A 144179-nucleotide genomic window follows, 5' to 3' on the forward strand; every position below is an offset into this window, starting at 1 on the left:
GTTCTCCACAGACCTGTCTCACTGAGTGGCATCTTCAGTGATGTCTCGATCATCTTTACTCCTGGTGCATAGACAATCGCTTTTGCTTTACCACTGACAAACCTGTGTGTGAATTTCTAGTGATGCAAGTGCTTTCTCCCACAATCTTTACATCTTGAGCCTGTTGCCCTTCCGTTCATTGAAACTACAAAGTTTCTGAGGCTCATGCTCGATAGGAAACTCTTGGTCCTCCCATGTGTCTTACCTGGCAGCCTGCTGTACTTGGTATTGGGGTGTCAATTGAACCACTGTCCTCCGTTGGAACTGGTTCCTTGTCCATTTAAAACTAGACTATGGGTGCCTCGTTTATGTGTCTGCATGCCCATCCCTCTTATGCTGTCTGAACACTATCCTCCACCATGTCATCCATTTGGCCACGGGCACATTTTACACCAGCACAGTTGAGTCTGTATGCTGAACTACCACTGTCCTACTGCAGTGACTTTCTCCTCAGCAGGTGTGTGTGTGTGTGTGTGTGTGTGTGTGTGTGTGTGTGTGTGTGTGTGTGTGTGTGTGTGTGTGTGTGTGTGTGTGTGTGTGTGTGTGTGTGTCCCATCCTATGCCTCCTTTGATCATCAGTATGGGGCTTGTCCTTCTGTTACCTCCTAGAGTCCACTTTCGGTACTTACTACAGCAGCTTAACTTAACACTACCTACACTGTTCCCATTGGGTGTGAACCCTTGACCACCTTGGATTCATGAAGTGGCCCATGTTAACTTTGGCCTTCATTCGCTTTTTAAGGACACTACTCTAGCCTCGGTCTATCGCCTTCAGTTTCATGACCTTTGCATGGAACTTCACGATAGTACCTTTGTATACACTGATGGCTCTCTGACTGTGGGGTGAGTGTGTGTTCGTCATTGTTACCTGTGTCTTTCAATATCAGCTTCTGGCACACTCCTCAGTATTTACAGCTGAGGTCTTCACCTTGTATCAGGCTACAGAGTACATCCGGTGACACTCTTTCCAATTGTGTCCTGCTCAAACTCTCAGAAGTGCCCTTCAAAGTCTATGTGCACTGTACACTGCCCATCCCTTAATGCAGCAGGCCAAGGAAAACTGTCAGCTGCTCGCTCTTGGGGAACCAGTGTGATGTTTCTGTGGGTTTCTGGTCATGTTAGTCTGCCAGGAAACGCTGCTGCTGACATTGCTGCCAAAGCCCCAGTCCTAGTACCTCGGCCTGTGAGTACCTACATTCCCTCTGATTTGTGCTGCCGTCTGTCAGTTGTGGTGTCCCTATGGCATCACCAATGGTCCTCCCTTCATGGGAACCAGCTCGTTCTTACTAAGCCTCTCCCAGCAGCTTGGATGACGTCTCCTCAGCCCTCCTGCCAGGGGGAGGTTATTTTAACTCAGCTGCATACTGGGCACTGCCTTTTTAGCCATCGTCATTTGCTAAGTGGTGCTACCCCACCACTTTGTACAGACTGTACCAACGTTCTAACTATACCTTCTCCTAATGTAATGTCCATTTCTTTTAATCTTGTATGTCTCCATTTTTTGTTTGCCGTCTGAGCTAGTGGCCAATTTAGCAAATGACATGTGGGCTGTTGACCACAGTTTACTTTTTATATCAGGGCTAAACAGTGAGAGCCATTTAACTTTTAGTTTTGGACCTCCATTTCTGTATGGTCTCTCTTTTAGCCCTTCTTCCACATGCTTATTTTTAGCTGTTTTCTGTTATGTCAATTCGGACTGATGTAGTCACTTTTTTACTTCTTCTTCGTGTTCTGTAGTTTTGACTTGGGAGCATATAGCCCCAGTTGTTTTTGGACCCTAAAACATAACAACCAAACACTTGCATACTTACTCCATATCACTTCATGACACTGCTGTGAAACTTGAGGAGTGTGACTGTCAAGCAGGACAGAGTTAACACTGTATCCAAACAGTACTAGTTCTCCCTGCTGATCCATATCATATTTCATACATTCAGAGCTAGTTGTCAGTCATCTTGGATCATCTTAGTCACTCATCTTCAACACATTCCCTTACACCACAGTATCAGCAGCAAACAACTACAGATTGTTGGCCATCCTGTTTGTGAGAACATTTATGCATACAGAAAATAAGTGGTCCTGTTGCACTTTCCTTCATCACCCCTGATATCATCTTGTCTCTGAAGACTTGCTGCTGAAAGCAACATACTGGGTTCTATGACATTAGTCTTACAGCCACTCATATCTGGGAATCTATTCCATAAGCTTGTACCTTTAAGTATGTGGTGGGGTACTGTTTCAAATGCATTCTGTGTACCACCTTGATCAGCCTTTCACTCATCATTTGATCTTTCTCTCACGATCACCTTCCCCTTGGCAGTCCCTTTCCAGAGATCCAAATGGGGACCATCACAAAACTTGCTCAGTTACAGGCCACATGGCCTTGAATAAATATTACATGTATTTAATGCAATGGTTTCCTTTGCCTTTTGCATCTTCATGCTGTGATACATTTCCCAACTAGTATAGCAAATTGATGACATCGTCATTTATAAAATGTTTATACATAAATCTAATGAACAGCACTGTTACAAAACCAGCAGTCAATGGCTTAAGAGACCATGACATGCAGCTCTTTGGTTAAATGTCAACATGGTACTGTGGAAGATATAAAATCTATTAAATCTGAGTTAAACAGGGTAGTCAGTAAGACAGTTATTTTAAGACAGTCTTCAGGCGTCAGTGCTGGAGTGACGGGTGCAGTGCTCATGGTGTGATTTCATTGCATTTATCATCATCCTTTTCATCATTTACACCCCCCATCCCTACAGGTTCGGGGGTAAGAATAGGCCTGCGGTATTCCTGTGCCTGTCGTAAGAGGCGACTAACAGGAGTCTCAACCGTTTCGGCCTTTAATGTGATGGTCCCCTAAAGGGTTTGACCACTCCATTTCAAAATTTTCCGTTAGTGTGTACCATTTGGGGAAGGGCGCCTTAGGTGGTGCATTCTATATCCATCTTTCTCTAAGATCTGGCACACCACATATTGTTTTGGAGTTGGACCTACACCGAGCTTCTGGCCATATCAGCTGCAGTGTGTTCCGGGTAGCATACATTAACTCAATTGTGCACTTCCATCTTTGTCCTTGTGATATACATGGATATTAGACACCTGACACCCAGCACGGTAGCCAGTCTGTTGTGTTGGGGTTATCATGTACCCTCTTGGTGGTAGCCCCTGACTACACAGGGATCGCACTGCTGATGCCTGAGCTGCTACCTCCCCACGTACACCAAGGAGTCAATGCCTATCTCTCTGGGGGCATCAGGACTCCTGGCAAAGGCCATTCTGCCAGGTGGGGAGAGCCCCTGGTCAGAGTGGGTGGCATCAATGTGAATGACCCACAATGAAGCGTGGTACATCATCTCTCACTGGTGGGCCTCCACCAGCAGTCTCTAAGTGATCAAGTTCTACCCTCAATGGCAAGAAATACGATCAGAGATCATTTCCCTCCCTGGCCACTCCATGGGAGGAACATACGGCTAAAGAAGGCAGTGGATATTATTCACCCCAGTACCTCGTCTGTGCGAGAATTGATGGTGAATCATTTATGTTGACCAAGCATCAGTTTTTGTGGAGCATTTAGAGGACAAGTTCGGTGAGGTGGAGGGCTTGTCCAAAATGCGCTCTGCGTCAGTTCTAATCAAAACAGCATCCTCTGCCCAGTCACGGAGGTTGCTCGCTTGCGATAAGTTGGATGTTTCAGTTTAAACGTCGTCCAGGTTATTATATTCCACAGGTATCTTCTTCTGCAGTTGGACGATGAACTGCGTGTCGGCCTAGAACGACGAGGTGTTCACTTCATCCGGCGTGTCCATGGGGGGCCGAGGGATAATTAGGTGGCCACCGGTGCCTTCATCTTGGCCTTCGAGGGTGACGTCTTAAGAGAAAAGGTTAAGGTGATGGTTTACTGCTGTGATATGAAAACATATATCCATCCTCCGATGAGGTGTTTTAAATGCTGGAAGTTTGGGCATATGTCATCCCGATGTACTTCCAGCAGCACGTGTAGATTGTGAACGTCCTTCACATCCCAGTACTTCCCCCCCCCCCCCCCCCCCCTCCCAGGGGGTCCACAACTCTTTTGTGGATACATGCGTAGCGAGCAAGGGACCCCGAGCTAATGTGGCCCTCCTTCCTTTCCGGGCTGCATACCCTCCCTTTCCACATCCTTCCCTGTCCCACATCTTCTCTCTCCTCCTCCTCCTCCCCCCCCCCCCCCACCACTGGCTCTTTCCTTCCCTTTCTCCCCCTGTGGGAGTACGGTTTGTGCCTACATCCAGAGACGGATGCTCGAAACTGTTACAAAGTCCTTGCTTTCTATACTTGCAAGTCTTCGTCCTTCCTCTGTCTTTCTCTTCTCCTTCCCTCTTCTCTTTGCACTTGTCTCCGCTGCGGCGTTTGAGACCTCTCTTCTTTCCTTTCCCTTTCTCTTTTTTCCTCCCTGTGCGTGTCTGAAGGCCGACCCAAGCACTTCCATGCGTAGCCGATGACGGGGTAACGCGTAATTCCCTGCCCCGGGTAGACAGGTAGGACATGTACGTACCCCCTGGTAACGGCGAGGCCCAGGGAGGGGTGATTACCCGAGCTGATACCTTCCGAAAGTGCCGATTGGTCCCTCCGTCCGTTTGTGGGGAGGTGTGACCTGAGGTGTGAACAATCACCTAAGGCGGGAGTGCCCTCAGAGAGGGCCCCCACAAGGGAGGAGCGCGCCATCGGAGACGCTGGTAATCATGGGGGATTCTTCCGCAATGGTTTCCTCACCTTCCACTATGTCTGCTCACAAGCGTAAGTTCACTGAGTCTCAGCCACAGACAGTTCTTCCATTGTTGCCACAGTTCCTTGTTGTTTCTCGGTCTGACGAAGGTCACGACTTCTCCACGGTCAACCCTTTCATTATTCAGAAAGGTGTCGACGCAATTGCAGGTCCTGTAAAGTCTTGTTCCAGATCACAGAATGGCACCCTGTTGTTAGAAACAGTCAGTGCCCTCCAGGCACAAAAATTGCTGCGTACCTCACTACTACACACCTTCCCTGTCCGGGTGGAACCGCACCGTACTTTAAATTCCTCGCGTGGAGTAGTTTATACACGCTCCCTCGATCGATTGTCTGACGAAGAAATTCAGCACTACCTATCTGACCAGGGCGTAACGGCTGTTCATAGTTATGAAAAGGGTTGACACGAACATCATTCCAACCCACACTGTCTTCTTGACATTTGACAAAGTTCAACTCCCATCGAAAATCAAAGCAGGCTATGAGATAATTTCCGTTCGCCCTTACGTCCCAAACCCTATGCGTTGCTATCGGTGTCAGCGGTTCAATCACACCAGCAAGTCCTGTTCCAATCCGGCCAAATGTGTTACTTGTGGCAAGGATGCCCATGAGGGTGCTTGTCCACCTCCATCCCCTCGATGCATCAACTGTATGGGTGACCACACTGCTTCCTCTCGAGATTGCCCCGTTTTTAAGGACGAAAAGCTCATCCAGGAAATTAGAGTGAAGGAAAAGGTGTCGACCTTTGCTGCTCGAAAATTATTCGCCAGTCGACAGCCCACCGTGCCTCAGACAGGAAAATACAGCACTGTCCTTGCTTCTCCTCGGCCAACAAATGAGGCGGCCACGCAGACTTGCGACCTTACCTTTAGTGCCACGGTCGTCAGATCGGCCAGCGCAAAGATCGCCCGTTCAACCTCACCACTTTCGCCTGCCCACTCTCTGGCTCACCCTTCATCGGGTTCTGCTAAATCTCGAGCCCAAAAGTCAGGCACAAAGACTTCGAAAAAAGAGCATACTCGTGAAGAGTTTTACGTACCACAACTTCCCAACCATCGGTTCCTCCTTCATCTAAACATCATACTTCCAAGAAGGCTACAAAGAAACCCAGTTCTCCTCCTTCTCCGCCAAGGCGTGTCCCATCTACAGCACCACCTGGCGGAAATCGCCCTCGGCCATCTTCTGTGTCGCCGAGGCGCACTGCTGACGGCTGATCAACTGGCCGATCGCTGGTGGCAGGAGCTGCTCCTGACCAACATATGGATCAGGATCTTCTGCCTTCGGCTGAATGCCATTCCATGCTGTCGGTCGCCAGCTCTGAGCAGTCGTTGAGTTGACAGCGACCTCGGTCACACTCCTCCATTTTCTGTTCACCCTATGTCCATTATCCACTGGAATATCCGCGGCATTCGAGCCAATCGGGGTGAATTGTCGGTCCTCATACGATCCTACTCGCCAGTCATCTTTTGTCTTCAGGAAACAAAGCTGTGTCCCCATGACCACTTTGTTCTCCCTCATTTTCAGTCCGTCCGATATGATCTCCCCTGTTGAAGGCACTCCAGCGCATGGAGGACTCACGATTCTTCTCCATGAAACTCTCCATTATCACCCGATCCATTTAAACACTTCCTTCCAAGCTGTCGTCGTCCGTCTTTCCCTTTCCGGATACATGTTCTCTCTATGTACTGTATACATTCCATCGTCCACACCAATGGCACGAGCTGATCTCCTTCATCTTCTTGGTCAGCTTCCACCCCCATATTTGCTGGTTGGGGACTTCAATGCCCACCACCCGCTTTGGGGATCTCCACATCCTTGTCCATGTGGCTCACTATTGCTAGACGTCTTCCACCAAGCAGATCTAGTTTACCTCAACACTGGGGTCCCTACATTTTTGTCTGCCTCCACGACAAATTTACCTCATTCGGACCTTGTGGTCGGTACTGTTCCGCTAGCTCGGCGCTTCGAATGGTTCGCCCTTGATGATGCACACTCGAGTGACCACTTTCCATGTGTCCTTAGACTGCAGCCTCAACTGCCCTATATGCGCCCGCGATGCTGGAAGTTTGCCCAAGCCGATTGGACACTTTTTTCGTCTCTAGCGACTTTCGATGACCGTCACTTTCCCAGCGTCGACGATGAGGTCACACATATTACCGACGTTATTCTTACAGCTGCGGAACATACAATACCACGCACCTCCGAATTGCCCTGGCGTCCCCCAGTTCCTTGGTGGAACGAGGCATGCCGTGATGCAATACGTGAGCGGCGACGTGCTCTCCGCGTTTTCCGCCACCATCCTACTTTGGCGAACTGTATCCGCTATAAGCAGTTCCGAGCGCGATGCCGTCATGTCATCCGCGATAGCAAGAAGGCAAGCTGGAAATTCTTTTAGCTCATTTAACACCTTCACTCCCTCCTCGGAAGTTTGGAGTCGGCTTCGACGGTTCTCAGGCGCGCCTAGTTTCTCCCCGGTCTCTGGGCTCACTGTCGCGTATGATACCTTAGTGGACCCCGTCGCAATTTCTAACTCGTTGGGTCAGCACTTTGCTGAGATTTCGAGCTCTTCAAATTACCCGCCAGCGTTTCTCCCGAAGAAACGTGCAGCGGAAGTGCGACCTCTTGCTTTCTCCTCTCAAAATCGCGAAAGCTACAATACTGTTTTCTCCTTGCGGGAACTCCAACATGCACTCTCTTCTTCTCGCTCCTCCGCCCCAGGACCGGATGGTATCCACGTCCAAATGTTGCTGCATTTATCAACCCATAGTCTGCGTTACCTCCTTCGCCTTTATAATCGAATTTGGACCGACAGTACTTTTCCCAGACGATGGCGGGAAGCTATCGTTGTTCCTGTTCCGAAACCTGGAAAGGACAAACATCTCCCCTCTAGCTATCGCCCCATTTCTCTCACGAGTAGTGTCTGTAACGTTTTGGAGCGTATGGTGAATTACTGTTTGGCATTGTGGCTGGAATCCCGCAGTCTTTTTAACACCTGCCTAATGTGGATTCCGAAAGCATCGTTCTGCAGTTGACCATCTTGTTGCTCTCTCCACTTACATCATGAACAATTTTCTCCGGAAACGCCAAACAGTAGCAATATTTTTTGATCTGGAGAGAGCATACGATACCTGTTGGAGGACGGGCATCCTCCGCACACTGTTCTCTTGGGGCTTACGAGGTCGGCTGCCCCTTTTTCTTCGCGAATTTATGGCAGAGCGCACATTTAGGGTGCGGGTGAACACTATTCTCTCCCGTACTTTCTCCCAAGAAAACGGGGTACCCCAGGGCTCAGTGCTGAGTGTTGTAATGTTTGCCATTGCCATAAGTCCAATTATGGATTGTCTCCTTCCTGATGTCTCAGGCTCCCTCTTTGTGGACGATTTTGCGATCTACTACAGCTCTCAACGGACCAGCCTTCTTGAACGACGTCTTCAAGGGTGTCTTGATCGCCTCCACTCTTGGAGCATCGAAACTGGCTTCCGTTTTTCTCCCAGTAAGACTGTTTGTGTTAATTTTTGGCGACGTAAAGAGTTTCTTCCGCCCTCCTTACATCTAGGTCCTGTCAACCTTCCGTTTTCAGACGTCGCTAAATTCTTGGGTCTTATGTTTGACAGAAAACTGTGCTGGTCCTCCCAAGTTTCCTATCTTTTGGCTCGCTGTCTGCGATCCCTCAACACCCTCCGTGCCCTGAATGGTACCTCCTGGGGAGCGGACTGAGTGGTCCTTCTCCGCCTCTATCGCGCCTTAGTGCGCTCGAAATTGGACTATGGAAGCATAGTCTACTCCTCTGCTCGGCCGTCTATTCTTCGGCATCTCGACTCTATCCACCACCGTGGATTACGTTTAGTGTCTGGAGCTTTTTGCACCAGCCCTGTGGAAAGCCTTTATGCTGAGACTGCTAAACCTCCGCTGTCCAATCGGCGAGCAGTCCTTATGAGTCGTTATGCTAGGCATCTGTCTTCCATGCCTGCTAATCCAGCCCATGACATTTTTTCGACGCCTCCTTTGATGTCGGGTATGCAGGCCGCCCCTCCTCCCTACTACCACCGGGAGTCCCCTTCCATCAACTGCTCCATTCTCTTTCCTTCCGCTTTCCTAAAACCTTCTTGACAACTTGGGGTACAGCACCTCCTTGGCTCCATACCAGGATCTGCCTGCTCCGTGACCTTTGTCGATTTCCCAAGGATGGTACCCCTTCACTTGTTTATCGTCGGGCATTTGCTGCTCTATGTGCACAAATGACGGACGCCACATTTATTTACACCGACGGCTCGAAAACATCGTTAGGTGTAGGGAGTGCCTATAATGTTGCCGACACCCCAAATCACTTTTGGCTTCCCGACCAGTGTTCAGTTTATACTGCGGAGCTTTACGCTGTTCTCCAGGCTGTCCACTACATCCACTGCCACCAGCGGATACAGTAAGTTATCTGCTCAGATTCTCTCAGCTCTCTCCTCAGTCTCCAAGCTCTTTATCCTGTGCACCCTCTGGTCCACCGGATTCAGGACTGTCTGCGCTTGCTCCACCTGGGGGGTGTCTTGGTGGCGTTCCTCTGGCTCCCGGGACACGTTGGTATCTGTGGAAATGAGGCGGCCGATATTGCAGCCAAGGCTGCAGTCTCTCTTCCTCGGCCAGCTATTCAATAGATTCCCTTCGCCGATCTACGGAGCATTCTATGTCGATGTGTTGTTCATTTATGGCACATGCATTGGTCGACACTTACCCATAATAAATTGCGGGACATGAAAGCTCTTCCTTGTGCTTGGACCTCTTCCTCCCGAACGCGTCGTCGGAGGAGGTAATTTTAACTAGACTCCGGATAGGGCACTGTCTTTTTAGCCATCGACATCTTTTAAGCGGCGATCCTCCCCCACTCTGTCCCCACTGCTCTCAGCTGTGGACGGTAAGACACCTTTTGAGTGGCCCTATTTTAATCCGTTACGCTCCCGTCTACAGCTATCGCCTGATACATCGTCGATTTTAGCAGATGACACGCGCTTAGCCGACCGCGTTCTCAAGTTTATTAGTGCCAGCGAAATGACGTCAGTCATTTGAAGCCTTTTTTGGGGACAACCAACCCCTTTCTGTAGTGAATTTTTAAGCCTTCCTTCTGTTTTAGAAAGAACAGATCATCTTGGAATATAAGACCCTGGACTGCCTGACGACCTACATTGAGGCTAAGCGGAAATGAGACTGTATCCTGTGCCAATGAAGTGAACCTACGCCGCTGCTGCAACAACGGTTCTCCCATCTCTTCACATACAGTTGGCTCTATCTGTTGGGATCCACCTACCCCCCTTGATTGTGGGGAGGGGGGGCATTTCACTCCATGTTGCTCCTGCTCCATCTACTTCAGGAGCAACACCCCTCCCCCCCCCCCCCCCCCCCCCAACCATCGGGCACATCAGTTCCCCCTTCCCAGTTGGAGAAGCGTAAGACTACTTCGGCTCTTCTCACCAGGAAGGGGTCCCTCGGGGACCTCCCTTTGCAAGTTCAGATCCACAGAAAAGTGGATACCCGCAAGTGGCTGAAACAACCACCGGTCACTGGTCGTAGGGCCTCACGGTTGTCGTCTGTCCCTGAGACTGACCCAGGGAAGCCCTCCCAGCCAGAACCACTGAAGGCACAGCGCAAGAAACAGAAGAAAAAGGTTCCCAAGAATCCTGACATTGCAGTGGCAACCATCCCACTGCTTCCTAAAAGCTCAGCGTCTGAGGATGAGGTAGAGATTCTGGTGTCCGCTGAAGACCTGGATCTCGCCGGTGCCTCAGACGCAATGGATGTCACTCACATGGGTACTGAATCAGTGGCAGCAAGTGACCCTGCGGCGTAAACTGCCTCCCCAGTCCCCTCATGCCTTTCTCAGCCATGGACAATACTATCCTCCAGTGGAACTGCAGTGGTTTCTTCCACCATCTAGCTGAGCTCCGACAACTTCTCAGCCTTCACCCTTTCCTCTGTATTGCTTTACAAGAAACTTGGTTTCTGGCAATGTGAACCCCTGCCCTCCGTGGCTATTGGGGTTATTATAAGAACCGGGCAGCTTATGAAAGGGTATGTGGTGGTGTCTTCATCTATGTCCTTCACTCCTTTCACAGTGAGTCTGTCCCTCTACAAACACCTTTAGAAGCTGTCGCTGTTTGGGTGTGGACGCCACAGGCTGTTACTATCTGCAGTCTTTATCTTCCACCGTATGCCGATGTCCCACAGCATGTCCTGGCTGCGCTGATAGCCCAATTGCCGCCACCTTTCCTGTTACTGGGCGACTTCAATGTCCATAGCCCTCTGTGGGGTGGGTCAGTGGCAACAGGTCGAGCCGCCACCGTTGAGCATGTATTGAGACAGCTCGACCTTTCCATTTTAAATAATGGTGCCTTCACACATTTCAGTGTGGCACATGGTACGTACTCAGCCATTGACCTTTCGATCTGCAACACTAGCCTCTTACTGTCTGTCCAACGGAGTGTGCATGACGGCCTGTATGGTAGTTACCAATCTTTCTGTCACTGCCACAGCGTCACTCTTCTGGGCGCCCTTGGAGATGGGCTACGAATAAGGCTGACTGGGACTTGTTCTCCTCCATGGCTGCTATTGCGCCTCTTTCTAATGAAGCCATTTATGCGGTGGGTTCACTCGGTCACCACCGGCATCGTTACTGCTGAAGAATCTGCCATTCCCTGTTCTTCTGGGTCCCCTCGGTGGAGGACTGTGCCTTGGTGATCGCCTGAGATCGCCGAGGTGATTAAAGATCGCCGGCGGGCGCTCCAGTGTCACAAGCGACATCCCTTTAAACGGCTGCGTGCGCGGGCCCGCCGCCTTATTCGCCAACACAAGCAGGAGTGCTGGGAACGGTACGTTTCCACCATTGGGCTCCATATCTCTCCATCGCAGGTTTGGGCCAAGGTCAGGCGCCTCTGTTGCTATTGGACCCCTGTCAGTCCCTGCGCTCTCACTGAATGGACCAGTTTGTACTGACTCTGACGTAGTTGCAAACCACTTGGCAGAGCATTTTGCCCAGAGTTCTGCTTCTGCAATTTACCCTCTGGCCTTCCGCCGCATTAAAGAGCGGGTGGAATGTGAGAGACTTTCATTGCACACCTGCCATCCTGAATCCTACAGTGTTCCATTCAGTGAGTGGGAACTCCAGTGCCCTAGCTGCTTGCCCTGATACAGCTCCCGGGCCAGATCGCATCCACTGTCAGATACTCAAACACCTTTCAGTGGATTGCCAGCGACGCCTCCTCGACCTTTACAACTGTATCTGGGTCGAAGGTGAGTTTCCATCGCAATGGCGGGAAAGCATTGTTATCCCCGTTTTGAAACCTGGTAAGAACCCATTGCAGGTGGGCAGCTACTGCCCCATTAGCCTCAATGTTCTTTGCAAGTTGCTTGAACGCATGATGAGCCGGCGGTTGAGTTGGGTACTCGAGTCTCGGGGCCTTCTGGCTGTCTCAGGGTGGGTTCCATAAAGGCCGCTCTGCCGCCGACAATCTGGTGAGCCTGGAGTCGGCCATCCGTATGGCCTTTGCCCACCGTCAGCACCTCGTTAATGTCTTTCGACATGCAGAAGGCATACGATACAACGTGGAGCCATCAAATCCTCTCTACACTTCATGGTTGGGGTCTTCAGGGTCCACTACAGATTTTCCTATGAAATTTTCTGTCACGTCGTCCTTTCCGTGTGCAAGTCGCGGCCTCCGATAGTCCCTCCTGAGTTCGGGAGAATGGGGTAACATAGGGATCTGTTCTAAGTGTCTGCCTGTTTTTAATTTCAATTAATGGACTCGCTGTGGTGGTGGGAACTTCTGTCTCAGCGTCCTGAACGTCGGCTGCAGAGTGCTGTCTGCAAGGTATAGTTCACCCTGAGCTGCGGCTTTACCTGGCCGGCGAACTTCTTGCTGGTGGAGACATATCGGTTTTTGATGCCCGGTTGACTTGGCTCCCACATTCGGCAGCTTGGATGTGCTGGCAACATGTTAATGCTCTGTGATGCTTAAGTCACACCAACTGGGGCACCGACTGATCTACCCTCTTACGGCTCTACCAGGCATTAATCCTGTCCCGTCTGGATTATGGGATCCTGGTTCAGCATCCCCTTCTGTGTTAAGGGTGCTGGACCCAATCCCTCACAGCGGGATACGACTTGCCACTGGTGCTTTCCAGACCAGCCCTATGAACAGCTTACTTACGGAAGCAGGTGTCCCTCCACTGCAGTTACGGTGCCAATGTTTACTGGCCGCTTATGCTGCACATGTTTGTAGCTTGCGTGGTCATCCTAATTATCGCCTCCTGTTCCCTCGGTCAGTTGTCCATCTCCCAGAACATCGGTCCCGGCCGGGCTGTAAGATCGCGGTCCGTGTCGGACAGCTTCTCCCAGGGCTTGAGGTTTTCCCTCTTCCACCTCCTTTCCAGGCCCCACTGCATACACCCCTGTGGTGCGTGCCCCACCGTTGCCTTCAGATCGAATTGGCACAGAGCCTGAAGGTCTCAGTCCCTCTGGAGGCCTTCCGCCACTGCTTTCTTTCCATCCTTGCCACATATCAGGGCTCTGGCATTGTTTACACTGACGGTTTGACGGTTGCTGGTCATGTCAGTTTTGCTCTGACTATTAGGGGACCATTACGAACAATATTCATTGCCAGCTGGCTGCAGCATTTTCACTGAGCTGGTCGCCATCTCTTGTGCCCTAGAGTATATCCGCCCCTGCTCAGGTGAGCCCTTAGTTATCTATAGTGACTCCCTGAGTGGTTTACGAGCTGTCGACCAGTGTTTCCCTCACTCTCGTCTGGTGATGGGTATCCAGGAGTCCCTCCATACTCCTGCCTGTTGCAGCTGCTCTGTGGTTTTTGTGTGGACCCCAGACCATGTTGGGATACCCGGCAATGAACATGTTGACTGCCTGGCCAAACAGGTCACCAGTAAACAATCTCTGGACATTGGCCTCCCGGAGACTGATTTGCGAGCAATCTTACGCCGCAAAGGTTTTGAACTTTGGGATGCTGAATGACGCAACCTGAACACACAAAACAAACTGCATCCTATCAAGGAGACGACGGATGTGTGGTGGTCATGGATGTGAGCCACTCGCAGGGACTCGGTAGTCCTTTGTCGGCTCCACATTGGCCACCCCCACTTGACACACAGCCATTTACTGCGCCATGAGGACCAGCCTCTGTCGCTGCGGGTCGGCTTTGACGGTGCTCCACATTTTGTGGGCCTGTCCCCTTTTAACTGTGCTCAGGCAGACGTTTGCACTGCCTGATACGCTCCCTGCCCTTTTAAAAGATGACACTGCTATGGCAGGCTTAGTTTAGCGTTTTATTCGGTCAGGGGGCTTTTAACACTTAATCTAAGTGTTTGTCCTTTTTGTATTGATTCTGGCCTTTGGCCTACGACTTTAGTCTGAGTTTTTAGTGTGTTTCTTGGTGGTTGGCTTTTCCTTTTTTGTCTCTATGGTCAGCCAACCACTGTCACTGTGATTTTAATTCCTTTTGTCTGGTCTGAAAGTCTTTCTTGTCCTGTGTGTGTCGTCTTTTCCATTGGTTGTTTTTTATTCTGTGTGGGTGTTTGAAATTTTGGAAAAAGGGACTGATGACCATAGCAGTCTGGTCCCTTTAATCCCACAAACCAACCAACCATCATTTACATGATATTTGTCCTAATACTGTCCAGAATAAGCACAGCAGAATATTAAAAATTTCTTTCAAACACACAAAATTAACATTATGTTGAAAATTAAAACATCGAATTAATGTGGTGTCCTTTTACATGCTCTTTTAACACGTACTGTATGTGATGGCTTTATATATATTTAGTACATTTTGGGAAACACATATTAAACATAATTTAGAGTTAAGAGTATAAATGAGACATAGAACTGACAATGAGAACAACCGGACTTAAATTTTCCTTCCTCTTCTGTTCCCTTGATGCAGAGTGGCAGAGCATTATAAAGCTTTACTCCATAGTGGCTCACATGTTTGAGTTTTTGTTCTTTCTACGTGCAGATTCTTACACATTTGTGTATTGTAGTCATGAAGATCTGAATTTACATGTAAACTACTCAAGTGTGTTCCTGTATGCAGATGCCTTTTAATATGTACAAAGATGGTACTGTAATTATGTTTCGCTGCATGAACAAGGGCTTGCAGTGTGTTTGTGGGGAGCTGTGTGTAACAATTCTAATGGCCCTTTTCTGTAATTTAAACACATCTCTCAAGCAACACCCTAGAATGTTATTCCATAGCATATAATAGAATCGAAATAGCCATATGCACTAAGCTTTTACACTCTGCACTGCAAACTCTAGAAATTATTCTTGGTGCAAAACATGCTGAATTGAATTTTTTGGATATGTATGTGACATGGTTTTTCTAGCTCAAGTGCTGATCAATGTACATGCCCAAAATAAAAAAAAACTTGTAATAAGTTCTTACCTGACATGAACACTGTTTGCTGCCAAAACTAACCTGGATTAGACCAAAGTCTACATAGATGCCATGTATTATTAGTTACAAAGGTATCTTCAAATGAAAAGGAAACTGTACCTGTCAATCACATCTTATGTTGATACAATAGCCCATTACCAGGCACACTGCAAAATGTTAAATGAAATATGAACATCAAACTAATGTGTCAAGAGAAAGATAATCAGATATCAAATAACAGTATGGGATACACTGAAGGAGACTGGTAGAGCTGTCCATAAATGTCTTTGTCACACGGAAACAAAATTCTTACACGTGTCTGCAGTCTTGGAGAGCTGAAACCACACTATGAGCAGCAGTAAAAGTGCATGATGGGAGTGGTGACTGGGTGTGGGTGAGGAGGAGGCTGGGGCAGGGAGGGGGAGGGATAGTATGGTGCGCGTAGTAGACAATGAAGTGTTGCAGTTTAGACAGAGGGCAGCAGAGAAGGTGCGGAGGGGGAGGGGGTAAGTAATGGAAAGGAGAGAAATAAAAAGAAATATACTGGGTGTCATGGTGAAATAACTGTGTAGTGCTGGAATGGGAATAGGGAGGGGGGTTGGATGGGTGAAGACAGTAACTAATGAAGGTTGAGGCCAGGAGGGTTACGGGAACATAGGATGTATTGCAGGGAAAGTTCCCACCTGTACAATTCAGAAAAGATGGTGTTGGTGGGAAGGATCCACATGGCCCAGGCTGTGAAGCAGTCATTGAGATGAGGGGTATCATGTTTGGCAGTGTGTTCATATACAGGGTGATCCACTTGTTTTGGTCAGTTTGTTGGTGGCCATTCATACAGACAGCTTATTGGTTGTCACGTTTACATAGAATGCAGCACAGTGGTTGCAGCTTAGCTTGTAAATCACGACTGGTTTCACAGTTAGCCCTGCTTTTGATTGGTTAGGTGATGTTAGTGACCCGACTGGAGTAGGTGGTGGTAGAATGTATGGGACAGGTCTTGTGTCTAGGTCTATTACAGGGGTATGAGCCATGAGATAAGGGGTTGTGTAAGAGTAGACCAGTATATTGTGTAGGTTCGGTGGACAGCGGAATACCACGGTAGGAGGGGTGGGAAGGATAGCGGGAAGGACATTTCTCACGAGATGTAATCAAAACCATGGTGGAGAATGTAATTCAGTTGCTCCAGTCCTGGATGGTACTGAGTTAAGAGGGGAATCTTCCCCTGTGGGTGGACTGTGGGACTTGTGTAGGTGGTGGATGTCTGGAAAGATAAGGCATGGGAGATATGTTTTTGTACAAAGGTTGGAGGATAATTATGGTCAGTGAAGGCTTCAGTGAGACCCTTGGTACTGAGAGAGGGACTGATCAACACTGCAGATCAGGCTGTATGGAAGGGACCTCTTGGTACGGAATGGGTGGCAGCTGTCGAAGTGGAGGTATTGCTGGTGGTTAGTAGGTTTGATATGGATGGAAGTACTGATGTAGCCATCTCTGAGGTGGAGGTAAACATCTAGAAAGGTGGCTTGTTGGGTTTAGTAGGACCAGGGGACCAGGTGAAGCAAATAGGGGAGAAGTTAAGGTTCTGGAGGAATGTGAATGAAGTGTCCTCACTTTCAATCCAGATAGCAAAGATTTCATCAATGAATCTGAACCAGGTGAGGGGTTTAGGATTCTGGGTTTCTAGGAAGGATACCTCTAGATGGCCCATGAATAGATCAGCATAGGATGGTGCCATGCAGGTGCCCATAACCGTACTGTGGATTTGTTTGTAGGTAATGCCTTCAAAGAAGTAATTGTTGGTGAGGATATAGTTGGTCATGGAGACTAGGAAGGAGATTGTTGGTTTGGTTGGAAAGGTAGTGTTATATAGCAGTAAGGCTTTGGGCATTAGAAATGTTAGTGTACAGGGAGGTGGCATCAATAGTGACAAGCAGGGCACAGTGTGGTAAAGGGACAGGAACTGCGGAGAGTCAGTCGAGGAAATGGTTATCTTTTATATAGGAGGATAGGTTCCAGGTAATAGGTTGAAGGTGTTGGTCTGAGAGATTCTTTCAGTGGGGGCACAGTAACTGGCCACAAGGGGCACCCTGGGTGGTTGGGTTTATGGACTTCAGTGACTAGAGATCCTGCTGTATTACTGGAATGGGATCACTGTGGCATGGTTTGTAAGTGGAAGTATCCGACAGCTGATGGAGTCCTTCTGCCACATAATCATTGCAGTTCAAAACAACGGTGGTGGTGCCTTTGTCAGTAGGTAGGATTATAAGGTCGTGATCAGTTTGATGGTGGACCGCAGTTCTTTCTGTGGGTGTAAGGTTAGTTTGCATGTTGAGGGATTAGGGGAATGATGGTGAGGCAAGGTTAGAGGTTAAGAAATTCTGGAAAGTTAACGGGGGGTGGTTTGGAGGCAGTGGGGGTGGATCACGGTTGGATAGAAGAGTGAACAGCGTTAGACAAGGTTCTACATTGGTCTTTGGTTGAGTCTGATTGGTCTGATTGGTCAGGTTGGTGGCGAAAGTGTTTCCACTGTAGGGATTGGGGGGAGGAGGGAAGGTCTTCAACTAGTCCTGCATGGTTGAATTTGGGAGTGGGGTAAAACATGAGGCCTTTTGAAAGGATTGATACTTCTGTGGGACTAAGGCTTCTGGAGGAATGGTTCATAACTGTTACAGGTCTGTTTAGGTTCTGGGTTGTGTGTGGTGGTGGGAGTGAGTTTGAGGGTGGGGTAAGTGTAGTAGGTCTGTGAGACAGGGTTTGTCAGCTATGAGGGGGTGTGAGGTGGTTAGGAGGTTGTTGTAAAAGTAGACAGTTGTACTCCAAGGTGGGAATAGGAGATGAGCAGGATGGAAAGCTTTCTGAGGTGGTGGTGTGCATGTCGCTAAAGTTCCTGCACGGCAAGAGTTTCAATGTGTGTTAAGAGTTCAAGGAATTTGGGATTGCACAGCAAGAGAATACGCAGGAACAGTATGTGGGACTGGGATCTGGCTAGGGATAAGGAAACTTTTCTGTATGGATCCAGATGGAAGCAGCAAGGATCCATGGTGGTGCAAGAAAATCCGAAAAATTACGCAAGAAAGTGGAATTACATCCAAAAGATTACACCCCCCCCAGGGGGTCCACAACTCTTTCGTGGATACGTGCGTGGCGAGCACGGGGCCCCGAGCCATTGCAGCCTTCTTTCTCTCCCGGGCTGCATTTCCTTTCCCTTCCCCTCCTTTCCCCTCCATACCCCTTTCCCCTCGCCCTCTCCTCTCCCTCTATTGGTGTCCTTGCTTATGTTGGCCCCTGCTATCCTCCTGGTTCTGTTGGTTTACACTCTGGCTTTGTTGCGTAATCATCTCCTCCTTTTGGCATTCCTTGGTCCCCCTCTGGGGTTTGACCTCCATTCCAAAATTTCTCTTCCGTAGTGTGAGCCATTTGGGGAAGAGCACCTTACCTAGTGTCTCCGACGTGTGCCCTCCTAGTATATTCCACCTTTTCTTCTACGTCGTTGTCTGATGCTAGGGTGCATAGCCAGCACGGTAGCCAGCCCGTGTGGTGGGGTCGCTATGTACCCTTTTGGTTGAGCCCCCTGAACACACAGGGATCACACTTCTGATATCTGAGCTGTGACCTCCTCATGCATGCCTTGGAGTGGTTGCTCGTCATCCTGGAGCATCGGAACTCCCGGCAATGGCCGCCGTGCCAGACGGCCCTTGCTGTGGCTGGGTGGCGCCCATGAGGAGAGCCCCTGATCGGAGTGGGTGGTATCAGGGCGGACGCTATGCAGATAAAACGCATAAGGGTCCAAACTTCTGGCCGCTCTTCTGCGGCCGTCTCTCTGCGTGGTACTGATTCCTCAAGTGCTGCTTCTCTTGCCCCTTCGGCCTTCCCTTCCGTGGCTACCCCCTGGGAGGAGGGTCAGGCCCGTCGTCTAGGGGCAAAACCTTTCCCCCGTTATCTAGTTTGCACCAGGACTGATGGAGATACTTTCACCAGTGTCAAACCTTTATTCTTTGTGGAACACATTGAAGACAAGTTCGGCGAAGTGGACTCCCTGAGCAAGATGCGGTCGGGTTCATTACTGATAAAAACTGCTTCGGCTGCCCAATCTGCGGCCCTTCGTGCCTGTACCCATCTTGGCACAATTCCCATGTCCATTACCCCTCACCAGTCTCTAAATATGGTACAAGGTGTGATTTTTTTACAGAGACCTCATCCTTCAAACTGATGAGGAACTTCGGGACAATCTCGGACGGCGGGGTGTTCACTTTGTTCGGCGTGTTCAGAAGGGTCCTAAAGATAATCGTATTGATACTGGTGCCTTTATCCTGGCCTTTGAAGGGGATACCCTTCCTGAGAAAGTTAAGATTATGGTCTATCGCTGTGATGTGAAGCCGTACATCCCACCTCCTATGCGGTGTTTCAAGTGCTTGCGTTTTGGCCACATGTCTTCTCGCTGTACCCAGGACCCTCTCTGTGGTGACTGTGGACGTCCACTCCATGAGGGGAGTCCCTGTGTTCCCCCTCCTGTATGTGTAAATTGTCATGGTAGTCATTCTCCACGTTCAGCAGATTGCCCAGTCTATAAGAAAGAAAAAAAGATACAGGAGTATAAGTCTCTTGATCGTTTAAGCTACACAGAGGCCCGTAAGAAATATGCACGATTGCACCCTGTGTCCATGACATCTAGTTACGCCTTGGTTATATCTTCATCCCTTCCTCCCCCTTCCTTACCCCCGTCCCGGACCCCTCTCCTTCCCCTCTCCCCTGCGGCTCCCACACCTTCTCCTCTGGGCGCCGCTCCCCCTCCCCAGCCGGAGAAGTGTCCCACTCCTTCGGCGTCTGCCGGTCAAGGGCGCCTCTCCCGGGATGCCCCTTCCCGGCACCTTCCAGGTCAAAGGTCTGCTGCAGCGCGGCGACCGCGAGAGCCGCGGTCTATCGGCCCCCAGGTCGCCCGGTCTCTTTCTGTTCCTGATCTTGCTGCAGCTGGCTCCATTATGCCACACAGCCCTCCTCGATCTCAGCCTGAAAAGAAGAAGAAACATAAGTCCCGGGACAAAGAGCCTCTGGTGTCACCGGAGGTCCCTTCCCCGGCTTCACAACCGGATTCTGACCTGTCGTTTATGGATGTCGCCCCCTCCTTGTCGGTGACGGGTGGGGACCCGGCGGTATGACTGGATTTAGCGTGTTCAGCCCTCATTTAAACCATCGTTCTGTGGTTCTCCAATGGAATTGTAATGGCTACTATCGTCACCTTCCGGAATTGAAATCCCTTCTTTCGTCCTACTCAGCAGCTTGTGTGGTTCTCCAGGAATCTCATTTTACTGATGCTCACTCACCGACCCTCCGTGGGTTCCGTGTTTTCTGTCGAAATCGGGTCGGACCCTTGCGGGCTTCTGGTGGCGTTTGTACGTTGGTCCGTACAGACATTGCTAGCACGTGGATTCCTCTCCAAACTACATTGGAAGCAGTTGCTGTTAGGGTCCACTTAGACTCTGCAGTCACAGTATGCAATCTTTATCTCCCTCCTGACAGGACTCTTACACCTGCTGCCTTAACCACCCTTCTTCAGCAACTTCCTCCTCCCTTCCTCCTCCTTGGGGATTTTAATGCTCATCATCCTTTGTGGGGCAGTGCCTTTCCATCTAGACGAGGTCTTCTTATCGACCAATTTATTGCAGACCACGACCTGTGCCTTCTTAATGATGGCTCCCCTACTCATTTCAGTGCTGGTCATGGTACCTTTTCTGCCATTGATCTTTCTCTTTCTTCTCCCTCTCTCCTCCCTTCATTACACTGGTCGCCACACGACGACCTTTGTGATAGTGACCATTTCCCGTTGATTATCACGCTCCCTTCCCGCTCCCCGATGGAGAGGTTACCTCGTTGGTCTTTCCACCGCGCCGATTGGCCTCTATATACTGCACAGGTCGAGTTTTCTCCCTCTTTGTCGGGTTGTATTGATGACGTCCTACGTGACGTGTCTGACGCGATTGTTCGCGCTGCTAACCTTGCTGTCCCGCGCTCATCTGGACAATTTCGTCGTCGGCAAGTCCCGTGGTGGAGTACGGCCATTGCCATTGCCATCCGTGATCGCCGTCGAGCTTTGCAACACTTTAAGAGGCACCCATCTGTAGCCAGCCTTTCTACCTTTAAGCGCCTTCGCGCTAAAGCCCGTTACTTAATCAAACAGAGCAAGCGGATATGTTGGGAACGATTCGTTTCTTCCCTTGGTTCCACTGTCCCTCTGTCACGGGTATGGGCTACACTTCGCTCTCTCCAAGGTTGCCATCGGCAGTCCACCCTCCCAGGCCTTCACCTCCCAGATGGCATTTGTACGGACCCATTAGTTCTTGCAGAACATCTTGCGACCCATTTTGCAGTGGCATCAGCGTCGGCCTCCTATCCAGCTGCTTTCCTTCATCAAAAACAGCAGGCTGAAGCTGTCACCTTATGTTTCACCACTTGTGAGTCAGAATCTTACAACGAACCTTTCACTGAATGAGAATTTCTTTCTGCTCTATCTTCTTCTCACGATACGGCCCCTGGCCCAGATTCCATTCATAACCAGCTGCTTCAACATCTCAGTGCTCCACAACGGCACCATCTTCTTCGGGTGTTTAACCGTATCTGGCTCCAGGGTGACTTCCCTTCTCAGTGGAGGGATAGCATTGTGGTTCCTGTCCTTAAACCTGGTCAGAACCCCCTATCTGTTGACAGCTATCGGCCAATTAGTTTGACCAATGTTGGTTGTAAGTTACTTGAACAGCTGGTAGCCCGTCGACTCACTTGGGTCCTCGAATCTCGGGATCTATTGTCCCCTTACCAGTGTGGCTTTCGAGAGGGACGATCTCCAATCGATCATTTGCTTCGCTTGGAATCCGCAGTTCGGCAGGCTTTTTCCCAGCGCCGCCATTTGGTTGCAGTGTTTTTTGACCTTCGCAAGGCCTATGACACGGCCTGGCGCCATCACATCTTACTAACCCTTCATCAGTGGGGTCTTCGGGGCCCACTCCCGATTTTTATCCGCCAGTTCCTGATCCATCGGTCATTCAGAGTTCAAGTTGGTATTGCTTTTAGTTCTCCACGGACCCAGGAGACGGGCATCCCACAGGGTTCTGTCTTGAGTGTCCTTCTTTTCCTCATTGCTATCGATGGACTTGTGGCCTCTGTCGGTCCCTTGGTCGCCCCTGCCCTGTATGTGGATGATTTCTGCATTTGGGTTAGTTCCTCCTCGATGCCATCTGCAGAACGGCAGCTCCAGGTGGCTATACGGCGTGCCTCTGCATGGACCCTCTCCCACGGGTTTCAATTCTCTCCTTTAAAATCGCGGGTGGTCCACTTCTGTCGCCGTACTACGGTCCACCCTGATCCAGAGCTCTATCTCGCTGCACAAAGATTGCCTGTGGTTCCACAGTTTCGTTTCCTAGGTCTTCTTTTCGACAACAAGCTCACTTGGCTGCCCCATATCAGACTCCTGAAGGTAGGATGTTTCCGTAAACTCAATGTCCTTCGCTTCCTTGCCCACTCCTCCTGGGGTGCGGACCGTTCCCTCCTCCTCCGTCTTTATCGTGCTCTAGTTCTGTCACGTTTGGACTATGGTTGTCAAGTTTATGGTTCAGCTGCTCCTTCCACGCTGCACGTGCTGGATCCAGTCCACCATCGTGGTATCCGTTTGGCCACCGGTGCCTTCCCTACTAGCCCTGTTGATAGTCTCCTGGTTGAAGCTGGGATCCCCCCCTTTCTGTTCGGCGGTCCCAGCTTCTGGTGTCTTATGCCCTTACTATCCGTTCTTCTCCCGCTCATCCTTCCTATTCTATCCTATTCCCAGACCATGGACGTCGCCCGCCTGACTCCCGCCCTCGGGCGGGTTTACCGGTTGGGCTGCGCCTTGCGTCTCTTACCCGTGATTTTCGGCTTCCTTCTTTGTCCTGTCTTCCTCGCTCCCTCCCCTCCACCCCTCCTTGGTTAGTTCCTCGGCCTCGAATTCGGATGGATCTCCGCCGCGGTCCGAAAGATTCCATCCCCCCGGTGGTGTTCCGTTCCTTTTTCCGCCAAATTTTATGGGAGTTTCGGGATGCTGTTGTTTTTTACACTGATGGCTCTAAATCTGCTGATCATGTTGGGTATGCCTTCACGTCCTTCGTTGGAACGGAAAATCATCTACTGCCACCCTCATGTGGGGTGTTTACTGTGGAATTGATGGCAATTTCCCGGGCCCTTACCTATATTAAACAATCCCAACACAACCGCGTTTTGTTATGTACGGACTCGATGAGTGGCCTTCTTGCTATTGACCGGTGTTTTTCGCGCCATCCCTTGGTCTCTGCCATCCATGACCATCTCGCTGATCTTCACCGTGCTGCTTGTTCCATTGACTTCTTATGGGTCCCGGGCCATGTGGGTATCCCGGGTAATGAGCTTGCTGATCGTTTGGCTGGGGGAGCAGTTACTTACCCCCCGTTTTCTGTAACCCCTCCTGCAGCGGATTTACGGCTTCACATCAAATCCCACTTTGCACAGTCATGGGCCAATTCTTGGGAGGCTACTCCACTGTCTAATAAACTTCGTGCCATTAAGGTGAATACAGGCCCATGGCGTTCTTCCTTTAGCCTCTCCCGCAAGGACTCGACCACACTGTGTCGTCTCCGCATTGGCCATACCAGGCTGACCCATGGTTTCCTTTTGCGTGATGAGCCACCCCCGCTATGTGGTTGTGGAGCCTTCCAGTCAGTGGCCCACATTTTGGTTGAATGCCCCCTTCTTTTGGCTCTGCGTGCTAAGTACAGACTCCCCCACACTTTACCTTTGATGTTGGCTGACGATTCCCGGATGGTCTCTCTGGTTCTAGGTTTCCTCCGGGAGAGTGGTTTTTATTCTCAGTTTTAAAGTTTTTAATCTCCCTCTGGTGTTGGGGCAGGGCGGTGAGTGTTTGGGTGTCTCCCACTGTAGGCAGTGTTCAGAGATTCCCGATTCACCTACCTGACCGGAATCCCCTTTTCTTTCCCTTTTACTCTGTTTTTACCCCTTCTTTTTAAGGCTTGGTTAGTTTTTCTATTCCCATACGTACTTTCTGCATTATAGCAGTTGTACCTTTTAAGTCACAGGTGGTCTTGCCTATGCTGTTTCAGCATAGTGTTGGGTTCGTTCTCTTGCCAACTTCCCTCATTTGTTTTTACTAATGACAACGTGACTGCCCTTTTACGTTTCCCCTTTATCCGTTTTATTTTTCTGACTATACTGAGATGTCCCGTTAGCAGAATGGAGTCTATTTGAAACAAGGGACTGATGACCTTGCTGTTTGGTCCCTTTAACCTCAAACAACCAACCAACCAACCAACCAAAAGATTACACAAAACTACACTCAATACATGTGACAAATACGAAAAGGGCAAAATGGATGCACAAGGGAAGAAACGAGATGAAATCTTACGAAGATAATAGTGGAAGGTGAAAACTCACTAAAATTGGCGAGAAGTCACAAGGGTCAAAGTAGAGAATAACTAATCATTAATAAATTACTGTGGGTAGCAGGTTTAAGGGTGGATAAGCGTAAAGAAGGGGACAGCAGATGTGACTCGATGAGGTGGATTTAGTGGGTGGGAACAGAGATGAAACTGAGGAAAAGGAAAAGTAGCAGTTGTTTGTTAATATATATTAAAGGGCACAATTTCAAAACCATAGTAGTGATTGGTGCACACAGAGGTGTATGCTTCAGAATTAATACTGAAAAATAATTCACTTGCAGTTATAACTGTACACAGATCCTCGTTGGGAAAATTTGAACTTTTTGCGGGATCTAGGTGCCTTGCTATTTGTCAGAAAGCAGCAAGCAGAAAATGGTCTGTGGTGACTTCACTATAGATTTTTTAATCTCCAAGTCTCTCTTGGACCCTACAATTTGATCATGGTAATCAACTTTCAGACATGGGTGGATAGACAGGAGGACCCTCAGTGGTAATGGTCTTTGGTGTAGCTAAAAGCAAGAAAATAATTGTTCACCCAGTAACAAATGCTATCCCTGATTATGATGCACAGTTTACATATCATAGTGCCTTTCAGTATGGATTCCCCTCAATGGGAGTTGATTAGAATACTTAATGTGCCAGGAAAAATCTTCTTAAGAAAAGCTTAGAAAAGATAACCTTAGTTGAAATTTATAATGAACAAAGTGCTAACATTAAATTTAATTTATTCTATGATGAGTGTATTCCATTATTTGAAAATAGCTTTGGAATGTGTGTTAGGATATGTTTTTCTTTATAAATGTTAGTGTTTTTTTTTTACATTCTGTATATGGGAGGATCTCCTCATAATGGATCCATTGAAATGGAGTGCATCTAATCTAAAATGGAAAGAGGTATATGGAAGACATATCTAGCTCGAGAACAAACATACTACCTTCTTTCATCTTAACTATTTGTCATGGGGTTGTTTCCTAAAACTTGTTTCTACACTGAGTAGCATAACTTGACAATTTCGAAAAAGGATTTTGAAACACACACAGATTAATACTGTCAGACTTCATATGGGAATTTATGCCTTTCTAACAAATTAGATGATTGTGCACTGTTCCTGACATGTCCATGCAATTTAATTTCTACCCATACCTCTCCTATCTTCCATACTTAATTCTCCAGCATACCTTGTTAGAAGGTATTCATGGAAGCAAAGCTGTAGGAGTGGGTCATCAGTTGTGCTTAAATAGCTTAGTCAGTACAGCATTTGCCCACAAAAAGCACAGGTCCTGGGTTTGAGTTGCAGTATGGCAAATAGTTTACATCTACCAGGAAGTATATTCTGTTGCTGAATAATTCTGAACTGAGTAATTTAGCTAACTTGACCTGATTGTTTCTTGGCAATTTCCATCAAGAAAGAAATACTAGGTATTGCTGACATAAAATTTAGAATCACTTGGTGAAATTGTTTTTCTAAAGGTGGTGGCCTATTTGGTTCATTTCATTGCTACATGTTACACTACTGAAAGCAGTGTATCAACAAGGCCTCAGCCAGATAAGTTACTCTTGCCCAATCAAAGTACATGTAAATCTGGATACTGAGAATGTTTTAAAATTCTACTTCACTTCTTACATACTTGTCCTCTCATCCAGGCAGGGAAACAATGCAGTAAATTCATTGCCTCCTGATTTCAATTCCTTATTCACTTACAGGAACATAGTGAATAGAAAATTTTGATTCAGTGGTGTGCATGTCAGTTTGTGAAATTCAAACTACATACATACATACATACATACATACTTGTTGCATAGACCATGAATGACATATCATAATGATGTGGAGCATGTCACTGTAACATAAGTTTTCTTTATACAAAACAATTTTTCAGTTAACACTTCACATCTAAAAAGCCATCTACTGAGTAGGAGTTATCATTCAGAAATTATTTTAATTTGTTTTTAAATGTTGGTTGGCTGGCTGTCAGACTCTTAATGTTATTTGGCAAATGACACAGATTTTTCTGACAGCGTAATTCACCTCTTTCTATGCTAAAGTCGGATTTAACCCAGAATAGTAAAGATAATCCCTTCTTCTAGTGTTGTAGCTATGTACTTTGCTGTTACTTTTGAATGGGGATGGGTTATTAATATCAAATTTCATAAGTCAATATATGTATTGCAGAGGTACTGTGAATATCCTGAGTTCCTTAAATAAATGTCTGTAAGGTAATCTTCAGTGGGCTCCAGCTATTATTCTGATTACACACTTGAGTGCAATGAATTCTTTTTCTCTTAGTGACAAATTACCCATAAATATGCCACCATATGGAAACAGTGAATGAAAATAGGCATAGTAGGCTAATTCACTGATACGTTTATCACCAAAATTTGCAATAACCCTAATAACAAAGTAACTGAACCTAACTGTTTCGGTACATAGAAGTTTCCTCCAATTCAGTTTTTCATCAATGCACATGGCCAAAAATTTGGAATATTCTGTCTTAGCAACAGATGTCTGTTCATAGTCTATCTTTTCCAGTGGTGTTACACCATTTACTGTACAGAATTTTATATACTGTTTTCTCAAAATTTAGTCCATTTGAAGGGAACTACTTAATTTTCTGAAAAGGGCATTATTTACCATCTCCTCAGCTGATTATGGTTTGTTGGGTGTGATTATTATACTTCTATCAGCAAAAAGCTTTGCATCTTAATGTAGAGAAATTCAAAACACTAAAGTGCTGAAAAGCCTTGATGTTGATTCAGACCACTATTTGACTACGATTAAATTCAGACCACTCCCATTTCGAAAAGAGAAGAAAACCTTTTACAAAATTCCAAAATATAACACAGAAACGTTAAAAAATGAAGAAATTAAACAACGGTTTCAAAGAGCATTGCACAAAGATAGCGATGGCATATCCACAATAAATAAGGAAGCAGGATGGGAGGAGATCAAAAACGAAATAGTTGAAATAGCAAAAGAAAATTGTCTCGTGAAAAGAGTAAGAAGACATCCATGGTGGGACAATGAATGTGATGAGAACCTGGAGAAGAGACAGAAATTGTGGCAGAAATGGAACTCCACAAAAGATCCTCAAGATCTTGACAATTTTAAAATCCAGAGAAGAGAAACAGCTAAGCTTTTCCGTAATAAAAAAAGAAGACAATTTCAGGATAACCTAGAACAAATTGAGGAAGACTTTAAAAGAAATAATTCTAGAGATTTCTACAAAACTTTTAGAAAACAGCTAACCAAATACCAATCCCCAAATTTATGTTTTAAAGATGAAGAGAACAAGCTAGGTTTGACAAACAAGACTAATTGTGAAATATTAGCAAAATATTTCGAGAATCTACTAAATTGTGAACCACCCAAAGATAAAATGAGTTTTGAAAACCACCGAAATACTAATACCGAGTCAAAACTTCCAGACGCTGAAGAAATAAAACACATAATACACAGTCTAAAAAACAATAAAGCCCCAGGTGAAGACTCCATAGTACCAGAAATCCTAAAAATAATGGATACCAACCTCCCACAAGTTTTGGAACATATGTTTAAGAAGATCTGGGACGAAGAAAGAATTCCTGAAGACTGGCAGTGTGCCCTGATACACCCACTACACAAAAAGGGGATAAGATGAATGTTAATAATTATAGAGGAATCTCGCTACTACCAGTAGGATACAAAATTTTGTCAAGGAAATTACTTCAAATCGTGGAGCCAGTTCTGGATAAAAAAATAGGTGAATATCAAGCAGGTTTTAGACAAGGTAGATCCTGTGTTGAACAAATATTTAACCTGAAAACACTAATTCGTTACAGAATCTCAAGAGGCCAGAGATTTGCAATAGTATTTGTAGATTTCAAAAAAGCATACGACTCGGTAGATAGAGAAACATTACTGAAAGTATTGGAAGAATTTGGGGTCGATACGAAAACAATTCAAATTATCAAACAGACGCTAACAAACAGTAAGGCCAAAGTTAAATTTATGGGTGAAATTTCAAGGAAGTTCGAAATTAAAACAGGTGTTAGACAAGGTGATGGTTTATCCCCAATCCTCTTCAACTGCGTACTGGAAAAGATATTGAGAATATGGAAAGAAGAACTCAAAGGCACCAAGAATGACATCAGAATTGGAACAAAAAAAGAAAAAATAGAAGTGGACTGTTTAGCTTTTGCAGACGATCTGGCAATAATTACAGAAAACGAAGAAATAGCTCAGAACTACCTGGAGAAACTACAAGAAGTTTCGGCCAGAGCTGGACTGCAGATTTCATTTGAAAAAACCGTGTATATGTCTAATCATAGAAGTAACAAGAAAAATCTTATTACTAAATACGGCAATATTAAGAGAGTAGAAAAATTTAAGTATTTAGGTGAAATAATTCAAGTGAATGGTTTAGACAAGAGTGCAAACCAGGCAAGAGCAAGGAAAATGGAATTTGCTTTTCAAAAAACCAAAGACATATATAACAAAAAAAACATTTCGATTCAAGCTAAATTAAGACATTATAAAACTGTCATTAGACCAGAATGCCTGTATGCATTGGAGTGCCTAACTCTTAACAAAAAGGGGGAAATAGAAAACATGGAAAAGAAAGAAAGGAAAATTTTGAGAAAAATATTAGGACCGAGAAAGATTGGAGAAGAGTACAAGCTAAAGAGTAATAAGGAAATATACAAAACTATTGAGAAAGTGAGTGAGGCAATGCGTAAACGCAGACTAACGTTTTATGGTCACCTGTCGAGGATGGATGGAAACAGACTAACAAGAAAAGTGTTTGAACATAGTAACAGGAACGAAAAAACCAACAATAAATGGATACAGATGGTGAAAAAGGATTTGGCCTATTTTAATGTCACCCGTGAGTCAATCAGGGACAGGGAAAAGTTTAGACAAATAGTGAACGAAATTAAGTGTTTTCCAGAAGAAACGAAACTAAAGAATAATAACAGGAAATGGTCGGAAGAGCGGAGGAGGAACCACTCGAAAATGATGAGGAAATATTGGGAAGAGAGAAAAAAAGATCAAAAAGCCGGGCAAGTGAATTGTTGAACGTGGTCCAAAGATGGCCGAAATCGAAAGAAGAACAGTGGCATGTCATCAATATACATAAAGAACAATATGGGATCGAAGACTGAAACCTGTGGGACACCATTCTTGATACCTCCCCAGCTGGGGGACTCTACTGATTTTTGCAAACTATCTATACTGTTAATTTCAACCTTCCACATTCTTCCAGTTAAGCTTAATTAGAAGAATTTCATGATTCACTCAATAAAAAGCCTTTAAGGTCACAAAATATCCCAAAGGGTGATAGTCAGTTATTCAGTGCATTTAATATTCAATCAGTGAAAGCATATATAGCATTCTCTGTTGCAAAGTCGTTCTGAAAACCAAACTGACATTTTGTTTGTACTCTATTTTTACAAATACGTGATGCTACTCTTGAAAACATTACTTGTAAAGAATTTTCTTTCAATAAAGCTGTCAGAAGTGAGATAGGTTTGATGCTATCAACTACTGCCCTATCTCCACACACCCCCCCCCCCCCCCCCCTTTTCATGCATAGGTATTTCCTCTTCCACATATAACCTTGCATTTTCTAATGAATAGCTGGATCCTATTTTCTCTAAAACACTTCAAAATGTTTTCTACTTCTGACATACTGTTAAATAACTTTTCAATGAGCTTGATAGAAATACATTCTTCTTGTCTTCTGTTGCCCTGCTCCCCTTCAACAATATTCCAAACCTTTAATTTTATTATCAGATGTGCTAGTCTTGGACATAATGCACATACTTCTGGACTCTTTCATAACTTTACTTAATACAGTGCACTAATTTTTGCGCTTATTAAAGGCTACACAGGGATGACTAGAGAACAAATTGAAGGATGTAGAAGCTTATCTCACTGGGGGTAAGATATACTGCCTACAGGAAAACTAGACTTTTCTCTAAAAGAGAACCACTTCAATGAATATCAAGAGCTCAGATAGAAACCCAGTTCTAAGCAAATAAGGGAAAGCAGAAAGGTGAAAGGAGTATATAGAGGATCTATATAAGGGTGATGTACTTGAGGACAATTTTACGGAAATGGAAGAGGATATAGATAAAGATGAAATGGGACATATAATACTGTGTGAAGAGTTTGATAGAGCACTGAAAGACATGAGTGAACACAAGGCCCCGGGAGTAGACAACATTCCATTAGAACTACTGACAGCCTTGGGAGAGCCAATCTTGACAAAACTCTACCATCTGGTGAGCAAGATATGTGACAGGCGAAATACCCTCAGACTTCAAGAATATAATAATTCCAATCCCAAAGAAAGCAGGTGTTGACAGAATACTAACACTAATTCTTCAGACGAATGGAAAAACTGGTAGAAGCCGACCTTGGGGAAGATCAGTTTGGATTCTGAAGAAATATTGGAACACGTGAGGCAATACTGGCCTTACGACTTATCTTAGAAGAAAGGTTAAGGAAAGGCAAACATACATTTCAAGCATTTGTACACTTAGGGAAAGCTTTTCACAATGTTGACTGGAATACTCTTACAAATTCTAAAGTTGGCAGGGGTAAAATACAGGGAGTGAAAGGTTGTTTACAATTTGTACAGAAACAAGATGGCAGTTACAAGAATTGACGGGCATGAAAGGGAAGGAGTGGTTGGGAAGGGAGAGACAGGGTTGTAGCCTCTCCCTGATGTTATTCAATCTGTATATTGACCAAGAAGTAAAGGAAACAAAAGAAAAATTCTGAGCAGGTATTCAAATCCATGGAGAAGAAATAAAAACTGAGGTTCGCTGATGACATTGTAATTCTGTCAGACAGTGAAGGACCTGGAAGAGCAGCTGAATGGAATGGACAGTGTCTTGAAGGGAGGATACAGGATGAACATCAACAAAAGCAAAACGAGGGTAATGGAATGTAGTTCAATTAAATCGGGTGATGCTGAGGAATTAGATTAGGAAATGAGATGCTTCTAGTAGTAAATGAGTTTTGTTGTTTGAGGAGCAAAATAACTGATGATGGTCGAAGTAGAGAGGATATAAAATGTAGACTGGCAATGCAAGGAAAGTGTTTCTGAAGAAGAGAAATTTGTTAACATAGAGCATAGATTCAAGTGTCAGGAAGTCATTTCTGGAAGTATTTGTATGGAGTGTATCCATGTATGGAAGTGAAACATGGACGATAGTTTGGACAAGAAGAGAATAGCTTTCAAAATGTGGTGCTACAGAAGAATGCTGAAGATTAGATGGGTAGAACATAACTAATGAGGAGTTATTGAATAGAATTGGGGAGAAGAGGAGTTTGTGACAGAACTTGGCCAGAAGAAGGGACTGGTTGGGAGGACATGTTCTGAGGCATCAAGGGATCACCAGTTTAGTGTTGGAGGGCAGTGTGGAGGATAAAAATTGTAGAGGGAGACAGAGATCAATACACCATGCGGATTCAGAAGGATGCAGGTAGCAGTTCGTACTGGGAGATGAAGCAGCTTGCACAGGATAGGGTAGCATGGAGAGCTGCATCAAACCAGTCTCAGGACTGAAGACCACAACAACAGTCTTCCACTGTTTCTGGATCATTGCCCCTCCTAGCTTTGTTGTTTACAAGACAATTTTATCTGTTTCATGAGCCATGGATTTTTAGATGGTTTCTTAAAATTGTATTTGTTTCCAAATATACTCCCAAAGGTTTCATGAAATAGGTTTAATTTCAAATTAGTGTAAGGTTCCCTGAACACCTCATACCAGTCTGTTTGAAGCTTACCCTAAAATTTTAGATTGTTAAATCATTAATTGAATGCACTATTTTGGAAGACGGTTCTCCTTTACTGTATGAAGCTACATCATATACTGTAACTAGATGTGCATCGTGATTGGACAGACCACTCTTAACAGGAAATGTTCTTGTTTGATTAAATTTATCTTGGTCTATAAAAACCTTGTCAGTGTGCTGCTGTCCTGTACTACCCAAGTAGGAAAAGTAATAATGGATTTCCAATTGAAAGAACCAAATAATACTTGGAGCTCAAACTTCATATCAATATCTTTCTGAAAATCTACCCTGAAATCCTCATAAATATTACTGACAGGAACTGTCGTTGTCATTGTTGTCAGTCGTGGGACTGGTTTCATGCAGGTCTGCACGCGACTATCCTCTGCAAGCTTCATCTCCCAGTACCTACTGCAGGCTAAATCCTTCTGAATCTATTTAGTTTATTCATCTCTTAGTCTTCCTCTAAGAGTTTTACCCTCCACACTGCCCTCCTGTACTAAATTTGTGATCCCTTGATGCCTCAGAACATGTCCTACCAACCAGTCCCTTCTTCTGGTCAAGTTCTGCCACAAACTCCTCTTCTCCCCAATTCTATTCAATAACTCCTCATTAGTTATGTTCTACCCATCTAATCTTCAGCATTCTTCTGTAGCACCACATTTCGAAAGCTCCTATTCTCTTCTTGTCCAAACTATTTATTGTTCATGTTTCACTTCCATACATGGCTACAATCCATACAAATACTTTCAGAAACGACTTCCTGACACTTAAATCTATACTTGATGTTAGCAAATTTCTCTTCAGAAACGCTTTCCTTGCCATTGCCAGTCTACATTTTATATCCTCTCTGCTTCGACCATCATCAGTTATTTTGCTCCCCAAATAGCAAAACTCCTTTACTACTTTAAGTGCCTCATTTTATAATTTAATTCCCTAAGCATCACCCGACTTAATTCGACTACATTCCATTATCCTCGTTGTGCTTTTCTTGATGTTCATCTTATATCCTCCTTTCATGGCTTTTAATGCCTACTCCAAACTTTTCTTTTGTTTCCTTTACTGCTTGCTCAATATACAGATTGAATGGGAACCTATACACTTCTACAATTACAAAAGTACAATTATTTAGTTAGATCTCTCTTGAAAGAGCTGTTCAATTGGGGTCGATCATACCACATGAAAGCAAGAACCAAACCAACATTTGTTTGTTTGCAGATGCTATTTTTACCAGATCACACTAAATATTGTATCCTTGATCCCTATAAATACTGTTTCCCACCTCACCCAACAACATTCTGCTTTATAAAATGATTGCACAACGATCCTACATCCTCTATCATTTGGCTAAGACATGCACTGAGCTTGAAAAAATTAGTGACCAGGTACCTGTCACCTAATTTTTCCTTCAAGATCTGGCCCACACTTCTTCCATGGCTACTACATAACAGAACTTCTCTCCTACATTTTCCTTTATTTGAGACAGTTGGTTTCCTAGTGAAAGTCTGTTGAGTGCTGAGTACACTTAAATCTACTTGTGCCTCTTTCTTAGTTGACTGAGAAAGCAAGGCAAATGTATTGATTGTGCCAATGGTGAAACTGTCAGATACTGTTCTTTGTGTCCCTGTTCCTTGCTACCACTTCCCACATGTCTTCGTCGTCGTCCTCCTCCTCCTCCTCCCCCCCCCCCCCTCTCCCTCCCCCCTCTTAACCTTGTCAGTTCCTCCCTAACACTATCCAGTTCAGCCTTAAGGGCTCTAATCTTCTCTTCCTGTTCAGCTATTTTCCTATCCCTCTAACATCCTCTGCAATACCATAGAAGAGACCCATTTACTTCCCCAATTCCCATGCCACTACATTCCTCCCATTGGAACCATCTGTCACAACAGCTGCACAGAACCCCAGAACTAACTTCCCTATGGCAGCTCAAGCACTTCTTGCTTGTGGCTGTTCACAATATTTTTACAAAATTTATGTAGGTAATAACAGTAATATTTCTATTACAGATCACAAGAGTCAATAAAGTTATGTGGAACACTAATATACTATTATACTATTAATGTAGTAATGTAATGTACTTAAACTAATGTTAAAAATCAAATCTGGTATACCTAAAAAATTAGGCCTAAGATAGTGTAAAGTATATTGCACATAAACTATTTGAAAGGAAATAAGAGACCTTAAAACCTTTAATTCCTCAAGTAGATATGGAACTACTAAATGTGTGTGTGTAATCAAAACAACCTAAATTCTTCACTTCATACTGAAGCAAATGTCTCAAATTTGTATGTAAAACTAAGACTAAAGTAAGTGAAAACTGGCACTTACATTCTGGTTTTTTTTTTTCCTGGTAAATTCTTTGATATGAGTGATACCTCCAATAGATAATATGAAACCCTCTAGCTTCCTTACATGCTTAATTAAGTTATTATAGAATTAACTACTTACCTTCACAAGCTCAATATTGTGTGTGGTCTGTGTCGAGGCTGAGAGTGAAACTCACTCGAACCTCGATCTGGCTTTCTTGAACAATGTATTAAGAAGTCTTCTCAACATGTTTCTTCTGCCATCTGGTAAATGATTAAGATGGAAAGTTGCAAAGTTCTGATAAGTAGTAGCAAGAGAGTAGAATTCAAAATGGCTATGTGAAAGTGTCAAGTGGAATACTGAAAAGAAATAACACATTTTCAGTTAAGTTTCTGAACTAGTTGGTTAGGAAAATGTAGTAAATATGGCCTGGGAATGCTAATTGTAAACAAACATTTTCAGAAGCATGTATACAGTCCTGATTTGGGGCTGAGAGACATGGACTTCTAAAGTGAGAACCATTTGCAAATAAAGGCTTGCTTAGTGAAAACTGGAAAAGTGAACGATATTTACCTATCCAAAATTGCGAATAGGAGTGTATAGAAACTGAATATGGTCTGCAGGACTTGGATGGACAGCACTGGATACTTTGTGCACTGAATTGTTTCGAAGAATTTCTCCACAAAGCAGACAAGTTCTTACATCTGACCATTGTATTCTGGGTCTCTAGCCTTGCCTGGAGACATCCCTTCACTGATAGTTACCAAACTTCTAGATTCATATAAAGGTTAGCAACCTCAACTGGAGCATACCTACAATATTTACTAATGTTCTGGCCAGTGTGGATACTGTGAGTGTACTCAAACAGCCAGGAGAAGTAAACTTTGGCCTTGTCTCCTGTAGGTATGGGGTAAGAGCTCTTCTTTTTAGTTATATAGAGATAAGACTGCAAAGATGTTCGGTAAAGTGTAGTGTACTATTAATGTAATGACAGTTATATAATGTAAAATTGGACAGTAAATTCGTGATTCTATTAATGCTGGTCATCGACCAAATTTTCAGGCACAACAGCTCAATATCACAGCAGCTTCAAGATCGATTGCCTTCAACAACCATAGAAATGTACTTTACCTGTTCGACAGAGTTGCAGAACCACTATTTTTACCAAAAGGAGAAGAGAATAAAATAGTGTTCAAACTTCCACCTGAGTACTTGGTAAGTGATAAATTTCGTACCAAAAAGCAACAAATCTGTAATTACATGTAATTTACTGGTATGGCAATTATCAGATAGATATCTTTAGCAGGCAGTACTGAGAAACTGCATTTAGAAGTGGAACGAGACTTGATAAACCTCATGGAATGGTTGGCTGCAAAATTCTAATTTTTTTTAACTGTACATTCCATAACACTCCTGGCCTCAACCTTTGTTAGTAACTTTTCTCACTCATTTCCTGTTCCCATTCCAGCACAGCCCTCATTCTCATTCTACCAACACACCCAGTCTTTACTTGTCTCCTTTCTGCAAACCCCCCCCCCCCCCCCCCCCCCCCCCCCCCCCCCCGGCCTTCACCTCTCCCCGGACCTCCATCCAACCAGCTGACTGCTCCTAGCTGCCCTATCCTCTCTTCACCTCACCCCTGTGTGCTCCCCAGCACCACTTCTCAGCCCCCACCCATACCTTCCTATTCCTCTCTCCTCCCTGCCCCAGCCTCCTCATTACCCCCACCCAGTTGCCACTCCTATCGTGCACTGCTGCTGTTGCTTGCAGTGTGGCTTCAGCTGCCAGAGACTGCATGTGTGATCTATTTTCGACAAAGGCCTTGATGGCCAAAATACTACATTGTGAAGGTGTTCCTGCTGTACCTATCTGTGGCACAGCATAGCATCTCTGCTGTTTGGTGAGAAGCAAAACTCCTTTTCATAGTATTGTCACATTCCATCTCGGATTTTCCATTGTTTAGTTTTAGCCAAAACCGACTAGCAATTGGTGTGAAATAAGCAGATTGGAGGAGGAAAAATTGATACAGAATAAATAGTAGGCAAGGCAGCACAATGGAAGACAAGGTATGGAAGAGTAAGCGTAGATGAGAGATAACAAGCTGTAAATAAGTTAGGTACAGTGAATGGTAATTGAACACCCATAGTTTTCATATGGGGGAAAAGGTTGCACATAATTTTCATGCATTTTCTGATAAGGGATCTAGTATTCATGTGAATATAAATAGATGAAAACTAAAATTTCCAGCCAGGTAGCCCCATTAACATACTGACTGGAAACACATGAGCTTTTCATCAGATTAAATATTCTATTTAAAATACTTGCTCTGCTCATTTTATATTGACAAGAGTTGTCAACACATCAATGAACTGGAAGTGTGTTGTTTTGCCACTTAATTTATAAGTCTGACAAGCTAAAATGTTTCTAATCTTCATTTGGTGTTGAATACCAGCTACAGGAGAAGAGTTGTTGGATTAAGGTGGTCATTCCAAGACAAATAACATGCCTGGATGTTAAGATTGTTGTACTAGCTCACACATTGAACATTTCTGAAATTCCTTCCTTAAAATTTACAGAATAAGTGAAATAAGTGGTAAACCTTTTTACCTCGGCATAAATGTTTCTCAAACAGCATCAAAAAGTTCATAAAATTTATTCATGAATGAATGGTCTTTGTAGAGACAAGTCAGTTTAACTTGGTGAAATAGTTATCGAACTTACAGAAAGGTTGGGAAGATACTCATTACAAATAAGCAACAATACATAACTTTCCTGAAAGTTAACATGTTACTATTTATAAATTGTATTGGCGATGTTTTTAAGAATGTCCTATTTTTCACAAATGTTATTTCCTTAATAACTTACCATCAAAGAATGCAAATAAAAATTTCTATGCAGAATTTTCTAAAATTTGTCCTTCTTTCCAGACACCTCGTTACCAGTCAATAGTGTCAGAAATTACAGACAGATGGGGTGGAGTTCAAAATAGAATGGAAATTGATGTTAAGCCAATCACCTTGCCTGATCTTACATATCCAATGACACTTAGCCGTAGAGAGAACTTCTCTCCTTTCCTGCCACATCACAGGAAAATGGCTTCAAGACTAGTGGAAACATTTCTTGGTAAGTGAAACTACTGAAGGTTGGTGACTGCATAGTTATACTCCTAAAGTGTCAAATGATTGGTGGATTCAAAGTTAATGAAGTGGGGAATGGAGAATCGACTATTGATAAGTCAGTGATGCCAATATTTTAACAAAATTAAATTGCAGGCTTCAATTTTGTTGTAATAACTCGGAGAAAAATAATATTTAATATCATAAACAGAACACATGCAAATTATATGTTGTGCAATTACTGGCCCAGTCCCTCATACCATCAAAGGATAACTATTAAATTTTCATAAAGAGCAATCTCACTGAAAATAAGCAAAATATAAAGCACTTCCGTCTCTTTGACAGTACATGCTGTGTCACCATGGGCTCCAAGCCCTTTGCAGCACTACTTCCCTTTCTGTGCTGAAAGTCTTTCTCCTATTCCCATGGGATGGTCCTCCTAGTGACAGTTATGCTTTGAACTTGTTTCTGTTCTGGACACTTATTTTCTTATTTTCTGGCCTTCAACTTATTATTCATAGTTTTATGGTCTCTTGAGATTGACTGGCTGCTGCTCCTCCGAATGATGGGGAGTGGGATCAGCTAGCACTTACTTCAGGGGTCAAATTACAGAGTGACTTGTCCATTCTGAGAATGTTTCTTTTGAAGTCTTGTCAGGTGACACTTTCCCACAGCTACAAGGTCTTTCTCAGCCACTGACCTTCGTTTACGCTTTACAGCTATTATAAACTGAGTTCAGTGGAAAGTGGCTACAGATACATTCTAGTGGCCACTTCCCAGTGGGGATCTGTCTCCAAACTCAGATAGTGGTTGAAAGAAGACTGTGAAGGTGGATGATGATTCAGAGAGCATATTGGTTGCTGTACAATTGATGGGCTATTTTTGAACAAAATTTTAGTTTTCAGGGAACTGTCCACTTTCCAGTTTATCTGACTTGGCTTCCATACCTGAAAGACATATGAACAAAATCCAATCCCTTCATTGAATCATCTGAAATGACTTACAGGAAAAGCACGGAGAGCTGACAGATCCCGCCTAGGGTACTTGTTTGATCATGTTTAGATTAGGGCAGCATTGTCTCCGGATCAGTCCTTACTTCCTATCCGAAAATGTTAGATGCTGTCCACCATGAGGTCATTGGAATATTGACTGGGTCCTTCTGGACCAGCCCAGTGCAGATAGCACTCTAGATTTGGCTACATATCCTTTTGGCTTGACAGGCACTGACAATCTCAGCATCACCTCAGTCACAGGCATTTAGTGCCGTAGTCCAACCAAATTCTGAATATCTCTTAAGGGAATGGCCCCATATGAACAAGCCATTTCGGATATGTGCCACTGGCAGTCGAGGCTCTGTATCAGACATCTGAATACGTAGGCAGGGATGGAAAGCATTGCCACCTTGGTGTCTTCAGAGGCCTAGAGTGATTATAACAACAAAAATTATGCAGCAACAATCTTCAAATTTTAGATAAATTCAACCATGAGGATCTAAAATGTGACATTTTCATCTTCAAGAAATACACCCCTAGACACAAAGCTTAGTAAACTAGAAAGTTTACTGTAATCTTCCCTCCTACTAAATTTTTCTTAAAAGACTATGCTTATTGTGGACAATAGCTGCAAGTAGGAAGGAGGGCATGGATTACAATGCGTTATGAGAAAACTTCAACTTGTGATTAGATTTTTACAACTTTTCCTTGTATTTTAAGTATGTACAACAATTGTATCACTGTCTACACTGATATATCCGAGCAAGTGAATGTCCTCAATTGATCCACTGTTTTCCCTGACAGTGTTACCAAAGTAAATCTTATGTAATAATTTGCAAATTATGATGATGTAGGGTTACATGGCATTACAGGTGATTCAGACATCATAGTACAAGGTTTCTTTTGTGTTCACACTCATGCACTAAAAGTGCTTCACCAAATGTATCCAGTAGACCAGCTGATTCAATACATCTAAGCACCCTACAGTGGCTCCAACACAGTGGTAAGAAGTTGATCTTGTGTGGGGTACTGATCAGGTAGCGGTATTGGGAAATATGGCCAACAGAGCGGCCAATGTAGCATGTCAAGATGGAGTTGGCAATTAATGACCCATCCTGTTGTGTGCAGTCTTCTCATTTTCTGAAAGCTGCATCATACATTAAAAGAGGGTGACAGAACAAACTGTAATTGTTCAAATTGATCACACAGGCATGGTGGGCTTCATGTCAGTCTTGCCACTGGAAGGAGTTTCTGCTTACCAGGCTGTGCTTTGGATATAGCTCTTTACCACATGGCTTCCTCTTTTGGTGGGAGGATCCACCACTCTTAAGGTTTGTGGTGTACCACTTTCAGTTTACCATATTTTGACAGTGTGTGTGTCTTGCATTCTGATATGATGGCTGCCATCAGTCTCGCTGATATTGATTCCAGTGTTAAGTGTGGTGACATCCTGTGAATTGTCAAACCTCATCTCTAAATTGGTGGGGAAGGGAGGCAGACTTTAATATATTAACATGCTCTGCATGTTGGGACAGCCTTCATCTGAACCTATGCCTTCTCAACAGGACACTGATCACCATGATGTTGGGTGTCCCTCACCTAAAATAACCACCACATCCACTGACCTGGTAGTAATGTTGGTGCTGCTTCCCCACACCCTCTTTGGGAGTTCAAACTCCCTATCCATAAGGGATGTCAGTCCCCAACCTCAGCAGGAGAAGGAATGCCATCCTCCAACATACCTTACCAAGAAGGTGTCCTTTGGGATACTTCCTCTTAGACTAGGCTGACCTGCAACTGGATGCCAGCCAGTCAGTGGCTGATAGCCATAGGATGCTCTATGGGCACCAGTGTCCTGAAAATGTACATGGTATCTCTGTTACTGGTGATGTCTACATCCAGATGCCATTGGCAAATATTTTCATTTTCAGCATACTTGGGCCTTTCCATGTGAGAATTGTCAGCCTGTGTTTAGTGTCCTCAAACAGATAGAGAGAATTCATTTAAAGTTTAATTTAATACATGTCACCTGGAACCTTCATTATTCATTCAATGAGTTGGAATTCCTCAGTACCCCAGCCCTGTGCCCTGAAAAGACTCCAGGATCATGCTAAAACACTTGGCAATGGATCACCAACATCATATACTTCACATTTTCAACCATATCTGCACTGAAGGAAAGTTCTCATCTCAATAGTGAGAGGATGTGATAGTCTAGTACTGAAACTGGTTAACTCCCCTTGAGATTGACAGCTGTCAATCAATTAGCCTCGCTAATATTCTCTCAAAGTGGCTCGAACGTATGTGACAATGGCTGTGTTCATACAGTGAGTCTCGGGGTCTTTCCACTTAATCTGTGGGTGGTTTTTGCTAAGGCCACTCTATTACTGACCATTTGATCTGCCTGGAGTCTGCTATTCAGTCAGCTTTTGCCCACTGTCAATATACTGTGACTGTCTTCAACTTGCGTAGTGCTCGTGACACCACACAGCGTCACCACATACTCATTACTCTACATGAGTGGGGTCTCTTGACCCAGCTCCACAATTCTGTCTGGAGCAGTTTCTCACCCTACTTCTTGTGTTCAGAGTGGTGCCACCCACAGTACTTGGTGTGTAAAAGTTACTCCAATTATTTTCTGGGTGGGCCTACTATCCCACAGTTACATTGCACATCCATACACAGTCCCTGATACACTAGCACAAGGAATAACTTATCTGAAACTTAAAGATCAAGCAGACACAGCAAAATATCGCCCATAACATGCCTATCAACAATATACAAAATATTAACTTCAGTCATTACACAGAAATTGACACATACAACACAGGACAAAATTATAAATGAAGAACAAAAAGGCTGCTGCAAAGGAGCACGAGGATGTAAAGAGCAACTGATAATAGATGCAGAGGTGGCATATCAAGCTAAAACTAAACAAAGGTCGCTGCACTACGCATACGTTGATTACCAAAAAACTTTTGATAGTGTACCCCACTCATGGTTGCTACAGATATTGGAAATATACAAAGTAGATCCTAAATTGATACAGTTCCTAAAGATAGTAATGAAAAATTGGAAAACCACACTTAATATCCAAACAAATTCAAATATCACATCACAGCCAATACAGATTGAGCGTGGAATATACCAAGGAGACTCATTAAGTCCTTTCTGGTTCTGTCTTGTTCTGAACCCACTATCCAACATGCTAAATAATACAAATTATGGATATAATATTACTGGAACATACCCACACAAAATCACACATCTGCTATACATGGATGATCTAAAACTACTGGCAGCAACAAATAAACAACTCAACCAATTACTAAAGATAACAGAAGTATTCAGCAATGATATAAATATGGCTTTTGGAACAGACAATAGTAAGAAAAATAGCATAGTCAAGGAAAAACACACTAAAAGGGATTACATATTGCATAACTACAGCAGCTCCATAGAAGCAATGGAAAAACAGATGCCTATAAATATCTAGGATACAGACAAAAAATAGGAATAGATAAAACAAATATTAAAGAACTAAAAGAAAAATATAGACAAAGACTAACAAAATACTGAAAACAGAATTGACAGCAAGAAAGAAGACAAAAGCTATAAATACTTATGCTATACCAATATTGACCTACTCATTTGGAGTAGTGAAATGGAGTAACACAGACCTAGAAGCACTCAATACACTTACACGATCACAATGCCACAAGTAGAGAATACATCACATACATTCAGCAACAGAAAGATTCACATTAAGCAGAAAAGGAGGAGGAAGGGATTTATCGACATAAAAAACCTACATTATGGACAGGTAGACAATTTAAGAAAATTCTATCTAGAATGATCAGAAACTAGCAAAATACACAAAGCAATCACTCATATAAATACATCGGCTGTACCATTGCAATTTCATAACCACTTCTACAACCCATTAGACCACATAACATCAACAGATACGAAGAAAGTAAATTGGAAAAAGAAAACACTACATCGCAAGCACCCGTATCATCTAACACAGCCACACATCGATCAAGACGCATCCAACACATGGCTAAGAAAAAGCAATATATACAGTGAGACGGAAGGATTCATGATTGCAATACAGGGTCAAACAATAAACACCAGATATTACAGCAAGCATATTATTAAAGATCCCAATACCACAACAGATAAATGCAGACTTTGCAAACAACAAATAGAAACAGTAGAGCACATCACAAGTGGATGTACAATACTAGCAAACACAGAGTACCCCCAGAAGACATGACAATGCAGCAAAAATAATACATCAACAACTTGCTATACAACATAAACTAAAAGAACATGTTCCCCTATGCAAGTATGCACCACAAAATGTACTGGAGAATGATGAATACAAATTATACTAGAACAGAACCATTATAACAGATAAAACACCACATAACAAACCTGACACTCACCAATAAAAAGAAATTAACACAACTAATCGAAATATCCATACCCAATACAACAAATATACAGAAGGAAACAGGAGAAAAAATTGAAAATACATCCAACTGGCTAAGGAAGTAAAACACATGTGGCATCAGGATAAAGTTGACATTATACCAATTATACTATCAACTACAGGAGTCATACCACACAATATCCACCAGTACATAAACGCAATACAGCTACATCCAAACGTATATATATACAACTACAGAAATCTGTAATTATTGATACATGTTCAATTACCCGAAAGTTCCTAAATGCAATCTAACATATACCGTACAGTTAAAAGGAAGTCACGCTTGATAAAGGTCCGCGTCACTTTCCATTTTTGACCAGACATAACGTCTGAGAAAAAGAAAGAATAACAATGGAAGAAGTTGGGAATGGGAACAGTTGTGACAGCCTCTTCATTCATATTACAAGGGGTGATGTGAACAAGATCGTAGCTCAGACTTCCACCACTGGTGTTCACTTCAATGTTTGAAATGACGCAGTGAATGAAATGCTAACAGTGCTGTGAGAAAAGTAAATGTGGTACTAAAGGTGCTGATAATGGTTTTTGACAAGGAATAAGGTTTCTTTTTTTGTGTAATGATTTGTTGGTCAGATCATAATAGACACTGACTAGCTTCGAATGAGAGTGGACAGAGGTGGTGGTTGAAGATAAATACCTTAATGTGTGAATCAAGGCTCACTGAAGTACAAATTCCTCTGGGAACATGTAGAAGGGTGATTCATTTTTAACAAGTGAATTGAGGCACCCTCCCAAGAGTCAAGTTCCCTTCAAGGCATAAAATAATTGTGTAATAAAATATCTTGGAATTATGGGCACTTCTTTAATGAACTTGAGGGGATTAGAGGTGAACTGCTAAAGATATCGGCTCTGATGTTTCTTAGTATCATTTGTGACTGTGTCCAGTTAAATTTAATAAATTTCCCAAGTAGAGTATATGGGAACAGTAATCCACATCCTGTCTGTTTTCAACATTTGTCTGTAGCACCACATCTTATCACTTCAGTTGTCTTCTCCAGTTTTCCCCACAGTCAATGTTCCACTACTATACAACACTGTGTTCCAAACATAAATTCACAGAAATTTATTCCACAAATTGAGGCCAATGTTTGATACTGGTAGACTTCTCTTGGCCAGAAATGACCTCCATGCCAGTCCTAGGCTTTTCATCTTCTTGCTCAGTCTGCCATGGATTAATTTGCTGACTAGATAGCAGAATTCCTTAACTTAATCTACTTCATGACCCCCCCCCCCCCCCACCCCTTCCTCCCAACCAATCTAGATGTTAAGTTTCTTGCTGTTCACATTTCTACTACTTCTTGTTACTTCAGTCTCCTAGATTTACTCTCACTACATATTCTGTGCTCATCAAACTGTTCATTCCATTGAGCACATTCTATAATTCTTCATTCATAGAGGATAGCAAAGTCTACAGTGAATCCTACCATTGATACCCTTTCACCTCAAGCTTTAATTCCACTCTTCACCCTTTCCTTCACTTCAGTGATTCAACAGCAAGGACAAAAAAATGAATCCCTAGCTTACACCTGCATCCCTGACAGAGAACGTCATTCTTGGTCTTCCACTGTTGTTACTCCGTTGGCTTTTGTACGTGTTGTGTAATTATATATAATATCCCCCCCCCCCATGGCTTATACCTATTTTTTGTAGAATTTCAAATATATTGCACCATTCGATATTGTCATTGATTTTGCTCAAGTAAATAAACCTGCTAATTTCTTAATCCTGGGTTCTCTAGTAATGAGGAAAAGATACATTAGATAGTGGGTACAGTGAGAGAATTTCCCAGTACTAGTCACAGAAAACTATGTTAACAAGTTGTTCTTCAGTTTGGTACATACTGTGAGCAAGTCAAGGCAGTGGTGCATGAGACGAATGGGGAGTCATAAAATAGTGGTGAAGATTTATAATCAATGGTCCACTTGTGATGCAGACTTACAGCTCATTTTGATATGCACAATTAGCAAGAATTCCGCAATATCCACACAGAAAACAATTTTTAAATGTTGCATAATATTCTATGATAGTTAACTTTAAAGCTGTTGAAAGCAATTGAATGATTGCTACCAGCCATATAGGTGTTCAGTTGCAGACAGGCACAATGAAAAGTAAACAAATTTTAAATTCTGTGTCCATCTTCTGTAGACGTGAGTAGCAGTCTAGCTATTACATAACTTTGTTTCACGGGTCCACAAATGCAAAAAAACCATGCTCTGCCAGAGATGTAAATCATATTAAACAATTACTTCCAGTCAATAACTAAGAATTAGTCAAACATATATTGCCTCAACCAGGTACAGTGCATTTTTAAAGGTTGTCAGATATTTATAATAGCCATAGGAGACAAAATGGGGAATTTAACATGTGACATAAGTGAAGAGTACATACTGTGGGTATATTGTTGTGAAATAATACACATACAAAAATAGTCGGCTTAAATTTGGCTTCATGAAGAGCATCAACCAAAAATAATTGTTTTCTGAAGCACTTAAAGATTTAAATAATGCATTTTGATGTGCTGTTCCAAAGTGAAATGTCCTGAGAAATCTAAATCTAGATTAGAAACAACTGTAATTTAATACAGTGTGTTTCAGTAGTTACATATTAATTTGTTGTTAACTTTTTCATTTCAGGAATGCGGACATATGAAGATTTTCTTTCCTTGTCAGTCTATTGTCGTGATCGTATAAATCCATACATGTACACTTATGCATTGTCAATTGCAATGCTTCATCGTTCAGATACACATGAACTTCCTCTGCCACCTCTAACGGAAGTGTTTCCAGACAAGTATATGGATGGTGCAGTTTTTTCACAAGCTCGTCAGGAAGCAAATGTTGTCAGCAGTGAGAACAGGGTAAGAAAATAAGTAAATTAGTATTGTCACTGTCTTATGTAACTATCATTCACTGACAATGTAACACATGACCTTTCTGTAAAGTACACAAAAAACTTGCTTCGCTCCACAACCCAAACAGTACCAAGTTAAAATACTGAGTTAAAATAATTAAAATAAAGTAAGGGAAATGAAATAAGGTATTGGAAAAATTGGTGTCTGGTTTTCTCTTCTGTATTGTATAAATGACAAATCAAAAGTAACTGTTTTCAGGTAAAAACGTATGTGAACATCACTATCATTTATTTCCTTGGTTGAAGAGCTTCAAAATTATTGAAAAAACTTAAATATAAATCTTAAAAATCCCAATTCGTGCAATACTTGAATGATATGCACATAAACAAAAGTGAGTTTCTATGCACCACATGAGTCAGCTCTGGTGATAGCCTTCCCTTTGTTGTGTGTGTTGTTTCATCCAGAAATTCATTGTTACAAATGTTTTGGTTAACCAATTACTTTAAAGAAAATTTCTCAGCATTCTCATATGCAGCAAAGTAAAACAGAATCAAGACTGCACTGATAAAATCAGTTGGCCTTTAATTTGAACTTTCTCTTAATGCAAATACAAAATATTTTTCATTTATTGCTACTCGAAATTTGAATATTATCCCAGTATATAATACTGACCTAAGATAATTACAATCAAGATAGATCCTGAAAAAATAAATGCTAAAGAAATTAAGCAGTTTATTTGAAACTACAGCTACAATTAACAAGACAACTTGTATTGTGAAAGTCTTCATATCTACAAAAAAGTGAATACGAGAAAAGCTAACAACATTTATCTTAACTATGTTACACAGGATATGTAAAAAAATTAAATAAGTGATTCATAATGATAAATCACCAAGAATGAATAACATCCTTAAAGGTTATGGGCCTGTTGAATAGTTAGAACAACATATACAAAAAGGAACACATACCATGTGATAGTAATAACTGAAGAGGGACTAAAATCCAGAGCATCAATATTCTATAAATTAGGTTACTTACTAGCAAATAGTTATAGCAGGCAATACCCTAAAGGTGATCCGGAAATTTTATTAGCCTAGTAAAAACATGGCAGTTAATTTCTTGAGCACAGGACCAATAATCAGTCACAATGAGGTGTTGGGCTCCACATTAATGAGCTCAGCGAAGCATAAAGTGATAGGGTTGTCATCAAAATGGTGATGTAGTAATGTTTATGGATACTCGGTAGTGTAGTTGGACAGACCAGTGCTGATGGCTTAACTGTATGTGGTGATTCCATTAGAAATAGATTCAGATAGTATAGTAAACTTGAAACTCATTTATGTACTGCAAATTCAAAAAGTTCTAGCCAACCCTGTGGAATCTTTGATCATTGCTGTCCTGCTGTGGAGTAAAAAAGATACTGCCAAAATGGAAATAATCAGAAGTAGAAACATCTGCCAAGTTGGATTAAGCTCAGGCAGATTGTGAGAGATAAACCTGCTTTATACTCTGCACATTAAGGAGAAATGCAATCAGGCAACAATCACTTTTAAAACTGAAATTGCTAACTACAGGAACCAAATAGATATAGAATACTCTGATAAGTAAAGCATCATGGGAGCTAACTAAAGTACTACGTAAGTCCCAAGGAGATGAACATAACACCTCATGGATGCTGCTTTGACAGGGTACACATCATGCTGATGCAGTGAATCGTGGTCTCTACACTATCCCTTTATCATGCATTTTTTAGTTTTCGTGGTGTAATGACTGCTCCATTAAATTTTGCAATTGCGGCCACATAAATTCTGATGCTTGTAAAATTTTGGCTGTATGTCATTCAGATAGCTTCAGAGGGAGCCAAGACAGATGCTCCAGCTCACTCTAGTTTTATACTAGGCACTGTGCCACAGGGCCACAACACTTCCAGTTAGCTACAGAAGGACTGGAGACATTGATCGGCAGCAAAATAGTAAGATATGGACAAGTCAGTCATTCCACTCTGGGATATGGTTGTAACCACTAAAAGCTGTGCTTCAAGAATATCTTCACAATTTTATTACAGGAACTTCCATATTAAAAGACCTACTTAAACTGAAGCTGTCGTTTCTTACTAAATTCGTCACAATGTGATGCTTCAGCTTGATGTGAAGATGTCACTTTGGGACATGCAGTGTATGGGAAACACACACACACACACACACACACACACACACACACACACACACACACACACACACACACACACACACAGAGAGATTTATGTTTATGTGCAAATAGCTGCCACTACCCTTCCCAGAGGAAGAGTGTTCTCACAAATTTGGTTCAGAGTGCACATCATTGCTGATGAGAGCAGTCTTCAGGATGAACTTCTGCACTTAAGTTTTCTGAGCCAATTTGTATTTTCCACAGCAGATACATATGGTGTTATGGATAAAATGAAAGGTGAACAGAAAGAGTTAAATCTGTGGCTTTCCTGCAGTATGTCTGATGCCGATCATCAGAAATAGGACAGATTCTCAGTAAGCATGGACCAAGTGGTATTTCATCCTCCACTAAAGACAGAAGTACTCCTGGCTTGCATCAAATGTTTTGGTGCTCTGGAAGAAACTGAAACTGAATCTGTGAAAGGTGTGCAGAACACTGTAGGTACACCTGGCTTTTCAGCTATTGTGGCAGAGCAGTGTATTTACACTGGTCATTGTAAGTTGTACAAATAAATCAAACATTTTAGCACCCACTTTTTTTTGGCGCTCAGTGTGACGGGGAAAATTCAAATTTGCTTAATAAAGAATTGAATTGATAGTGATAGTGGCTTCAGTTTGGATAAATCAAGGAATCCAGCACTTTCTGCAAATGTACAAAGCATTTCCACAGTACAGCTTGCAGTGATACATAAACATCCCAGGAACTGTGCAGCCATAGCTAGAATTCATGCATATCATACTTCCTTGATCAGTCATTGGTGCTTGTGTATCTGTGCATGAATGCACAGTGGCACAGTCTTAAGTATAAAAACATAGTGGTTACTGGAGCATCAATCTTCCAGCTCACTCTAAAGATATAGCCAAAATATTAGAAGAAACAGAATTAATGCAGCTATTCTTTTACTGTACATAGTATGCAGGGCTGTAGAATGTGTTCATACCCTTCATTTCTTAAACACAAGGTGACCACTTCAAAGCCATGAAAACCACCACACCCTCAGTACTTCCACTGCATTGCCACAGGGTATTCATTGCTTGAAATGACAAAATTCTGGTCATTCACTGCCCACAGGTGTCCCTCTTTACAGCACCTAAAGTAATGTGTTGCATTGCTTGACCATTGTACCACATTCCTTTTAACTTTGTACAATCTTGTTAACTGCAGTAGCACTCTAGACCTTGAATGATTCTTCTGTTTATTTCATGAAATTTTTACAACCCTTAGCAATGCTAGATGTCAGATGTCTCTGTACATGAGGCCTGCTTGGTCTTGGTTTAGCTATGGTTGTTCCTTTGAATTTACACTTCACAATTTCATAATCACCAGGTGACTTGGGCAGTTTTAGAAGGGCTGAAATATCCCTGTTAAATTTGCTATTTGGGTGACACCAAATGGCTAGCCTACGTTTGAAGTCACGAAGCTCACTTGACCAACCCATTCTGATGTTAGTGTGTGTCTGCCGACAATACTCATTGCCTTCTTTTGTACTAGCAAGTCAACCTCCCATGATGTTCAGTGGTCAATTAGACAATGTGTAGGGGTGTCTGAATAATGATGATAATTATAAGCATCTATCATTATAAACTTCCAATTTACCAGTAAAACTATAATAAAAGATGAACCTTGTGACTCAATCCTTTGTACACTGCTTTTATGAATGACTTAACACAACCCTTTAACCCCGACATAATTAACTATGGAAATGAGTTCTCTTGTCCTGTGGATAAATATGTTAATGGCAATAATGAAGTTTCGAAAATAGAATTGGCTGGATAAAAAGTAATTAAAAAGTGGTACAGGAGAAAACACACAATTCATGGAAATGTGTGAATGTCAGGAGCCAGTTGCTCCTTCTAACAAGGTTGAAAGAAAAAGATTAGAAAGTTTTAAGAAATGGGAAGTTATGGAAAAGTTGCCCAGAGCATTGGGTCAAGGGAGACTTGCTGGGCGGGATGAGAAGATTGAGTCATCGCATCTGGTAAGTCTCACTGACCTGAGGTTCTGTGAGACTTTCCTATAACTCTCCCATTTCCCAAAACTTGCAAGTAATTTCCCTTGATCCCTCTTCCTTCCCCTTCAACACACTGCAGAAACTACCACTGATTCGAAAAGCTTAATTTCCGTAACTTTTGTGTTTCCTTCTGCAGTCACATAAGTAGATTCTTTATCAATCAAACTAAATTATATTCAATGGTTGGAACTGTAGTAAGGATCTTTCATTACTAGAGCTGTAACAAACTTGCCAAAATACTTCAATGTGAATGTCGGTAAATATCAATTACTGAAATTTAAAATGAACAGTTCTCAACACACGAATGTCAATGTAACTTCTCAACAACAGAAATTGGCAGCTGTAAATTAATAGGTGGTAACGTTGGTGGAAAATTTGTGAAGAAACCACATTATTGTATGTGGAAAAGACAGTAGTGTGTTATCTGCTTAGCCAGCTAGCAATGATAGTGCCCGGTGATACCTTAAAAGTAATATACTACAGGAAGATTTAACTTTGGGACTGAATCGGGCTGTGCAGCTGATGACCGCAGTAAAAAAAACCTTACAGAAAACAGAACTTGCACATAGCTTTTTCACAGAGAATCTTCTCATGAAATTAATGAAAAACAAACAAAATTGAAACTGACAAATCCAAGCCCCTGCTTCAGTGGTTTAGTTTTCCAAATTACCAAAGTGGAATGACGTTAAAAATTTGGTGTTATCTTTTCTAATAGAACACATTCTAATATGAAGTTGTTGAATTTTAAGACACTGATTGTGATAATGGAACAGTATATGAGCTGTAAAGTAATAAATCTATAAAATAGATATGACTAAAAATTGTAGTATATTACATAATTTGTAAATGAAATTGCTGTAATACCTTAATTTCTTATGTTTGCAAAAGCAGTTGTCATAACTCTGTGTGAAGAAATTTTATTTGAATCTTCAGTCTTCAAAAAAGGTATTGGGAAGTGATGACTTATTTACAAATAAATCTCATTCAATATCTGTTACTTGGTTAATGATTTATATATCCAGAGGATCATGATATACCTATTATCACACAACACATGCAGAATTACATTATGCACCCTAAACAGCTTACTACCATCATAACCGGATCCTTTCTCAGTGATCTAGAAATTATTGTATTTCACTCACTACATTAAACAGTAAATGTCTGTATGAGGCTATCACTCAATTTTAGTAAATGACTATCATACGATAAAAAGTTAATTCCATAGTAACTTTGCATCCCTGCCTAATGAATCGAGCAGAGACTTTAATCTGCCACAAATGTTCCTGATCAGTTCTCCATGTATACAAAATAAAGTTAATGTATGCTAAGATAAGTGAAACAAACATCAAAATTTATCCTGCTTGCTATTCCTAGAAAACTTTGAAAGCATATTGTGAGTTAAAAAGTATTTCTCTCTCATTTAAATATATGGCCGAAAGAGGCAGCTTTCCTGTCATCCAGGAACCTCTGCCACAAAGAGTGCAGATTCACCATGAGATGAGGAAAGTCCACAGGCAGTTACTGTGATCAATGGGGCCAGGCTAATCAGCCCAAGTGCTGTAGTGTGCAAGTGAGACAGACCCTACATCATAGGGAAACCCAGGGTAGCATAGCAGTGATCAATATTGCGGACCTGAGATCTGCCATAAAGGGAAAATTCATGAAAACTATTCAATTCTGTAGTAATTCAGGGAATTAAGCCACACTTGTTTTATTCTACCATCCTCTATAAATTTTCATGGTGATCCCAATAAAACTTGAATATTGATCATATTTATAATAGTTCAGGATTTACTGTTACAATGAAATTAACAGGTTTTCTAAAAGACCTGAACGCTAAAATCTGAAAGCTTTGGTCGATCTTAACTACAGACATTTCATATAGAAGCGTGTCATTAACATGACAAATGTTGTAAATATCAACTCTGTAAATTTGTCTAAAAGATATAGTAAATTTACTATATCACTACTTACAGTTAAGCATCAGATCATTTCACCCACACAACACATTGAATGATGCCAGCATGACACCTTACTGAATCATTACGTAACAGAATATTTGTCGTAAAGTTTAGTGCATAAGTTACTTTTGTTCTTTATTTACCAGAAAGCACATTGGTGTGAGACTACTGGCTGTGACATTCAAAGTTCAGAAGGAAATTGTATTGATGTTATGTAAAAGAATTCAACGTTTATTATGTAATGCATACTATTGTTACTTTATTTGGAATGTGAAAGTGGTGAAGCTTTGATTATTTAAATATGTTAAAATGTAAAATAATGTAGAATAAGCTGTAGCCAATCGGATGGACAGCTTCAGTAAAGGGAACTGCCCTAGTGAGTTGATGAGTGAGGATATTAGACTTGCAGGAAATGCAGCCAGGGATGCGCAGAGAAACAGTGTGGCTGGAGGCAGCAACGTAGACAGTGCTGCAGCAAACACAAAAGCGGGCAGTTCTGGTCTAGACACCAAAGGGAACAGTTCGAATAGACATGCAAAAGCAGACATTTCTTTAGGTAACTAGAAAGTGAAAGGGCTAAAGTTCACTTTGTGTGATACCACGGGACTTAGTCTCCAAGAGGTGAGCAGCTGTGCACCTGGTGTGAACTTTTCATGTAAATATTGAGATGGAGTATTGAACTCATAATTCTCGATGAGATGGTGAATGATCGAACTGTGTCAAATGGATATGTGCTAGAGGGCAATAGTAATTCTAAATATGACAACTTTCACAATTAGAATAAACATTACTCTAACCAAATTGCAACTTTGTGGCCTACATCACTTATGGGTCAAAGAGTTCCTGATATTATTATTATTATTATTATTATTATTATTATTATTATTATTATTATTATTATTATTATTATTATTATTATTATTATTATTATTATTATTATTACTGTTATAATATATTACATTAACTTTGCTTTCTGCAAACATGCCATCAGCTAGACAATTTAACCAAAGGGTCACAAGTGTCTAATTTATGGTGTGTAATGTGACATGTGCGGTAAAACTCCTAGACAAGTTTGAGCCAAGACATTTTGACACAGAGAAACTGCATGTGAGCCCGAACATCTTTATCATGTTAGCTTGCAATTTTGGTAGCACTTTAACACAGTTCATTGTAAACACATCACAGGACTGTACATCGACTCATTCTTAAAGTGTAAACAGTGTAAGTAGTCCAGTTACTTGCTCTTCGGCAAAGTGCATTATTTAAAAAACTGTCAAATGCATTTTCTTATGTAATGTTGAAAATCTGACAGAGTAGTCAATTACAATGAAATAATTGTTACTGGAGAGCAGCCATATTGGGTAAGCATTGGTTATGGTGGCTTCCTTGTTTATGGAATACATTAATCAGCGGAGTTCCCTTCTATTTTTAGCAGTATTGTGCCTTGTTTGATGCCACCTACTCATTCTTTGCGTTGCTCCAAATGTGATTATGAGGTTCCAGTAATGTCACCATGCAAATTCATTACTATATGTAATTTTAATTCTGTCCTACTTCTAGCTTCCAATCATAATTCCACTGGATTACACTGCTTCTGATCTGGAGCCAGAGCACCGTGTTGCATACTTTCGGGAGGATATAGGCATAAATTTACTGCACTGGCAATGGCATCTTTATTACCCATTCTCTGGCATGATGGAAATTGTCAAGAAAGATCGTCGAGGTGAACTGTTCTATTATTTTCATCAACAGATCGTAGCAAGGTTTGTATTTCTTAACTGAACTTGTTAGTGATGTATCAAGAAAAGCTTCACAATTGACTTCATTGTATCTTCATTTCATTTTGTGAATCAAGATAATAAATTTGCGCCCTTCCTTTGTTTAGATTTTGGTACTGAGAATATCCCTTGTGATGTCGGAGCATATTCAAGTATATGGAGAAGACACACACTTGGTTAAACTATTTCTTATGTTTACAGAGAAAGCAAGTGGTTCTGGAGAAACTAGTGATAACAATGATACTGACTTACAATTTTCTCGTTAAAATGAGTTAAAACAGCCTGAGAAAGTTAAACAAAGTTAAATTTCATCTTCCAGGTACAACTTTGAGCGGCTGAGCAACAAGCTTGCTCGTGTAAAACGCTTACTGAATTGGCACGAACCAGTAGAGGAAGGCTACTTTCCAAAACTTGATAATATCGTTTCCAGCAGAGTTTGGCCCCCAAGGAATTCATTTACGACTCTCCGGGTAAGATTGCCTAATACAGCAATAGTAGCATACCTGTGCTGATGGATTTTTGTTTTACTTCTATGTCTGTTGATCCCAGTAGCACCAGAGTTACTAGAATCTGGAATGAGTCAGTGTTTTTCAAGAGTGGTTCCAATCAACAGTTCTTTAATAAACAAGGTTAATAACACAAGGAATCATCATTAATATTTAAGCATATGCTGATACATTCATATTAGTAATACCTTACACTTAAAAACTAATAAACCATTTATGACAATAAACCCTTGCATGTGCGTGCTCATTTACACTAAAAGTTTACTAACTGAGCAGAATCTATTTATTGTGGGTACTCTATCAATTGGCTTTGTCAACTGGCAGTTTTCATAACTGCAGCAACACACCAAAGTATACCATTCTCTTCATTTTGCCACAGACGGCAATCTAATTGGACAAATAGAAATGGGGGTGTGCAATCATAACTTAAGACATGATACTCAGTGGCATGAGATACCTAATCTTCCTACTTTGAGGGTAGGACAGACCAGTATTTCATAACTTCCAATCAGAAACCCTATTCACAACGTCATATTCCTCTGACATGCTGAACAGGGGACTACTCGATGTGCAATTGTGACAGTGGGTCGAGGCCAATGCTATTGTACTTCTCCAATTAGTGTTCAGATGTAGAGCTGCCAGCTTCAGTACACTTAGTGATATGCTTTCAAAGTGACAATACAGAAAGAAATCTGGGGACCTGGTGGGCCAATTAATAGGTATAAGTTTTAACTTAATTTCTAGGATATGTGGTCATGTGCACAAGACTTATCTAAGAAACTAAAATTTGGAAATTTATGGCAGGGAAGAAAAATTATTTACTTATCAAACCAGACATGGACCACTTAAGCCATGTGAAGACATACCTTGAAAGGTGCACTCTCCTGCTAAAAACTACTCAAGTCAGTAAAGGAAGTAATTAAAAATGGTTGTGTTGATAGTTCCAATGTCTTATCTTTCCATTTAACCTAATATCCCATTGAAATAAAATAAAACTACACGAAAAATAGGTGTCCAGTATTCTTGTGAGTGGAAGATAATTGGACTGTGTACTTCAGTCACTGTTTCCTGGGACTGGTAGTATAGACTTGTTTTCACTGCTGTATTGTACACTCCTTTGCACTTGTTTGGGTTGGAAAAAAGCTGACAATAACATGGGTGTTTGATGGTGTGTACTGCATGCATTTTTCATTCAGTGTTCCCTAGTCACATGTGGTTGGCATTATTAGAGATGTGGCCTAACAATCTTCTTTAATGACCCCTCTGGAACATCAAAATTTCCTCTACAATTTTATGTAGCAAATAAATTGCCCACATAATCTGTGTGCAGCGATTCTCCATGCTTTATAGATGCGTGTGGAATAGTTGAGGCTGTAATCACATGCGCATATAAAATCAATAAATTCTGCAAAGACTGTAGGGACAAAGAAACAAGGTACAAAAAACTTACTGGCTGTCACTTCAGAGTGCAAGGAAGAAACAAGAAATATTTATTTTACTTATGTAATACACAGCTAAATATATATCTTTGTGCTACAGTGTATTTGTCCTAGCTGCTGCAGAACTACACCAAAGCAAGGAAATTTATGAAAAACGGTTTAAAAGGAATAAATTATTTATGAGGTGTTAATGAAAAAATGGGACTAAACACAATTACTAATGGGAGTCCTAGACCTGGTGGGAACATACGATTTCTGCAGTTATTCTGCAATGTTTCTAATGATGCAGGGTGGATAATTGTGCTTTCATTAATGATATGTCTAATTCTTGCAGGACATAAACAGAGAACTAGATCAAATTAAGTTTGATATCCAGGATTTAGAGCGTTGGAGGGACCGCATCTTTGAAGCCATCCACAGTGGATCTGTTATAAATGTAAGTATTTGCTAATAGTTAATGGATATGTGATGAAGAATGTACAAATATTTGATTATCTCTCTCTCTCTGACCTGGTAAATTCACATGAGTTTAAGCCTTTGCTTGTCATTCATTAGTAACATTAGAAATTGGAAAGTCTGCATGTAGCAGTATTAACAGCTGGTGTATAACATTGAAGCATACTAAGAATGTACAATGTATAAAAAATTAGGACATAAACTTTCACTCAATGTCCACACAACACAAACTGCATTTGCAATGGTGCCATGATCATGAAGTATGCAATACTGATGGTGTTACACTATGTCGAGTAATTAGTTCTACACCGTGCACAATAGTCCCTAGTGTCAAGCAGTGGCCTGTGCAAATGTTAAATAATTCCCTAGTTTTGGAGGGGGTGCACAACTGTTGTTCCCAGTGTCCAGACAGTGGGAGCAATCGAGTTGGAGATCAGGTCGGAGCTGCTGGTAGTGGTGCTGATGGCATGCTGGTACGTTAGACGTACTGCATCTTCATGTTACCTCCTGTGTGACAGTATCTTGGTGCCATTTATCAACTGCACAATGCTTATTGACCAATACCATGTGTCTATCGTGAACTCTGTATTACAATGCTCCAATGGCCAGCAAAAGCCCCAGATCTGGCCCTGATAGAACATATTGGGGGCCAGTGTGGTTATCAGCACCATCCCAGTCCCCAGTATGCAGGATACCAAGCACCAGTTAGAACAGCTGTGTGCCATATTGCCTCATGAGAAGAAAAACAGCTTTGAGCCCCTTCCCAACTGAATCAGTGCTCACATGCATCCTGGCCAGACGATGGGTGCAATATCATACTGCCAAGTTGATCGGAAATTTGACTCTATTTTGTAATCACTGAAGCAACATCACACACCCTTTCAACCCAAGAATTTCCTCTTTCTCTTCCGAGTGCTTCACTTCTTGCCAAATGATACATATATATTTTTCAAAACTAAAATTGCAATCAATATGAAAATTGTGCATATGCCATTAAGCAAGAAACGTCAAAATTAAACTTTCTCAGGAACTGCTTAATCACACTGTGGATGCATTCTTATTATCATTTGCTTTGGATACAGAAAACAGAATTAGTTTCTTAATTAAAAATGAATGTTAAACTGTATTTGCTAATTCATTTAGTATCCCCCCAATGTAAATGATCAGATGCATGTTGAGCTACCTTCATGCACATCTGATGGTACAGGCTTTATGCTCCCTGTAGAGTGAGTCACATGGAGCATATAAATTTCCCCTCACTGGGTTCTGTACCCCTTTTCTAAAGTCACAATCAGCCCACAAAGTGCTCCCACCAACAGTATAGTGCAACAGTGTTGTCATGCCAGGCAAATACTAAAGTAGCAGTGGAGGACATTCTCATTTGTGCAGTTGTTACCCTTCCCCTAGTGTTAATTTTGGGGTCACCATGGACCCAGCATTTCTTCAATGCTGGCAGGAATTGTTACGCTTATGGTGGCAACAGCAGGAGCAGATACAGGTACTGGTGTGCAAGAATGTGGAATTGCTTCATGTCCTTAACCTGCCAGTGGTGGGCCAGATGACCTCTTGCAGACCAGGTAAGACTGCTTTGTCCAGCAGTGCAGGTTTGAAGAAGTCCTGAGATACTTCTCTTAGACCAGTTTTGTTGGTTCCTGATGTGATATTATGGACACTAAACCAATATTGTGTTGCAGTTAGAGCACCACAGGCTCTCTAGCTGTAGTATGTGGTCTAGATCGCCAATAATCATGCTCCCCTGCAAGTGTGATTTTTGAATGACAGAAATGTTGTTCATTTCTGTTCACTCACTGATTGTGGATGTGATAGTGATAAGCAGACTAAGTCCAAGGTTCAGACCAGGCTGTTGACCACATTGGACCCTTCTGTAGCCAACATTGATCTGATTATCGACTCTAATTAGCTGACGACAGTAGTAAGGGAGGCTGATAAAAGGGAGGCAGGGTCGCCAGTGGTCTCTCTCTCTCTCTCTCTCTCTCTCTCTCTCTCTCTCTTTTGTGTGTGTGTGTGTGTGTGTGTGTGTGTGTGTGTGTGTGTGTGTGTGTGTGTGTGTGTGTGTGTGTCTAAACAATGTCAAGGAGATCATGCTTGCCACATAGGAGCAATGCTGTCGAGTCATCTCCCAGTTGTTGCATGCGCTGCAGTTGTTGGGTGCTCTGGGGAATGGCTTACGTGAAGGTATTGTGCTACTTCAGGTCTACTGATCTGCAGTAGGTCAAAACATAGAATGTCAGATGTGGGTTTGTGCACAGAAGCAGACTGTGGAGCCATTAGTTTCCTCCTTAGCTGGTCCTGGAGCATCCTAGGGCAAAGTGCATGTTGATTTTGTGGATCTGTTTCGGGCAGCATGTAGTTGTTGTTGATAGATGCAGTATTAAATTTCTTGTATGTAATAAAGCTGTCTTCCACATCAACTGCCATTGATAACTATTCTTGGCATTGTTGTATCTGCTCTGGAGCCTTGTCCAATAACAGTAGGCAACTTGTCATTGGCATTTGAAGATTTTCACATTCAAAATCATGTCGGACATGGAACTTGATATGTTACATGAAACAGGGAGAAAGAAAACTGCCCCACTTCGTGCAGCTTCTTAAACGGAGGTGGAGTACTTCTTGTGTACGTTAGAAACAAATGAAGTGGCCAGTGCTGGTCAGTGTGTGCAGTCTGGTATAACATTTACATTGGTGAAAGCTGTGCGCTCCTGGGTTTGTTGTACTCAGATGCCACACACCACCATGGCACATGGAGTATCCATCCTCGGGATGCCATGGGGTCTGGTCACTGAGCTGGTGGTAGGGATGACTTCCAGGTGTTAGTGTGGTCCGCAAAGGTTGGCAATTTGTGGATGACAATAGAGCAGCTTAGCGATTGTGCAAATCAGTTATGCCCATCCACTGTTGGAATGTCACTGCCACAGTCTTCTGGTCCTGGATGACAGGGTTGGTAACACTGTTGTTCCGGGTGCTAGTTAAACTTAAAGCAGCATGCCTCACAATTTCTGTGCCCCTTGCTGTCACCTGCAGACTTGAAGCCCCAGTGAGGTTTGCACCTACGCTGCTGAAGTAGTCTATAACACAACCATTTTTTTGTTGTTGTTGTTCTTGTCTTCAGTCTTAAGACTGGTTTGATGCATCTCTCCATCCCACTCCATCCTGTGCAAGCTGCTTCGTCTCCCAGTACGTACTGCAGCCTACATCCTTCTGAATCTGCTTAGTGTATTCATCTCTTGGTATCCCTTTACGATTTTTTACCCTCCACACTGCCCTCCAATACTAAATTTGTGATACCTTGATGCCTGCAAAACATGTCCTACCAACCAATCCCTTCTTCTAGTCAAGTTGTGCCACAAACTCCTCTGTTCCCCAATCCTATTCAATACCTCCTCATTAGTTATGTGATCTATCCATCTAATCTTCAGTGTTTTTCTGTAGCACCACATTTCGAAAGCTTCTATTCTCTTCTTGTCCAAACTATTTATCGTCCATGTTTCACTTCCATAAGTGGCTACACTCCATACAAATACTTTCAGAAGGACTTCCTGACACACATCTATACTCGATGTTAACAAATTTCTCTTCTTCAGAAACACTTTCCTTGCATTGCCAGTCTACATTTTATATCCTCTCTACTTCGACCATCATCAGTTATTTTGCTCCCTAAATAGCAAAACTCCTTTTCTACTTTAAGTGTCTCATTTCCTAATCTCATTCCCTCGGCATCACCAGAGATAATTAAACTACATTCCATTATCTTCGTTTTGCTTTTGTTGATGTTCACCTTATATCCTCCTTTCAAGGCACTGGCTATTCTGTTAAACTGCTCTTCCAAGTCCTGTGGTGTCTGACAGAATTACAATGTCATCAGCGAACCTCAAAGTTTATATTTCTTCTCCATGGATTTGAATACCTACTAAGAATTTTTCTTTTGTTTTCTTTACTGCTTGCTCATTATACTGTTCGAATAACATCAGGGAGAGGCTACAACCCTGTCTCTAGCCCTTCCCGACCACTGCTTCCCTTTCATACCCTTAGACTCTTATAACTGCCATCTGGTTTCTGTACAACTTGTAAATAGCCTTTTGCTCCCTGTATTTTACACCTGCCACCTTCAGAATTGGAGAGTATTCCAGTCAGCCTTGTCAAAAGTATTTCTCTAAATCTGAAAATGCTAGAAACTTATATTTGCCTTTCCTCAATTTATCTTCAAAAACAAGTCGTAGGATCAGTATTGCCTCAAGTGTTCACATTTCTACGGAATCCAAACTGGTCTTCCCTGAGGTCAGCTTCTACCAGTTCCCATTCGTCTGTAAAGAATTTGTGTTAGTATTTTGCAGCCGTGGCTTATTAAACTGATACTTCAGTAATTTTCACATCTGTCAAAAACTGCTTTCTTTAGGATTGGAATTCTTATATTCTTCTTGAAGTCTGAGGGTATTTCGCCTGTCTCGTACGTCTTGCTCACCAGATGGTAGAGTTTTGTCAGGACTCGCTCTCCCAAGGCTGTCAGTAGTTCTAATTGAATGTTGTGTACTCCCAGGGCCTTGTTTAGACTTCAGTCTTTAAATGCTCTGTCACTCTTCACACAGTATCATATCTCCCATTTTATCTTCATCTGCATCCTCTTCCATTTCCATTATATTGTCCTCAAGTACATCACACTTGTATAGACCCTCTACGTACTCTTTCCACTTTCCCTTCTCTGCTTGGAACTGGGTTTCCATCTGAGCTCTTGATATCCATACAAGTGGTTCTCTTTTCTCTAAAGGTCTCATTTTCCTATAGGCAGTATCTATCTTACCCCTAATGAGATAAGCCTCTACATCCTTATATTTGTCCTCTAGCCATCCCTGCTTAGCCATTTTGCACTTCCTGTTGGTCTCATTTTTGAAACATTTGTAATCCTTTCTGCCAGCTTCATTTACTGGATTTTTATATTTTCTCCTTTCATCAATTAAATTCAGTATCTCTTCGGTTACCCAAGGATTTCTACTAGCCCTTGTCTTTCTACCAACTCGATCCTCTGCTGCCTTCACTACTTCATCCCTCAGAGCTACCCATTCTTCTTCTACTGTATTTCTCTCCCCATTCCTGTCAATTGTTCCCTTATGCTCTCCTTTAAACTCTGTGAAACCTCTGGTTTAGTCAGATTATCCAGGTCCCATCTCCTTAAATTGCCACCTTTTTGTAGTTTCTTCAGTTTTAATCTACAGTTCATAACCAACAGATTGTGGTCAGTCCACATCTGCCCCTGGAAATGTCTTAAAATTTAAAACCTGGTTCCTAAATCTCTATCTTACCATTATATAATCTATCTGAAACCATTTTATTAGGCAATGACAATTAGTACTTAATCACAAATGTTAAACAGAGCTTGATAAAACCTGGGAAAACAGTGGGATGCCAGTGCTGTTGCCAATGGCATAATATGGGTTACAGTAATGGAAGTATAACTTAAAACACTGGTTAAAGCAGTAATTAAAAACTATAAATTGAGTTGTTTCCCAAAAGTAGTTACAGAACTTAGATTTCTAAAATGTTAATCATTTTAGAATAAAGAAGCTCAAGTAATATGGTTCATATAACAACATGGAAAAACCACCTAGCAACAATGCTGGCTTTAAAAATTGAAACAACTTCTAAATTAAAAGTTGGATTTTGTTGCCAACATGGTTTTTAGGTCTTTTCATCAAATAGAACAGTAATAACGATAGTTTTCCTGTACCAATATTACAAGTGGGAGTTTGTGTTTATTTACATGTGTTGATATGTCTTTGAATAAGTTGGCCCATACTGCTGCTTTTCAAAGTGGATATATTTCGAACCAGCCTGTTCATACAACTGCCCCCCCCCCCCCCCCCCCCCACACACCTTCCCTCCTTCTGCGCATGCAAATCAGTGGACCTCCATTTACTCAGCGTCTGTGCCCTTTTGCCTTTTCACTGAAACAGGTAATGTTTGCATTGACTTCTTCAGTGGCCAAACTGCTGCCATGTTCTTCAGTCCTGTGCTGGAGGTTGTGACCAGGAACGGGTAATTTTCAGCCCTACATGGCCTTAACAGGTAAGGACTTTGGTATGCCTACAAGTGGATGAATGCAGATGAGCTGGCTTGAGCAACACAGTGGAATAGTACAGAAACGCGTCATGGAAGGTGCTTGTGATATGTAGTATGGCCAGACATGCTCATCGAAGTTTACCTGGGGATAGTCATGAGCAGAGCAGGCCAGTGCTTATGCTGAGTTCAACTGCTGCAGACATCACCTTGAACATAATGTGTTCGTGCCTAGTGGTTGGTCCACAGCTGCCCATGCTAACTGTGCACAAGCTATCCCTGTCCATGTCCCTGAAGGTGCATGGTGTTTCGCCACTCACAGATTGACTTGCATAATTAGTACTAGTTCCCTCTTGTGGATTTTGATTTCTCAGTCATTGTAGAGCCATATGGCCCCATGAAGTGCCTGCGCTGATAGTGCAGTGTAGTGCATGCCAGTGTAGATACTAAAATAGAACTTGATGGAAAATGTTACTTTTTGTTTCAGTAACAAAAAGATCAACATACTGTAAACATAGATATTACATTCTTGTCATGTAGTTAAACAGTAAATTGATGCTTGTCAAAATAAATCTTACACGTATTAATACAGCGAATTATTTTTATACATTATTTTACAGCTCTTAAACATCTAAAATTTGCTGAGTGAATACACTTTTCAATCAAGAATTATTTTAGTTTTGGATTTAAGTTGCTTTTTTATTACTGTTTCTTCATGGGCTCTGGCAGTTAATTATGCCATATCGGTTCATTAGTATATGGGCTTTGGTCTGTCACTTTTAGTGTTATTGTTTGTCCATAGTAATTTTCTGTGGACCTGGTGTTGTGGTCAGGTATGTCACTACATTTAGTTACTGCAGTTTTCTGGGAGACAAAAAGTAATTAAGTTACAAAGATAAGAGTATATGGTGAAGTACTTGTGTTGTCTGAAAACATCACAGCAAGACCCTCTATTATAGTATAGTCCATGTATAACGCTTAACCTCTTTTTTGTAGCAACAGTACTCTATTAAGGTGAATGTCTGCAGCACAACCCCATATTTCTACACAGTAGCTAAGATAGGGATAGATTGCCCCATAATTCAGTTTTAAGTGTGTGGGTGGGCACCATTTTGGATAGTTGGCTAAGATACAGCCCATTTCTGACTTTTTTACATACAGCATTAATGTGGCTAATCCACCGGAGGTTTGAGTCCAGGTGGACCCTAGAAATTTGCACTCATTTGCTTCCTCTGCCACTATGCCCCATACCTCATTTAAGCACGAGTGGTGTGAGCTGCCAGTTGTAAATATTGCCATCTGGGATTTATTTACATTGACCTTCAATCCTTGTACATGAAAATATGAACTTAATTTTAGTATTCTGAAAATTTCAGTTCCTCACAATCTTTGCCATGAAATAAAACTGAGGTGTCATCAGCATTTACAATGTGCAAGTTAATGGGGGTGTACAATGTCATTAATTTACGCTAAAAAGAGGAAAGGTCCAAGAATTGAGTCTTGAATGACTCCGTGTCACTTTCACTTGCGGATTCGAAAGTTATGGTGGTGTTGTTAATTTGATGAGTAAGTTCGATACACTGTTTCCAATTCACCAGGTAGTCATATAGAAGTTTCATTGGTGGATCACTGATACTGTACGCCCAGTTTTAAGAGTTCATGGTTTACTGAATCAAAAGCTTTGCTCAAGTCAAGGAATATTCCGGCTGTCTGCATACCCTGTTCTATATTGCTATATACTTCATGGAAAAAAACTGGTAACAGCAGTGGCCATGCTTAGGTCTTTGCTAAACCCATGCTGCGATTCGGTAAGCATTTTGTATCTTGAGAAAATGTTGAGTTGTGATAGGATAACTGTTGCAGATATTTTACTGAAGGTAAGGATTAGTGATACCAGTCTTTTGTATGAAACTACTTCTTTACTTCCTTCATATAGATTGGCTGAACTACACTTATTTTGAAGGCATTTGGGTATATGTTTTCATTAATACTAAAACTGATAAGATATGTAAGGGGTTTAGTTATTTCATTGGCACATCTCTTTAACACCACACTTGAGATACCATCCCATCCAGATGAATGCTTGGTCTTCAGCTTTTGTATTGTTACACATTTCCTGTTGATACCTCCATAAATTAGTTCTATACCTTCTGTGACATCATTTGGTGTGTCAGCCTGTAGATCTATAATAAGGGCTGGTTGGTCAAAAGGAGAGATGAAATGTTTAATGAACAAATTACATACTTCATTTGGATTTTCTACTAGCTGGCCCTCTTGTCTAATGCTAACTGGTTCACTCTGTCCCTTGCTGGTGGCATTACAATTTTTGATTAGTATGTAGGATGCCTTACTTACATTGCCTGAATGCTCTATTGCATCACTGTTTACCCATTTCCTCAAGTGTAAAATGTCTGTCTTAAGTATTTTTGGCTTGATATGGCTTTTCCTTTCATATATGTACCTTTGTCTCCTTGTATACAGTCAAGATCATATATATTCTGCCTTAATCAGCCTAGGGGTAAGTTTTAGCCTAGTATTACTGTCTAAAGCCAACAATTGGTTCATACACCAATTATTTCTTTGAGAGGGCAGCAGCAGTCAGTGCTTCAGCACTGTCCTATAATCCCCCAGGGGGCTCGCCACTCATTGGTGGGCTCGTGCTAGGCTACTATGGGGTCCCAGTCATTGCAGGATGATGATGATGATGATGATGATGATGATGATGATGATGATGATGATGATGATGATGATGATGATGATGATGATGATGATGATGATGATGATGATGATGATGATGATGATGATGATGATGATGATGATGATGATGATGATGATGATGATGATGATGCTCGGAAAGCGAGAAGGCTACCACGAGCAGTGGACTTGGGTAACATGTCTAGGGTATCCTTGGGAATGTTTGGCATTCTGAGCTGATGTGCAAACAGTTGCACCTTTGTTTGTCACTCATTTTTCCTTTCTTTACTTCCCTTCTCTTGAGTCTGCTTCAGTGTAAAAGGATCCTCTTCATTCTTCTTCCTCCCTCTGTGCCCATGTGTCTGACACATAACAGGTTACTGAGTAAGATGTTATTCCCAGCCCAGGTCGGCAGGTAGGGTTTGCACATACCTCCTGGCACAGGCTGGGTCCATGGAAGGGTGATTGCCTGAACTGCAATCTACCCAAATTGCCGATTGTTCACACCCCCAAACACCTGACAGAAGGACCAATCACCTAAGGCTGGTGCCCCCCATTGCGAAGAGGGGCCCCAGTTGGAAGGAGCACGCCATCGGAGACACTAGCAATCATTGCAAATGTCCTCATGATGCATCAATCATCTTCCCACTCCCCTTCTACAAAACATTAATGCAATGAGACTAATGATTCAGACCCACTTCCTGCTGTACCACAGTTCCTCGTGGTCTCACGTACTGAAAATGGTCAGTTCTTCGCCCCGGTAAATCTGTTTATTTTTCAGAAAGGTGTAGATGCAATTCATGGCCCTGTGAAATCCTGCTCCAGTTCACAGAATGGCATTTTCCTTCTGGAGACCACTTCTGATTCTCAAGCTCGACAATTGCTTGCTGCCTCACCTCCCCATTGTTACCTTGTTCATGTCTAGGCCCATAGAACTTCGAAATCCTTCTGTGGTGTAATTTACACCAGGCTGCTTGACGGTCTGAGGCTGACACACAATCTTAACTTCCTGATCAGGGTGTCATTGCCATTCATCATGTAATGAAAAGGGTAGAGTCTTCCTTAGTGCCCACCTGCACTCTCTCTCACCTTTAATAAAGTGTTGCTTCCATCCAATCTCAAAGCAGGCTATGAAATCATCATCCAACCACACATTCTGAACCCGATGTGCTGCTACCAGTGTCATTGTTTCATCCACACTAGAATGACTTGACACCCAACCAAATGTCATCTGTGATAGGAATGTTCAAGAGGGTGATTGTCCACCACCACCTCCTCCCTGCTATACCAACTGCAATGGTGGCCATGCTGCCACCTCTCAAGAATGTCCAGTGTTTCTTCATGAGCAGGCTGTTAGATCTGCATAAAGGAAAAGGTGCCTTATCCATTTGCTTGCAAGTTACTGGCTAGTCGCAAACTGTGTTCTCCCATCAGGTGCCTGTAGTTCTGTTCTTCTTACCCCCTTGCTCCATGAAGGACACAGCCACACAGACATACAATTTCCAATTCAGCTCTGAGGTTGTGAAATCGCCCAGTGTCAAGATAGAACACTCGGGTATTATGCTAACTGGAAAAGCTCAAAGAAATCCTCCAAAGGCAAGCAGTCTTCTCCTTTGCCACCATGAAGATCCTCTTCGATGGTGTCTGGACATGATACCTTAGCCCAGCCAGTCTCCATACTGCCAGTGTGCACCAACATCCGTTTCTCAGCGGTGGGTTCCAGACTGACCACACAAGCAAGCTGATGCTTCTGTAGACCCCATGGAGCAGGATCCTCTCCTGTGCCCTGTAGCAGCACCTCTTCCCCAACAGCTGCCGAGGTGACAGTCCCACGTCTCTTCATTGTGACTCTCCTCCAATGGAATATTTGCGGTCTTCAGTCCCATAAGGATGAATTATGGCTGCTTTTAATGCAGCAGTGTCCCCTTGCACTCTGCCTTCAAGAAACAAAATTGCGTCCTTAAGACTGCTTTGAGCTTTCACATTTTTTACTGATTGGTTTTGATCTTCCCCCTGAAGTCCCCATTGCCTCATATGGGGGTGTCATGCTGTTCATACAGGATGACACTCACTCAGTCAGCCAATCTCACTGACTACATGTCTTCAAGCTGTTGCAATTCTCCTTTTCCTCCCCTGCCTGACTTTTTCCCCCCTCTGTACCATTTATGTCCCTACATCATTTGCTGTTTCCAGGGCATACTTCTTAAAACTTACTGGGCAGCTACCTCCCCAATTTTTGTTACTTGGTGACGTTAATGCACATAATCCCCTTTGAGGCTCTCCCAGGACCCTCTTAAGTGACTTTCTTAACTAACTTAACCTCTTCTGCCTTAATACTGGAGCACCCACTTCCATTTCGGACTCCTCGCACACCTATACCCATGCACTTCCCAGCTTGCCCATCATCTTGAGTGGTCCGTTCTTCCTGACATCTACTCAAGCGATAATTTCCAGTGTGCTATCAATTTGCTGACCCCTACCCCACCTGCATGCGCACCTAAATGGCAGCTTCATGGGGCTGACTGGCAGCTTTACTCCTCCCTGGTGACCTTTGAAGAACAAGATTTCTCCAGCTGTGATGACAAGGTAGAATATCTCACAAAAGTTATCCTTACTGCTACAGAATGTTCCATCCGCCGCACTTCCTCTTGACCACGTTGTGACCCACTCCCTTGCTGGACTGAGGCATGCCACGATGCAAATCACACATGTAGATGTGCTGTCTGCATTTTTAATGGCATTCATTATAAATAGATTAGTGAAAAGTGTCATCCTGTTCTTCAGGATAGCAAGAGCCAGCTGGATTTCATTAATTAGTTGAACTGTTTTGAAACACCTTCCTCTGTTGTGTAAGCAAATCTCCGATGGCCCTCTGGCACAAAGATCCATTACCCAATTTCTGGCCTGACAGTCACTGGTGATGTCATCGTGGATTCTATTGCAATCTCAAACACCATGGGCCGCCATTTTGCAGAAGTTTTGAGTTCTTCGCACTATCACCCTGCCTTCCTCCATCAGAAATGAGTGGAGGCCGCTGGGGTGATAACCTTCTCTCCTTCGAATCGTCAGTGCTACAGTGTCACCTTTACTATGACTAAGCTAGATCCTGCTCTGTTCATCCAGATCCTCCACCCCAGGGCCAGACACCATCGACATTCAGATGTCGCAGCACCTTTCCCTTGCGGGCAAGAATTTTCTGCTTAACGTGTACAACTGCATTTAGGCAGAGGGCACATTTCCTGGATGCTGGCATGAAGCCATTGTCATACCCATACCTAAGCCCGGTAAGGACAAAAACCTTTCTTCTAGCTTCAGCCCCTTCTCTCTTACCAGCTGCGTTTGAAAGGTGATAGAACACATGATCTATGCCTGGTTGGCGTGGTGGCTAGAGTCTAGACATCTACTAATGAATGCACAGTGTGGATTTAGACTGCAGTGTTCTGCAGTTGACCATCTCATTAATTTGTCCATCCATGTCATGAATGGTTTTCTGCAGAAATCACAGAATGTGGCCATGTTTCTGATTTGGAGAAGGCCTATGACATACGCTGGAGAACTAGTATCCTCCATACTCTTTACACATGGGGCTTCCGTGGGCACCTGCCGTTTTCTTCAGGCATTTTTACAAGACAGTTTTCAAGGTGCATGTGGGTTTTGCCTTGTTGGATACCTTTATCCAGGGAAATGGGGTGCCTGAGGGTTCTGTCCTGAGAATCGTCATCCTTAGTATTGCCATACAGCCCTCTCCGCCCACATCCCCCTGCGGGTCCGGGGTAAGAATAGGCCCGCGGTATTCCTGCCTGTCGTAAGAGGCAACTAAAAGGAGTTTCAACCGTTTCGGCCTTCTATGTGTTGGTCCCCCTTGGGGTTTGACCTCCATTTTTCAAAATTCTACAGAAGTACAAGCCTTTTGGGGAAGGACACCTTACATGGTGTACCACTGGTCCTAAGTGCACTAAGACCTTGGCACTCAGCATTGCACCGGCGTTGTCACCATACCCATTATTCCTCAAATTGGGCCTAAACGCCTGATGGGTTGTCCAAGTTACGCCCATAGTGCATCTTCATCTGCACCAGCGATCATGATAGACTTTCCATGGCACCAGAAATCCAGCACGGTAGCCAGCCCGTTGTGGTGGGGTCGTCATGTACCCTCTAGGTTGTAGCCCCCTGACAACACAGGGATCGTACTGCCGATACCTGAGCTGCACCCTCCCCACGTTGGCCAAGGAGTAGATGCCCGTCTCCTTGGGGCATCAGGACTCCCGGCAATGGTCATCCTGCCAGGTGGCCCTTGCTGCGGCTGGGTGGCGCCCGTGGGGAGAGCCCCTGGTCGGAGTGGGTGGTATCGGGGCGGACGTTTCGCACATGAAACGTCAACACGTATCAGGTCGCTCTGCGGCCGAGTCTTCCAAAAGAAAAGGTACCGTTTCTAGTTCTGGTTCTCCTGCCCTTTCCCCCTTGGCCACTCCATGGGAGGAGGGACAGGCCCGCCGGCTTGGGGCGAAGTACTTCCCCCGCTATTTGGTCTGTTCTCGAACAGATGGTGGGACGTTCGCCACCTCCAAGCCCATGTTCTTTGTTCAGCACATTGAGGACGTCTTCGGGGAAATCAAGGCTCTCAGCAAGATGCGATCAGGGTCCGTTCTTATCAAGACCACCTCTGCCACACAATCGGCGGCACTCCAGGCGTGCGACCGCCTAGGGGACATCCCAGTCTCCATTGTCCCACATCTGGCACTAAATAGGACGCAGGGGGTTATTTTTCATCGCGACCTCCTGCTACAATCTGATGAGGAGCTCAGGGCCAACCTGGAGCGCCGCGGCGTGCATTTCGTCCGGCGAGTCCAGCGCAGCCCCAAAGACCGTCACATCGACACCGGGGCCTTTATCCTCGCCTTCGAGGGGGATGTTCTCCCGGAGAAGGTAAAGGTGATGTGCTACCGGTGCGACGTGCGACCTTACGTCCCGCCTCCTATGCGCTGCTTTAGGTGTTTGCGCTTTGGGCACATGTCGTCCCGGTGTGAGGCTGAGCCCCTTTGTGGCGACTGTGGACGTCCTCTTCGTGAGGAACATACTTGCACCCCACCACCTCGGTGCCCTAATTGTCCTGGCGTCCACTCGCCTCGGTCCCCAGACTGCCCCGCCTATCAGAAGGAGAAAAAGATACAAGAAATCAAAACTTCGGATCAGCTCTCTTATTCTGAGGCCAGGAAGAAGTATGACCACCTTCATCCCGTGTCACTGGCCACTTCGTTTGCCTCAGTTGTGTCCACTCCTTCCGCTGTATCCTCACCTCTATCCTGTCCCCCCTCCGCCTCCTCTGCCCATCAGGGGGCCCTGCCTCCGCCTCCCAAATCCCTCCCCCCCAGGGGGTCCACAACTCTTTCGTGGATACGTGCGTGGCGAGCACGGGGCCCCGAGCCATTGCAGCCTTCTTTCTCTCCCGGGCTGCATTTCCTTTCCCTTCCCCTCCTTTCCCCACCATACCCCTTTCCCCTTGCCCTCTCCTCTCCCTCTATTGGTGTCCTTGCTTATGTTGGCCCCCGCTATCCTCCTGGTTCTGTTGGTTTTACACTCTGGCTTTGTTGCGTAATCATCTCCTCCTTTTGGCATTCCTTGGTCCCCCTCTGGGGTTTGACCTCCATTCCAAAATTTCTCTTCCGTAGTGTGAGCCATTTGGGGAAGAGCACCTTACCTAGTGTCTCCGACGTGTGCCCTCCTAGTATATTCCACCTTTTCTTCTACGTCGTTGTCTGATGCTAGGGTGCATAGCCAGCACGGTAGCCAGCCCGTGTGGTGGGGTCGCTATGTACCCTTTTGGTTGAGCCCCCTGAACACACAGGGATCACACTTCTGATACCTGAGCTGTGACCTCCTCATGCATGCCTTGGAGTGGTTGCTCGTCATCCTGGAGCATCGGAACTCCCGGCAATGGCCGCCGTGCCAGACGGCCCTTGCTGTGGCTGGGTGGCGCCCATGAGGAGAGCCCCTGATCGGAGTGGGTGGTATCAGGGCGGACGCTATGCAGATAAAACGCATAAGGGTCCAAACTTCTGGCCGCTCTTCTGCGGCCGTCTCTCTGCGTGGTACTGATTCCTCAAGTGCTGCTTCTCTTGCCCCTTCGGCCTTCCCTTCCGTGGCTACCCCCTGGGAGGAGGGTCAGGCCCGTCGTCTAGGGGCAAAACCTTTCCCCCGTTATCTAGTTTGCACCAGGACTGATGGAGATACTTTCACCAGTGTCAAACCTTTATTCTTTGTGGAACACATTGAAGACAAGTTCGGCGAAGTGGACTCCCTGAGCAAGATGCGGTCGGGTTCGTTACTGATAAAAACTGCTTCAGCTGCCCAATCTGCGGCCCTTCGTGCCTGTACCCATCTTGGCACAATTCCCGTGTCCATTACCCCTCACCAGTCTCTAAATATGGTACAAGGTGTGATTTTTCACAGAGACCTCATCCTTCAAACTGATGAGGAACTTCGGGACAATCTCGGACGGCGGGGTGTTCACTTTGTTCGGCGTGTTCAGAAGGGTCCTAAAGATAATCGTATTGATACTGGTGCCTTTATCCTGGCCTTTGAAGGGGATACCCTTCCTGAGAAAGTTAAGATTATGGTCTATCGCTGTGATGTGAAGCCGTACATCCCACCTCCTATGCGGTGTTTCAAGTGCTTGCGTTTTGGCCACATGTCTTCTCGCTGTACCCAGGACCCTCTCTGTGGTGACTGTGGACGTCCACTCCATGAGGGGAGTCCCTGTGTTCCCCCTCCTGTATGTGTAAATTGTCATGGTAGTCATTCTCCACGTTCAGCAGATTGCCCAGTCTATAAGAAAGAAAAAAAGATACAGGAGTATAAGTCTCTTGATCGTTTAAGCTACACAGAGGCCCGTAAGAAATATGCACGATTGCACCCTGTGTCCATGACATCTAGTTACGCCTTGGTTATATCTTCATCCCTTCCTCCCCCTTCCTTACCCCCGTCCCGGACCCCTCTCCTTCCCCTCTCCCCTGCGGCTCCCACACCTTCTCCTCTGGGCGCCGCTCCCCCTCCCCAGCCGGAGAAGTGTCCCACTCCTTCGGCGTCTGCCGGTCAAGGGCGCCTCTCCCGGGATGCCCCTTCCCGGCACCTTCCAGGTCAAAGGTCTGCTGCAGCGTGGCGACCGCGAGAGCCGCGGTCTATCGGCCCCCAGGTCGCCCGGTCTCTTTCTGTTCCTGATCTTGCTGCAGCTGGCTCCATTATGCCACACAGCCCTCCTCGATCTCAGCCTGAAAAGAAGAAGAAACATAAGTCCCGGGACAAAGAGCCTCTGGTGTCACCGGAGGTCCCTTCCCCGGCTTCACAACCGGATTCTGACCTGTCGTTTATGGATGTCGCCCCCTCCTTGTCGGTGACGGGTGGGGACCCGGCGGTATGACTGGATTTAGCGTGTTCAGCCCTCATTTAAACCATCGTTCTGTGGTTCTCCAATGGAATTGTAATGGCTACTATCGTCACCTTCCGGAATTGAAATCCCTTCTTTCGTCCTACTCAGCAGCTTGTGTGGTTCTCCAGGAATCTCATTTTACTGATGCTCACTCACCGACCCTCCGTGGGTTCCGTGTTTTCTGTCGAAATCGGGTCGGACCCTTGCGGGCTTCTGGTGGCGTTTGTACGTTGGTCCGTACAGACATTGCTAGCACGTGGATTCCTCTCCAAACTACATTGGAAGCAGTTGCTGTTAGGGTCCACTTAGACTCTGCAGTCACAGTATGCAATCTTTATCTCCCTCCTGACAGGACTCTTACACCTGCTGCCTTAACCACCCTTCTTCAGCAACTTCCTCCTCCCTTCCTCCTCCTTGGGGATTTTAATGCTCATCATCCTTTGTGGGGCAGTGCCTTTCCATCTAGACGAGGTCTTCTTATCGACCAATTTATTGCAGACCACGACCTGTGCCTTCTTAATGATGGCTCCCCTACTCATTTCAGTGCTGGTCATGGTACCTTTTCTGCCATTGATCTTTCTCTTTCTTCTCCCTCTCTCCTCCCTTCATTACATTGGTCGCCACACGACGACCTTTGTGATAGTGACCATTTCCCGTTGATTATCACGCTCCCTTCCCGCTCCCCGATGGAGAGGTTACCTCGTTGGTCTTTCCACCGCGCCGATTGGCCTCTATATACTGCACAGGTCGAGTTTTCTCCCTCTTTGTCGGGTTGTATTGATGACGTCCTACGTGACGTGTCTGACGCGATTGTTCGCGCTGCTAACCTTGCTGTCCCGCGCTCATCTGGACAATTTCGTCGTCGGCAAGTCCCGTGGTGGAGTACGGCCATTGCCATTGCCATCCGTGATCGCCGTCGAGCTTTGCAACACTTTAAGAGGCACCCATCTGTAGCCAGCCTTTCTACCTTTAAGCGCCTTCGCGCTAAAGCCCGTTACTTAATCAAACAGAGCAAGCGGATATGTTGGGAACGATTCGTTTCTTCCCTTGGTTCCACTGTCCCTCTGTCACGGGTATGGGCTACACTTCGCTCTCTCCAAGGTTGCCATCGGCAGTCCACCCTCCCAGGCCTTCACCTCCCAGATGGCATTTGTACGGACCCATTAGTTCTTGCAGAACATCTTGCGACCCATTTTGCAGTGGCATCAGCGTCGGCCTCCTATCCAGCTGCTTTCCTTCATCAAAAACAGCAGGCTGAAGCTGTCACCTTATGTTTCACCACTTGTGAGTCAGAATCTTACAACGAACCTTTCACTGAATGGGAATTTCTTTCTGCTCTATCTGCTTCTCATGATACAGCTCCTGGCCCAGATTCCATTCATAACCAGCTGCTTCAACATCTCAGTGCTCCACAACGGCACCATCTTCTTCGGGTGTTTAACCGTATCTGGCTCCAGGGTGATTTCCCTTCTCAGTGGAGGGATAGCATTGTGGTTCCTGTCCTTAAGCCTGGTCAGAACCCCCTATCTGTTGACAGCTATCGGCCAATTAGTTTGACCAATGTTGGTTGTAAGTTACTTGAACGGCTGGTAGCCCGTCGGCTCACTTGGGTCCTCGAATCTCGGGATCTATTGTCCCCTTACCAGTGTGGCTTTCGAGAGGGACGATCTCCAATCGATCATTTGCTTCGCTTGGAATCCGCAGTTCGGCAGGCTTTTTCCCAGCGCCGCCATTTGGTTGCAGTGTTTTTTGACCTTCGCAAGGCCTATGACACGGCCTGGCGCCATCACATCTTACTAACCCTTCATCAGTGGGGTCTTCGGGGCCCACTCCCGATTTTTATCCGCCAGTTCCTGATCCATCGGTCATTCAGAGTTCAAGTTGGTATTGCTTTTAGTTCTCCACGGACCCAGGAGACGGGCATCCCACAGGGTTCTGTCTTGAGTGTCCTTCTTTTCCTCATTGCTATCGATGGACTTGTGGCCTCTGTCGGTCCCTTGGTCGCCCCTGCCCTGTATGTGGATGATTTCTGCATTTGGGTTAGTTCCTCCTCGATGCCATCTGCAGAACGGCAGCTCCAGGTGGCTATACGGCGTGCCTCTGCATGGACCCTCTCCCACGGGTTTCAATTCTCTCCTTTAAAATCGCGGGTGGTCCACTTCTGTCGCCGTACTACGGTCCACCCTGATCCAGAGCTCTATCTCGCTGCACAAAGATTGCCTGTGGTTCCACAGTTTCGTTTCCTAGGTCTTCTTTTCGACAACAAGCTCACTTGGCTGCCCCATATCAGACTCCTGAAGGTAGGATGTTTCCGTAAACTCAATGTCCTTCGCTTCCTTGCCCACTCCTCCTGGGGTGCGGACCGTTCCCTCCTCCTCCGTCTTTATCGTGCTCTAGTTCTGTCACGTTTGGACTATGGTTGTCAAGTTTATGGTTCAGCTGCTCCTTCCACGCTGCACGTGCTGGATCCAGTCCACCATCGTGGTATCTGTTTGGCCACCGGTGCCTTCCCTACTAGCCCTGTTGATAGTCCCCTGGTTGAAGCTGGGATCCCCCCCCTTTCTGTTCGGCGGTCCCAGCTTCTGGTGTCTTATGCCCTTACTATCCGTTCTTCTCCCGCTCATCCTTCCTATTCTATCCTATTCCCAGACCATGGACGTCGCCCGCCTGACTCCCGCCCTCAGGCCGGTTTACCGGTTGGGCTGCGCCTTGCGTCTCTTACCCGTGATTTACGGCTTCCTTCTTTGTCCTGTCTTCCTCGCTCCCTCCCCTCCACCCCTCCTTGGTTAGTTCCTCGGCCTCGAATTCGGATGGACCTTCGCCGCGGTCCGAAAGATTCCATCCCCCCCGGTGGTGTTCCGTTCCTTTTTCCGCCAAATTTTATGGGAGTTTCGGGATGCTGTTGTTTTTTACACTGATGGCTCTAAATCTGCTGATCATGTTGTGTATGCCTTCACGTCCTTTGTTGGAACGGAAAATCATCTACTGCCACCCTCATGTGGGGTGTTTACTGCGGAATTGATGGCATTTTCCCGGGCCCTTACCTTTATTAAACAATCCCAACACAACCGCGTTTTGTTATGTACGGACTCGATGAGTGGCCTTCTTGCTATTGACCGGTGTTTTTCGCGCCATCCCTTGGTCTCTGCCATCCATGACCATCTCGCTGATCTTCACCGTGCTGCTTGTTCCATTGACTTCCTATGGGTCCCGGGCCATGTGGGTATCCCGGGTAATGAGCTCGCTGATCGTTTGGCTGGGGGAGCAGTTACTTACCCCCCGTTTTCTGTAACCCCTCCTGCAGCGGATTTACGGCTTCACATCAAATCCCACTTTGCACAGTCATGGGCCAATTCTTGGGAGGCTACTCCACTGTCTAATAAACTTCGTGCCATTAAGGTGAATACAGGCCCATGGCGTTCTTCCTTTAGCCTCTCCCGCAAGGACTCGACCACACTGTGTCGTCTCCGCATTGGCCATACCAGGCTGACCCATGGTTTCCTTTTGCGTGATGAGCCACCCCCGCTATATGGTTGTGGAGCCTTCCAGTCAGTGGCCCACATTTTGGTTGAATGCCCCCTTCTTTTGGCTCTGCGTGCTAAGTACAGACTCCCCCACACTTTACCTTTGATGTTGGCTGACGATTCCCGGATGGTCTCTCTGGTTCTAGGTTTCCTCCGGGAGAGTTGTTTTTATTCTCAGTTTTAAAGTTTTTAATCTCCCTCTGGTGTTGGGGCAGGGCGGTGAGTGTTCGGGTGTCTCCCACTGTAGGCAGTGTTCAGAGATTCCCGATTCACCTCCCTGACCGGAATCCTCTTTTCTTTCCCTTTTACTCTGTTTTCACCCCTTCTTTTTAAGGCTTGGTTAGTTTTTCTATTCCCATACGTACTTTCTGCATTATAGCAGTTGTACCTTTTAAGTCACAGGTGGTCTTGCCTATGCTGTTTCAGCATAGTGTTGGGTTCGTTCTCTTGCCACCTTCCCTCATTTGTTTTTACTAATGACAACGTGACTGCCCTTTTACGTTTCCCCTTTATCCGTTTTATTTTTCTGACTATACTGAGATGTCCCGTTAGCAGAATGGAGTCTATTTGAAACAAGGGACTGATGACCTTGCTGTTTGGTCCCTTTAACCTCAAACAACCAACTAACCAACCAACCAACCCAAATCCCTCCCTTCCAACTCCTCCTCCCCCGCGGCCCCCACCCCCCCTGCCCCAGGGGCCACCCTTCCTCCTCCTCCTCCCCCCACGCCACCTGAGAAGCGATCCTCTTCTCAGGCGTCCATCGGGGAAACGTTCCGGACCCCAGCTTCCGAGGTCCGGCGTTCCAAAACGGACCCCGCGCGTGAGGACCTTCTTCGGGTCCAGCCCACCATCCCTGTGCCTCCTCGGCCTTCCAAGAAGGCCTCCAAGAAGAAGTCTCTATCCCCCTCTCCACCCCGGCGCGTTTCATCTGACGCTTCATCCGTGAGTCGCTGCTCCCGGCTGTCCTCAGTTTCGCCGGGACGCTCTGCTGCCAGGCGTTCCGCCGGCCTTTTGTCGGCAAATGATGCGGCCCCTCCTACACCATCAGGGACAGCGGCCGCAGCTGGCGACGAGTCGATGGAACCGGATCCGCCTGCCGTCAGTTGTAGCGTTGTTGCCTCGCAACCTGGCCCTCCACGGCCATCGAGGTGACCAGCTCTTCCCCGTCTGGTTCCCCCAACTTTTTGACTAGCAATGGCGTTGTTTCATTGGAACATAAGAGGTATTCGATCTAATCGGGAGGAATTACAACTGCTCCTCCACCTGCACTGTCCGCTCGTCCTTGGTCTCCAGGAAACCAAGTTGCGCCCGACTGACCGTATTGCCTTTTCCCACTATACCTCGGAGCGGTATGACCTCGCCCCTGTGGACGGTATCCCAGCTCATGGTGGGGTCATGTTGCTCGTTCGGGACGATGTCTATTACCATCCCATCCCATTGACCACCCCACTCCAAGCAATAGCTATCCGCATTACTCTTTCTGCTTCTACTTTTTCAGTTTGTACCGTCTACACTCCACCGTCATCTGCTTTTAGTCGGGCTGACATGATGCACCTGATCGATCAGCTTCCCCCGCCGTTCTTATTGTTTGGCGACTTCAATGCCCATCATCCCCTTTGGGGCTCTCCTGCATCCTGTCAAAGAGGCTCACTCTTGGCGGATGTCTTCAACCATCTCAATCTTGTCTGCCTCAATACCGGCGCCCCGACTTTCCTCTCGGACTCTACTCATACCTACTCCCACTTGGACCTCTCGATCTGTTCTACCACTCTTGCCCGTCGGTTCGAGTGGTATGTCCTTTCTGACACCTATTCGAGCGACCACTTCCCCTGTGTCGTTCGTCTCCTGCACCACACCCCATCCCCACGTCCTTCGCGCTGGAACATACTGAAAGCTGACTGGGGACTTTACTTCTCCCTGGCGACATTTCCGGACCACGATTTTTCCAGCTGTGACAGTCAGGTCGAATACCTCACGGCTGTTATTATCCATGCTGCCGAATGTTCCATACCTCTTACTACTTCTTCTTCACGTCGCGTTTCCGTCCCCTGGTGGAACGAGGCTTGTCGGGACGCTATCCGTGCTCGACGACGTGCTTTACGCACCTTTCGCCGCCATCCTACGTTGGCGAATTGTATTGAATACAAACGACTCCGAGCGCAATGCCGTAGAGTCATCAAAGACAGCAAAGAAGCTTGCTGGGCCTCTTTCACGAGCTCCTTTACCAGTTTTACTCCCTCTTCCGTTGTTTGGGGTAGCCTGCGCCGGCTGTCGGGCATTAAGGCCCACTCCTCAGTACCCGGCCTGACCTCAGGTAATGAGATCCTTGTTGATCCTGTGGCTGTCTCCAACGCCTTTGGCCGCTTTTTCGCGGAGGTTTCAAGCTCCGCCCATTACCATCCTGCCTTCCTTCCCAGGAAAGAGGCAGACGAGGCTCGGCGACCTTCCTTCCACTCGCTGAATCTGGAAACTTACAATGGCCCCTTTACTATGCGGGAACTCGAACGTGCGCTTGCACTGTCCCGGTCCTCTGCTCCGGGGCCAGATGCCATTCACGTTCAGATGCTGGCACACCTTTCTCCGGCGGGCAAAAGCTTCTATCTTCGTACTTACAATCACGTCTGGACCGAAGGTCAGGTCCCCATGCGTTGGCGTGACGCCGTTGTTGTTCCTATACTCAAACCCGGGAAGGATAGACACCTTCCTTCTAGTTACCGCCCCATTTCTCTTACAAGCTGTGTCTGTAAGGTGATGGAGCGCATGGTTAATGCTCGGTTAGTTTGGATCCTTGAATCTCGACGACTACTTACTAATGTCCAATGCGGCTTTCGTCGCCGCCGCTCCGCTGTTGACCACCTTGTGACCTTGTCGACATTCATCATGAACAACTTTTTGCGAAGGCGCAAAATGGTAGCCGTGTTCTTCGACTTGGAGAAGGCTTATGATACCTGTTGGAGTGGAGGTATCCTCCGCACTATGCACAAGTGGGGCCTACGCGGTCGTCTGCCCCTTTTTATTGATTCCTTTTTAACGGATCGAAAGTTTAGGGTACGTGTGGGTTCCGTATTGTCCGACGTCTTCCTCCAGGAGAACGGAGTGCCTCAGGGCTCTGTCTTGAGCGTAGCCCTTTTTGCCATCGCGATCAATCCAATTATGGATTGCATTCCACCTAATGTCTCAGGCTCTCTCTTTGTCGATGACTTCGCGATCTACTGCAGTGCCCAGAGAACATGCCTCCTGGAGCGCTGCCTCCAGCGTTGTCTAGACAGCCTCTACTCATGGAGTGTGGCAAATGGCTTCCGGTTCTCTGAAGAGAAGACGGTTTGTATCAACTTTTGGCGATATAAAGCGTTCCTTCCGCCATCCTTACATCTCGGTCCCGTTGTTCTCCCATTCGTGGACACAACTAAGTTTCTAGGGCTCACGTTGGACCGGAAACTGTGTTGGTCTCCACATGTCTCTTATTTGGCGGCCCGTTGTACACGTTCCCTTAATGTCCTCAGAGTTCTTAGCGGTTCATCTTGGGGAGCGGATCGCACTGTCCTGCTTCGCTTGTATCGGTCCATAGTCCGATCGAAGCTGGATTATGGGAGCTTCGTCTACTCATCCGCTCGGCCGTCCCTCTTACGCCGGCTCAACTCCATCCACCATCGGGGGATACGTATTGCGACCGGAGCCTTCTACACTAGTCCTGTCGAGAGTCTTTATGCTGAAGCTGCCGAGTTACCATTGACCTACCGGCGCGACGTACTGCTGTGTCGGTATGCCTGCCGGCTGTTGTCTATGCCCGACCACCTCTCTTAAGAGTCCTTCTTCGCCGATTCTCTCGACCGTCAGTACGGGTTGTATGTGTCTGCCCTGCTGCCCCCCGGAGTCCGCTTCCGTCGCCTGCTTCGACAATTGGATTTTGCCCTCCCTACCACCTTCAGAGAGGGTGAGAGCCCGACACCACCTTGGCTCCAGGCTCCGGTTCGTATTTATCTCGACCTCAGCTCACTCCCGAAGGAGGGTACTCTGGCTGCAGTGTATTGCTCACGGTTTGTCGAACTTCGTGCTCGACTTGCCGGTCACACCTTTATTTACACCGATTGCTCCAAAACTGACGATGGTGTCGGCTGTGCCTTTGTCGTCGGGGCCGCCACCTTTAAATACCGGCTCCTCGACCAATGTTCCAGCTTTACGACCGAGCTTTTTGCTCTCCATCAGGCCGTTCAGTATGCCCGCCGCCACCGCCATTCATCGTATGTACTCTGCTCTGACTCACTCAGTGCTCTTCAGAGCCTTGGAGCTCCCTATCCGGTCCATCCCTTGAGTCAACGGATACAGCAGTCCCTCCATTCTTTCGCTAATAATGGTGGTTCTGTCAGCTTTCTGTGGGTTCCCGGACATGTAGGAGTGCCTGGGAATGAGGCTGCGGATGCTGCAGCCAAGGCTGCAGTCCTCCTGCCTCGGCCAGCCTCCTATTGTGTCCCGTCATCTGACGTTCGTGGGGCTGTATGTAAGAGGCTTGTGTCGTTGTGGTTGGATGCTTGGTCATCCCTCCAAGGAAACACGCTCCGGGCAGTAAAACCGCTCCCAACTGCTTGGACAACATCTTCCCGACCATCTCGGCGCGAGGAGGTCCTTCTCACCAGGTTGCGGATTGGGCATTGCCGGTTTAGCCACCGCTACCTGCTCTCCGGTGATCCAGCCCCGCAATGCCCTTGTGGTCAGGTATTAACAGTGCGCCATGTTTTATTGTCGTGTCCCCGTTTTAGTCAATTTCGTGTTATCCTGTCCCTGCCATCTACTTAACCGGATGTTTTAGCTGATGACGCTCGAGCAGCTGCTCGTATTCTGCGTTTTATAACTTTAACTGGCTTGTCCAAAGACATTTAACCTTTTTACTTATTTTATCTGCATCTTTGTCAGGTACTTCTGGTGTCCCCCCATCCCCTTGAGTTTTAGCAGATTCCATTTGCTCTAACACCAGTGACTGGGCGCTAATGACGTCAGCAGTTGAGCGCCCTTAAACCCTACCAAAAAAAAAACTCTCCCCCCATTCATGGCCTGTCTTCCACCAGACACCTCTGGATCTCTTTTTGTTGACTATTTTGCCATCTGTTGCAGTTCTCCCCAGACCTGTCTCACAGAGCGGCGTCTTCGATCTGCTTGATCACCTTTACTCCTGGAGCATCGACAATGGCTTTAGCTTTCTGGTGGCACAAATGGTTACTCCCACCATCTGTTCACCTTGGGCCTGTTGCCATTCCGTTTCCAGAAACTGCATAATTCCTGGGGCTCATGCTCAATAGGAAACACTCTTGATTTTTCCCATGTGTCTGATGTGGCAGCACGATATACAGTCCCTCAACCTCCTATGTATAATCACTGGTATTTCGTGGGGGTGCCGAGGGAACTACCCTCCTCAGTTTGCACCGGTCCTTGCCCATTTGAAACTAGATGATGGGTGCCTTGTTCATGTATCTACTCGCCCATCCCTCTTACGCTCCCTCAAAATTCATGTCATCCGTTTGGCCACAGGTGCCTTCCACACTAGCCTGGTTTAGTCTGTATGCTGAAGCTGGTGAACTGCTACTGTCCTACTGGAGTGACTTTCTCCTCAGCAGGTATGCATGCCATTTGTCTGCTATGCTTGGTCACCTCTCCTATGCCGCCTCCTTTGACAATTCCTTTGATCGTCAGTATGGGGCTTGTCCCTCTTCTGTTACATCCTGGAGTCCACTTTCGCCACTTGCTACAGTGGCTTAACTTCACACAACCTGCAACTTTCCCAGTGGTTGTGAACCCTTCACGTTGGCTTCCTGTTGACCTTGGCCTTCATATGCTTCCTAGGGACACTGCTCCAACCTCAGTTTATCACCTTAAGTTTCATGACCTTCACATGGAACTTTGTGATACTACCTTTGTATACACTGATGGCTCTTGGACTGGGTGTGCCTTAATCATTGGCACCTATGTCTTTTGATAATGGCTTCTGGCACACTGCTCTGAATTTACAGCCGAGCTTCCCATTTATGTCCTCTACTCAGACTCACTCAGTACCTTCCAAAGTCCATGTGTGCTGTACACTGCTCATCCCTTAGTGCAGCAAGTCCAGGAAAACTGTCAGCTGCTCACTTTTGGTGGAGCCATTGTAATGTTTCAGTGTGTGTCTGGTCATGTCAGTGTGCCAGGAAATGCAGCTGCTGATGCTGCTGCCAAGGCTGCAGTCTTTGTACCTCGGCCCTCGAGTACCTATATTCCCTCTGACAATACCTGTGTTGCTGTCTGTCAGGAGGTGGTGTCCATTTGGCATCACCAATGTGTATTGGGCACTGCCTTTTTAGCCATTGTCATTTGCTAAGTAGGGCTACCCATCCACTTTGTTCACATCATGCCCAAATTTTGTTTGCCACTTCCTGCTGGAATATGCTTGTTTTTTTTAAACACTACACGTTCCAGCTTGGATTTGCCTTCTGATTAATCACGCATTTTAGCAAATGACACGTGGGCTGTTGACCTGTCTTACTTTTTATCTGCCGAAGCAATATGTTGAAGGCCATTTAATTTTTTATTTTAGACCTCCAATTCTGTATGGTGTTCAATAAGCCCTTTTTTCATGTGCCTGTTTTTAGCTGTTTCCTATTGTGTCCATTGGGACAGACATATAGTAGTTTAACTCCTCTGTGTTCGTGTTCTATAATTAGGAGTTGGACACATATGACATCAGTTGTTTTTTGTGTACTAAAGTAAAATGAGACCAAATGGTCCTACAAAACTCTTCCCATTTGTTTTCTGACTCTTTAGTTTGGTAAATAGTGTCCCATTTCTTCTTTGCTAACTTAGTTTTGAAGACACTGAAGTTGGTGCTATTCACGATCCACTTCCTAATTACCTTAGCATATTTAAGGTCTGTTGTACTAACAATAATTGACACCTGATAATACTGATCTGAGTAATGAAAATCAATACTCCAAAAGTTAATACTGTCTTTTACATTTTTGTCGACTGTTACATAATTTATCTTGCTGGAGCTTGACTCAGTTACTTTAGTGTCAGTTCATTATATTTGTGAGATTGTGAGTTTAATATATGTAATTTTCAAGTAGGTTATACTACAGGAGTTGGCATCGATATTTGTCTCCAACTATGCTAAGATCAGTGGGGCCTGTTTAATAGCCCTGTTGAGTCTATATAGTACAACACACCTGTATTTGGTGGGCAGTACATACCAACTAGTTTATGCTTAGCTAACCTACTTGAACGAGTATTTATGTGGACCACAACACCAGCCATTTGAGTTGTCCCTTCTTTGCAGTATTGTTTAACAAATCAGATCTTCTTAAATGGAAGATGTTCCTTTATAAATATCATCACTCCACCCCCTTTGTGTTGTAGCCTACAATAACTATCTGCTAACACACAACCATTTAGTTCGTAATACTCAATTTCACTGTCCTTCAGTCAATGTTCTGTAACTACGAGGGTCACTCCAAAAGAAATGCACACTATTTTTAATCCATTTTTATTCTACATGTTTAAAAGATTTTTTGTATAGATTCATCCTTCACGAACAATACTTTCATTTCTCCACATAATTTCCATCCCTCTCAACTGCCTTGCACCATCTTGGAACCAGCGCCTGTATACCTGCATGGTAAAATTCTGGACCAACCTGTTGGAGCCACTTTTCGGCAGTGGGCACAAGGGAATTAGCTTCGAACCTTGTTCCACAGAGTCTTTGTTTTCCAAAGAGATGATAGTCACATGGAGCCAGGTCAGGACTGTAAGGAGGGTGTTTCAGTGTTGTCCACCCCCTGCGGGTTCGGGGATTAGAATAGGCCCACGGTATTCCTGCCTGTCATAAGAGGCGACTAAAAGGAGTCCCTCCCCCTCACGGGGGTAGTTAGCGCCTGCGTCCGGAGACAGACGGTTCCCCTACCTCTATTTGCGGTCATTTTGCTTTTTCACTTCTCGTTTCTTCCTACCTTCGGTTGGTTCCTTTCTTTGCTCTTCTCCACCTCACTGTCTTCCTTACTCTTTCCCCTGCAAAATCTCCTTGCCTCCTTCTTGCCTCCGCCTCGGCGTTTGAGACAGTCTGTGCTCTCTCTCCCTCTCTTCTTTTTCCTCTTCTTCCTTCCTCCCTGTGCGTGCCTGAAGGCCGACCCACGCGTTCGCACGCGTAGCCGGTGACGGGGTAACGCGTAATTCCCCGCCCTGGGTAGACATGTAAGGCACGCGCGTACCCCCTGGTAAAGGCCAGGCCCGGGGAGGGGTGATTGCCTGAGCGGATACCTTCTGACCATGCCGATTGGTCCCTCATCTGTTTCTCAGGAGGTGTGACCTGAGGTGTAAACATTCACCTAAGGCGGGAGTGCCCTCTGAGAGGGTCCCCACAAGGAAGGAGCGCGCCATCAGAGACGCTGGCAATCATGGGGGATTCCTCCGCAATGGATTTCACTCCATCTGTCTCGACTTCTGCCCAAAAATGGAAACGTGACCAGCCACCAGTGACAAAAGTACTACCGCCTGCCCCACAGTTCCTCGTCGTTTCTCGATCTGAGGACGGAAAGGATTTTTCCTCTGTCAACCCTTTCGTTATCCAGAAGGGTGTAGATGCCATAGCTGGATCTGTCAAATCTTGTACCAGGTTGCGTAACGGTACCTTATTACTCGAAACTGAGAGCGCCTTTCAGGCACAAAAACTGCATCGGGCCACACTCCTGTACACATTTCCTGTGCGGGTGGAGGCTCACCGAACTTTGAATTCGTCTCGTGGTGTGGTCTATACTAGCTCCCTCGACGGATTGACTGACGAGGAGATTCAATCATTCCTCGCTGAGCAGGGCGTGACGGCTGTCCATAGGGTCATGAAAAAGGTCAACAATGACCTTGTACCAACCCGGACACTTTTCTTGACCTTCGATAGTGTTAAGCTGCCATCGCGCATCAAGGCGGGCTACGAGGTAATTTCTGTTCGCCCCTATGTCCCGACACCTACGCGCTGCTACCAGTGTCAGCGTTTCAATCACACTCGACAGTCTTGTTCCAATGCGGCTAAATGTGTCACTTGTGGCAGGGATGCCCATGAGGGTGACTGTCCACCTCCGTCTCCTCGTTGTGTGAACTGTCAGGGTGACCATGCCGCATCCTCCCGCGACTGTCCTGTCTATAAGGAAGAATGCTGTATCCAAGAAATTCGGGTCAAAGAGAGAGTGTCCACCTCGGCTGCTCTCAAGCTATTGGCTAGTAGGAAGCCCACGCTGCTCCCAGCGGGGAAATACAGTACTGTCCTCGCCTCTCCTTGGACTACCAGGGAGGTGGCAACCCAGACATGCGATCTGACCTTCAGCACCACGGTCGTCCGTTTGACCAGTGCTAAGATCGCCCGGTCGACTTCTCCTCTTCCTCCCGTCACCCCTCAGACACAAGCACCTTCATCAGCTTCTGCCAAGACGAAGACCCAGAAGTCAGGTGCACGGGCCTTCAAGAAGGAACCATCCCATGCAGACTTCCTACGTACTTCGACCTCCCAGCCTTCGACCGGTACTTCCACCAAACGTCCTTCCAAGAAGGCTCATAGGAAGCACAGCTCTCCTCTGCCACGGCACATTTCCTCTCCTGCGCCACCCAGCGGTTGCCGCCCCAGGCCGTCATCCGTTTCGCCTGGCCGCACCACTGGTAGCCGAACATCTGGCCGTTCACCGGCTGAGGAAGCTCCCCCTCCCGGCCATCTTACCAAGATGGCTGATGAACCTATAGACCCAATGGACGATGACTGTCCGCCTACTGATGGCGGCGGCAGTGCTCGCTCGAAGCCAGGCCCTCAGCGGCCTTCGAGGTGTCCCCTTCTTTCATCTTCCTTTTCTTCTTACGATGGCACTTATTCACTGGAATATTCGCAGCATTCGCTCCAACCGAGAGGACTTGAAGTTGCTGCTCCGCTTGCACCGTCCGCTCGTCGTAGCCCTCCAGGAAACGAAGCTACGCCCATGCGATCAAATTGCCTTGGCACACTACACCTCTGTGTGTTTTGACCTACCCCCTGTGGTAGGTATTCCGGCTCATGGAGGGGTTCTGTTGCTGGTCCAGGATGATATTTACTACGATCCCATCACGTTGCACACCGGCCTGCAGGCAGTTGCCATCCGCATTACTCTCCCCACTTTTACATTTTCCATTTGTACCGTTTACACTCCGCCGTCATCTGCCGTTACCAGGGCAGACATGATGCAACTTATTGCTCAGCTACCTGCACCATTTTTGTTAACTGGAGACTTCAATGGCCACCATCCCCTTTGGGGCTCTCCAGCATCCTGCCCGAGGGGCTCCCTGTTGGCAGACCTTTTCAACCAGCTCAATCTTGTCTGCCTCAATACTGGCGCCCCTACTTTTCTTTCGGACACATCTCACACCTATTCCCATTTAGACCTTTCTATATGTACTCCTCAACTTGCACGCCGGTTTGAGTGGTATGCACTTTCTGATACATATTCGAGCGACCACTTCCCATGTGTTATCCATCTCCTGCAGCATACCCCCTCTCCGTGCTCCTCTAGTTGGACCATCTCCAAGGCAGACTGGGGGCTCTTCTCTTCCAGGGCGACCTTTCAGGATCAAACCTTCACAAGCTGCGATCGTCAGGTCGCACACCTCACGGAAGTCATTCTCGCTGCTGCTGAATATTCCATCCCTCACCCTACTTCTTCTCCACGTCGCGTACCGGTCCCCTGGTGGACTGCAGCATGTCGAGACGTGCTCGTCGACGTGCTTTACGCACCTTTAAACGCCACCCTACAGTGGCGAATTGTATCAATTATAAACGATTACGTGCTCAGTGTTGTCGTATTATTAAAGAAAGCAAGAAAGCCAGCTGGGCTGCTTTCACAAGCACCTTCAACAGTTTTACTCCTTCTGTTGTCTGGGGTAGCCTGCGCCGGCTATCTGGCACTAAGGTCCACTCACCAGTTTCTGTCTTAACGGTCGCGAATGACGTCCTTGTGGCCCCTGAGGATGTTTCCAATGCCTTCGGCCGCTTTTTCGCCGAGGTTTCGAGCTCCGCTCATTACCACCCTGCCTTCCTCCCCCGAAAACAGGCAGAGGAGGCTAGGCCACCTAACTTACGCTCCTCGAATCGTGAAAGTTATAATGCCCCATTCACCATGCGGGAACTCGAAAACGCACTTGGCCGATCACGGTCCTCCGCTCCAGGGCCTGATTCTATTCATATTCAGATGCTGAACAACCTTTCTCCTGCGGGTAAAGGTTTTCTTCTTCGTACGTACAATCGCATCTGGATTGAGGGACATGTTCCCGCATGCTGGCGCGAGTCTATTGTTGTCCCGATTCCTAAGTCGGGGAAGGACAAGCACTTGCCTTCCAGTTATCGACCCATCTCGCTTACCAGCTGTGTCTGTAAAGTGATGGAGCGAATGGTTAACTCTAGATTGGTTTGGCTGCTCGAGTCTCGACGCCTACTTACCAATGTACAATGTGGATTTCGTAGGCGCCGCTCTGCTGTTGACCATCTGGTTACCTTGTCGACCTTCATTATGAATAACTTCATGCGGAAGCGCCCGACCGCGGCTGTGTTCTTTGATTTGGAGAAGGCTTCCAACACCTGTTGGAGGGCGGGCATTCTCCGCACCATGCATACATGGGGCCTTCGCGGTCACCTCCCTCTTTTTATTTGTTCTTTTTTAATGGATCGACAGTTCAGGGTACGTGTGGGTTCTGTCCTGTCAGACACCTTTCGCCAGGAGAATGGGGTGCCACAGGGCTCAGTTTTGAGCGCCGCTCTCTTCGCCATCGCGATCAATCCAATAATAAATTGCCTCCCAGCTGATGTATCAGGCTCCCTTTTCGTGGACGATTTTACCATCTATTGCAGTGCGCAGTGTACACGTGTCCTGGAGCGCTGTCTTCAGCGTTCTCTTGACAGTCTTCACTTCTGGAGTGTCGCCAATGGCTTCCGTTTTTCTGCCAAGAAGACTGTCTGTATTAACTTCTGGCGCTACAAAGAGTTTCTCCCACCGTCCTTAAGACTCGGTCCCGTTGCTCTCCCAATCGTGGAGACAACAAAATTTTTAGGTCTTACATTTGACAGGAAACTTAGCTGGTCTCGACATGTCATATTTGGCTGCCCGTTGTACCCGTTCTTTAAATGTCCTCCGTGTTCTCAGTGGTATGTAGTGGGGAGCGGATCGAACCGTCCTGCTTCGTCTATATCGGTCGATCATCCGCTCCAAGCTGGATTATGGGAGCTTCGTATACTCCTCTGCACGGCCATCCATTTTACGCCACCTCAACTCCATACAACATCGGGGTTTACGACTTGCGATTGGAGCGTTTTATACTAGTCCCATAGAGTGTCTTCATGCTGACGCTGGCGAATTGCCACTCACCTACCGGCACGATATACTGCTTTGTCGGTATGCCTGTCGGCTACTGTCAATGCCCGAACACCCATCTTATCGTTCCTTTTTTGACAACTCTCTCGACCGTCAATACGGGTTGTATGTCTCTGCCCTGCTACCCCCTGGAGTTCGCTTTCGTCGCCTCCTTCAACACCTTAATTTTTCACTCCCTGCAATCTTTCGAGTGGGCGAGAGCCACACGCCACCTTGGTTCCAGGCTCAGGTCCGCGTTCACCTTGACCTCAGCTTGCTCCCAAAAGAGGTTACCCCCGGTTCAGTCTACCACTCCCGTTTTGTTGAACTTTGTTCGAAGTTCATCAATATGACCTTTATTTATACAGATGGCTCCAAGACCAATGATGGGGTCGGGTGTTCTTTTATTGTCGGGGCACAAAGTTTCAAATACCGGCTCCATGGCCATTGTTCGGTCTTCACAGCTGAGATATTTGCCCTCTACCAGGCTGTTCTTTACATCTGCCGCCACCGACATTCTGCTTATGTCATCTGCTCCGATTCCCTGAGCGCCATCCAGAGCCTGTGATCCGTATCCGGTTCACCCTTTCGTGCACCGGATCCAATGCTCTCTTCAGCAGCTGGTGGACGTTGGTTCTCCGGTTAGCTTTATGTGGGTCCCTGGCCATGTCGGTATCCCTGGGAACGAAGCTGCAGAAGCCGCGGCCAAGGCTGCGGTTCTCCAGCCTCGGACAGCCTCTTGTCGTGTCCCTTCCTCAGACTGTAACAGGGTCATTTGCCGGCGGATTTTATCGCTGTGGCATGCCGATTGGGCTGCACTTACAGACAACAAGCTTTGGGCCTTGAAACCTCTTCCCGCGGCTTGGACGTCCTCCTCCCGCCCTTCTTGGCGGGAGGAGGTCGTTTTGGCCCGGTTACGCATTGGACACTGCCGGTTCAGCCATCGCCATCTGCTGACGGATGCGCCGGCACCGTTCTGCCCATGTGGGCAATTGCTGACGGTCCGCCACATTTTAATGTCCTGTCCAGATTTTAACACACTGCGTCTAGATCTTAACCTGCCATGTACTTTAGATGCGCTTTTAGCGGATGACCCACGAGCAGCTGCTCGTGTTCTTCATTTTATCAATTTGACGAACCTCTCTAAGGACATTTGATGATGCTGTTTTTTAATCCTATGCCTGTCAGTCTGTCTTTTATCGTGTTTTCCCTTTTAGTTGTTGTTTTAAACTTGTGCCTCGCGGTGCATTCTTAACGTAGTCAGGGCGCTAATGACCATTGAAGTTGTGCGCCCTAAAACCACAAAAAAAAAAAAAAAAAAAAAAAAAAAAGTGTTGTCCATCGGAGTTTGAAGAATCACTTCCATGGATTCTTGACTGACATGTGGCCATGCATTGTCGTGCAACAGCAAAACATCCTGCTTTTGCCAATCTGGTTGACCAAGACTCAGTAGAGCTTGAAGTTTCTTCAGTGTCATCACATATGCATCAGAATTTGACGGTTCCACTTGGCATGATGCCCACAAGCAAGAGTCCTTCGGAATCGAAAAACACCGTAGCCATAACTTTTCCAGCAAAAGGTGTGGTTTTGAATTTTTTTGTTGGGTGAATTTGCATGATGCCACTTCATTGATTGCCTCTTCATCGCTGGTGAAAAATGATGGAGCCATGTTTCATCACCTGTCATAATTCTTCCAAGAAATTCATCTCCACCATTCTCGTACTGTTCCAAAAGTTTGCTGCATACATCCTGGGAACCCACCTGACACTAACCCTTTTTAACGCTGACACTTTGAGTATTCTGCAAACACTTTCTTCCCCTATCCCAACGTAGCGTGACAATTCGTTCACTGTGATGTGTCTGTCAGCAGTCACCAATTCGTTAACTCTCCGCACATTGTCTGGAGTGTGTGCAGTATGAGGCCTGCTACTGCGAGGACAATCATCAATATTGCCATGCCCGCTTTAATCACTTAACCTGCTTGCCCACTGAGTAACTGTACTGCGATAAACAGCAGCATCTCCATACACCTTTTCAACCTCTTGTGGATGTATCCCAATGTCTCATAGACAGCACAGGAATTCTAGGACAGCACGTTGCTTTTGACAAACGTCAAGTGTAGCAGCCATCTTGAAGACATCCTAGGACGGTGCCACTCACGGGAACAGGCTGAACTAAGTTTGAAAAGAAGTGGGAAAAATGTATCTACACACTGGAAAACTTTCACACACGCAGAACGAAAACTGTATTCTTAAAAAAATAGTGATTTCTTTTGGAGTGACCCTCATACTAAGAGGTGTGGTGAATTCTCATCCACAGATTCGTACAGCAGATTTTTATTCCTAAGATACTGCACATTTCGATGAATTATCCTAAATGGTACTGATATCTTAAGACACTGTGAATTGGTATTCTGAATCAGTTGAATTATCGCCCGAGTCTTTAACACTGCACTGTAATGACAATTTACTGTCTCCAAAGTCAGTTCCTTTGGAATGTGACCAGGATTCTCTCCAATCCAAGGGGTTTAGTTCAGCAAAATCGTGTTGCTTGAAATTGAGCCTAAAAAACTTGTTGATTATAATCTAAAATGACGGGGTCCATGATTTTATGCAGCTCTTTACAGAGTTAAATTATCTGGTTCACTAACTTGAGCTTTCCATTTCTGTTCAAGTCTGTGCCAGGTATGTTCATGTTTCAGTTCATGTCTAGCAAGTGCACATGATTTGGTTTTTTACATAGTTTCTACAGTTCTAAATTATAGCACCTTACTTCTGTAGTAACACAAGACCACTGGAGGAGAGTCGTACTGGTAGGTTTGTAAGTTAACATTTGTGTTGTATAGTTTTGGCAATAACATCCTATAAACTGAGTGCTTACTTGCCCTTGTTTTTGTGAACACCATTGGTGCCACCAATGATTAAAACGTAGTCATCTTATTTTCAGATTGTTCCTGATAAATTCTTGGCTACAGCATGTAATGTAGCTCCTGGTTTAACTTAAGCAAATACAGAATACTCATTGTGTACAGCTTCATGGAGGGGAGCTGAAAGGCTTTTTCCGTGGCTGTCGGCATACAGTAAATTTTTTTTGTGCTTCAAGGTGTCAGAATTTCCCTGTTACGACCTTTATTGGAGGATTCATTATATTTACTTTAGCTTACACTATTCGTTGTTTCGCTGCATGAATCTGGTGCTGAAAACTTATTTGATGTAACTGGTGCACTGCTTCTAGTGCTTTGTTTTGGTTTTCTATTTTCTTGATAGTTTAGTGTTCTGTTTTTGGGCTTTACTGCAGTCCACATAAATTTATTTGTAGTCTTGACATATTCTGAGTTCGATATTACATTTTTCATCATAAATAACACCTCTTTTGGTTTGCAAATCACGCTTAACAATATCAATATGACTGTTTTTGTGACTACTTTTCACCACTGTTCCACTGTTTTCACTACACCATTTTTTTTCACTTAGTTTTTGTTTTCTTGTTTTAGGAAGGCTGTTCCTTTCTTGAGGGTTTAAATATCCCTTCATCATGCATTTTTTACATGCCGATTTTTGTTCAAGTCATAGTAATGTTTTACTTTCCCTTTTCTTAGGAAAAAAAGCAAATTGTTGAACTGACAGAAACTGATGGTATAGATATTCTTGGTAACATCGTAGATGCAAGCATACTGTCTATCAACCCCAATCTGTACGGTGATCTACACAACCTTGGCCATGTTATGATGGGATTCTGCCATGATCCTGATGCCAGACATCTCGTAAGTGCAAATTCTGCTTCTTAAAAACCTTGTATTGTAAATTCTTCTGCATGCAAAGTAAATTGTACTGTATGTATAAAAACATATTTTGTGGCATAGACTTGAATGCATATTGATCAGAAAAAACTGGCTAAAATATCTTACAAAATATAAGCTTTGCAATGCCATGCATACAAGATTATAAATTGGAAGCTAATGCACACACTTAATAATATTGTCAGTGTCAAACAAGAAAAAAATTTCACCAGTAGGGGATAAACTGAATCAAATTAGGGAGATTTTCTTTAGAAATTTAATTTCCATTAAAGATAATTCCTGTAGGGTGTATAATTTTATTCACTTCTCACTAATAATTCTTCCATGACAGGAAACATTTGGGGTCATTGCTGATCCAGCAACAACAATGAGGGATCCTATATTCTACAGGTGGCATGCTTTTATAGATGGCATCTTCCAGGAGCACAAGAAGGTTCTTCCTAGGTACACTGTCCAGCAGGTATGGTATAATTTGATTGCCTGAAATACATACTGTTTTTACAGGTTTTGACCAATGTAAATCATCAGTTCAAATAATAGTGATCTAATAATGTTCTGACTCCAATTGTTTTTCTCATTTTTTTTAAAAAAAATTTGAACAGTAAGACAAACAGAGACCCTGAATTGTTGACTTAACAAGCAATGCTAATGCACAAAATACACAGGATTACCAAATAGAGATTTATGGAGTATAACATTTACAACAAAGATGATTTTTTAAGGAGGGTATTTTAAAAATGGATGCAGGTCAAAATCTGCCATATTGGTTTAAAAGAACAAATACATCTACCTAATGAAGAATCTCATAGTCAGAAAAAAACTTATATTAACTATAGTTTGGTGTTGCAGGCACAAGAACTTCACAAGGTGCACAGTTAAATTTTAATGCTCCAACTGCAGTTCTGCTCAAGAAACGTTAATTCCATAAAGTAATAGCTAATAGAAAAAATTATCCTCTACCTATTCGAGAGTCCAAAAATGTCCAAGAATGAACAGGGTGCTCTTATGTCAATCAGGAACTGGTTAAACATTACTGTCACTGTGTAATAGGTAAAATACCAAATGCATTTGCAATTGAAATATCTGAAGGTTAAAATCAGACAGATACGTTCAGGAAAGATGTTGTGTATTGGGTTGGTGCAAGAGTTCGTAGCATTTGTTCATAAACTTAATAAAAACAGATACACATATGACTTCAGTCATCAGTAATAGTGTCTCCTTTACTGTTCACAATGGTCTACCAATGCTGAGAACTTTTATTCCATGACTGTATAAATTTAGTGTTATTGTGGTGAAACATTGGAGCCATGTTTGGAGCACATTTCCATCTGGAAAGGAATTTCCTTGGACTTTGTTTAAATAGAACAAAATGGTGAAAATGTGAGGGCACAAGATCAGGTGAATAAGGGGGCTGTGGAATGACTTCGCATGCAGTCACCTGTACAATGTCATGTCAGTGTAGCAGAATGTTGGTGGGAGTTACTGTGGAGTAGCATCACTTCATGCAATCCTCCTGATCACTATTTTTGGATAGCATTTGGAAGGAACACAGATTGTTAACAAATGTGGGCAGTAGTAGTTAAATTTCAGGAAAGCAATTCGTAGTAAAAGACACTATAGCTGTTCCACCAGATGCATAACATTATCTTTCATGGGTGCACACAGGTCTATGTACAGGAAGTTGCTGTTCTGTTTGGGCTCAATCATTTCTTCCCTTGTTTCGTGTTAGCATAAAGACACAATTTCTCATTGTTAGTAATAAAAGGCAGGAATGGTTGCTGCTGCAGCTGCTGTCAATGAGCTGACTGAGGAGGAGCAAGCAGAGATGCACATGTCCATCCACTGAGTTTTTGTTTTCATTGGTACACATACACCAGATTCTTTATACCTTCCCCATTGCATGCAAATGTCACTGATAGTAAAATGGCCAGTTACTCACATTGGCCAGTTCTGGACTTAACTGACATGTCATGACATTGTATTAATGAATCTGAAAGATTTCATTAAACCCCAAAGGTCTTCCCTAATAGTCACAAATGTCAACATGCACATCCTTAAAATCGGAACAATTTTTCTTGCTGGGCTATCAAATGGTGTGATTGCCATATGTTGCGCAAATGTTCCTGGTTGCCTCTGTTGCTGTCACCCCTTCGCTGCACTCGGAACTCTTGACTTGAATAAGCCATGAAGACAAAAAGGTAAAAACTGGCTGCTGTCATCCTCAGTCCACAGGCATCACTAGATGCAGATATGGATGAGGTCAGCACATGGCTCTCACAGCCATAAGTCAATCTGAGACTGGAATTGATACTTCTCAGTCAAGTAGCTACTCAGTGTGCCTCACAAGGGCTGAGTGCATCCTGCTTCCTAACGGTGCTCGGCAGACTGGATGGTCACCCGTCCAGCTAGAATAGTGCTTAACTACAGTGATCTCAAGGAACTGGTGTTCCTGCTGCAGCAAGGCTGTTGGCCTATTGCACTCAAACAGAACAAGAGCTCCCCCCCCAGGGGACCCACAACTCTTTTGTGGATACGTGCGTAGCGAGCACGGGACCCCGAGCTAATGTGGCCTTCCTTCCTTTCCGGGCTGCATACCTTCCCTTTCCGCATCCTTCCCTATCCCCTATCTTTGCCCCCCCCCTCACCTCTGGCTCTTTCCTTCCCCTTCTCCCCCTCTGGGAGTATGGTTTGTGCCTACGTCCGGAGACGGACGCTTGTAAATGTACCGCATTCTTCGCCTTCCTTGCTTGTATGTCTTCATCTTCCTTTGTCCTTCTCTTTTCCTTACCTCTTCTCTTTACCCTTTTCTCCACTGCGGCGTTTGAGACCTCTCTTCTTTCCTTTCCTTTTCCTTTCCCTTTCTCTTTCTTCCTCCCTGTGCGTGTCTGAAGGCCGACCCACGCACTTCCATGCGTAGCCAGTGACGGGGTAACGCGTAATTCCCCGCCCCGGGTAGACAGATAGGACACGTACGTACCCCCTGGTAATGGCCAGGCCCAGGGAGGGGTGATTACCCGAGCTGATACCCTCCGAAAGTGCCGATTGGTCCCTCCGTCTGTTTGTCGGGAGGTGTGACCTGAGGTGTGAACAATCACCTAAGGCGGGAGTGCCCTCAGAGAGGGCCCCCACAAGGGAGGAGCGTGCCATCGGAGACGCCGGTAATCATGGGGGATTCTTCCGCAATGGTTTCCTCACCTTCCACTATGTCTGCTCACAAGCGTAAGTTCACTGAGTCTCAGCCACAGACAGTTCTTCCATTGTTGCCACAGTTCCTTGTTGTTTCTCGGTCTGACGAAGGTCACGACTTCTCCACGGTCAACCCTTTCATTATTCAGAAAGGTGTCGACGCAATTGCAGGTCCTGTAAAGTCTTGTTCCAGATTACGGAATGGCACACTGTTGTTCGAAACAGTCAGTGCCCTCAAGGCACAAAAATTGCTGCATACCTCACTACTACACACCTTCCCTGTCCGGGTGGAACCACACTTTAAATTCCTCGCGTGGAGTAGTTTATACACGCTCCCTCGATGGATTGTCTGACGAAGAAATTCAGCACTACCTGTCTGACCAGGGCGTAACGGCTGTTCATAGTTATGAAAAGGGTTGACACGAACATCATTCCAACCCGCACTGTCTTCTTGACATTTGACAAAGTTCAACTCCCATCGAAAATCAAAGCAGGCTATGAGATAATTTCCGTTCGCGTTGCTATCAGTGTCAGCGGTTCAATCACACCAGCAACTCCTGTTCCAATCCGGCCAAATGTGTTACTTGTGGCAAGGATGCCCATGAGGGTGCTTGTCCACCTCCATCCCCTCGATGCATCAACTGTATGGGTGACCACGCTGCTTCCCCTCGAGATTGCCCCGTTTTTAAGGACGAAAAGCTCATCCAGGAAATTAGAGTGAAGGACAAGGTGTCGACCTTTGCTGCTCGAAAATTATTCGCCGGTCGACAGCCCACCGTGCCTCAGAAAGGAAAATACAGCACTGTCCTTGCTTCTCCTCGGCCAACAAATGAGGCGGCCACGCAGACTTGCGACCTCATCTTCAGTGCTGCGGTCGTCAGATCGGCCAGCGCAAAGATCGCCTGTTCAACCTCACCACTTTCGCCTGCCCACTCTCTGGGTCACCCTTAATCGAGTTCTCCTAAATCTCGAGCCCAAAAGTCAGACACCAAGACTTCGAAAAAAGAGCATACTCGCGAAGAGTTTGTACGTACGGCAACCTCCCAACCATCGGTTCCTCCTTCCTCTAAACATTATACTTCCAAGAAGGCTACAAAGAAACCCAGTTCCTCTCCTTCTCCGCTAAGGCGTGTCCCATCTACAGCACCACCTGGCGGAAATCGCCCTCGGCCGTCTTCTGTGTCGCCGAGGGGCATTGCTGGCGGCCAATCAACCGGCCGATCGCTGGTGGCAGGAGCTGCTCCTGACCAACCTATGGATCAGGATCTGCCTTCAGCTGAATGCCATTCCATGCTGTCGGTCGCAAGCTCAGAGCAGTCGTTGAGTTGACGGCGACCTTGGTCACATTCCTCCATTTTCTGTTCACCCTATGTCCATTATCCACTGGAATATCCGCAGTATTCGAGCCAATCGGGATGAATTGTCGATCCTCTTACGATCCTACTCGCCGGTCATCATCTGTCTTCAGGAAACAAAGCTGCGTCCCCATGACCGCTTTGTTCTCCCTCATTTTCAGTCCGTCCAATATGATCTCCCCTCTGTTGAAGGCACTCCACCACATGGAGGACTCATGATTGTTCTCCATGATACTCTCCATTATTACCCAATCCATTTAAACACTTCCTTCCAAGCTGTCGCCGTCAGTCTTTCCCTTTCCAGATACACGTTCTCTCTATGTACTGTATACATTCCATCGTCCACACCAATGGCACGAGCTGATCTCCTTCATCTTCTTGGTCAGCTTCCACCCCCTATTTGCTGGTTGGGGACTTCAATGCCCACCACCCGCTTTGGGGATCTCCACATCCTTGTCCACGTGGCTCCCTATTGCTAGACGTCTTCCACCAAGCGGATCTCGTTTGCCTCAACACTGGGGTCCCCACATTTTTGTCTGCCTCCACAACAAATTTATCTCATTTGGATCTTGCGGTCGGTACTGTTCCGCTAGCTCGGCGCTTCGAATGGTTCGCCCTTGATGATACACACTCGAGTGACCACTTTCCATGTGTCCTTAGACTGCAGCCTCAACTGCCATATATGCGCCCGCGATGCTGGAAGTTTGCCCAAGCCAATTGGACACTTTTTTCGTCGCTAGCGACATACGATGACCGTCGCATTCCCAGCGTCGACGATGAGGTCACACATATTACCGACGTTATTCTTACAGCTGCGGAACGTTCAATACCACGCACCTCCGAATTGCCCCGGCGCCCCCCAGTTCCTTGGTGGAACGGGGCATGCCATGACGCAATATGTGAGCGGCGACGTGCTCTTTGCATTTTCCGTCACCATCCTACTTTGGCGAACTGTATCCGCTATAAGCAGCTCCGTGCGCGATGCCGTCGTGTCATCCGCGATAGCAAGAAGGCAAGCTGGAAATTCTTTTAGCTCATTTAACACCTTCACTCCCTCCTCGGAAGTTTGGAGTCGGCTTCGACGGTTCTCAGGCGCGCCTAGTTTCTCCCCGGTCTCTGGGCTCACTGTCGCGTATGATACCTTAGTGGACCCCGCCGCAATTTCTAACTCATTGGGTCAGCACTTGGCTGAGATTTCGAGCTCTTCAAATTACCTGCCAGCGTTTCTCCCGAAGAAACGTGCAGCGGAAGTGCGACCTCTTGCTTTCTCCTCTCAAAATCACGAAAGCTACAATACTGTTTTCTCCATGCGGGAACTCCAACATGCCCTCCCTTCTCGCTCCTCCGCCCCAGGACCGGATGGTATCCTTGTACAAATGTTGCTGCATTTATCAACCCATAGTCTGCGTTACCTCCTTCGCCTTTATAATCGAATTTGGACCGACAGTACTTTTCCCAGACTATGGCGGGAAGCTATCGTCGTTCCTGTTCCGAAACCTGGAAAGGACAGACATCTCCCTTCTAGCTATCGCCCCATTTCTCTCACGAGTAGTGTCTGCAAGGTTTTGGAGCGTATGGTGAACTAACGTTCAACGTGGTGGCTGGAATCCCGCAGTCTTTTTAACACCTGCCCAATGCGGATTCCGAAAGCATCGTTCTGCAGTTGACCATCTTGTTGCTCTCTCCACTTACATCATGAATAATTTTCTCCGGAAACGCCAAACAGTAATATTTTTTGATCTGGAGAGAGCATTCGATACCTGTTGGAGGACAGGCATCATCCACACACTGTTCTCTTGGGGCTTTCGAGGCCAGCTGCCCCTTTTTCTTTGCGAATTTATGGCAGAGTGCACATTTAGGGTGCGGGTGAACACTACTCTCTCCCGTACTTTCTCCCAAGAAAACGGGGTACCTCAGGGCTCCGTGCTGAGTGTTGTATTGTTTGCCATCGCCATAAATCCAATTATGGATTCTCCCCTTCCTGATGTCTCGGGCTCCCTCTTTGTGGATGATTTGGTGATCTACTACAGCTCTCAACGGACAAGCCTTCTTGAACGACGTCTTCAAGGATGTCTCGATCGCCTCCACTCTTGGAGCATCGAAACCGGCTTCTGTTTTTCTCCCAGTAAGAACGTTTGTGTTAATTTTTGGCGACGAAAGGAGTTCCTTCCACCCTCCTTACATCTAGGACCTGTCAACCTTCCGTTTTCAGACGTCGCTAAATTCTTGGGTTTTATGTTTGACAGAAAACTGTGCTGGTCCTCCCACGTTTCCTATCTTTCGGCTCGCTGTCTGCGATCCCTCAACACTCTCCGTGTCCTGAATGGTACCTCCTGGGGAGCGGACCGAGTGGTCCTTCTCCGCCTCTATCGTGCCTTAGTGTGCTCGAAATTGGACTATGGAAGCATAGTCTACTCCTCTGCTCGGCCGTCTATTCTTCGGCGTCTCGATTCTATCCACCACCGTGGATTACGTTTAGTGTCTGGAGCTTTTTACACCAGCCCTGTGGAAAGCCTTTATGCTGAGACTGCTGAGCCTCCACTGTCCAATCGGCTAGCAGTCCTGAGTCGTTATGCTAGCCATCTGCCTTCCATGCCTGCTAATCCAGCCCATGACATTTTTTTCGACGCCTGCTTTGATGTAGGGTATGCAGGCCGCCCCTCCTCCCTACTACCACCGGGAGTCCGCTTCCGTCAACTGCTCCATTCTCTTTCCTTCCGCTTTCCTACAACCTTCTTGACAACTTGGGGGTACAGCACCGCCTTGGCTCTGTCCCCGGATCTGCCTGCTCCGCGACCTTTGATTTCCCAAGGATGGTACCCCTTCACTTGTTTATCGTCGGGCATTTGCTGCTCTATGTGCACAAATGACGGACGCCACATTTATTTACACCGACAGCTCGAAAACATCGTTAGGTGTAGGGAGTGCCTATATTGTTGCCGACACCCCAAATCACTTTCGGCTTCCCGACCAGTGTTCGGTTTATACTGCGGAGCTTTACGCTGTTCTCCAGGCTGTCCACTACATCCGCCGCCATCAGCGGATACAGTACGTTATCTGCTCAGATTCTCTCAGCTCTCTCCTCAGTCTCCAAGCTCTTAATCCTGTGCACCCTCTGGTCCACCGGATTCAGGACTGTCTGCACTTGCTCCACCTGGGGGGCATCTCGGGGGCGTTCCTCTGGCTCCTGGGACACGTTGGTATCTGTGGAAATGAGGCGGCCAATATAGCGGCCAAGGCTGCAGTCTCTCTTCCTCGGCCAGCTGTTCAGTCGATTCCGTTCACTGATCTATGAAGAGTTTTATGTCGCAGAGTTGTTCGTTTATGGCATGCGCATTGGTCGACACTTCCCCATAATAAATTGCGGGACATGAAAGCTCTTCCTTGTGCTTGGACCTCTTCCTCCGGAACGCGTCGTCGGGAGGAGATAATTTTAACTAGACTTCGGATAGGGCACTGTCTCTTTAGCCATCGACATCTTTTAAGCGGCGATCCTCCCCCCCTCTGTCCCCACTGCTCTCAGCTGTGGACAGTAAGACATCTTTTAATTGAGTGCCCCTATTTTAATCCGTTACGCTCCCGTCTACAGCTATCGCCTGATATATCGTCGATTTTAGCAGATGACACGCGCTGAGCCGATCGCGTTCTCGAATTTATTAGCGCCAGTGAAATGACGTCAGTCATTTGAAGCTTTTTTTGGGGACAACCAAACCCTTTCTGTAGTGGATTTTTAAGCCTTCCTTCTGCTTTTAGTTTCTCAAATTTTATGACTTTCATTCCCATTGCTGCTGGTTTCCATTTCCGGTTTTTTATTGTTTCCTAAGTCACGGACCGGGCGCTAATGACCATAGCAGTTTTGCGCCCTAAAACCAAACCAAAAAAAAACAAGAGCTCAAAATTGCTCAATTTCTCCACTTCATGCTCCACTTTCTAGCATCCACAGCTCTTAACTATCTCCATATGACAAAATAAAAATATGTAAACCCAAATAGAAACGGTGAGCTACAAATTGAAAATGGCCGTTTACAAATAAGCCCATAGCAACCAGAACATAAACAAATGCTATCAACTTACGCACCTACCTAATTCAACCAAAAATTCACTTCATCAAAACACTTAGAAAATAAATTCATATAGAATAAAACTACTTTGGGGAATGCCAGAAACTGGTTTAGTTTCACTTGAAGCCTGATCATCAATAACACTATGTTAACATTCGTATTTATTTATTTAGTTAGCACAAATAACTTAGTGGTTTCAGTGATGATAAATTGAGGTGCCAAACAGAAGCTGAGAAACATATACATGAAAACAAAGAATCTGGGATGTCTACTGCTATAGGTAGCAAACATACAAAAGAAAAAACCCAACAATACAGAAGTTTAGATCTGTCTCTAATTCCAAAGAAATGACGATTTTTCACCAAAATGTGGGAGGACTTGGTAATAAAGTAAATGACATTACTGTTCTGTTAGAGGAACCACAAGGAATAAAAGATACTGATGTATTATGTTTTAGTGAACATGATGTGAAAGATATTGAAAGGTTACAGCTAAGTGGTTACTGTCAGGCAGCGCATTACTCTAGAACCATCATGGAAAAATGTGGAGTGGTAATTTATGTAAAAAACATCTTACAATGCATTAGATTTAAAGAGCCATTGTATAGAGCAACAAATTGAAGTATGTGGTGTTGAGATTACTGTAAATGACTTCACGGCTGTAGTGTTAGCACTGTATAGATCTCCCTCAGGGAATTTGAATGTATTTCTTAAGCACTTAGATTCTTTATTATCCATACTGTACTCGAAGTCCAAGAACTTGATAATTACTGGTGACTTTAATGTTGATTTCCTAAACGAGGGCAATAGTAAAGCTGATTTAGTACATTTACTGGAGTCTTACAATCTGATGGCAATAGTAGATTTCCCAACTAGGATTACTGTTGACAGTAAAAGTCTGATAGATAATATATTTATAGATAAGTCTAAATGCAATGAGATCACTGTACATCCAATCCTTGGCCTTTCTGATCATGGTGGTCAATTGCTTAGGCTCAATTATATCAGTGTGTGCAACAGTTCCGAGCATTCTTGGAAATCTTTTAGGATAATAAATGAACAGGGCCTTAAAAAATTCAATGATAGCCTAAAAGAGAGAGACTGGAGCCGAGTTTATAGGGAAACAGATGTAAACAAAAAGTACAATTCATTTTTAAATGAATTCATGTCTGTATTTGAGTCCATCTTTCCCAAAAAAGTTGTTAGAAATATCCATATAGGCAATGCCAAGAAGTCTTGGATCACTACAGGGATAATAAAATCTTGTAGAACAAAGAGGATGTTATACAGTTCTCTCAGGACTTGTAATGATCCAAAGAAACGACAACACTACAAACTTTACTGTAGCATTCTCAAGAAGGTTATAAATAAATCTAAAAGTATGTGCATAAAATCAGAAATTGAAAGCTCAGAAAATAAAATTAAAACTATATGGAATGTAATAAAGAGGGAAACTGGCAGGACAACAGGAAACATGTCTCAGGTAGAGATTAATACAGGGGACAGTATCATAAAGAAACCTGAGTTGGTTGCAGAAATATTTAATAACCACTTTTTGAGACCAGCAGAGAAGACAGGCTGTAATGGTTCTATGGAAGAATCATTGTCCCTCCTACAGAAAGCTATTAGCAACAGAATCCCACAGTTATCCTTACTTCTAGTTACTGTAAGCGAAGTCATAAGAGTAATTAGATCATTAAAAAATAACAATTCTGCTGGTGTGGACAATATTTCTAGTAAAATACTGAAACACTGTTATAAATTTGTTAGTCCTGTCTTATGCAACATACACAATGCATCCCTACATGATGGGATTGTCCCTGACAGACTTAAGTTGGCTGTAGTGATTCCTCTGTTTAAAAAAGGGGATAAAAGCATTGTTACAAACTATCGCCCAATATCCCTATTAACTACCTTCTCGAAAATTCTAGAAAAACTCGTGCACAGGAGGATTGTAGACCATCTCAACTTCCACAGTATCTTAAGCAAAAATCAGTTTGGTTTTCGTGCCGGTCTTTGTACTGAACAGGCAATATTCTCTTTCAGCAACCAAGTTTTGGAAGCCATTAACAAAAAAGTCTCCAGTGGGTATTTTTTGTGATCTTACAAAAGCCTTTGACTGTGTAAACCACCAAATTCTTTGGAAAAAGGCAGAATACTATGGTTTAGGTGGTACTGTTGGCTTGTGGCTACAATCATATCCACAGGATCGGAAGCAGACTGTAATGCTAAATGGCTCTCCTGGAGAACCTGCCTCGTCTGAATGGGGCACGATAACGTGTGGTGTGCCTCAAGGCTCCGTTTTGGGCCCACTGCTTTTCCTCATCTTTATTAATGATCTTCCTCTTTGTTCAGAGACAAACAGCAAATTTACCCTGTTTGCCGATTATACCACAATTCTAATTGACGATTTGATTGATCATGATCTTGAAAAAACTACAAATACTGTTATTAATGACATCTTAAATTGGTCCTCCTCAAATGGTCTCTTGCTCAATGCGGATAAAACTAATTATATGAGGTTCCATACACCACAAAGTAATCCCGATGAAATCAACATAAAATGTAGAGATCAATCAATACAGAAAGTTGAAAACACAAAATTTCTGGGTGCTTAAATAGACAGTAAATGTAATTGGTCAGTTCACATTCTTCATCTATGTAAAAAACATAGCTCGGCAACATTTGCATTACGGGTAATTTCTTCAGTGGCTGAAGTTGACACTATTAAGGTTGCCTACTTTGGCTACTTCCACTCATTGATGTCATATGCTATCATATTCTGGGGGAACCAACCACTTGCAAAAAAAGTTTTCACCATAAAAAAAAGCAATCAGAATAATGTGTGGGGTCCATCAAAGACACTCTTGCAGGCACTTGTTTCGGAAGATAGGTATCCTAACAACTGCCTCACAGTATATTTTTTCCTTGCTGACCTTTGTGTGCAAAAATTATTCCAACACCAGGAACAAAAACAATCTACATTTAGAAATGAAAAGTCTCACTCTGGTACAAAAAGGAGTTTACTACTCCAGCATTAATCTGTTCAATGCTCTACCACTACATATCAAATGTGTTCATACAGAACTGCCAAAATTTAAACAAGTTCTCAAAGGTTACCTGACAGAGAAATCTTATTATACTGTGGATGAATACCTGAAAGATAATGTATACCATCACTAAACTTATTGTCTAGAAGTAGTTCAATTGATTTTATTGTGCATTTGGGCATTAGTGCACTTTTTGTAACAACAGATTGGCTGTACATGTATTTACTCTTGTAGGCCTAATATCTGATTTAACTTTGTGCTCTTATCTTTAACCTTTATTTAAAACTCCTTTTTCTGTCAAATGGTAGTTATCTAGCTGACATTGTATCTGTTACTGTATTTATAGTATGTCTTACATAAACTATGTACAATTTGCCATTGAATTGCCCTTGTATTTATTGTAAGTTTAAATTGAAACCTGTACAATTTGACACGTTCCATATCCTTGTGATTGACTCACTAACTGGATCTACAGAACAAGAAATAAATAAATAAATAAATAAATAAATAGTAAGAGATAAAGTGGGGCTTAATGTCTTTCTAGACCTGTCATTTATTACCACCTCTTCAAGTCTTTCATTCTTCCACTTTTATCCGTCTGCAGAGGCTTCATTCTTTTATGGAACAAGTACTACTCTAGTCTAATCTATGGTGTATTGTTCAGTTACTGTGTGTGTGTGTGTGTGTGTGTGTGTGTGTGTGTGTGTGTGTGTGTAACATTTTGTCTGAAGGTATAGAGAGTAAGTGTTGCAGTGAAACTATTAAATTATTTTATTGAATTATTTTTTCAGCTAAGCTTTGATTATGTTCATGTTACTGGTGTTGAAGTCGTATCAGAGAAAGCTCCAAAGAATGAATTTGTCACATACTGGCAGCAAAATGATATAGATCTTTCACGGGGACTTGACTTTGCACCACGAGGTCCAGTGTTCGTTCGTTTCACACATTTGCAGCATGCACCATTTGTCACTAAGATACAAGTACGTATCAATCATCTACTAAATTTTACAATTTGCTATTCAATGAAAACAGACTAACATAATTGATACTTGTAGGTTGAAAATAAAGGACCTCAAAGACCAGGAACTGTGAGAATTTTCATGGCACCAAAGTACGATGAAAGAGGTCTTCCAATGTTGTTAAGAGACCAGAGATCCCTCTTCATTGAAATTGACAAGTTCTCTGTGCAGTGTAAGTATTTACTCTTATAAGCAGCATGTATAATGTATATTAAGGCTTTTTCAAAGTCTCATCATTATGACAAAAATGCTGGATGAAAATACTTAAAGATCATCTCCATAAAAGATATCATCATGAGGCAATTCCCTTGTCACAAAATTCCTCCAAAACAAATTTTGGTAGTTATGCCCAGTGGGTTGTAACTCAAAGCCCAGTATGTGAGCAAAAACTGGATTGGTTACATCAGTAAATACTTTACTTAGTTGCACTTGAGTGTTGCATTGAAAATACATGATGCAATAGTTTTGTGGAATGAATGAAGAAAAATACAAAAATAGACCTTTTGTCTGTACACAGCTATTACAGCTGTAATGTACCAGCTCTGTTATTGTTTTCTGTTTTTTTTGTTATTGTAGTTGTAGAGATATGAAATTATTGTAGCAGTTTGCTTAGTCAGCCATAATTCGGAATTTTTTGACATTAAATGGAGCCTGAAGCTTGAGTAACAGATACTTCACTTGAAGTGTGATTTGCGGCATAAACAAAAATTAATTGCGGAGATGCAATCCACAGAATATTAACAGAAAAGCTTTAGAACAATGCGCACGACTGACCAGACACATTCAGAGGGTACGTACATTCTTGTACGAGTGGTTGCGATCTGATGAAAGATCTATCTTAAATTTTTTTCTGTAAAATAATTATGTTGTAACACACTCGGAGACTGCGAACGTACAATCAGGGTAGAGGCACGTACTTTCTATCATTCCCCGTGGCCTGGGTAAAAAAATTGCAATTATTTAAATTTAAGAATATTTCTTTTCCAATCAGACTCCTATTTTTATACCAAAAGGAAGATTGCAGATTCTGAATGTCTTGGCAAAAACGCACCGAAATTAATCTTGGCGGCCACCAAAGGAAAGTAGTGAGAACAATTGTGTACCTCTATTGTTGAGCAGCAGCACCGTCGTAAAGATGGTCGCCTCCGTCTAAAATTCGCCTTCTCGAATTAACAGAATAATTTGTACTCCATTGGTATGGGATTTAGGCTTGATCTTGACAGAAATTATAAAACACATTTTTCATCATTTGACACCTTCATTTCACACAAACAGACCTGAAAATATACAGTGCGTCTTTATGCCAGCACATCAGAACAAGAAGGTAGTTAATACTAGAAGTATAAAAGCATCTCGAAATTAGTCCTTTGTCTCTCAATGATAAAGTTTACCAGAGTAGTCCTCTGGTATGACAGTCAAACAAATTTTCTTCTTGTATCTTTGAGATTAAATTACATCATTTTTTAGTTCCTTTTCATGGCTTATAAATCAAAACTGCAAAGAGTACGTTTCAACTATACTAGTAAAATCATACAACTGGTTTCCATAGTTAAAATCTTAAAACTTCATTTTTTTATCTTATTCTTTCTTAACCCTGCTACATTCTTCAGGTATTAAGTTAATGTAGTGTTAAAAGATGAAGGTACACTTCCAAGTGACAGCAGCTTGAATTTTAGTGTGAATGTGAAAAATTATTTTATTGTGGAAGGATAAGCTGTGTATCAAACATCGATTCTTGAAGGTTCCATAAAGATATGCTGTGAAACACCTTAACAAAAATTATTCTGCTAGTTCAGCAATTTAACAGGTGTTAAACAATATCAAAGGAAATAACCCATAATTTGTTACATTTATGGACTGTTAAGATATTTTACTTCAAATCCCATCTACTAAAAGAAGCCAGTATTACATTCACCACCATGTAATAATAATGAAATTTATAATGTATTGTCTACTTCCAGTGTATAATACTCCATTGCATCTTATCTATAAATCCAATTGTAAATGTTTTCTCACTTAAATTCAGTGGTAAATTCCCTTTTCCAGTAAAGAGTGGTAGCAACATCATACAGCGCCGTTCAGATGAATCATCAGTAACAATACCATTTGAGAGAACATTCCGCAATTTGACTGGAGTAGGAGAGTCTCAACAGGTGGCAGAATATACCTATTGTGGCTGTGGATGGCCACAACACATGTTGATACCAAAGGGGCGCCAAGGTGGCCTACCTGCTGAGTTCTTTGTCATGGTATCAGATGGTAGTATAGACAAGGTGAGTTTTCTTCTGCCAGCTGTTTGAATTGCCCATTTCCAGCAAAAATTGCTATAAAAGATTTCTCTTAAATTATGTATGAGGTGGAAAATTCATTGAAAATTGTTTGTCAAACAATAGCAGTGCTTAAAGGTTAGTAATTCCCCATGATTATTTGATGGACATCCTATCTGAAAGACGAAACCATGTGGTGCCTACATCTCAGATCTGCTGGCCACTGAATGGGGTTCCAGTTTGTCATTTAATATGGAAAAAGTATTCACATCATATTTACTGTGGTTCGTAATTAAAGTGACAATTACTTCAGATTCTTTTAAGGATGTTCTCATGAGCATTTAAAGTGCTCATAACGAAGTGCCTGCTTAAGTTTTTCAACCAATGTGTCTATGAAGTACCGTAAAATTTCCTATCGTGGTTGATAATTTTCATAATGCATGTACTGGATCACTTAGAGGTTACTAAAATTATAAACAGTATCACCTGCGTAAAATGTGTTCATACATTGCAGACTTGGTATATTAGTTTAATTACAGATAATACTTGCACACAATTTTTCAGCCAGATCACCCAAATAGTCTGCTGTAGCATTAAGGGCTCTACAAAGTGTTTCATATGGTTTTGTACAAAATGTCATGGTTTTCAGCTGCTACATAGTTCTGTGGATATAATGAGGCACTACTTACATTAACACACACCTTGAATATACTTACCACTACCTTACATGTGGAACATACAGTTCAAATTGTGTAACTTCTTCCAGGTTGAACAACCCCCTCCAGAACAAAATTGTCGTGCAGCTCATAGTTACTGTGGATTGCACAAGCGTCTCTACCCAGATCGCCGCAGCATGGGCTACCCCTTTGACCGCGTGCCAAGAGACGGTGTAAATACTCTACGCGAGTTCATGACACCAAACATGGGCTTAATTGATGTGAAAATAAGGCATTATGAAACCACTGTAGGCCCAGGGCCTGGAAATGTTCCTGTGCTGCCTCCTAATCTGAGCAAACTATGATTTTTATTATTTATTATTAGTATTTTATATTCATGACTTACTGCAGATGCCTTATATACTCCTACAAAAATTTTGGATAAAAACTTTTGCATGTATAATTTTAATAAACAAAATTTCAACATTGCTATTTGTTATTTTTATAAAGTTAGTAATAATGAAAACTCTTCCAACAAAATTAAGGCTTTTTTTTGCAGAAAAAGTGGCACAAATTATTTACCAGAAAGTAAATTCTAACCTAAGCAACAGGAAATAAAGTTAAGTATAAGGTACAACACACATAGTGGCACTGCAAGCATGACAACAGTGGAGAACTTTTGACCTTAAATGAACTAAAGTTTGGTGCTTACTTTTTGCAAAAGATAGTAGCAAATATCTATTACTGAATTTTCAGGTTATGTCTTGATGCACAACAAATTAAATTAGTAATAGTAAGGGATGAAAACTGCTAACAAGCATCTAGAGAAAAGTTTCCATATTATCATGAATTTGATAAAGCATCTAGAAAGGTAGTGCTACCCTTGCCCAATAGGTATGCAAATTGACATACTTAATCTAAAAGATACACTGAAATGCGACTATAAGTTTAGCTGTCATAGTTCATATGTGGATTTAAACAATAGAAATCCCTGTAGATAGGTTACATCAGTTCACAGTTCACACGAACATCATAGATCATTTACAAAAAGGCATGACACAACATGACCCGGTTTGGGAAATTGGAAACAACCTGTTTTCCATTGAATGAAGCAATACCAGGATGAAATACTTAAATTGGCTGCAAGATTGATGAACAACTAAGTTCATTCAACTCACACAGTATGAGCAACTGATAAATCTGCATTTTCTGAAATGAACACAACTTGCACACACATTTGATACTTCAGTTTCATGCACACAATCTGAAATTGTCACAATTGTTACATTGATGAAAAGTGACTTGGGCTACAATGGGGTTTCTAAGTTATTGCAATGTCACACTCAAGGCATTTTGTGGCAATTTATAAATGCAAGAAATATTTCTCATGTTCATTTCTGGAAAAGATTTTATACACATAATGCATGGTGTTGTAAATGAAGTCCTGATACAACAAAAAAAAGTACAAATTACCCCACTCAGTAGTCTGTGAACAATGATTGCCTTAACAGTACGCAGCATTGTCTCAACAGTTATCTAGTCAGAATGCATAAGCAACATTTACACAGAAAATTTTTTTAGTACAAATTAGTATTTTGCAACACGTCATTCGATTGTTAAAGCTGTAAAAAATCTAGTTTGACCTGATATGTTGCATATGTTACAGCATTCAGTAACAAACATTATTAAGGAACTAAAGAGTAAAATTCCACTCAAAAGGAGTCTCCCGCAAGGTTTGGTGCTGGTACTAACCATATTCACATATCTAATGACAAACCAGTGGCTTTCACTAATTTTTATATATATATATATATATATATATATATATATATATATATATATATATATATATATATATATATATATATATATATATATATATATATATATATATATATATATATATATATATATATATATATATATATATATATAATGTAGGATGTAACATGGTATATTCCAAGTGATATGTGAAAGAAGAAATGATCTGGTTGGAAAGAGTGACATTTACACCTTCCTAAGCCTGCCATATCCACTTTCAACTAGTGGGCACGGACAGGAGGAAAAGAGGAAATTCCTGAAACTAAGTAGACAGCTTATGTACAAGGAAGCATTTTGTAATTTTGCAGATTTTTGAAAAGACTAAATTTGTTGGGCCTCCAACCTGACAAAACTCCGAAGGAACGTGGTATCCACATTAGAATCTTTGCAGTTACTAGATAAATATTAAATGCCACAGAATTAAGTCCACGGAAGAAATTTAACATTTGCAATGTTAAGAAGTGATTGACACAAGGTAAGGGGGACAATCCATATTTTTGAATGGCAGCTAAAGATATATGGATGGGATATGAGCACACATCAAGAGATGCTAGAGCACTTGTAAAATGTGCCTCATGAGGCACTGAGACTTTACCTCTCTGCTTCACACATGGGTCTTAAAACTTGATACTCCTTGCCCTTCCTGTGCTTCATTACTTAATGATCCTACAATGTTCTGGTCTCTGATGTCTTTTCCTGCTATTACAAAAAGATCGATGTGCAGAAATACCATTAACTGTGGCTTTAATTTGTATATTAAGAATGAATGAAAGTGAGCACTTGGGGTCTTCAAAGACCTCAACTATACAGGATTAGTTACCTTTGATGGAAAAGTTGTTCAGTGCAGAGGGTAAGAAGATTCTTCATATGTGGGATATTGCCAATGTCAATGAATGCATTTTTGACTGAATCACAACAAATACTTACTCAGGTTGCGAACAGAGGGAAAGCGGTGGTAATGGAAGAGGCGGCTAAGGAAGATGTCATTCATGGTAATAAGTAATGACATGACAGATTTCAGAGGAAAAATGAAACACTTGGGTATAAAGAGCCTCCAATTAAGTACCAAACTACATCTTATCTGGGATAAACCTGCTCCTAAAGTGGCACCCCTAGTTCAAAACTTAATTACCCAGAAATATCTGTTGTGGTTATGGAAACAGAAGTGCTTGGCAGTGAAAAGTAGAATGAAAATAAGGTATACTATTAGTACACCTGTGGTATGGAATGATCTAAATTTTTCATATTTTCTGGAGCTTCAAGATCAGGGTGGGAGGACTCGAGGGAACAGTGGAATGAGAAATATGGCAGGCCTATTTTCATTGCGCTATGCACCTAAAAAGATTCCAAGCTATTGTTTGTTGCCTCAGATTAGACAAGATCAGACACTGCAGCGCGGTGCAGCGACACTAACATATAAGAATTTTGTCGGCACATCAAACCACCCCGAAAGTAACTGCATAGATGAAGGGTAAACTACGTCGTCTTTAACTGGATGATCACCCACGAAGTCACTAGGTGGCATGCACTGTCCATGTTGTGGCAGTTGTTGAGCTGCTGCACTTGACAGTGGCCATTTTGAGCTGGGTGTAAATATTTGTTCACTTATCAAACCTGCATTATTTACACTTGTATACGCAAAAGGACAGTTAATAGGCTGTGTGGCACTAGCACAGAAAGACACCAGTAGATGCGTTGTTCCAAAGACAATGTGGGCTGGCACACGAAGTCCGGTAATGATGAAGAGAAGCAAAAAATAACTCGTGAACATACGATGACGATGTTGGGGTAACCACTATGGTTATCACATATTATAGGGTGGTAATAACACACTTAGATGTCATTTATACATTTATTTAGCACTGAAGTAAGTCAAAACATCATGGCAGTACAAAAGGTGCATGCCAGGAGAGTAGAAAAAATTTAGTACAAAGATGCTAGAGTCCAAAGATAGGGCGTTTCGTGCCAGAGGTGCCACAGGTATGAGTAAGAGCCTAACGGATACAGTGCACCTGTAAATTGCCAACCCACCAGCAAAATACACTGTGTTCTGTGTGTCCAAGACATCCAGACAAAAAATAAAAAAAAATAGTAAAAACTGTAAGATTTGTTTGCAGTACCCATTATGACCAGGCTGTGTTGCACTTAGAAATGGTCATACCAACACAAGCCACTTATTTTTATGAAAGTACAATGAAATGAATATCCTTAGCTGCGTACAGATGTTATGTCAATGGGGACAGTTGAAAATGTGTGACCTGACCAGGACTTGAATCCGGGATCTCCTGCTTCCATGACAGATGCTCTATTCGAGCCACCAAGGACACAGAGGATAGTGCTAATGCAGGGACTTATTGCTGGCACACGTCCCGTGAGACCCACATTCGCAACTTATTGTCCCGCACTATATTCCTAGTGCCTCTGCCCACCATACTCATTACTCGCTGCTTTACTGCCGATTCCCGTAAGAGTTCGGGCACTGTTTGTGCATTATAAAAACCATGTCCTGAAAATACTTAATGTGTAAGAATAACAGCATGTTTTAAAAGAAGCAATGGGAAACAATGTTACAAAATATACAACTCTGAATTTTCTTCCAAACATAAAACAGACTTTTCCTTGATATTTATGGTCTACTAATACACAGCATAGACTATAACATAACGTTGTAATAAAGAATCTCTAACAAGACCAAACAAGTGCCCCTGGAACATGACATAGCACTTGGCCATTCAAGGCCTCAGTTCAAGTACCTTAATGAATATGCCCAGTGGAAGGTTAAGCATGCTCCAGATATCAGTTTACCATGCCACTGTCTTAGGCTTGTAGAAAGGGTCAATAGGCTGAGTCACAAAGGGAGATCTGGCCTTCTGCACGCAGCCAATAACACATGTGGAATCTACTATATCAATTATTAGGTCACATTAAGGAAAGGATAGTTGCTACTCATCATTTAGCAGAGATGATGTGTTGCAGAGACAACAGAAAGTGTGTTAGAAAATAAGCTTTCAGACAACAAGACCTATGTTAGAAATAGAAAACTAACCCGGAATCTCCACTATATGGGGAGTAGCAACTGTCCATTTCATAATAATGTTACATCCCATCCTGGATTTTCCATCGTTTATTTATCAGGCCATGCTGTTCCAGTGGAAGTCTTTACTATTGCCTGGAGCCTCTGACATAACAATGGCACTTGATGCAATGTTCTTATGCCACAACACAAATGCTGTGGCATATTACTCATAAAAGCAAAACGAGGATAATGGAATGTAGTCGAATTATGTCGGGAGATGCTGAGGGAATTAGATTAGGAAATGAGACACTTAAAGTAGTAAAGGAGTTTTGCTATTTTGGGAGCAAAATAATTGATGATGATTGAAGTAGAGAGGATATAAAATGTAGACTGGCAATGGCAAGGAAAGCGTTTCTGAAGAAGAGAAATTTGTTAACATCGAGTACCGATTTAAGTGTCAGGAAGTCGTTTCTGAAAGTATGGAGTGTAGCCATGTATGGAAGTGAAACATGGACGATAAATAGTTTAGACAAAAAGAGAATAGAAGCTTTCGAAATGTGGTGCTACAGAATAATGCTGAAGATTAGATGGGTATATCATATAACTAATGAGGAGGTAGTGAATAGGATTGGGGAGAAGAGAAGTTTGTTTCACAATGTGACTAGAAGAAGGGATCGATTGGTAGGACATGTTCTTAGGCATCAAGGGATCACCAATTTAGTATTGGAGGGCAGCGTTGAGGGTAAAAATCATAGATGGAGACCAAGAGATGAATACACCAAGCAGATTCAGAAGGATGTAGGTTGCAGTAGGTACTGGGAGATGAAGCAGCTTGCACAGGATAGAGTGGGATGGAGAGCTGCATCAAACCAGTCTCAGGACTGAAGATAAGAACAACAACAACAACTACTACTACTACTACTACTACTACTACTACTACTACTACTACTACTACTCACTTCACTTCTTAGATTCAATACACAGTTTCACAGATAAAGATAAGGTGACATAACCGAGTACTATGTAAATTGATGACATAAATAGTAGTTAAGATTGTAATTAAAAAAACAAAACAGATGTGGAATTAGGATAATGTAGCCTGTATATTCTTTCTAAGTATGTTATCAATTAAAGTAGGACTATAACAATTACAACATGTAATTGCTTTAATTATTTTAATTCATTTTCAGAATCTGATTAATATTATAATATAGACAGCAGACAGTACAGCATGGAGTGGAAGGCTGTACGTTTGTGTTTTACAGTACGCTGAGAAATGGCACGTACTGCTGCCTGTAGAAGTAGCTATCTGGTTTATCTTAGATAAATGTTTCGCTTACTAATGACAATTCATACAGAAACATCAGGAAGAATAGGTTTCCACGTCACACCTGAAATGATAAATAAATGGTCACATTTTTAGACTGATCCCTATTTGGGGGCTATAATGAAGGGCTGTCTCCACCTCGCAGTGGCACTTCATTGATCAGGATTCTCAAAGGACTGCTGAATATTTTCAGGCTGTTCTACCCCTTCCTGAAGTTAACCTTTCATTGGGTCTACCTCTTATTAGTTGATTTTTCTATGAAGTACTTTTGACCTGCTCAGTTATATTTTTGCAATACTTTCTATTCACACTCCCAAAGGTCACTTGAGTAGTTCTGCACACTTCTTGAAACCTTGTCTTTGACACTCAAAAATGTATACGTTACAGCCAGATCTTTGGCTGCTTTTTTAACCCCTCAATACACTCCACCCCATATCAAATCTTACTGCCCATAGTCAGTCTCTTTATAATTTGCCACCCCTGTTATTAAAGTCTGTATTTGTATCTACTTCTGTTGTGCATCATATGTTGCAAGCTGTTTCTATAATCCCATTACATCAAAGCAATTTGTGAGGTTTAGACAGAAAATTTTTGGGTTGGTTCCATTATGAATTTATACATTGTACTTGAAGGATATAAGTGGACACCTGCATTCATTTTGAGTGGACTGGTAACTGCAGTGTGGCGAATAAGATTTTGAATCACTTGGACAGACACTTCAACTCCTGAAAGTGGTGTGTTGCAGAATTCTGGCAAGGGATGATGCAGGTGCTTAAGAATTTTCAAGCTGTGAGCTCATGACAAAGCAGTAGAAAACTTTGCAAGATGTCACAGTGGTTTGGTATTGTGTGAATTACCTATAGTTAATTTCTGCACTGGAATGACACCTGACAAAGAACCACAGAATCTTAAGATACACTTGCAAATTAAGTGTACAATGGACTATTTGAATGCATATTGATATTGTGTGACCCTAGTAGTGAACCCCAAGCTGGTAACTTATGGTAAAAGAATAAATAACATGAACAGCCCCATAAACATAACCAAAATTATTAAACAAACAAGGAATGTTCTCTACTGAAATGAGTGAGGTTATTCATTGAAACAACTGATTATTGCAATAGAAAAATGCATGGAGTATGATGATCCAACTTAATGATTGAAAAGAAACACCAATGTAGTAAAACACCTAAAAATCATAATTATGTCAAAGGTAATGAATAGGTGGCAATGTTCACATAAAGAATTGGAATTCTCTATGCAATGTCTCAATCTGACAGTATGAACAGTAAACCTATCTGACTGATTGTTTTTGAACTACCAAACTTTAAGGATGTACTACATATATTAAGTGAACAGCTGCCGCTGCAAGTTGAAAGAACATGGTGCTGAGGTTGTAAAGCAACACAGAAACTTCCCTATGTGATGGAGCTGCAAATATGCTCACCACAAACAGCTGCCATTTTGATTACCTCCTGTGCTCAGTGCTGTGAAAATCTGGAGTCCGCGACCAGGGCTTCAGCCCTCAGATTCAGACATTGGACCCAGCCTTGATCTCCACTGCTGGATGAACTCTGTGATGAGCACACCATGCTGTACCCACATGAAATCTTTAGATTGGTGCCCATGCATGAACTCCTAAAAAAACATTCCATGTGGACCACCTAAAAAAAAAACACCCCTCAAGCTTCCAATTGCAAGTGGCAGGATGTTCTTCACACAAATTGCATAAGCAAAAGTCTGCACACTGCCTCATTCCAGGAGATGGGCAAAAGTCCCTCCCACAATAGAGTGGCTTGCCACCAATAGTTACTGACACCCTGGATGCATCTTCCGATGTCGCCGCCTGATACCCCCAATCATGACACTTATTTTCAGTCCTCGCAGGAAATCACTTGGCATGGGAAGCAAAAGGTTTCAAGAAAATACTCTGGCTGTATTGGCGACAAACTGTCAGGCACCCAGCAGCATGTGATTCTCTCTTGACTCTGAGGAGAAGTCTTTCACAACACCAGCAGATAAGATTCCCTGAAAAAGGTCCTTGGCCATCTGGTTCGCAAATATCTGCAGATTTCAAAAAAAGTTCTCTCCCAACAGGAAAGTTATGAGGGTGCTGGCCCACCCTGCAAGGGGACCTCAAAATCATAAAAACAGTCTGGATAGCATTGGAAACAATATGCCATCCTGCATAAACAGTAGGACACCACTGGTCACTTCGCGAGTCCCCGTCGTGGTCATTGTGCAAGCCTCACTACATAAGTAAAATAAGCCACCAGCTCCTGTGCACACTCTACCATTCTACCTAGAGCTGGTAGCTTCTGCCTTCCCAGATTTATGGCCCATTAAGGCGGCCCTACAGTAAAACTACAAGCAGCGCATCTCTCCCCCCATATGGCAGCAGCACAAAAAGATCACAAAATCTTAGTCAATAGGTGGGAAGACCTATCACCTCAAATTACTCTGTACAATTATAGGCCACAGCACACAGTATGTGTCATCCTCTTTCATTAAATGTCATAACAATAATAAATCTGAAAGGAAGAGCCCTCAGCACTTACTGTCTTTCTACCTGGGAGCAGTGCTTTACAAATATTTGCTGGATGAGATGTTAGTGTGTGCAAATTTGATGAGGCATTTCCACTTTTCGAAAGTTGCAAACGGATCCTACTGTAGCTAGTGTCAGATAATCTAGGCCAGACCTCCATGGCCTCGCAAGTGGGCACAAGCATATCTCAATGTGAAATAAGGTGCCAAAAATGACTGAGGTGGAATTTTCACCCGATGCATGCTTACCAACATTTAATGTACACACGCGAGCATGCAAATCCAATTAAATTTACCTTCAAAACCCCAGTGACAACTTTGAATATGAAAAATATGCACAATACTTATCTATGTTGGTTAGAAACAAAATAATTCATTTCTAATAAGTGTTTGATGTCTTTTGATCAATGCTTGGTATGATCCGTTATATACTTTTTAATTAACGTTCACTAGTTGGCTCACAGTTATGAAAGATACTGTAGTTACATGCACATTATTAGGATATAATGGCGTGGTAGGGAGGAGATGATACTTGGCAGCCAATAGGAAACTGGGCTTGAACATTAAGACAGGAGATAAGTTTTATGTTAGACTCCGAGAAAGGAGGAACTTTTGTGCTGAGGCTTGAAGAGCACCAGTGGAACTTTGTGCTGGGCCTTTTAATGGTGAGCAGCTGTCTCCAGGATGCAAGTAGTAAACTCAGTGACTGATTTTTGGGTGGCAAGTGTCCACAGAGGAGTCAAGTTTTGGGTCTTTGTACATTTTGCAACTCTTGGACTTTTTCTACAAGTGTGAACTTGACAGGCTTTAAAGTTTTGTAGGGAAGTTGGTCAACATAAAATAACAGAGTGAACGCTTAATTATATACTACTGGAGATACTTTTGAACCTGCTTTGTAAATTTGCCTGTTTGGTAAAGTTTACTAGAGTCACTAGTACAGTTGCATTTTTAATGAATAAGCAATTCAAGAAAAGTGGAGTCGTTAGCTTATTTCTTTTAAACATCTCCAGTTACATTCGTTTTTTAAATCACTGTTATTAAGTCTGCATAACAATAAGTGTAAATTTGTGATAACTGTAAGTAGGAACTCTTTTGCAGTGGTGTGCGATTGATCACTGCACTACATCTGATGAACCACAATAGGGTAAAATCGATTGTGCATATAAGTTCCCCTGTAAAGAAAAGTTTATCAAAACAGGGAGATAGCTAGCATACTATAGCACTAGAACAGTGCCTCCGATTTTGATCGTTGGTTACATAACTACAAGTTTCTCCACCTGGAAAAGTGTTTTCTGGTTTCAGAGGGCTGGAAGGCTAATTCTAATCTGTGGATAAGGATGGAAACGGGTGTGCTCAGTGTGTAAGCATTTTGAACTGAAGTGCAGATGTTATATGAATGGTGGTGTGGGCAATCAAAATGCTTCCATTCTGATGGGGTACAATTCACAGGCAGGCTAATGCTACTACGAGGGTCACTCCAAAAGAAATGCACACTATTTTTGTAAAAATACTGTTTTCATTCTGCATGTGTGAAAGTTTTACAGTGTGTAGATACATCCTTCCCACTTGTTTTCAAAGTTAGTTCAACCTGTTCCCATGAGTGGCACCGTCACAAGCATGTCTTCAAAATGTCTGCTACACTTGACGTTTGTCAGAAGCAACGTGCTGTCATAGAATTCCTGTGCTGTGAAAATGAGACAGTGGGAAACATCCACAACAGGTTGAAAAGGTGTATGGAGATGCTGCTGTTGATTGCAGTACAGTTACTCAGGGGGCAAGCAGGTTAAGTGATGAAAGCGGGCATGGCAATATTGAGGATTGTACTCGCAGCAGCAGACCACGTACTGCACACACCCCAGACAATGTGCAGAGAGTTAATGAATTGGTGACTGCTGACAGACGCATCACACTGAATGAATTATCACACTACGTTGGAATATGGGAAGGAAGTGTTTCCAGAATACTGAAATTGTTGGCATTGAAAAATGTTGTGCCAGGTGGGTTCCCATGATGTTGACAGTGACTCACAAAGAAACAAGAAAAACGTTACGCAGTGAACTTTTGGAACAGCACGAGAATGGTGGAGATGAATTTCTTGGAAGAATTGTGACAAGTGATTTATTTATTTATTTATTTATTATCATCCCAATGATCACATTTGTGATATAGGATTTGTCAGGGTACATTTTAACAACTATATAATATCTTTACAAAATTTGTATCTGTGCTGAATTCATACTAATCTATCTTATGTTTAATACAATATACAACTAATAAGTGTTTTTATAACATAATTTATTATGCACTGATGTAAGTTCATTTGTCACATTAACTTAAACATATATTTTATACAGTTGCGCAGAGATATTCACTTATGCTGTAATAGCATTTGTCAAGCATGTGGTTCTTTAGAACAGTTTTAAATTTATCCTCATTTTCCAGCTCTTTGATATGTTTTGGTAGTGCATTAAAAAGTTTGATGCCTTGATTACATACATGTTTCTGGCTTCGGGTCCTTGTTACAGCTTGTATGTGGAGATCTTTACATTGTCGTGTATCGTAATTATGGAAGTCTGTATTGGTTTTCATTTTGTCCTGATTTCTTTTGATTACCAACAGACATTTCAGAATGTATAATGATGGAATTGTTAAAATTTTCAATGCTTTAAAAAGGGGCCTACAATGTGTTTGAGGTGGGCTGTGGGTCATTATCCGAATAGCACGTTTTTGCAATTTGAAAATCTCATTTAGACGACAATTTGTTTTTCCCCAAAATACTATCCCATAGGATGCAATGGACTGAAAATAGCCAAAATATACTAATCTGGTACAGTCATTACTACAAACTCTTGAAATTATTCTAAGCACAAAACATGCTAAATTTAGTTTTAGTGCTAAGTTCACCACATGGTCCTTCCAATTAATCTTCTCATCAATGTGCATACCCAGGAATTTTGCACACTGTACTCTTTCAAGTTGTTTGCCCTCCATGGTGGGATTTAGGTCGTCCTGTTCACTTATTTTTCCATATTGCACATAATTAGTTTTTTTTTGCATTCAGTGTTAGCTTGTTAGCACTAAACCATTTTTGTATATCTTGTAGAACATGGTCCACAGTACTGTGCAATGACTGCTTCATATCACTAACTATTAAACTAGTATCATCAGCAAATAACATGATTCTAGCTTTTCTCCCTGACACCTGAATATCATTAATGTAAATGAGGAACAGCAAGGGGCCTAATACACTTCCTTGAGGTACTCCTACTGTGACCTCCCTTGGATCTGATCTTAGTTTAATTTTTTGATTAATATTTGGTGCTGTAATTTCAACCACCTGCATCCTCTTTTCCAGATAAGACTCAAACCACTTCTTTACCGGTCCTCTGATACCTATAGCTTCAAGCTTTTTCAAAAGTATGCTGTGGTCAACAGTGTCAAAGGCTTTTGACAAATCTAGATTTATCCCAACTACACTATTTCCCTCTTCCAATTTAGTGATTATTTCTTTTGTGTATTCTAGTACAGCTGTTTCGGCACTTCTCCCAGCTTGAAATCCATGCTGATTACTGTTTATCAGATTGTGCATATTAAGATAATGTGTGACTCTATATTTCATTAGTATCTCTAAAACTTTAGAGAAAGTCGGGAGGAGTGAGACAGGTCTGTAGTTTTCTATTTTAAGTTTATCACCCTTTTTCAACAGGGGAATGACTTTAGAAATTTTCAGTTTTTGTGGAAACATGCCCTCAGCCATTGACAAGTTTGCTATGTGCGTCAATGGTTTCGCTATCTGATTAGCTGTTTTCTTTACTAATATTATTGGCACCTCATCTACTCCAGCTGACATCTTGGACTTCAGACTTTTAATCACTTTTAAAACTTCTTTTTCGTTTGTTGGAACTGCCATCATACTGCTGGCTGCCTTGGGTGCTTCCATCTTAATCTGCTCCCCAAGATTCCTGCTTAATGTCTGGGGTACATTTAAAAAGTAATTATTTATATAATTAGGCATGGCATATTTATCTACCATTTTATTCTCATCATCTTTTAGAATAATTTCCTTGTCTTTGGTAGGTACCCCGGTTTCTTTTCTCACAATTTCCCATGATATTTTAGTTTTATTTCTGGACTGTTTTATTTCCATATTATTACTTAATAACTTTGCATTTGCAATTACTCTGCGGTATATTTTCCTATACCTCTTTACATATTCTATAAAATCAATATTTGTACACTCCCTCAACTCTGAATTCAGTTTTTTCATGTTTTCACATGATTTCTTAATTCCAAGAGTCATCCAAGAACTTGACTTTATGTATCCAGTAGACTTGACTCTGGTCAGTTTCTTTGGAAAACACATCTCAAAGTTCATCATATAAATCGATGCAAATACACTATATGCCTCATCTGTACTTGACTGTTTCAAAACATCTAACCAATTTTAATTTTCTAAGATACTTATGAACTGATGACACTTGTCCACAGAGAAGTTTCTTTTGTAAATATTATTTACACCTTTATCTTCCTTTGACTTTAAAGGGATTTCAATGGTGAGAGCATTGTGGTCAGACAATCCTAAATCTATGTTTGTTACCTCTATGTCAGTTTCTGACATATTTGAGAAAATGTTATCTATGAGGCTATTGGAGGTGTTTGTTATTCTAGTTGAATTGTTTATGTGTGGTGACATGTTGAAACTCTTTAATATGTCCAAAAATTGCCTTTTTTGTTGACTTTCAACTAGAAGATTAATATTGAAATCACCACAAAGAATAATCACAGTTTCTTTTTTGTAAATAGTATTTAGCAACAATTCTAATTTATCAAAAAAGACTTCTATGTTTCCACATGGTGACCTATACACTGTTATGACTATGACTTTTTTCATCAGGCCATATAGCTGGACAGCACCTGCTTCAAAAAACTTTTCAATACTTAAGTTCTCTGCTTCACATCTCTTTTTAAATTCTAACTCTTGTCTAAGGTAAATACCGACTCCACCACCTTTTGCAATTTTCCTACTATAATTATTTGCCAGTTTAAATGGATTAATATGAATACTACTAATTTCTTGGTCCTTACACCAATGTTCTGTAATACACAAGACATCAGGTTGGGTGTTACTTACTGCTATTTCAAGTTCACAATATTTGTTCTTGAGGCACTGCACATTTAGAGTCATAATCTTCAGAACAGGGGAGTGAGCACTGGTGGTATTTCTCCTTTCATTTAACACTGTTACCTCGGAGTTTTCATTATGGCTGGATACCAAAAATCCTGTTGTACCACAGGTTTCTTGTTTCTGTTGCTTTTCCTACTTGAAGTTGATGATGCTGATTGATTGTTTATACTATCTGTGGCAGCTGATGACATTTTAATATTTACAATAGCAGATGATGATGTTTTTAGTGCTTCAGCAAATGTTGCTCTTGTTAAGGTTTTCTTTTCTTCTGCTTCTGTCCTCATTTGGAGTGGGATTTTAGGGAACTTTTCTACTGTTATGCGGCTTATTTCTTCTAGTATCTTTTCACCCATCATCTTTTTTCCATAATAGTTCCTGTGCTGTCCATGCCTCGTGAAATGATTTCTCACTGAGCTGTTTGCATCCACAAAAGTTGCACTCTTAAAAGCACAGCAGATCTTCCTGAATTTATTATTTGTTTACTTTATTTCTTTGTTTACACATGATTCCTCGATTAGATCATGTCTATGTGGCACACTTACAACGAGAACCTTTAAATTTAGATCTGACAGCTTTTTTAGAGCTGTTTGTAGTGCCCTTGTCGCTAGTTGGCTTTCATTTTTGTATATGTCATTTGCTCCACCTATTAGCACACAGCATGTTCCAGTCTTAACTAAGTTTTCACAATTATTTACTATTTCATTAAGGGGAGCACCAGGTTTGACAATGGCTGTTACTCTGAATTGCGACTGCCGATCATTTATTATTTGTGCCACACCCTTTGCATGACTATCACCTAATACACAGACTTGATATTTGTTGTTCTCCAGGTGCCCTCGTTCCGTCGTTTTTATAGTACACTTTGGAGAAACATTTCTCTCGTTAGAACACACAGATGATCTAGATTCACTTTCACGTGTCTTATTTTTTTGAGTTCAGATTTCGTCCTGTCGTGTCTTTATTACCCGTTTTCTTTGCACTCTATTTACTGACGATGTCATACCGCCAGAAAGATTTCGTTTACTACTAGCAGAAGTTTTGTTTGAAACGAAAATTGCCGGTATGTTTTCATTACACTCGTTTTTTAAATCGTCATAATTCCGCTGCTTTATCAGTTCCTCTAACTTATTTACGTAACGATTTGCAAGCACAAGGTCTTGCTGAAGCGATGTAGTGATGAAACATGGCTCCATCATTTTTCACCAGGGACGAAGAGGCAATCAAAGGAGTGGCATCATGCAAATTCTCCCAACAAAAAAATTCAAAACCACACCTTTTGCTGGAAAAATTATGGCTATGGTGTTTTTTGATTCCAAAGGACTCTTGCTTGTGGACATCATGCCAAGTGGAACCACCATAAATTCTGATGCATATGTGATGACACTGAAGAAACTTCAAGCTCGACTGAGTCGTGTTCGACAACATCGGCAAAAGCAGGATGTTTTGCTGCTGCATGAGACAATGCACGGCCACATGTCAGTCAAAAAAACCATGGAAACGATCACAAAACTTGGGTGGACAACACTGAAACACTCGCCTTACAGTCCTAACATGGCTCCATGTGACTATCATCTCTTTGGGAAACTGAAAGACTCTCTTCGTGGAACAAGGTTTGAAGATGATGACTCCCTTGTGCACGCTGCCAAACAGTGGCTCCAACAGGTTGGTCCAGAATTTTACCATGCGGGTATACAGGCACTGGTTCCAAGATGGTGTAAGGCAGTTGAGAGGGATGGAAGTTATGTGGAGAAATGAAAATATTGTTCCTAAAGGATGTATCTACACACTGTAAAACTTTCAAACATGTAGAATAAAAGATGGATTAAAAAAAATAGTGTGCATTTCTTTTGGAGTGACACTCGTATCGATACAAGGTGGGCTGTTACGGGCTTGGTTTTCCTAACTAAAAGCTTTTGTCTTGGGTGTTTACCATAGAGAAACCTGATATAGTGTCTGGAGATTATAGTATCTACATTTTGTGAGGAGAATTTGAAAGACATTGTGACAATCAACAGGATATGGATTAAAGCAGTTTACATGCTGATGAAATGATGGATGGATCGAATAGCACAAAGGCATGTGTCCACTAGCAAGTAACTTCTACAAGCACTTGTGAGGTGCTTACATTAGAAGTAGTTTCACAAGTTTACCTCTGTAAGTCAATTTCACGGACTTGCTGAAAGTACTTACAGAAGTGTTTCCATTAGAGTTGTGTTGCGAGACAGGCAAGTGGAAGTTTAGAGTGTAATGGTTAAAAAGAGAGGAATCACAACTATTAAGAAACAAATAGATGTATGGGCGAAGAAATGGTTGCAGAGATCAGTTATCAAGAAACACTACTGAATGGGAAAAAACTGAACTTCACAGCAAAATATTGCATCAAGAACAGTTTAGATTTAGTTAAGAAGTTAACAACAGATGGTAAGATATGGACAAATGCAAAATTAGTCTCTTTTGATGTACACAGTTTGCTCTCAGTATTCCCATGAAAGATTATAATTACAGATAGTGTGACAATAATTGTATTTATACAACATTAATCCGGAAGAGCAGATGAATTCTGTTTAATGAGAATTATTCCTGCTCTCAAGCGAGATATTATAAACAAGAAGATGGTCTGGCAAAGGGTTCATCCTTATCCCTCTCACTCACAGAAGTGTTCATGGAGAAGTGGAAGACTGATGTTCATAAGGGTGAACCACTGGCATAACAAATTGTTTGTTGGTACATATATGTCGACAACATTCTCTGTATGTAGAAAGATTTCATTAGATAATTCCACTAGGTCATGGAAAACATAAATCAGTGGCAAACTAGCATAAAGGTTGGTACGGATTTGGGAGTCATGGCAATAATGTCCTAGAAATATGTTTACTGATGGAAAATAACAATCCTAAAGTTAAAATTTACTGAAAAGACTCCTTTACTGACATATTCATCCCATCTTCTTCTCAACAAATGTGCAGCATTTCACCTGCTTTCTAATCCCATGTCCCAAGAAGGCTATAACCAATAACTCAGTACTATAAAACCAATAGCCACAAATAATGAAACTGATCCAACACTATTGGCAAAATTCTCAATAAAAAACTGAAGAAGCAGTCCAGCCCCCTACTGTACCCAATCAACAATACAAATAGATTGAAAAGGAAATGGTGCAGTTTGTTTTGTAGGTAAACCTCCAAGTAGGATAAGCAACATTTTAACAGCAGCGGGTTTCTCTGTGCTTTTCTACGTCCAACAGACAGTAGGTAGATGTCTCTTCAGTTCAAGAGATAAACAACCAGACATAATAAGAAGTGGGGTTTATACGATCATCTGCTGAGAGTGTCAGTGTTGCTATGTTGGACAGACTTGGAGGTCAGTCTGCACTAGGCTCAGAGAACACCAGAAAAATTGGAGATTAAAGAAGCCAGAAACATCCTTTGCTGAACACTGTGTAAATGAAAGCCGCAATTATACATAATAGTTACAGAAGTCTTACACATAGAGGGAAAGGGTGCAAAACTCACTGAGTTTCAAATTTTAGAAATTAAGAAATATATACATGTATCCCCACATTACTGAATGAACAAATTATACTTGCTTATTCACCCGTTTTAAACAATACTGTAACCCCTACATAGAAGAACCTTGGTGCCTTCACTCAGATAACAAAAAATTCCTTTCCTGTTCATAGCTCTACTATAATACGGGTTTTATCGTAGTTATCATAAATGTGTTTGTGTTAAATCTTGCAAATCCATATGTAATTTTGTCAAAATTGTCAACAGAGTTAGCTTTTACAGTTTGGTGTGTGTGTGGTTTGAGGTTTTCGGGCGCTAAACAGCGTGGTCATCAGCGTTTTACAGTTTAAGTCAAGAATCAATAAATTGAAAAAGTTATCTTTGCCTGTTCTCATCTTTGGCTTCACTTATGTACTAGAAAATGGGCTTCTAAGCCAAAACATAGGTCTTACTGTAATAATAAAGTTTGTGAAACAAGGCTAAGGAGGTGTTATGTTTAGTTAGTACACAATTAGAAGACTTCACTCAGATTAAGAACTTCCTGAGAAGGTCATATGCTAGTTTTGAACATATCTTGTCCATTGTGCAATCAAATATTTGAAAAATAGGATATAAAAATGAAGTAAGATATACCACCAAGAAACGCCTTTTTAATTACTGTTCAACTTTTGCCAACAGTTTTATCACAGATGCATTTCATTTATATTTAAGTTAATATTTTAAAAAATCTCCTAAAATTTAGAGATAAATGTACTGCCATTCTACTTCTCCTCCTGGTGAAACAAAATAATCAATAAATTAATTTCATACTTGGCTGTGGTGGCCAACTGTACATGTTTAGGGGGTTCCAGTGGTACACTTGTTTGGCCCATCTGTCTTTGCACCATTGTCCTTTTCGACACTTAACATTTTCATACTGGTATTGAAAACACACAACTTCCAGCAACTTTTTAAGTTCAGCAAGTACTTGAGAAAGATGCAATAAACTGTTTCCACTAACTTGCACTAGCTGTTTCTGCATGTTGATGAAACTTAAGGAAGTTAACTTGCTGGGAATGTTTCCACGTCCACCTCGCAGAAGCTTACTTGTTAGTAGACATGCACGTTTAAGAACAACAAAAGCACTGTTAGAGAATGATGGCATGATAACATTCTCATTCCTGCTGCCGCAGCTCATGTCTGTATCCTGAAATACTTATTGCAGTTTCACTCCAGAAAGTTATATTGGTATCATGAAGAAATGTGTTTCAAGAGTTTTCATAGAGTGGGTTTCTAATTTTCTGCTGTAAAATATCCTTCCAGTTGCAGTAGCTGACTAAGTGTCAGAGCTCTCAATTGTATTACATAAAAATCTGACAAAGCAGTGGTGGGAAGTAGATATTTTATTTTAGAGAGAAAAGAGTGCTCATGTGAGAAAAGATGTGGTGTTAGTAAATGGACGTAATGGGACTTGTAACTCTTTATCAGCTAAATGCTCCACATTACCAGGTCTATGAACTGCCCATGGGAAAGTGCACAACATAACCAGGCTTCATCAATCCCATGATCATTTCACTCTGACTGAGCATGTGTGAGTCCATGTGAAAAGTAATGGACCAAGAAACTGTAGAAGAAAGTGTATTGATTAAAATGCCAGTGAATCTACTGTCAAGATTACCACAAAAGGATTAATCTCGAGTTGTGAGCCTAGAAAGCAAGGAGATATTGTTCGTGGAGAATTTGGAGCACGAGATAAAATAGATGGTCATGCTGTGAGTCAGGTTAACAACTGTGGAGACATGGATTGGAGACAATTTGTGGCAAAAGAGATTGAAAAGATTGTCAAGTTGTGAACCAAGAAGCCAGTGATGCTTCCACGGATTCCTGGCAGTTTGCTAGTATAAGAGAATAGTAATGTAAGTGGATGGATAAAAAGGTTTACTTACCAAGAAGTAGCAGAAAAGCATACATATGAAGGAGTCGAAATTTGTAAGATTTTGGAGCCAGTGGAAGGAAAGTTTTTCCCTCTCATCCCATCTGGTAAGTCTTCCCTGACCCAGAATTTAGGCAACTATTCTGAACTCTCCCCATTTCCAGTATTTACCCTTCACCCATCTTCATTTCCCTGCAGCCCTTGTGACAGGAGGAGGAGGAGCCACTGGTTCTGAAAGCATGCAAATTTCAATACTTTTACATGTGTGTTCTCCTGATGGCACTTGGTGAGTAGATTTTTTTATCCATCCAGTCTATACTAGTACATGTAGTAGTTTAATGTTGTTATCAAAAATCTCGAAAAGTTGTTAAATGATTTGGCTCAGATTTTTACACGATACTCCAATAAACGTTTGGGCGGACATATGCCTGCATATTTTGTATGTATACAGGGTGTTACAAAAAGGTACGGCCAAACATTCCTCACACACTTCAAATATTTGTATTTTGTTTAATCGAAATAAACGAATTGCGAAATATTCTTCAAATTGATAAATAAACTTATTCCGTCTCTAACTTCCATTCTGGCTACTTTTATACAAAAGCAAGTACACACCGACATATGTCACCTGAATCGTGGTTGCAACATAACTTTGCCACAGTTCGTTTGTACTAGGTTTTACTCTCTGTCATTCTCAGGCACTCAGACGGCAAAATATAATCAAATAATAATTTTGACCGATCTTTGTATTACGTAACGCACAGTGACTAAAGCTTTAGAAATAAAATTCCTGTTAATTGACTTTTATGCACTGATAACTTTGGAATGGCTTCAAACGATAATGAAAGGCAATCTGTTATTGTTCCTAACTTGGTTTTAAAAAACAAGCATAGGTTTTTGAGGTTTTAGGTAATTCTCTTTATCTCCAAAACTATAATAAATAAAAATCTGAAATTTTCACAGCATCATTCCATTAACAGCAAAACGCTGTGTACCAAATTTGAACAAAAGCGGATAATAACTAATATGGATTATTTAGATTGGTGGAGTGTATGAATCTTCGTATCGATTGAATGTTACGCTATGCAGATCTCACTGCAGGCAGCGTCAGCTGTGCTGTGAGCAAAGTGAAAAAAGAAACAAAAAAACAAAAACAAACAATAACACATAGCCATTCTGCAGCCACTGCACTAGATGGCTGCGTGCCTTACTGCAACGAATTTCATCTCGTAGTAACTTGATGCCCTACAACCTAAATTTCAAACGAAATCCTCTAATAATTAGAAAACTATTAACAGTAATTTACCCTACATTACTCTGAAATTCCTAGTGGAACTGTTAAAGATAAGCAACTGTCACATTAATAATGACTTTAAAATGACGTTACATCAGGCGGCATGGTTTCGACTTCAACAAACGACACTCTTAAAATACATTTTTTTCTCTCACGTTATCGTGTGTTGTTGTGAGTATATGGAAATTAATAGTGAACTTAAAGAAAACGAAGCCGATCATGGTCGAGCACGTCGGAAAAAGTCTTTGGATATTACGTGTTGTAGATCGGTAATAACACACTTTAGCTGTGGAATAAACATTTATTTAAGCACAGAACAAGGCGAATACAACATGGCTGTAAAAACGTAGCGTGTTGAGAAGACATAGACAAAAGTAAGTAAAGGATCCTCTGGTCCTAAGATATGGGGTTTTACGCGGCACAGTGACCCCCCCCCCCCCCCCCCCCCCCGACGGCTGTGCGGAGCATGGCAGAGGGAAGCTTTCACACTTGAACATAAAATCTCTTCGAGCCAGCGCGGCGGTTGAAGGCGGCTTCCAGCGCGAGAAGCGGGTGCCTCAGAAGCCACGCCGACAGTGTCACGTGCATCAGGCTAAATTTACACTGCCCGCGATGCGATGCCGAGCCGAGCGGAGCGATGAAGCGCTGAAATCGCGTGACAATAGGCAGGCTTGGTTTAACAGTGGCAACAGAGCGGTGCCCGTTTAGACTGCAGGCTGGGCCGAGTGATGTGATGCGGTGCGATGCGATGCGATGACTCCGCTGTAGTCGCAACCGAGTTTGCGTTTCGCGCGAGTGTTTGGAGCGATAGCTTGTTTGCGCTTGCGTCTGAAGTAATTGCTTGCTTGCAATGGACATCGAAAGACTAATTAACAGTGTGCGTGAACGCCCCGTGTTGTGGGACCAGAAAAATAAATATTACCACAATAGGGATTTTGTTCGTCAAGAATGGAATGAAATAGTTGAAGATTGTGGAGCAGAGAGTAACTACAAAAAAGTAAAATAAATAGCTACAAGACTCCCGGAAATAAGTAACACAAACAACTTCGTTTATTTTCTAATTTTGATTGTGTATAGATACTATTACAGTATTTTGATAATGAAATGACGTTCACAATAGTTACAGTATTTGATAATTTCGACATGAAATATATTTGCGTTAATGACTGTTGACATAGTTTTTGAAGACCTCTCTGACACTCCGCGCTCTTCTTGAAGCACTACTGTTTGCTCTGTCATTTTGGAATTTCACGTCTATATTTTCAGGCGAGGTACTGAAGAATAAATGGAAGAACCTACGTGAAACTTTCCGCTCTGAACTCAAAAAAACTCGTGCTGAACGTTCAGGGCACGAAGGTGGCATGCCGCCTTTCCAATCCAATTGGCCGTGGTACGAGCTAATGACCTTCCTGACTGACATAATGACGCCACGGAAGACGAAGACTAATGTTCATCACAGTAAAAGAACAGCATCGCAACACAAAGACGCACACGACGACGTACCATTTTCACCAGCTCTTACAGAGAGAGAGAGAGTGTTTCACCTGATGAAACCAACCAAGCCAGGTCTTCAAGACTGTCTGTAAGTTCAGAGGGTAGCGTTTCGATGCCTCCTCCCTCACCCACCCTACACACAAACCAAAACAAGAGATCCAAGAAATCGACAAACTCTTGAGTTGCTAAATATAGAGAAGCAAAAAATTGAAGCTAATTGAGCAACAAATGTCGAAATCAGAAACGCAAGATGACAGCTATCATTTTGTAGTGAGTTTGCTGCCAGCAATTCGAAAACTATCACCAGCAGCTCAGTTGAGAGCCAGTATGCAGGTTCTTTCGGAAGAACTGGAGCAATCAACCACTTACACTGCACATTCGTTGATGTCACCCTATGCACCTGAAAATCCAGTTGAAACCGTAATTGATGGAAATCCGCAGAATGAAATAGTCATTTCTGAAATTCAACCTGATGACATTGTTATTTCAAGCCACCAGGATTCTGAAAACTTTGATACTTAAGTGAGTGAATTGTGGTGTATTTTACTTCTCATTGTCAACTATGTCAAAATTTATTAAAAGAAAGTTTGAATCTGTCACAATTTGTAAATTTTTCATAATAAAATATTGCTGTAAACTTAATATTGTACTTACCTGATGGTGGTCATAACTTTCTCTTCAGCGGTAATAGCCATTCTGAAATTTGTGTTTTGCTTCTGTAATCTATTTGAAACAGACGACACTATATAATCAAATGTCTCTGTACTCATTCTGAAATCCCGCGTCCGGCCATCCTGATTTAGGTTTTCCGTGATTTCCCTAAATCGCTCCAGGCAAATGCCGGGATGGTTCCTTTCAAAGGGCACGGCCGACTTCCTTCCCCGTCCTTCCCTAATCCGATGAGACCGATGACCTCGCTGTCTGGTCTCCTTCCCCCAAAAACCACCACCACCACCATCATTCTGAAATAACTCCAAAATTTATCCTCATCTTTTCTCAAGTCACTGTACTAATGATGAAATTCTCCTAAAGCCCTCCTCTCCTTGTTGATTTCATGCACCCATTCACGACTGCGTTGAATTCTCAGAGCACTGTTTTCTAATAAAAAAGAATTTACTGGGTCGAGGAAACACGACATCGTGCCGAGACTACTCAATTGCTTGCCAGATCGCGCGCTGTATCGTGTGCAATGTGAACGCTCCATCGCTTAGGCCATTATGCCTCGCATCGCGTCACGTCGCATCGCATCGCAGGCGGTGTGAACGTACACTCAGACTGCTGCGCAAGGCGGTGGAGCGTCGCTGGAGGTCACGTCGGTGTCATCAGCGGGCGAGGCGGCGGCGATGGCAGGCAGACCGGAGTCGACGGAAGGCGGTTCGGCGAGGGACCACGCCAGCTTTAATCGGTTAACTGAAACCACATTCGGTCGTCCACTGACAAGGGAACCTCCTCATCGCGCCCCCCTCAGATTTAGTTACAAGTTGGCACAGTGGGTAGGCCTTGAAAAACTGAACACAGATCAATCGAGAAAACAGGAAGAAGTTGTGTGGAACTATGAAAAAAATAAGCAAAATATACAAACTGAGTAGTCCATGCGCAAGACAGACATCAAGGGTAATGTGAGCTCGGGAGTGCCGTGGTCCCGTGGTTAGCGTGAGCAGCTACGTAACGAGAGGTCCTTGGTTCAAGTCTTCCCTCGAGTGAAAAGTTTACTTTCTTTATTTTCGCAAAGTTATGACCTGTCCGGTCGTTCATTGACGTCTCTGTTCACTGCAATAAGTTTAGTGTCTGTGTTTTGCGACCGCACCGCAAAACCATGCGATTAGTAGACGAAAGGACGTGCCTCTCCCACGGGAGCCGAAAACATTTGATCCCACGGTCATAGGTCAACCGACTCCTCCACAGGAAAACACGTCTGATATATTCTACGCGACACTGGTGACGGCATGTGCGTCACATGACAGGATTATGTTGTCGACCCACCTAACTTGTACACTTGGCGAATGGGTAAAAAGATTCTTCTACCTTGCCCGATTTAGGTTTTCTTGTGACTGTGATAATCACTCCCAAAAAAGTGATGAAAACATAAGAGTTTGTCACATAAACTGCAACAAATGAATGCAACAGTTTCACAGTAGTACAGTTTTCCCTGTGCTCTGTCAAAACATATGTTTTTAACGTTTTCAAATTTTTCCCCATGTGTAGACCGTCAAATCCATCGGACGGACGGACGGACGGACAGATAACTATCTGAAAATAAAAAAGTAAACTTTTCACTCGAGGGAAGACTTGAACCAAAGACCTCTCGTTCCGCAGCTGCTTACGCTAACCACGGGACCACGGCGCTCCTGAGCTCGCACTCTCCTTGATGTTACCCATCTAGCGCATGGACTACTCAGTTTGTATATTTTGCTTATTTTTTTCATAGTTTCACACAACTTCTTCCTGTTTTCTCTATTGATCTGTGTTCAGTTTTTCAAGGCCTATCCATTGTGTCAACTTATAACTAAATCTGAGGGGGGTGCGATGGGGAAGTTCCATTGTGAGAAGTATCATGAAAGTATTCGCTCCGCGGCACAAGACCCGAGTAAGGTGGTTGCAAGGCCGCATGTATGGAGTCGTCGCGCAGTATTAAGAACTCGCATGATGCCAGGTCTCTGTGGACAAACACCATGAGGCAGGAGTGGTCGAAGGCAGGCGACATGCGTGCGCACTTCTTCTACAAGGGCCGGCAGGTCGATTTCAGCAGTCAGAGGTGCATCGTCGATGAATTCAGCTGGCAGGAAGAGGGGTTCTCCATATAAGGCCTCCGCCAGCGAAGCATTCAGGTCGTCCTTGTGGGCGGAACGGATGCCGAGTAAGACCCAAGCAAGTGCCTTGGACAAAAGCTCACCGCGGCACATGAGAGCAGCTTTTAGAGTTCGGTGCCATCGTTCAACCAGGCCGTTCGCCTGTTGGTGATAGGCCGTAGTGTGGAATTTTGCTACTCTGCGCAGCTCGAGCGAAAAGTGTGGACTCGAATTGTCGTCCCTGATCCATAGTTGTAAGTAGGCTGTGTACCCAGGATCTGATCTAGGGGGGGGGGGGGGGGCGGGTCATACTAGTCTCAGGAAACAAGGACTCGAGAGAACATACAGCACTTCTTATTAAATAAAAAAGTAAACCAGTGAAAAACTGCTTTTAATAAACATTTTAAATACAAGAATGCACTTGTACAATCTGAGAAAACATGCAGCATTTCTTATTAAATAAAACAGTAAACTAGTGAAAAGCTGCGAATATCTTCTGGGGAGGAGGGGGGGGGGGGCAGCTGGGTACGCCCATGGGCTGTTTAGGTTTTTATATTGGTAACACCACGTAGCGCTATGTATGAAAAATCACTGACTGTGCTGTGTGCAGTCTGTGGCTGGTTTGCATTGTTGGAATATTTGCTATTGTAGTGTTGGGCAGTTGGATGTGAACAGCGCGTAGAGTTGCGCATTTGGAGGTTAGCCGCCAGCAGAGATGGACGTGCGGAGAGAGATGGCAGAATTTTGAGAGAGGACGATCTGGACGTGTGTCCGTCAGAAAGCGTAAATTTTTAATACTGGATATCATGAACTGATATATATCACTTGATCACTTTATCACTGTATCACATGATCACTTTTGAACACTATTAAGATAAATACATTGTTTGTTCTCTACCAAAATCTTTCATTTGCTAACTATGCCTCTCAGTAGTTAGTGGCTTCAGTAGTTTTAATCTTTTATTTAGCTGGCAGTAGTGGCGCTCGCTGTATTGCAGTAGTTCGAGTAACTAAGATTTTTGTGGTGTACGTGATTCATGAAAGGTATAGTTCATTGCTAGTCAGGGCCATTGTTTTGTAGGGATTATTGAAAGTCAGATTGCGTTGCACTAAATATATTGTGTGTCAGTTTAGTGTTTATTGTAATAAGTAAAGAGAGAAATGTCTGAGTACGTTCAGTTTTGCTCAGCTGTTTGAAAATCAAATAACGTAAGAGGTTTATCAGCACAGTAATTCGTTAATTTTTCTGAGGGGACGTTTCATAGTAAGTAAAAGGGGGCAGCCAAATCTCGCTACCCACGCCGATAGGAAAGCGCGAGCTATGGTCACTGCCGTTATGTTGACAAGAGGGATTGCCTCGACCCAACAGGTTTTGTGGTCGATCATAGACAATATGTATTTGTACCCTTTAGAAGGACGGAGAGGACCAACCACATCAATGTGCACGTGCCGAAGGTGACCCCTGGGGACGTCGAACTGTCCTAAATGAGGCTGCACGTGTCTGCCCACTTTACTACCTTGGCAAGGGACACACGCGTGGGTCCACGAGTGGCAATCATGCCTCACGCCGGGCCATACGAAACGTTCAGTGACTAGTCTCGCCGTTGCCCACGTTACAGGGTGGGCCAGGTTGTGTGAAGCGTCGAAGATCCCGCGCCGAAGACCAGACGGCACTGAGGGGCGGGGGCAGCCCATAGAAACGTCGCAGAGGACTGGGGTCGTTGACCCGTGCAATACAACAGGTTTGACAGCGAGCGAAGACTCGTTGTCCGAAACCAACACTGTGTATCTGCAGTCCGGAGTCGGGCGAGGTCGTGTAAGTTCAAGGGTGCAGAGACCACCGAGATACAAGGTACATAGTCATCTACAAAATTTTCCGCACCGCAGATGTAACAAGCATCCGAGGAATGTTTGCAAACATAGTCCATGTGCTGGAAGTGTCGCGGCAGGAGATCCTTCGTCGGGCTGCATATTGCGTCAATGAGAGGTTTGTGGTCCGAGTAGATAGTGAAAGGACGCCCCTCCGAGTCATTCCGAAAGTGTTTGACTGCCTCATAAACTGCGAGAAGCTCGCGGTCGAAGGCCGACCACTTACACTGACTCCTGGTTAGTTTTTTTTTTTTTTTAAAAGAAATGGAGCGGCTGAGTGGAGTCCACGGTGTGCTTTTGTAAGACAGCACCCACATCTGACTCGGTAGTGTCGGTCGTAATAGAGATACCAGCCTTGGGGTTTGGATGGGCTAGAGTGACCGCTTTCGCGATCGCAGTTTTCAGATAATCAAATGCGTCGAGCATGGGCTTAGTCTAGTCCACCTTTCGCTACTCTGTGGTATTTTTACTGGAGAGGGCGTCGGTGAGGGCCGATTGGACAGAGGCAGCCCGAGGAATATGGCGTCGATAAAAGTTTACCATGCCCAGAAAACGACAGAGTTGAGCATAATCCTCAGGAAGAGGCAGTGCGAGAATAGTTTCGACACGAGGATCTGTCAGCCGAGACCATATAGCCAAGGAAAGTAACAGATGTAGAACATATTTGAGATTTGTCGTGGTTGATCACCACACCGTTGGCCGCGAGAGGTAAACGAACTGCATCAAGGTGAAACTGGTGCTCCTCGGCAAACAGGTAAAATTCTGGATGTCATCCAAATAGGCGAAAGTGAAAGGCAGAGGTAGCAAAATGGAATCAATGAAGCGTTGTCACGTCTGCACAGCATTTTTCAAGCTATAAGGCATGCAACAATATTCAAATAGGCTGAAGCTTGTGATGATGGCCATCTTCGGAATATCTGGCAGGTGCATATAGATTTGGTGATATGCCTTCGAACAATCTAAGACAGAGAAGAACTTCGAGCCATGCAGAAATTGTGTGAAACCCTGGATATGAGGAACGGAATAGTTATAGGTCGCCTTAAACACATAAATTTAATACAGTCCTGGAAATTGAAATAAGAACACCGTGAATTCATTGTCCCAGGAAGGGGAAACTTTATTGACACATTCCTGGGGTCAGATACATCACATGATCACACTGACAGAACCACAGGCACATAGACACAGGCAACAGAGCATGCACAATGTCGGCACTAGTACAGTGTATATCCACCTTTCGCACCAATGCAGGCTGCTATTCTCCCATGGAGACGATCGTAGAGATGCTGGATGTAGTCCTGTGGAACGGCTTGCCATGCCATTTCCACCTGGCGCCTCAGTTGGACCAGCTTTCGTGCTGGACGTGCAGACCGCGTGAGACGACGCTTCATCCAGTCCCAAACATGCTCAATGGGGGACAGATCCGGAGATCTTGCTGGCCAGGGTAGTTGACTTACACCTTCTAGAGCACGTTGGGTGGCACGGGATACATGCGGACGTGCATTGTCCTGTTGGAACAGCAAGTTCCCTTGCCGGTCTAGGAATGGTAGAACGATGGGTTCGATGACGGTTTGGATGTACCGTGCACTATTCAGTGTCCCCTCGACGATCACCAGTGGTGTACGGCCAGTGTAGGAGATCACTCCCCACACCATGATGCCGGGTGTTGGCCCTGTGTGCCTCGGTCGTATGCAGTCCTGATTGTGGCGCTCACCTGCACGGCGCCAAACACGCATACGACCATCATTTGCACCAAGGCAGAAGCGACTCTCATCGCTGAAGACGACACGTCTCCATTCGTCCCTCCATTCACGCCTGTCGCGACACCACTGGAGGCGGGCTGCACGACGTTGGGGCGTGAGCGGAAGACGGCCTAACGGTGTGCGGGACCGTAGCCCAGCTTCATGGAGACGGTTGCGAATGGTCCTCGCCGATACCCCAGGAGCAACAGTGTCCCTAATTTGCTGGGAAGTGGCGGTGCGGATCCCTTCGGAACTGCGTCGGATCCTACGGTCTTGGCGTGCATCCGTGCGTCGCTGCGGTCCGGTCCCAGGTCGACGGGCACGTGCACCTTCCGCCGACCACTGGCGACAACATCGATGTACTGTGGAGACCTCACGCCCCACGTGTTGAGCAATTCGGCGGTACGTCCACCCGGCCTCCCGCATGCACACTATACGCCCTCACTCAAAGTCCGTCAACTGCACATACGGTTCACGTCCACGCTGTCGCGGCATGCTACCAGTGTTAAAGACTGCGATGGAGCTCCGTATGCCACGGCAAACTGGCTGACACTGACGACGGCGGTGCACAAATGCTGCGCAGCTAGCGCTATTCGACGGCCAACACCGCGGTTCCTGGTGTGTCCGCTGTGCCGTGCGTGTGATCATTGCTTGTACAGCCCTCTCGCAGTGTCCGGAGCAAGTATGGTGGGTCTGACACACCGGTGTCAATGTGTTCTTTTTTCCATTTCCAGGAGTGTATATTCAATTTAGTTTCGATTGCCATCCTTTTAAGTCTAAAGGCTGTAGGCCACCACATTGTAGCACATCGTTAAGATTTTGTCCAAGCAACTGCTTGGTGGCGACGCTCTCCAGTGTCAGCCAGCAGTGAACGCGAGATTCCTCTCCCACGATCCCTATTGGCGACACACAGCAGCTGCTTAATGGGGGGCTGGTTGTCAACAGGTCACATTCCTCAGAAACAATCAACGTCTGCTGAAGAGACGACCTTACTCGGCACATAGGCCTTGACTAGGGTGTCCATTTCATTTTCATTGAAAAAGGGGACATTTAAAATAAATTAGAGAGAAAAAAACTGGGACAATGAGGGAAAAAACGGGACTTAAATATTGTATTGACAAAATTTAATACACATACAAGTTTACCTGTACAACGTGCACTCAGATGATCCCAAATCACTTTTTACAATTATTCTGCCACACTATCACCGTACTTTTCAGTTTTATGTACTTTATCAAGAAGTGCATTTTCGTTTGAAATTGTATCATAAGAGTCAGTACACGATACACCATTAAAGCGTGTTTTGACAATGAGCAAGGCCCTCACTGTTTAAACTTTCATTCTGTTTTGTTTTTTTCATCTGACCACAAAGAGTTCACTAACGAAAACACACGTTCCATAGCAGCATCTGACCCAGGAATTTCCAGACAAAACTCCACCAAATGAATCATGTTTTTCATGTTAATGTTTTTGCTTTTGAAATAAACAAATATTTTACACCACGTTGCACTAACACATTCTTTGTCTCCTTCTTCACTTTTTATGAGGTTCTGTGCACACGAAAATTCATCGAAAAGTTCGTCTTCGTCGACAGGAAAATTTGGTACAATACTTTTAACAAACACACAACAGTCCTGAATATTATTTCTCTGTAGCTGCTCCTTTTCATTATTAACCCAGTCAAATGCATTAAAGGTGTGAGAAATGGTAAACACCATTCTTTAATATTTAAAATTACTTGCGATTGTTGACAGTTCGGTACGTGTTTGGGGTATGCTGAAAGTCATCACACGCCTCCTAGCGCTAAATAATTGCGCAGTTAATAGCAAGTCAAACAACGAGTAACGTAAAATACTATAGCCAAGCGGAATCATAAAAAAAGGGACATTTGAGCGTCCCCAAAAACACTTTCGGGACAGCGGGACATTTTGGTAAAAAACGGGACCGTCCCGGGAAAAACGGGACGAATGGACACCCTAGCCTTGACGAACTATCCTTGAACAACACAAGAAAAAAATCACAAAGAGAAATACGAAATATGATGGACGTTCAGTAAGTAATACAACACATATTTTTCTGAAAGCAGGTTAGGTTTATTCAGGATTCTAATTTAGCAAATTATTCCTCACGCTTTTGGCTACAAAACCCTACTTTTTCAGTATAAACTCCGTCCAATGCGACGGTCTTATCCACCTTACCGGGAAGGCCTGTATGCCCGCATGTTACTACTTTAGTGGTCAACGTTGTAGCCAACGGTTCCAGCATCAATAGCCTTCCCATCATTCACGTTCTGCTTCCTGCGGAGTGCACCCTTTATTGGGCCAAGTAGATGGAAGGTGAGAGGTTTGAGGAGAGGGCATTGGAGACAGCCACATTTAAACCCACATGCTTCTTTAGGTATGTGGATGACACCATCGTGATCTGGCCACATGGGATGGACAGGCTCACTGAGTTTCTTGAACATCTTAACTCATGCCACCCTAATATCAAGTTCACCATGGAACTGGAGAAGAATGGCCAGCTGCCATTTCTGGATGTTCTAGTCCAGAGGAAAGCAGATGGATCAATTGGCCACAGTGTGTACCGAAAACCAACACACACTGATTTATATCTGCAGGCCAGCAGCTGTCACCACCCTGCACAGAAGAATGGGGTTCTGAAGACTTTGGTCCACAGAGCACGTGCCCTGTCAGACCAAGAGAATCTACCTATAGAGATAGAACGTCTCATAACAGTTTTCTCCAAGAATGGATACACGGACAGACAAATTGAGAGGGCACTCCAACCAGCCACTATACCATAGGTTCCTGAAGAAGACCAAGATGAAACAAAGAAGGTGGCATATCTGCCCTATGCTGGCTCTATTTCTGCCAGAATCAGTAGGATCCTCCGTAAACACAATATCAAGTGTGTTTTCTGTCCATCCAACAAGATCGGGGGACTGCTGGGGAGTGTCAAAGACGACCTGGGGTTACGAAAACCAGGGATTTACAATATACCTTGTCAATGTGGCATGTCCTACATTGGCCAGACGACAAGAACTGTGGAGATCAGGTGCAAAGAACATCAAAGGCACACTAGATTAAGACAGGTGACTAAGTCAGCCATTGCTGAACACTGTCTAGAACTAGATCATGCCATGAAGTACGAGGATACCAAAATTCTAGCACAAACACCCAGATTTTGGGACAGTGTTATCAGAGAATCGATAGAAATTAAAATGGCTGACTATCTTATGAATCGTGACACAGGGTACCAGCTAAGCAGAGCCTGGGATCCGGCTCTGGAATTGTTGAAGGAGCAATGGAGCCAGCTGCAACACTACACAAACAGAAGAACCAGGGACATGGAGATGGAAAACGAGCCCCTGACGGACTGCCAGGCGCACCAGACCGAAGATGGAACAGCCAGAAGTGGGACTGGTGGGCGCGGACCTCAGAGGGAACATCCAGAGCCGCAGCGGACGAAAAACGGAGCGGCAACGCTCCAGCAGGTCGTGGTGAGCGGGCGCGGACCGCAGGGGGAACGCTTGGTACCCCAGACCGTAGATGAAACCCCCAGGAGCGGGTTTGGTGGGCGCGGACCGCAGAGGGAACAACTAGAACCGCAGCGGACGGAAAACGGAGCAGCAACGCTCCAGCAGGTCGCAGGGAATGGGCGCGGGCCACAGAGGAAGCGCCTGCAACCGTTGGTGGAGGGGGAAGGCCATAGGCATAAATACTGGACCAGGTCCACTCGAGGAGCAGTCTCAGGTCGCACCTGATGAAGGTTACGAGCTACGTGACCGAAATATCGTGCAAGTACGACGCTGATATCCGGCAGAACACCCAACAACCCAAGATGTCATGATCTCGGATGTTTCTCCATCGCCCTTTGCACTGCGCATTTCAAATCGGAACTGTTAAAAATCTTACAAAGAGCGAACAGTTAAACTACGTCTAAACACGTTTTATTTATAATGTTAACATTGTTATTCATATTCAAAAATGTTGTTATGTATTGAATTTTGCGTCAGTTTCAAATTTAACTGCTTACTTTTCATACAGAGTAATTTACTCCCATAATTTTTTCAGGTATCTTGCAACTGGGGAATCTCTACAATACTCACATCGCCTTTCAGTTTCTGCAATAATTACATTTGTACCCATGTTCTCGAGGCACTTGAACAAGCACTGTTACCTAAATTTTTACCTGGTCGAGATCCAATGACTGTTAGCAGAATATGGAATCAGTGAGTTCAGGAGGGAACGCCGTGCTGGATCCCAACGGCCTCGTATCACTAGCAGTCGAGATGACAGGCATCTTATCCGAATGGCTGTAACGGATCGTGCAGCCACGTCTCGATGCCTGAGTCAACAGATGGGGACGTTTGCAAGAAAACAACCATCTGCACGAACAGTTGGACGACGTTTGCAGCAGCATAGACTATCAGCTCGGAGACTATGGCTGCGGTTACCCTTGACGATGCATAAAAGACAGGAGCGCCTGCGATGGTGTACTCAACGACGAACCTGGGTGCACGAATAGCAAAACGCCATTTTTTCGGATGAATCCAGGTTCTGTTTACAGCATCATGATGGTTGCATCCGTGCTTGGCGACATCGCGGTGAACGCACATTGGAAGCGCGTATTCGTCATCGCCATACTGGCGTATCACCCGGCGTGATGGTATGGGGTGCCATTGGTTACACGTCTCGGTCACCTCTTGTTCGCATTGACGGCACTTTGAACAGTGGACGTTACGTTTCAGATATGTTACGACCCGTGTCTCTACCCTTGATCCGATCCCTGCGAAACCCAACCTTTCAGCAGGATAATGCACGACCGCATGTTGAAGTTCCTGTACCGGCCTTTCGGGATACAGAAAATGTTCGACTGCTGCCCTGGCCAGCACATTCTCCAGATCTCTCACCAATTGAAAACGTATGGTCAATGGTGGCCGAGCAACTGGCTCGTCACAATACGTCAGTCACTACTCTTGATGAACTGTGGTATCGTGTTGAAGCTGCATGGGCAGCTGTACCTGTACACGCCATCCAAGCTCTGTTTGACTCAATGCCCAGGCGTATCAAGGCCGTTATTACGGCGAGAGGTGGTTGTTCTGGGTGCTGATTTCTCAGGATCTATGCACCCAAACTGCGTGAAAGTGTAATCACATGTCAGTTCTAGTATAATATATTTGTCCAATGAATGCCCGTTTATCATCTGCATTTCTTCTTGGTGCAGCAATTTTAATGGGCAGTAGTGTAGGATGGAGGATGTAAGAAAAACGTTTTCGAGCGTCAGTGCGGAATACATGGAGTCTAATAACGAGGGACAGGCAACAGTCTATGAATACAGCCACCAACCAGAGGATGATTCCACAGCTTCATTTGGTAATGCTGAAAGGACCATTCAAGAACCTAACAGCTCTCTTCCACTTGTCCATAGATCCGCAGCAAGGAAAACAAAACTTGTGAGTAACAGTGTGCTACAGGAACTCGTTAAAGAAAGATGTGAAGATCGACAGACGTTTTCTAAAATTATCAACAAGCTAATGGACCTGCAACTGAGGACGAAACTGATTTGTTAAGCAAATCCATGGCACCAACAGTAAAAAAAAAAAAAAAAAATAATTAGATCCGACCTTATATGCGAAGCCAAAAACTAGATCTGCAATATTGTGATGAACATAGACCATAAATCAGAGAGATCAAGTCTATGGCAACAACTCAACGTTTAGGTACGTAAACAGCAGACTTCCTGCTTCTATCCCTAGTGTTAGCAGTGAGCAAGGCCCTGTAAACTGCGACAATAATGTTACGGCTTCAAACTTTGATACCTATAATAAGTGAAACATGCTTTCTATATTATGCCATGTAGTATTAATTTCTCTCTTTCTGCTGCAATAAATTTTCTTCAAACTACAGTGTCAATATTTTTGACCCAATTGCTGCTGTCGGAAACAGTACAAACCACATGTATATATCTAACAGAAATTCGGCGAATTTGCATTTATCCTACTGGGTCAATGGCAAAGCAGTGCAAAGTGTATTATAACAATCGATATTACTGAAATAATGGCACAGCCATAGATTTAACAATTATAACTACATCATGTAGCCCAATAAGTTACATTAACGTTACTTATTATTGAGAAACTTACCTTAATGTAACTGCGAGTTTTTCTGCTGGTGCGAGATTTTCTGCTGGCGTAATCGGTTTTGTCACTCAAATGGTGCAAATGGCTCCGAGCACTATGGGACTTAACATCTGAGGTCATCAGTCCCCTAGAACTTACAACTACTTAAACCTAACTAACCTAAGGACATCACCCATATCCATGCCCGAGACAGAATTCGAACCTGAAGCGCCTAGAACCGCTCGGCCACTCCGGCCGGCTTTTGTCACTCAGTTACAGGAATTACTTCTCAGTTTATCTTCAATTGACGAAAGAAGATAATGAAACTGGTTGGGTTGTGAATCTGAAAAATGCCTTAAACTTCTCCTCATCGCCGAGGAAATGTTTTTTTAACTAAAATTTTTTATGCTCCTTCTTCACTATGCAAGAACATTTGTCTCAATGATTTGCGCTTCCTGAGAACTCTTTTCAGTAACATACAGTCTTCCTCCTCTTCCCTAACTCCCATGTACTCTCGGAGTGCCCCAATTTACTTTTTTTTGTTTTTTTGCCCGAGCTCTGCGCAGCTACTGCCCCGGGCCTCGCAGAAAGCTCCTCGCAGCACGCAGGAAATAACGTCGCGCCAATGAACGCACGAAACTGCTCTCGTCTGCGAGAAACTGTAGCACCCACCGACTTCCAACAAACTGTAAAAATTATTTCAAACCTTTCCGAAACATTTTCTCGCTTTCACCCCCACAAAAAATGTAACGGGAAAAAGTTTGTCGCTTAGTACATTTTGGCCATTGGTTTGATATAAGTTCCGCGTCAGACGTTACATTTTAATTTATTGCTTCATTATTACCGACTCTATTGGCCAGAACTTTTGCAGACGGCCGGCCGCTGTGGCCAAGCGGTTCTAGGCGCTTCAGTTCGGAACCGCGCGACCGCAACGGTCGCAGGTTCGAATCCTACCTCGGGAATGGATGTGTGTGATGTCCTTAGGTTAGTTACGTTTAAGTAGTTCTAAGCTCTCGGGGACTGATGACCTCAGATATTAAGTCCCATAGTGCTCAGAGCCTTTGCAGGCCTTATCGACATATACTACTGAAGGCTACTATAAAGTTATGTTGTTGTACGACACTTAGTTTGGGAGATATGGCGTGTTAAATATCGCGAAAAATCAACTCTTCTTAAAATCTTAGATATTAATCTATTTCAGTGGTACAAAATTTTCATTGAGTTAAAAAAAAAAGGTATCAGGAGGTAGTTTTCGAATCGCTCCATCAGGTGCAGTTACCAAATTGTAAAAAAGTTCCTTTTTTTAGGTTGTGACACGCACCGCTCCGCGCCTAGGAAAACGTTTCACGCAGCGCCCTGCGACCCGCATCGCACAGCGAAAGACGCAAGCGTATCCCGCAGCACCCTGCGACAAATTCCCGCGGCTAGGAAAACGTGGATTACGTGACTCGCAAATAGC

General features: G+C 43.5%; 1 protein-coding gene across 2 annotated transcripts; it reads left to right on the forward strand.

Moving 5' to 3' along the window:
• Positions 1-36558: 36558 nt before the first annotated feature.
• On the forward strand, positions 36559-108519 carry LOC124545163 (phenoloxidase 2-like). 2 transcript variants are annotated; one of them, XM_047123997.1, is made up of 12 exons: positions 36559-36681; positions 37709-37904; positions 46042-46265; positions 54003-54205; positions 54540-54690; positions 56500-56601; positions 92307-92471; positions 92839-92967; positions 104950-105138; positions 105214-105349; positions 107224-107450; positions 108211-108519. In XM_047123997.1, exons 2-12 carry the CDS (start codon positions 37772-37774, stop codon positions 108463-108465), a joined length of 1914 nt encoding a protein of 637 aa, XP_046979953.1. In that variant the 5' UTR covers positions 36559-36681; positions 37709-37771; the 3' UTR covers positions 108466-108519. The 2 variants fall into 2 exon arrangements, with proteins under 2 accessions (XP_046979953.1, XP_046979952.1); XM_047123996.1 differs by lacking the exon at positions 36559-36681 and adding an exon at positions 36703-36847.
• The last annotated feature ends 35660 nt before the right edge of the window (positions 108520-144179 follow it).

The sequence above is a fragment of the Schistocerca americana genome, chromosome 8 (genome assembly GCF_021461395.2).
Source record: "Schistocerca americana isolate TAMUIC-IGC-003095 chromosome 8, iqSchAmer2.1, whole genome shotgun sequence".
Taxonomy (NCBI): domain Eukaryota; kingdom Metazoa; phylum Arthropoda; class Insecta; order Orthoptera; family Acrididae; genus Schistocerca; species Schistocerca americana.

Excerpts from the sequence above, each read along its gene's own strand:
- LOC124545163 (XM_047123996.1), top strand. Across the intron at positions 37,905-46,041 it reads ACTAGTGGAAACATTTCTTG|GAATGCGGACATATGAAGAT; the intron begins GTAAGTGAAACT and ends TTTTCATTTCAG. Across the intron at positions 107,451-108,210 it reads CAGATGGTAGTATAGACAAG|GTTGAACAACCCCCTCCAGA; the intron begins GTGAGTTTTCTT and ends AACTTCTTCCAG.